This window comes from Excalfactoria chinensis, chromosome Z, assembly GCF_039878825.1.
Source record: "Excalfactoria chinensis isolate bCotChi1 chromosome Z, bCotChi1.hap2, whole genome shotgun sequence".
Classification (NCBI taxonomy): domain Eukaryota; kingdom Metazoa; phylum Chordata; class Aves; order Galliformes; family Phasianidae; genus Excalfactoria; species Excalfactoria chinensis.
In genome coordinates, this window is record NC_092857.1 from 31,780,453 (window position 1) to 31,924,631 (window position 144,179).

General features: G+C 38.3%; 1 protein-coding gene across 2 annotated transcripts; it reads left to right on the plus strand.

The window, feature by feature from the left end:
- Positions 1-18,613: 18,613 nt before the first annotated feature.
- SH3GL2 (SH3 domain containing GRB2 like 2, endophilin A1) lies at positions 18,614-99,526 on the plus strand. 2 transcript variants are annotated; one of them, XM_072360253.1, is made up of 9 exons: positions 18,614-18,844; positions 83,149-83,217; positions 85,516-85,588; positions 90,062-90,205; positions 92,053-92,186; positions 93,629-93,787; positions 95,266-95,369; positions 97,269-97,402; positions 98,048-99,526. In XM_072360253.1, exons 1-9 carry the CDS (start codon positions 18,800-18,802, stop codon positions 98,245-98,247), a joined length of 1,062 nt encoding a protein of 353 aa, XP_072216354.1. In that variant the 5' UTR covers positions 18,614-18,799; the 3' UTR covers positions 98,248-99,526. The 2 variants fall into 2 exon arrangements, with proteins under 2 accessions (XP_072216354.1, XP_072216353.1); XM_072360252.1 differs by lacking the exon at positions 18,614-18,844 and adding an exon at positions 80,845-80,925.
- The last annotated feature ends 44,653 nt before the right edge of the window (positions 99,527-144,179 follow it).

The following is a 144,179-nucleotide window of genomic DNA, read 5'->3' on the forward strand; positions in this document are numbered from 1 at the left end:
TGAGATATCCTGAACTGGAATTTCCAGGGGTATAATGAAAGATCAAGTCAGTACGGATGCTCCCTTTACTGTGTTGTAGTCAGATATTCAGAAATCAGTCAGTTGTGCTGCTACATGTGTGGAGGGTTGTTTCTTTCCATCAAGAATGTGTAGAACTTATGAAGTCAGGAAAGTGTGTATTTTAATTCTGGCCATGATTCACTCAATTAAGTTAACTGCCTTTTCTGTTTCATCTTTACAATTGAATTAATATTTAATTAGCTATCAGCTGAAGATTAGAACGTGAGGAAAAAGCCATTTTCTGTGGCAGTGTGCTGCAATTCAAGCATTGCAGTTGGATAGCTCTGAGTGATTAAACCTGGACATCAGACAGGCATATGAAAAGAGCCTGTCCCCAGACATCTCCACAGCCAGATAAGTAAGCAGAGGATGGGGCTGTTATCTTAACATTCTAGTGAAGATACTTATCTTTCTAAGGTAGTGCTATTTCTCTATTCTGTCTTTCTGGAGGTATTTATGCAGGGATGCACATACCCACTTAGTCACTGTTTTGCATTGGGAACTCACAGTGAAGTGTTTATTTCAAGAGATTCTCTTTTGTGTATTGCCATGCATCATAAATAACTGTAGTCAACAGAAGTGTTATCTATAGCCTCTTGGTATGAAAAACAAGGCTTGCAGATGTAAATTAAAAATATAATTATTACTACTCTAAAATTAGCAGAATACTGTACTTATAGAAAATTAAGTGATTTGGATGTGCATTGCAGTGTCTTCGAAACAGCATCGATACGGTTCAAGACGAGAATTCCTCTATGGTAATTTATTTCCAAGTACTAAACAGTGAGTGATGCCACAAGCTGGAACAAGCAAGATATGAGTTCACCCCAGAACCTGTGATCTCTTTAGACAGAGCAGACCCCAGCTTGATGACCATGACCTGAAATCCCAAAGACACTGCAAAGCAGGGCCCCAGTGTGCTGATTCCAGCAGACTCCTGGCTAAAGGAGGTCTGAGCTTGTTCAGACAAGGCTCCAGTGCCCAGTCCCAGATGTGAAACGATGGCTCCTTGCAGCACATACCACAGAGCCATCACTGCAAGCCCCAGTGACAGGCCTGCCATCATCAGGCAAAATGAAGTGATGACTCACATCCAGGGGCATCCCTGGAAAACCAAACAGCAGTTCAGCAGCAACAGGAGACAGGGCTGGGGACAGATACCCTGGGACATAGCTCATGCCAGACAGTGCCGGAGTCCCAGCATGCATGGGCTCCTGATCTGGAGACAGGAGTGCTGGGTGAAGGTTATCAAAGAAGCTTGACAATGCAGCCCAATTTGTGTCTCTGACAGTGTTTTCTTTGCTTTTCCTGGAGATCAGAGATCATTTCTTACTCCCGCTCCTCAGGCTCTCTTTATTCACTCATAACTTACCTCTGGGTTGATTTCTTGCACTTTCCTGGTTTCTGCTCTCGTTCTAATTTGGTTTCTGTCCAAGCCTTCACCAGTAGGATTATGTGACTGTGAAGTTAAAGGATGTTCATGCCTCATTTACCTAGCTGCTGTTATCTTAATATATTATTTCAGAAGTAATGCATACTATATTAAAAGCTCAGTAATGTGTATGCCTCTGAACTAAAAGTGCTCATGAAAATAATCTTATTACCTTAGTGCAGCACTGACTGATGATCATCACTGTAAAAGAGACTGCAATGAAGTGCCATTGACTCTTATTCATTATGAAAGTTCAATTGAAAAAAAAATAAAAATAAAAATAAAAGTGATATAAAAAATATATATATATTCTCTCAATAAAATATTATCCTTCACACATTGGAAGTTCCTATGAAAGGGAGTGGTTACAGGGTATGTTCTCAGTCTTTTAGGACTGGGACATCCTTGTCCTCCAGATTATACACACCTTCCCTCCAAGCAAGGAATGAACAGGGAGCTTGTTTGAAATGGGTCTGAACTGCCACTAAGATAAATAGGATTCAAAAATCTTCTGGTTTGTGGGGGCACAGAATTTGTCAGATCACTGTGATCCTCTTCATTTTCAGTGTTTAGTGCTTGAAATCTGTAACTGAATTGAAAATGGAGTGTTTTTGTTTTTGTGTTTTTTCGTAAATGACCTTGTGTCTAACACTGGATGGCACTAGTACATAATATGAAACCAGGCAGGCTACAGGAAGTGACTGAGTTCCATTATAAGGCTTTTTTTTGCATGGAATTAACTGGATAAGGCTTTTCCTAGTATTATCCTCCTCTAAAATAGCATCTGTACTTAAGGTGCTATGCAAAGAGGATTTTTAAGTCATTGGTGAGGTCCAATTCAATATTAATCCTGGCATTATGACAGAAACTCTGCAGACAATTGCCATAGTGATGGTTTGATAAGTTAATTTTATACTTCAAGGCAAAGGACTCTATCCTACAGTGAAAAGTAGCGTTCTGTTCACTCTCATATGATCCTGACTTCTCTAAAGAACCGTACCTGAAATTTTTTGAGAACTGAATATTTTCACTCTTAAGAGGGAGATGTCAGTATTCCTGAACATGAGGGGTTTACAGTGACAAAAAGCAGCTGGGGAGGAAACTGAGTATCTCCTGAATGTTAAGCACAATGGAAGTGCCTTAGGCAACTGATGGCTTTGTTATTAAAAGAACAAAGAAAGACGATGCAATGCAGGCACCAGTTGCCAGATGAGTGAAAATGCATCCTTCCTGCCTTCTGTTGTTGTATATTCTACAGAAGGCAATCCAGTTTGTGCTGATTTTGAGTAAGTTTTCTTTCCTTTTTGTTTTTGTCACTTTCGGAGTTCAGATATTTGTGTCTTAGCAGAGGACTGAAAAAAATTCTGAACAAGTCTGAGACTGTGTCAAGTAACTTACTTGTTGCAGCTGGCTATTTGCCACTTGTTTGCTAAAGAGATAGGAAATGACCTGGTTCCTCCTCATGACTTCCCCTCCCCCCCTTTTTTTTTCCTAAATTCCATTAGGCAGTGTTGTCTTGATTCATTTTTCTTTTTCAAGCTATACTGATTCACAGTGAGGTTTTTTTGTGTGTGTGGTTTTTGGTTAGTTGTTTTTTGTTTGTTTAATTCTCTTGTCCATGCGTGTGTGATCTTCATGTTCTTTCTGCTCTTTAATATCTTCTACATTGTCACTGACAATGGGATCAAATGCACCCTCAGCAAATTTGCAGATGACACCAAGCTATGTGGTGCAGTTGACATACCTGATAGACAGAATGCCTTAGGATGCAGACAGACCTAGTCAGGCTCCAGCAGTGGGAACAGGAGAGCCTCAGTAGATTCAAGAAAGCCAAGAACAATGTCTTGCATCTGGGTCATGGCAGTTCCCACTAAAAGTACAAGCTGGGGAATGAAAGGATAGAGCACAGCAGTGTCAAAAAGGACCTGTGGATACTGGTGGATGGGAAGCTGGACATGAGCTAGCAAAGTACCCTCACAGCCCAGAAAGCCAACCACATGCTGAGCTGCATCAGAAGTATAACCAGCAGAGCAAGGAAAGAAAGGGATCCTGCCCCTCTACTCTGAGCTGCTGAGGCCTCTCCTGGAGTACTGTGTCCAGATGTAGAGTCCTCAGTACAGGAGAAGCATACACTTGTTGGAGTGTGTTGAAGGGAGGGCAACAAATGATCCAAAGGACAGAGCACCTTCATTATGAAGACAGGCTGATGTTGAGCCTCAAGATGAGAAGGCTCTGCGTTGACCTGAGCAACCTGATCGAGGTGTAGGTGCCTTTTACCGAGGTGTAGCTGTTCATTGCAGAGCTGAACTGGATGGTCTTTGAAGGCTCCTCCCAACTCAAACTACTATGTGATACTATGATTCTATGATTCTGTTCATTCACTCTTTCACTAACTTACAGTATGGTCCTGTATTTGGCTAGAGACTTGCTCAAAGAAGAAATCTTTCCTTTAACGGTAAACAAGAAATTCAGTTCCTAGGTATAAAGTGGCAAGATGGATGTTATCACATCCCAACAGATATGATCAACAAAATCACTGCCATATCTCTACCCACTAGTAAGAAGGAGACACAGTCTTTTCTGGGCGTAGTGAGCTTTTGGATGTATGTTCCAAACTACAGCCTCATTGTAAGCCCCCTTTGTCAGGTAACACGGAATAATAATTTGTGTGGCCCTGAGCAGCAGCAGGCTTTTGAACAGATTAAACAGGAGATAGCCCGCACAATGGCCCTGGGGCCAGTATGGACAAAACAGGATGTAAAGAACATCCTCTATGTTGCTGCTGGAGAAAAAGGTCCCACCTGGAGTTTGTGACAAAGAGCTTCAGGAGAGACCCAAGGCTGATTCCTGGGATTCTGGAGTTGAGCATACAGGGGGTTGGAATAGAGCTACACTCCAACTGAGGAGATCATATATCATTAGCCACATATGAGGGGGTTCAGGCTGCTCCTGAAGTAATCTGTACTGAAATGCAGCTCCTTCTGGCACCTTGATTGCCAGTGCTGAACTGGATGCTCAAAGGAAAGGTTCCCTCTACCCATCATGCAACTGATGCTGCTTGGAGCAAATGGATTGCGCTGATTACACAATGAGCGCAGATGGGGAATCTCAGCTGTTCAGGAATCTTAGAGGTGATCATGGTCTGGCCTGAAGGCAAAAAGTTTAGAACATCATGAGCAGAACAGGTAGCACATGCTAAAGAGGCCCCACCATACAACAAACTACCAGAAAATGAAAAAAACAATTTGCCTTGTTCATGGATAGATCATCACAGTATCACCGTATCACAGTATGGTGCGAGTTGGAAGGGACCTCAGAGATCATCGAGTCCAACTCCCAGGATTCGAGCCTTTCTGTGTAGCAGAGCAGCATTTCTACCACTTGCGCCACAGGGGGGATTCGAACCCAGGGCCTCTGGTGTTGCAAGCATGTAGTACTATGGGGAAGCATCACAGATGGAAAACTGCTGTGTGGAGCCCCACATGACAAGTTGCAGAGGACACTGAAGGAAAAGGAGAATCAAGCCAATCTGCAGCGGTAAAGGCTGTCCATCTGGCCTTAGATGTTGCTGAATGGGAGAGGTAGCCAATGCTTTATCTTTATACTGACTCATGGGTGGTGGCAAATGCCTTATGGGGGTGGTTACAGCAGTGGGAACAAAATAACTGGCAACGGAGGGGAAACTTATTTGGGCTGCTGAACTGTGGAAATACATTGCTACCTGAATAAAGAATATGGATGGAAAGGTGCATCATGTAGATATTCATGTGCACAAGCATTGAGCTACTGAAGAATAACAAAATAACCAATCAGGTAGATTGAGCTGCCAAAATTGAGGTGGCTCAAACAGATATGGACTGGCAACACAAGGGTGAGTTATTTCTAGCTCGATGGGCCCATGAGATCTCGGGCCAACAAGGAAAAGATGCAACATACAAATGGACTGTTGCCGTGTTGCTGCTCAACACCTACAACAATGGACTAGAGACCGAAGGGTGGACTTAACTATGGACGCTATTGCACAGGTTTTTCATGACTGTGAAACATGTGCCACAATTAAACAAGTCAAGAAGATGAAACCTCTTTGGGGGGAAGGGTGATGGCAAAAGTATAAATATGGGGAGGCATGGAAGGTTGATTATATCACCTTGCCACAATCTCATGATGGTAAGTGTTATGTGCTTACCCAAAAAACAGTTATCATTTCTGCTCAGGGAGAACACGTGTAAGACCTCGGTACTTCACATGATGTTCCTCTTTTCAATTGTCAGGCTCTCGCTGCTGCTCGTCCTGACTGCACGCCATTAATGTAAGGCCTTCAGATTTTTCAGACATTCTTTCTCTCTTTATGTTTGATATATTAGCTTCAGTTCTAATTATATTGTAGTATAGTGTGTTATCCTGCATTCCAATACCATAGTTAGTAAATTAGTTTGTTTCTCCTCAGATTGTTGCCGCTGTTTTTAATTATTTGTGTTCCCTGTTTCCCATTTCTGGAGGCATGGATCTGCAAATCCCTCTGCCCCACTAGTCATGGAACTGGGCCGAACCACCCATAAAGAGTCTACACCTAGTCATAATTTTCATCTCATATTTTTTATCACAATCATTAGCTAAATTAAGTCTCCCAGATAACTGTGCAAGTGAAGTTTATTCCTCAACAGATTTCCAGAGCACATCTGTGCATGAACTATTGAGATTAGTGAGTTCTTTCTTACAGAAATGTATGACTGAGTGTAAGTGGCAAAAGGCAGCAGCACTTGAACCCAAAGCAGCATCAGCAGCTGCCTGGTAATTAATACTTAACTCAGTGATAAAAAGCTAAAATTACAAAACCATGACATATACAGAAATGAGCCACCTAGTATTATGTCTTATATCTGAAGAATACAAGGTACTGAAATTTGGGGCCAGGTGCATGAGGTCCTTCCAGAGGTGTGGAATCAGTCACTCACAGACCAAGACAGACAGAAAAATCATAGCTCTGTCTCTTAGTGCTACAATATGCAGATCACTGATCATAACCAGACATGTCACCCTGTAGATTTTGTGTTTCTCTTAACCAAGACAGATTTTTTTTTTCTGTCATGCTGTTTTGCTGCACAGCAACCTGTGCCGCTGAGTTGTATTTCAGAAAACTAAAGCTAAATGATTTGTGATTCTGTATTTATACAATTAAAGAACTTGAAGACAGTGCAAATAATATGACAAGGATGGAAAAACTGAAACAAGGAAATAGAGTGAGAAGCACTTTTTAATAGTTACACCAAGTCTTTCACAAACAATTCTGATTTAAAAAATATCACATTATAATGTTTATACATATATATATATGCAAACTAAGAAGCAAACCTATGACGATTGTAACATAATATTTATATTGCCCAATAATAAAATCTTACATCAGTATTTCACTCCCTCTCTAATCCCTGCAAACTTCTAAAAAGACTTTGTGTCAGGGACAAATAATGGCTATTCATTTTTAAGCCACATTGCTCAGAAATCTGCTGGCTACAAACAGCAGTGACTCACAGTCCTGTTTGCGCCTTACTGCATGCTGCTTGCGACTAATATGTGACATTTTACACACACGCATAAAACAATAAGGATCTGCTTCTTGTTATGGCCTGTAGGTTGAAGTCATAAATCCTAGAATACTGCTGAAAATACAGTGACTTTCCAACAGGAAAATGAAAAGTGCCCCATCTTTTCACCAGCTGCCGATGTCCCCTCAGTAATCAGTGTCTCAGTGTGAAAGAAAGTGAGGGTATATAGAAAAGCAAACTTCCCGTATTGTGAAATATCCAATGGCACTTTAAGGGGGTTACACAGCAGTCCATCGATACATAGAGAGGAAAATAAATTCTAGCAAGTCTATAGATATCTGATCCCACAAAACAATTCTGATCGATGCTCAAAAATTTTTAGTAGATTTCAACCCTGAGTAGCTGTAAATTGCTTTTGACATTACATTGTTTTATATATCATTCTTATTGGGTTAATGAAATATACATGTGTGTTCTCCCTTGTCTACCCTTGACTCTTCCTAATGAGATCTTCCCTTTATAGCCTTCATTTGCAGTAACAGATGACTTACTTACACCTGTATGCTGGGGATATATATTTATATTAAGATTGTACTTAAGCCAAATGGAACAGTTATAACCCGTGTGATATCTACCATGTGTTAAACTTGCTATTAGATGTGTTCTAAGTATTAGCCATGTTCTAGGCTTCATGCAGTGACCATACTTGTCCTAATTCTGCTTTATAAAAAAAATCAGATGTCACTGGTAAAAAAATATTCTTAGAGAGAATTTTATAAACATAATTATTCTGATCAGCTTGGTAATTATTATTTAATAATAATTATATTAATATTTTTAAGCCAACCAAACAACTGGAAAAAAAGAGCTTTTAATGAAGAAGATGACAATCTTAAATGTTGATTCCTAGTGAAACTTAAATCAACAAATAGATGATACAGTTCACCCTGAGAATGGGATAATGCTGAAGTCTTTGAATCTGGGCAACAGTTTATGACCAAAGAACAGCTATTTAGGATACCTTGGTTGGTGGTTAACCAATTAATGGGGTGGATTTAGACCCTGTTTTTAAAGTAATGGAGTAAAAAGCTCATAGAACTGAATTAATTTATTTAAATTCTAATTGTATTATTCTAATTGAATAAGCTTATCATCACTCTGAAGTTAGTTCACTTCCTCTATAACACTTTCTGCGTTGCTAAGACACTGTTTTTTCCTCCAGTATCTGATACATAAGTGCCACAATTGTCCAGGCTTACTCCATTGCCAAAAGAACTCATCTGAAAACATTGCTGATGTCACATTTTACAGCAAGCATATTTTGCTGATTTACATAAATCCTGACTTTTATTTCTTGTTTGTTTCTCTTGAATCTTAATAGCTGAGTTGACCATATATATCTCCACTTCTCTGTATTTTATATACATCTTACCCATCAAACATTTTGTAGTGGTTTTGTCTGGGATAATTTTCTTCATATGGCTCTATGCTGTGAATTTGTGATGAAAGCAGTGCTGACAAAACACTGAGGTTCAGTTGCTGCAGAGCTGTGCTTACACAGTGCCAAGGACTTTTCAGCTCCTCATGCTGCCCTGCCAGCTGAGGCTGAGCATGCACAAAGAACTGGGAGAGGACAGAGTTAGGACAGCTGACTCAAATTGGCCAAAGCTGTATTTGGTATCATGTAATGTTATCAGCAATAAAAGCTGTATGAAGAGAGGTAGAAAGGAGTGGGATAGAGGAGATGTATGGTTTTGATGGTGTTTATCTTCCTAAGTAACACTGTGTGTTAAAAGCTCAGCTTTCTGAAAGCATCTGAACATCTGCCTGCCAGTAAGAAATATCAAATGAATTCTTTGTTTTGGTTTGCTTGTGCATACAGCTTTTGCTTTACCTACTAAACTGTCTTTTTCTCAGCCTGTGAGTTTTCTCACTTTTACCCTTCCAATTCTCTATCCCATCCCACTGGAGGGAAGGAGTGAGTTGCAAAGTGCTTCTTATCTGCCTGCCAGGGATAAATCATGACAGCTGTCATCCTCTGATGTTGTTCCTTTCAGTATCTGGATGCTCAGTTACAGAGTGCTGTGGACTCTTACCTTTCTTCTTAACAGACTCTAACTTCCTGACCTTGAAAAAGTCTTACTGTTTTGACAGGAATTCATTGTATTCCCCTCCTCCTTGTCCTGCACTAGTAACATCTCTGAATCTGCTCCTGATCTGTTCTCTCAGCAGGTGTTCAGCCCTCCTTATCTGTAAGATCTCTTTATTTTTTTTTTTTTTTTTTTTTGGGGGGGGGGGGTTGAGGTTAGCCACATGCTCTTCTCCACTTTCATTTGCACTCTGTACTTTGTTTGAAATTGAACTGTCTTTTTCCATTTCTCTCTTATGTGGAGTGTCACTTTTCTTGATTTCATACAATTCAGTTGCCAGCACCCAAGAGACCTAAAAAGATGTTTAATTTATTGTGGACTTCAAAACCAATTATGGTCTCTCTGCTCACAAAGTGAAGTTTTCCTTTTTTATTTTATTATTTATTTCCCAGAGTAGTACCCTTCTGCATGACTTCAAACTATAGTGCAGGTTGAACTGCTTCATCTTCCCCATTAGGATTTCTTTCCTGCCTTAGTAACAAGTGGTGACCAGGCATTGCTTAGGTTATGGTTTTACTGTCACTCCAGACCTAACGAACTGCTGCTTGACCTTAAAAGTAACAGTCTTTCCATCACTCCTTGATTTGGCTGCATACCCCTTTGGCTTACTACTATGGGTAAAAGCAAATGGAACTTTTTATTTTTCCCCCCTCACATTTAGCTAGTTTTCAGCTGTATCAGTTTTCTGGCACAGCTTGCAGTAGAGCTGAAGAAATCCAGACAGTCACAGCATGAGAATGGGAGTAAAGGCAAAAAAAACCCCACAAGCTTGGGGAAGAGGTAGAAGCAGCAACAGCTTTAAGCTGATGGTCTAATCTCCTTGTACGAGATCTACTTTGTCTTCATCTGCAACAGCCTTGGTGTAACTAGGCAGCCTGTACAGACCCAGAGGTAATGCTGAGCTTTTAAACACAGTTTCCTCTACACCACAGAAATAAAGGTATGGGTCAAATTTTGTTGACATGAGATGACTGATTCCCTGCTGATTTAAATGGAATAAAGATTTCACTTAGGGAACACAGAAGCCAGTGTAGTCCCTGTTGGTTGCTATGTGCAACCATATATTTCAATCTGCTGAGAGCGCATATGCTGGAGAATATCCCAAAGATAGAACTGATTGGAACGCATAGAAAATTACATAGTTTGTGGATACTATGAACAATGTATTATGGGCAAACAGGGTAGTCACACTGTTAAAATACTGATCTTTAGGAGCACAGGCTTCAAATTAAACTTTGGGTAGGCATATTGTTTCAACTCTGATACCAACTCTTGTTAGTAAGTCTGAAGTGCAGAGTCTGACAGTTCCTGTAAGGATGCACTATGGAGCTCCCCAGGTATCACCTCCAAGTTTACTCTTCTTCATAAATGCCTCATGAGTTGCTAAATACAGGCAGAAGTATTCACAGAGTAGTAAATTTACTTAAACCCAGCTGAAAAATTCCTGCCTCTGAGAAACCTTGGATGAAGTAGCACCTAACTTCAGCCAGTTCTGTGGGCACCGTAGGCATCAGAATACTGAGTGCTCAGACTCTTTTAAAGGATAAACAGACTTGTTCTGTTCAAAACTACTATGGGGCACAGTTTCAGCACATTTTAACTCCACCACACTAAAGATTCCTTTACTCTGAAAGAAACATTTTTTTTCTTTCATTCTTATATTGTCTCATATAAAAAGACTAAATAATTATTTCCTTGAATGAAGATACTGTATTGCTGCTGTCTTTATCAATGGTCACAGCCCCCATTGCGAAAGCTGCTATACAGAGAAAGAGAGCACCTTGAGGTTATCTACTGATGCTGAAATTGCTCTTAACTCAAACCAGGTTTTTAATTTGAAATGCAAACACACTACCACAAAGTTTGCAAAGGTACAAGAGTAGAAATGAAGGAAAACAATTCCTAGAGTACTTGTTTGAAAATAGAAACCCAAACCTCTTCTTGCTCTTTCTTCGTTTCTAGGTGAAAAACGTAAGTGCTTATCCACTGAAAACTATATCTTAATAAATTCACAGCTGGAAAACTGTTCTCTTTTTTTTCCTTTGGAAAATCCATTCAGACTGAGACCACTGCAGGCACCAGTGGAGACAGCTTTTAAAATCATCCTGGATTTCTGACTCCACTTTGGAAATAACTATATCTCTTCTCACTAGGTAGTGTGCTATTTCTCATCTTTGGTGAATCTCTTTAGCAGCAACTGAAATCTCTCAGTAGTCTTACCTTCAACTACAAAGTAAGACAATTAGTAAATATCAGTCTGAAGGATCTCCATACACTCACTTTTTTATTTAGTGTGCAGAAAAATACACTGGTAACCTTTACTTGATAGAAGCAAGGGTGTGAATGTCTTAGTGAGCTAATATGAACCATACACATATACATGAAGATAAAGACATAGTTGGATATACTAATTCCCCCAGATTTATCTCTGAAGGATCCTGTAAGCACACACCAATGCTTTTAATCAATTTTTTGGGAAGATTTTAGCATTAGCTTCTCTAGTTTCCTTTGTCCCTGTCCCAAGAAAGAATCACTTTCCTGGCACATGCAGGTAACTTCCTACCAAATCCTTGTGGTTGTAGAGAAGAACTGGGAAGATCAAAGGGTGAATACGGCACACAGATACAGTTGAATCTAACATGCACTGGAGAGAAAAATGCCATCAAGAAGAGAAACCAAGACAACACATAACATGGTAACCACCAGGTCAAATATCTAGAGAACGAATGATTATGTGAGAACAAAAGGGATGTAACAAAATGATTTGTTCAGTGAATGAGGAACAGGAGGAAATATAAAGAAAAAAAAAGATGGCTTTCTTGACTGTCAGTTACTGCTTCGAAATTTCCCTTGGATGCTTAATACCATTTTAATACAATTTTAGAATAAATATAATAGAGAGATCACTTGGAATAGGAAGAGGGAAGATCCGGATTTGGGCTTTTTGTAAGGACTCCTTAGAATAACAATAGTGCTTGGCCCTTTCCCAAAATCTATAAATAACTCCAGAAAGCACAATGCCAAGATTTTGGAAGTGACATAAAATAAGAAGCTGCTGAGAGCTATAAGAACAAAGCAGCAAAATTTTTGGCCTATTTTTCTTCTTTGAGTACAGAATCACAATACACAACTGAGGGATTTAATTCCTTGGTAACAATTACTCTATAATATTACCATTCTATGCAGGTCCACTAATTGTCGCAATGTGAGCTTTTAATGCATTAATGATTGTTCGCTGTTAATGTTAGTTCAGTGACCTTAAGCAGCTTGAGCCGAGGATATTTATAGTCTGGCACTGCCTGAAGTCTTGAATGTTGAATGGGAGCACAGTAAGTGCTTCATTCAGTTGTTCATTTCTGACTATCAGCTCAGACTCTTGGCAGTCCATCTCTTTGCTGGCCTATTTTGTCTTGTATGCACTAATGTTGACAGCATATTTAAAATGACATTAGTAAGCATGGCCTGATGACAGTACAGAGCTACATTATCCTAGGTCAGTTTCCAGTACAGGAATTTTAAAGCATTGCAGAAGAGGCAAGCACAGGGCAGCAGAAATGTGAGCAGTTCTAGAGACCCTAATGGAGTCTGATGAATCAGACAACAAAGAAAGGTACATCTAAATCATTTCTCTGCCAAGCAGGACTAAGGCAAGTCACTGCTCTTCAGAAGAAGGAACTAAAAAAATTTTTCTTAAAACTAAAATAAGTTCAATTCAGAATCTTTTGTTTGTTTGTTTGGTCGGTTGGAAAGGTTTGTGTTTCCCATTTACTTTGCGGACTCATTTCTTTCAGGTTATTTAGACTAGTTTTTAAGGAGTACAGAGCACATGTGCTACATTACTGCTCTTTTAGGGATAATGAATCTAAATATCAGAGTTTCTCTGAGAAAATAAGCTGTGGTAGAAAACTGATGTTTGCCTTCATGAGTCTCTCTCCCCCCCTAGGAAGCAGTGCAAGTTCAGAAGAGGCATGCAGGAGCTCTGCAAGTTTCATCCTACCTGTTTAGGCTGTGCTGTTTCTCTCATGAATGTATAGAAAACGTTACGTGAAAATACCCCCTGACTACCCCATAATGTTCTGGTGAATTACCTTGTTTTTTGAGTAGAATGTTTAAGAAGCCCTGTAGCAAAAAACAGGCTGTAGGAAATAGAGGAGTAATCTTTGTTTCCCAAGTGTGTGATCAGAAATGCTTCTTATTATTGCAGTCATTGGCCAGGAGAAATTTGTTCCTCACCTGCTTGGTTGTGTGTTTTTTGTTTGTTTGTTTGTTTGTTTGTTTCCTAGAAGCAGCAAAAATTGCCTTTTTTTTTTTTTTTTTTTTTTTTTTTTAAAAAACTCTCTAGTTTGAGCCTTGAGGCCAGTCCAAACTTTGATTCCTTATCTATGATATAAACCAAGCTCACTCATTGTATAACTTAATTATACCCACTGGAGATGTATTTTTTTCTGTACAAAATCGATTATAACTTGAATTTAGTTTTCTTTTTAGAAAGATGGAGTATTAGTGATGTTCTTATATGAGAGAGGTGTACTTGTTACTTAAATAACAGTGAGGAGTCTATAAAGTGAAAGCTGTGCGGCTGATGCCAACCACTGGATGGGACACTGTCTCATCTTCTCTTTCCAAGGATAAGTTTGCTCAAATAGAGTAATTAATGCAGGTCAAAGAACTTGGAGCATCCAAATCTTGTATTAAAATTGCTTTTGTAATACTAAAACCAGTAAATGTAAAAACATTCACCTTAACAGAGTGCTATGCATACTGCAGAGGAGAGGTCTCTTCTTAGCTTAAATACGGTTTGAATACTCAAGGTGCATATATTTGTCACTGAGGTCTTTGACTCAGAACTTAGCCTGGTTCACTGCATTCTTAGGATGATAGTTACTGCAGTATTTTACTGGAGATGATAATCTGTACATTAAAATGTAAAATTAAAATTAAACTAGTACAAAACAACTGAATCAACCAACCAAAAAAACAACGTGAAAAACACAAAGCTTGCAAGAAACAGATACAAGGTGGCCTATCAAAATCAATACATTTCAAGACGGTCTTATCTCAGCTGAACGCTTTGAATATATCATCTACTCTTCAATGACACTGATGTCCTTTCTCTAGCCTATTACATCTAGACATAAATCTCAGAAGCAGTCTTTCTGCACAAAGGCTAAAACATTGTTAACTTTCAAGCTTATGGAGTCATATATTTGCATTTGTGTCTTATTATCATTCCTGTATTAAGGAGTTCTGGGAATAGCTTATAACATCCGTGATCTTTACAAATAATCAGGGTCATGGGTGCTAGATAAGTCTTCTCGGGATATCAAAGAAGCACAAACAGAATGGTCTCTCAACTTGTGGACAAGCATATGAACAACTGGACAGAAAATGGTTTTAATGTTTTCTTAATACAGTTATTATTGCACATTCAACAGCATAGAAGAACCAGTCTGTAACCAAAACTATAAAGTGATCCACAATAATGCTGTGAAATATAGATATATGGGCAAGAAACTGTACATGTTCTTCTGATATAGATTAAGAGCTAATGGCACATCATTTCAGTGACCGCTACAAAGCTAACACTGCTGTTTTTCCTTTAAATGTCATGCTCTTACATCATTTACTATGAAACTGTGGTTATTTCATGCTAGCTGCAATGGTAATTTAGAATGTCTGAAGGTATTTTCACCTTAGCAATATGACCCCCCCTTTAAAGTACCTTTGGTGTTCCCTAGTTTCATCTTGTATTTCTGTAATTCTCTCTCATTTCACGTGTCTGGAATATTTTATTCCCTATTAACCAATCTGTGCTTCCTCAAAAGAAAGGAAATATGAAGGGTGAACAGAAAGTTTGGAAAAACTGTCTATTTGTCTTATGTCTCCTATCCTCAGGAGTTGTAGTCCAAAGAGTCAGAAGTTTCTTCAGATGGTCTGCATTTAGTTTATATCTGTTGAATATGGTGATTCAATTCCACTGAACATTCTGCAAGAGCCTGAATAATATGAAGCCACAGTATATTCTCCCAGAATTCATTTTTGAATCCTTTGGTTCAAGTACATTTTCCTAATGCTTTTATTTCATTTTTAGAACATTATTTTATTTTTGCAGGCAGCTTACAAAAGGATTTTATTATGCCTTACATCCTTTTGTGTTGTTGAAAATGCTTTTTGGGTTAGGAAAAAAATAAATAAATAAGAAAACGATCAAAAGCACAATAAAACAAACACCAAAAAAATGAACAACACCAAACATTAAGATGAAGCCAACGACAGAAAAATGTAGAAGTCAAATTCTTCAGGATCTCCTATAAATAATTAGAATTTTTCCAACTCTTTCACATAATGACCTTCAGAATGGGACTAGCTGTATCACCTTGCTTAGCAGCAACAGTCAATTTCTAAAAGATATTCAACATGCTCAGAGTTTGAATGTGAAATTCACAAAGAAAACTCAGGAGACAGTGGTGAAATTCTTTCTTTTGACTAAAGCAGATTCAATTCATACTGGCTTTAGAGCCAGTGCAGTAGATCATATCTTCAAAACATCTTACCTTATGAGAAGAGCATGCGGTACACTATACATCATGCTCTTCTCATGCCAGAGATACCTAGATTACTATATTTCTAGAGGCTTCTGGAACTCTGCTATGCATCTTGATGTCCTGACAATGGAAATTAGATTAAACTCCAAATCCCACATGTGGTCTACCTGTCCTTCCCTTTTATTCTCTCACAGTAAAGTGGTTTTAAGTTCCTTGGAGTAAAACACGAGGAAGAACCTGAGAATTAAGGTAAGAATGGCTGGACAAAAGCACTGAAAGGGAGCAAATGGAATGAAGATTTTGAGTAAAAGAAGGGTGTGTTAGTTTGTCTGCACCCAAATGAAGTACCAACAAATTTAGACTGAAATCGAAGGGCAAATAGAATGGAAAGAAGTCTTAGAATGTGTGTTAAATAAAATATTATCTATAGTCATGTTCAAACATTAATGGAATTCTTGTTCTGCTGTGAGACTTCAGATTTCTACTCCACTGAGCTGCATTTTATGAAGAATCAATGCTACTCTATAGCTACCTGCAAAGGATTTTCCCACCATATTTTGCTGAAAAATGCAATTTAGATGGCTTACATTTGAAAGAAGGAAGGAAGGAAGGAAGGAAGGAAGGAAGGAAGGAAGGAAGGAAGGAAGGAAGGAAGGAAGGAAGGAAGGAAGGAAGGAAGGAAGGAAGGAAGGAAGGAAGGAAGGAAGGAAGGAAGGAAGGAAGGAAGGAAGGAAGGAAGGAAGGAAGGAAGGAAGGAAGGAAGGAAGGAAGGAAGGAAGGAAGGAAGGAAGGAAGGAAGGAAGGAAGGAAGGAAGGAAGGAAGGAAGGAAGGAAGGAAGGGGAGTGAAAATCTATGCATTCTGCTACAGAGAGCCAAAGTATATTTCTATATATGTATCGCTTGTAAAGAAATACAAATACTTCAAAATGAGATGTGATACACTGCAAGCAAACATCTTGTTATTACACATTGCAATTTATTAAAAACAGAATTCAGCTCTCTGACTTCAAAGCATTATTTATACAGATTTCTCGAAGAGAAGTCACAAATGAAGTGATAGGTGGTAGAGCTGACAGAAAACAGTTTTCTTTGACAAATGTCAGCATTTAATTTAGTCAAAGCAGTTGTAAGCCTGTTGAGACTGACAGGCATCAACTGTGTTTTAGGCAAAAAAGTACTTTCAGCTCTCAGAAATATGGATGTTCTTTAAAATTATAATGAAAAGCATGAGTACAATTAGAAACATTACATTCACCCATGAGAATACAAATATACAAGACGAGTAATAGAATGTTAATCAAGGCTTCAGCTACTAGTTGGGCTGATACATAAATGGGCAGCATACTGCTGTACTGAAGGGATATAATATCTAGAGAATGATGCCGTGTATTTCTGCATACCACAGACAAACCGGATCTGGCAGACCATGTTATCCATCAGTTTCCATGCAAAACATTTAACGAACTGGAATGCAGTCTTTTGAGGACTACTCTCCAAAGCAATGATCATGGCATCGAACCGCAAGAGTTCAAGATGTGTCTGGACAACGCTCTCAGACATCTGGTCTGAATTTTGGATGTGTGTGGAGCCAGGAGTTGGACTTGATGATCCCTGTGGGTCCCTTCCAGTTTGGGATCTTCTATGATTCCATGACTAGCACAAGAAACTTCCTTCCACTCATCACCTGTCATCTCCATATCATCTCAGTGTTCATCCTCTAAGCTAATACTAAAACTAAAATGATGTGTTCTGATGTTGGTTCAGGACTAGATCAGCAACAAACGCCTCCTACGGTGCTCACAAGGAGGCCATTCTGCTCTTCCATTTTGCTCCCCACAAGCAGAGAGATGTTCTTTGCCACTCTCCACGTTGAACAACGCTGGTGATACTTCTGAAAGCACCAGGTGTGACTTGCATTCACAGTCCTTTCTGCTACTGCAGTCCTTTGCAGAACCGTGCTTCAGAGTTGGGCGCTGTGATGTCACCACGGTCCCAAATCTCATGGTGTGAGGTGATATGTGGGCCCTCGCAGTGCCTGTTTTCTTTAAGTGCACAAGCACGTATGCTACACCATGGCAAGTCCACATGCAGATTAAAAACAGCTCCAGGTATCTCTCAGAATGTTTCCATCCCATCTCCTGTGATCTGCGCTACCTAGCTGCTGTGGGATGTTAGTGGGGATGGAGCTGCCAGCGCAGCATGGCTGCTTTCAGCAGATGCGAGCTTTCATCCCATCTACGCTGAGATGCAGCACACATCCACAGGGGCTGGCCCAGCCTGCAGAGAAGTGTTGTTACATTTGGGTCACACTGCTTGCATTGTTTAGGCTTTTCCTGGCAGAGCCTAATAATTACTGCTAATTACTGTTCTGCTAGTGTTTATAGCACATCTGACCAAATTGCTAAAGCACACATTATTGACATTTATTTGGGTTTGAGGCTCTTTACCTTCAAGCCAACAGCCACACCAGTGTGCCAGCAGTGGGGCAGGCTGTAGGTTTGGCTGCCTGTGTATCACTGGTATTGCAAGGGGAGAAGAACACACATACTGAGGGCCGACAAGGAGGCAGAGCTGGCATCATCACACTGAGGCCAGCTAGGCCTGAAGAAACGGGCGTGCCGACACCCGCAACCTCAGGCCCCAGATCTGTCTGTCCATCACTGCCCACCGTCCCAGTCGAGGCGGGTTGAACGGCGTCCCCGTGGGGCTGTACGGGACGAGGACCACACGGCGCGGGAGGGACCGTCGGCAGCGGCTCTTAGGATGCCGGCGGCGTCCCGCAGCGCCGCCTCCACCCGCGCCAAGGCTGCTCTCGTTCGGCGCTGCCGGGGCCGGTGGCGGGGCGGGGGCGGCCCGGGGCTGCGCGGGGAGGCGGTGCGGCCAGCCCTGACGTCAGGGCGCCCCCGCAGCGCGGCCGCCGCCTGACACCTCCCAGCGCCGGGCGTGCGGGGCTGCGAGCGGCGGGCAGCGGCAGCAGCTCCTCAGCGGCGAGACCCAGCCTCATCGCTCCTCGGCGCCGCTCGGTTCCGCTCGGCTCCTTTCATCTGCATCGCACCGCCCTCGCCATGTCGGTGGCCGGGCTCAAGAAGCAGTTCCATAAAGCGACCCAGGTACCGCTTCGGCCCCCCGCGCCGCTGGGGCCGTGCGCGGGTGCGTGGAGCGCGGCAGCGCGGCGCAGTCCGGTGCGCGGCGCTGGACTCAGTCCGGCTGCCCAGCCCGCATCCGATCGCACGGACACTCGTGGGCTGCGCGTGTACATGGGTGCCCGTGGTGTGTGTGAACGGGTGCGTGCGTGCACGGGTGTGCGTGGTGTGTGTGTGCGCGCGGTTCGTGAGAATACACGGGCATGAGTGAGCGCCCCGCAGGCTGCCCCGCCGCCCCAGCCGCACCGTGATGCCGTGCGGTGAGCTGGTACCGATCTCACAGGGGCTGGCTGCAGCGCAGCGGCAGCTGGGGCAGGTGCTCGCGTGGGCGTCGGACCCGTTCTGCGGGCTGTGCGCTGCTTTTCCATCAGAACGGCTGGTTTTAGGTTGGCTTTCTGAATCAGACCCTTTACATTATTTTTATACACCCTCCCTCCCCCCCCCAACCGTCCCTCCACCACCCCACAACCCACTCAGGTTACAGACAAAATCTGAATAATGGGATTTGGTCGCGTTGCTTTAGGCATGGTGTGTTATTGCAAGGAGGTCAGGGTGGGTGTTTCACCCGGCTTCGATTTGTTTCGTAATGCAGAGTCTGTATGTTGTAGTCCATAAGGGTACAGTTCTGAATTGGGCTCAGACTTGGTGTGTTTTGGGGATAAATCCAAAATGGTTTTGTAGAAGCCAGGGAAATTTATTTGAATTTACAGACTGTAGTCCAAGACTTGTGTGAAGCTCCATTATTTTCTTCGCAAGTGAGCACAGAACTCCTGGTAATTTTCACTGACTGTCATTGCATCTTCAGGTAGCAGTGTACGTTGCTGTAAGCAGCCCCTAGGTGCAGACTTGCAGATACAGCAGCCATTAGGCTTTTCAACACCTACGCTTTTTCCTTTCTCATCCATCTCTTCTCTTTCATCTCATCTGTTGCTGCACTGTGGAGAAATGCACCTAAAGGAATGATCCCTTACACAAGAATTAGTCCCAACTTTAGTTCTTGCTGTCTTTGCAATTATTCCATACTGATTTTGACTAGAAGTGTGGTGGGATGTGCCAAGTCCTCCACAGGCCCATGCAGGAGCAGGGTGACATTGTGTCTCACCTTTCGTAACAAATTATGCTGCATCATTGGTAAAACAGTCATCACAGAAACCTGCTGTACTCATGACAAATTCAGTAAGGAGTGGTTAAGCATGCCTGAGCCCATACTGCAGTGTCCATCTGCTGCTGCTACTTCATTTTATCACTCTCTGCTACCTATAGCAAGCCCAGGAATCATCACTGCTATGTTGGGTTCTCATACCAGCAAGTAAGAATTGCAGGATCTGTGTCATCCGTAGTTGAGAAGTAGGCAGTCTGAAGTTTACTTTCTAGTAGTGTGCCTTGATTCATCATTATAAGTTAATGAATGTGCCTCTGCAGCAGCAGGGGTGCACATCCCTTTTAGAGGGAGAATGGTCTGTGAGTGCTGTTCTGTCCTTCAGATGACATGCTCTCATGGACTGTCAGCAGTACTGCCATGTAGAAGGAAAGAAGAGTTTTAGCTGTCTGGAGCCAAAATAGTACATTGCTGCTGCCAGATTTAGCAGCCTGCTATCAGATGACCCAGGGATTTTTGGGCCCAGCCGTGACTTTCACAGATTGTTTGTATGCAGGGCATGAAGACACATTCATGTATGAGAATGACTCACAAGTAGGTTGCAAGACAGATCTGTTTATTGGCTTGTTTTCAGCATGAGTGAGAAATCCAGGCCTTGTTTGTGCTGTCCTTAACCCTGGGAGAATCCTTCTGATAATGGATTGATCCCCAGGTGGAGTATGGATAGGCATTGCCACTGTGAATGGAGATCCCCAGATGGGACGAAACAAACTGGAAGTTTTAAAGACTCTGAATCTTTCCCATCATTCTTAGACATGTAAGAACTTGTGTATGATGCACAGTTGTACTGCAGTCCTAAGTCACACCTGTAACAATTTCTAGTTACTTCTGATGTGCCTTTTAATCCAGTAAAGCATTTGGAAGTCTTTGGCTTAGTTTCTTTAGTCCTTTTATGTTGTAAAATTAGTAGTCCTTTTACACACGAGTGCATTATGAGTATACATTATTATTATTACAACTGTTTCAGTTGCAAGTATAAAGAGTTGTGTCACAATTTAAATGTTAAAAAAATGTTTTTTTCAGCAGTAGGTCCCTGGCAGAATTTGAAATATTTGAAACTTCTATGTTTAGATTGTTTAATTGCTAAGCAAGTGTTTTGATTTCATATACATATAAATACATACATATTTGACTTGTGAAAGGTCAGGCTCACCTGCATTAAGTAATGCCACATTTTCAACAGAAATCATATTGAAGAGCTTAATGTCTGTCAAATTCCTTGCACCAACTGCTGCAGTCAAAACAGGGATAATTTCATGGGGAATCACAGAACTGCAGGGGTTAGAAGGGATCTCTGGAGATCATGTAGTTCACTTCTCCTGCTAAGGCAGGTTCCCACATAGGTTTCATAAAGAAATAAACAGAAATGTTGGGAATGGCCATATGCTAGATTCCCCTGGCCACTGGTGAATAAATTAAACTGACCGTAAAATAGCAGGTCCAAATAGGCTGAATTGATCAAAAAGGCCAGTAATATGATTTATTTTTCAATACAGTATCCTGCTATTTGTGACACATATTGGTTTCTTTTTACACCATGGTAGAAATAACCTTTGTGTGCATTTTTTATACAGAAAAGGGATTATTTCCAGAAGGAAAAGCTGGAGAAACTGCTCCTAGACCACTCACAGTTGTCACAATCAGCCTTTTAGGTGCAAAGTACCATGCTTCCCTCTTTAACAAGGCAGCTTGTAAAGTGCATGGTGATCCTGACCCTACTATTTAATAAGGAGCAAATGGGACTCTTGTCCTGCTTTGCTGTGATTCATTCACTGCAAAATTGTTCTGGCCTTCAGAGGGTATCTGCAGTGGTTCATGATGGTTCATTTGCAAAAAGACCTCACTAGAGATGAGGCAGAATTTGAAACCACTGAACCTGTGGATTGAAAGTGCACTGTAAGAGCATCTGCTTATTAGGAAGATGCATCAAACCTGAGTGTGTGAAACCATATACATTTGTAAAGCACGTGAATAATTTTCACTGCAGTGGGTAGAACAGCCTTTCTTGAAACAAAGTATCTTCTTCCCTTCTTGAACTCTTCAGCAGCAAGTATCCAGTTGTTACACCACTTATTTATTGCTGATAGAGATGGTGGCTAGTGGTATATCAGTATCGTTTTCCTAAACCCCCACCTGGCCCCATATTCTCTAATACAAACCTGAGCGTCCCTCTGTTTTTAGCAGGAGCTGTTCATACTTACCAGCCTAGGCCTTTCCAAGGAAGGCACTTCATCTGTCTTTTTCCACTGTCTTTGACTAAGGCTGAGCTCACACTGTATGTGCTTATCTCTTTCCGTGTCTCCTCTCAACGTTACCCATGATATTCTGTTCAATTCCCATATCTGTAGAAGAAGATGGGCAAGTCTGAGAAGTCAAACAGTACTGTATTTTTCCTGGGGGAGCTGTTGCATTTTGTGTTGCTTACATTGGACTTAAGAAGCCTCTACCTTCTGCAACTTGGTAATATGTGAGCAGATGGAAGAAAGTGGAAAAAGAAATGTTTGTGAGGTGTTGCAGCTTTGTGAGTGTGCTCTTGTGCTGAAATAAGATGTTGAAACCTCTTTGAGGGCACTGTACTATGGGAACTCTATTTTCTGTCAGTTTGGAGTGGTACACTTGTAGGTCAGGGAGACTGAGCAATTTTTTAATCTGGAAATAAAGAATATTTTTGAGAAAGTTATTTACTTATCTGTGGAAGGGAATATTTCCAACTGCAAAAAGGGAAATTCCTTCTATTATTTGTGCACTGTAGCTTGCTTGTCAGATACAGTATTCATATTTGGTATCATTCCCATGTGTCCTTTTATTGATATTATGTAATTGAAAGAGTGAAAAATTGACCTTAATCTAAATTACCACTTGCTTGGCTATTGTATAACCCTTCTGAATTGTTGATGGCTTAAACAGTCTGCTCCAGTTTCTAACTCTGGTTCTAATCTAATAGGAAACAGTGCTGCTTAGTATGTAAAAAAAGGTAATATTTTTGTTTGTTTGTTTGTTTGTTTTTAATATTTCTTAAGCATCCATCACTACATTTTTCCACCTGATGTATGCAGTTTGTTTTTTTTTTCTTGCACATTCATACAAATAAAGCTGGAGCACTGATTAATAGTGCTCCCACTGATCTTTGGAAACGAGACTATCTGTGGAGGCTATGCTCAAAGCATAACTTGAATTGGAATTGTATTTTCTATCTTGATTTCATCTCCACTGGAAGTATTTCACAGCAGGGAATTAGGAAGAGTGGGCTGTTCTTGGTCATCCATGCACAACAGTGTCTTTAAGATTTGAATGTGCCCTTGTGACTAGAATGCTAATGGCATTCCATAAAAAGCACTGAAGCAGCCCATGCACATTTAGTAGAAATGGACTTTGCAGAGGTTACTCTGCAGAAGATTCTGCAGTACTCTGTGAACACTTGCTTAAGTGAGGTTCTGGGGTGACTGTGCATATTTTAATGGCAACTGAAAGCTGAAGGAGCTTGAACACGGGCTGTTGTGTTGTTGTAAGTGTGCTGGTGAAACCTTAAAAGTTTGACAGGAGGGAGAGCACTGGAAATCTACTTTGCTGAGCACAGGGAGCTGTTGCAGCTCTGTGAGTAAATATGAGTTGTGAATTGCTACCAATTGCTTACCATCTGGGTAAGCACCTGGAATTAAGCAGACCCATGGCTCTGGCCACAGGCAACCAAAGCTTGCTTCCAACCCCTTTTTCTTCTTGAACCAAAGAATCTTGCTCTGTGTTGCCTTCTGGCAGCTTTTCTGACTCTTGTTTTCATTTTCTTCTCGCTGGCTGCTAATGGACAGTGGTGCTGCTGATCGTCTCTTAAATGTAAGGCTTTATGCAGAGGAAAGAGCAGTAAGCCAAAGCACAGTGTTCTTATGATGATCTATGTCACAGCAGAATTACCTTCCACTGCTTGTGTAATCCAACACTTAATCTTGGAGAAAAAAGACTAGCTTTCTTTTAAACTTGAGGTCACAGCAGATCTTACAGGAATCCACTCAGCTTGTCAAATAAGTGATAGGAATTAAAATTTCTCTTTATTTTTTGCTTATTTGTTTGTTTGTTTGTCCCTGTGAGGAGATTAAAAGAATGGAAACTTACATTTACTGTGTTAGTGTTTTTCACAAATTTTCCCTCTTTCCTTGTAGGTCTTCACGGAAGATAATAGAGAAGAAGCCTCTCTTTGAAATTCAGTGTAATTCTATTTGTGTGTGTGTGTGTGTGTGTACGTTGAAAATACTGTGGCAGTCCCAGACAGGATGATTCATAGATTTGTTGTTGTAATTTATGTGATACAGATGATGCTCTTCTGCACATTCTGGAGGCCATATCAGTACAATTAAATAGCATTTTAAAAATAATTCCCTTACTTAGGCTGAGACTGGCTGAAGCAGTTGTTGCTGCACAGCATGTGCCACACAAAGGGGCAATAGTTTGCTCTCACCTGCCTTCCAAGTCCTCATGTGCCCACTAAAGAAAGGGTGCTATTTGATCCCAGCAGAGGTGCTGCTGAGGCAGCGTCGTGTCTTTGTTTCAGCTGGGATGAAACTGTTTTCTTCAGGGTGTCTGCTATTGTGCTGTATTTTGGTTCTAGGAGAAAAACAATGTTGATAACACCAACATTTATAGTTTCTGCTAAGCAATGTTGTATGGAGCCAAGGCTGTTCTCAGTGAAGGGTCCAAGAAGCTGCGTGGGAATGGGGGTTGGAACTTCATGATCCTTGAGGTCCCTTCCAACCCAGGTGATTCTGTGATTCTGTAATGGGATTAGGACAGCTGGCTTAAACAGCTGGGGATATTTCATACAGTATGACATCAAGAGGAAGGAGTTTTGGGGGGAGTAGGAGTTATCTCTCTCTCTTATCTGATGCTCAGGGAACTAGCTGGACAATGATTGGTGGGTGGTGAGCAATTGCTTCTGCATCATTTCTTACATACATTCATATATATATATATTCAGAACTATTATCCTTTTTCTTTTCTCAAACTTAGTAAATAATTTTATCTCAACTCATGAATTCTGCTTTTTTTTTTTTTTTTTTTTTTTTTTTTTTTTTTTTTTTTTTCCCAATTCTACCCCTTATCCCACTGGTAAGAGGGATCAAGCGAACTGTGTGGTGCTCAGCCACCTGCTGGGCTAAACCACAACAGAGTTTAATCTTTCTAGTTGCAGCATGTACAGGAGGCTTGAGGTGATGCCAAAGGACCTCCTAAAGTAATGAGAAATTAAGTCCCTGGTTCTGGTTCAGCTAACAGGCATGTCATGCAGGAGAGGGTAGTAGGGTGAATTCGTATTTCTTAAGAACAGATAGGCATCACTAGCTGAGTTAATTAGCCACAAAACAACTGGAATATAACTGTAATCTATGTTGGGCTGTTTTGGTCACCTCTCTTTTGGCATTTGAAATCTCTCTGTCAGATTGAGATATCACTGAATTCTTATAAGCTGAAGTTCTAAACAGAGAAAAATGCTGACTTTCTCCATCTCTCTTGCCTGCTCTGGTAGAGATTCTTCTGCAGTGCATCAGTACTGCCAAGAGGCTGAGAAAGGATGCTCTGCTCTGATGCAGCTTCACCTCAAGAGCTATGTGTATTTCTGGGCACTGCAAAATAAGAACATAAAACCATTAGAGAGTGTTCTAAGAAAGGCTCTCAGAGCAGAGGAGACTGAGGGGAGGTCTCCTGCCAGAAGGCATCCCCTCACCAGGGGATCAGATGAACATCACTGAGCTCTGCTTTCTGGTGACAGTGACAGGACCTGAGGGAACAGCATGAAGCTGCATCAGTGGAGGGTCAAGTTGGATTTTAGGAGAAGGATCTCCATTGAGGTGGTAGTCAGGCACTGGAGCAGGGTCCACAGGGCACTGGCCACAACTCCAAGCTGTCAGAATTGAAGAAGTGATTGTGCAGTGCTCTCAGAGATAGGATTTGACTTTTGAGTGGTCCTCTGTGGAGCCAGGAGTTGGACTTGACTTTTTTGCATGGGGATGGCATGTCAGGTGGTGGAATGGCTGGATGTATTGGTTTGTTTTAGCCTAGAAAGTACATTCTCCTGAAAACTCTTCTAGATTTCATCTTTTGTGACTTTTGTAGACCAACATGACTTGGTCCTTCAAACAGCACTAGCCAATTAGAAATTTTTTTGCTGAGTTCTTTTCTAGTCTTTTCAATTTTCAGTCTTCCACAATGTGCCAAGAATTCCTTTTCATGCAAAATCAATCTAGATGCAGCAAACCAGTTAATAATTCATAAGACATAAATGTCAAAAATAGAGTTTGTCCTACCAGATGAGTCACTTAGACTGTCTTGGAAAGTAGTGCATCATAATCTAAGGACTAGATTTAAAGCGCTGCATTTCTACAAATATAACTCCAGGCTGGATTGATTTCCTCCTGCAAGTCTTTTCTACTTAATTGGTAGTGTTTGGAAATGAGGACAGCAAATGAAGCCCCATCTTTTCCATTGGCGTCAGAATATTTGCACTGAACTGGCCAAGGCATTAGAGATGACCAAATGGCATATTGTTCTCAACTAATTCGCCAGCTGAATTTGTGTTTCTTTAGGAATGCTACACTAGGCACTAAAACAAATGCTGTCCATGGCAAGTAAAAGGAGCTTTTTTTTTTTTTTTTTAATTTTTATTTTTATTTAAAAAACAAAACAAAACAAAACAAAACAAAACATAGAAGTGGGTCCTAAGTTTTCTGATCCCATTTCTTGCTTTGGCCAGGAACAGAAGAGATTTGACTTTATATCCTACTGCTTGAAGTGAAGGTAGAACTTTTGAAACAGCTGCAGCATAAGGAAATTTCAATAATATGCAAATACTGTTTAGAAACCAGGAAGTGTGAAAGTAGAAATATGCCTTAAGATGCAGAACAACCATGTGTGCACGTGGCTTACTGATTAGATTGGAGTCTAATTGAAGGGTTATGTGTTAGCATAAACAAGCAAAAGTCTGTCTTTCAGGAAGGGTAGCTGGATCTTATAGAACCTTCATTATTCATTATTTGTTTTAAAAACAGGACTATTTTGTTCTGAGTCTGAGGGAAAATCTTTCCACAATAGTGCTAGAAACTATCAAACTACATAAAGGCAGATCTTTTATTATTTGAATAATGGTGTTGTTGGCAGTAGGGCAGTAGGTCTGATAAACCATACCTCTGGTGTGTCTTAAGTACAGACAGGGAAAATGTGAATTTCTGAAGGAAAAGAAGACTTAATTGCTGAAAGTGGAGAGAAGCTTGGATACTTTTGTAACAAATAATGTAAATCTTTGACTTGGAATGGATTGTAGAGCTGGTGTTCTCTTCAGAGTATTGTGGTTTTTATTTAGCTGTGGAGATGAGTGGGAGTAAGATTCCTGAAATGAAGATGAAAGAGGGTGAAAGAGTAGTAAAGTTCTCAACAGAAAGCTTCAAAAACAGAGCAGAGGCAAATCTGTTCAGATTTGTGTAGATAACTCTGACTGGAGTTAGGAGAAATGGCAAGCTGTGAATGAAACTGCTGTTTGGTATTTTCTGCTTCATTAGTGCACTGTATCCGGTGTCATCAGCTCCTCATTTGGGCATTATGACTGTATGTGGCATTCCAGCAAAAAAGACAAGATGGCCACCATTTCAAAAACACACAAATAAAATGAATACAACCAGTGGGTTATAAAGGTCAGTATGGATTTAATGGTATCTGTCAGTGCACATGGAATTTAACATGACTAAGAATGGAGAAGCTGACATTGTTTCTAAGATGATAAACCTACAATTTCCAAATTTCCTGTTTCACTGGGAAGGAAGAATATGAAAAAGCAAAGAGAATATGGAAAAGCTCTAATCTGCAGATAGTCTTATAACAAAAAATTCTGAACAGTCACTGGAAAGTAAGCCCTGCATGACTTTCGTGCTTCTTCCTTCCCCTGGGGTGAGTTTGCTGACCCAGACAGGGTGGCAGTTTTCCTCAGTGCTGTCAAAAATTCTGCTAGCTTGTGATGAACAAAGTGCCTACTTGAAATCTTTTATTCATTCTGATAATTATTAGTGGATTCAAAACTATTCTGCATTAGTGTTTTCCCTTGGCTCTGTGAAATACCTTAGCATCTGTTTTGGGGCCAGATTTACAGCCAGGAACTGAAAATACCTGCATAAGCTGCAAAGTACAGTATTTGATTTATTGTGACTTCGCATGAGTCAGGACAAGACTGTCTCAGTTTTTCGTGCTTCTTCCTAGCCCTTGTACTGGGAGAAGGCTGTTATTTTAGTGTGAGAAAATGTTGGTGCAGGCTCCCAAGATAAAATTTCTTTGTGTCTTTAGAAAAGGAGCTATCCTTCTGTTCTGTGCTAATCGGTGCCTACCATAAATGACTAAGTTCACTAGCCTCCTTTACACATATTCCTGTTAATCAATGGTCTAGAAAGCCTGAACTCCATGAGCTGGTGTTTCTGAGTTTCTTGATGCACACTGCCAGTATAGCGGGCAATCATACAGCTGGCTGTACTTGGGTTCTGTTTCTGATTCATGTCTACTGGTATTATCCTAAGATATTAAAAAATAAAAAATAAAAAATAGAACGCTGATGGTCTTAAATTTAAAAATATCTGACAATGTATAGTAGAAAATTAGGTGGTGTCTCATTTCCTTTGCTGTAATTTTGGGCTCTGTAAAGGTAATAGCTGATTTACACCTCTCATTTTGAGAACAAGGGTGCTTCTCAAATCATACATTAAAATTAGGTAAAATAGAATTCATAATAACTCTGATAAAGAAGAGGCAGTCTGCCCAAGCAGGTTCACAAAATTCTCTTGACACACGCTGAAGTGGTGCTGTTGCACCTTGTTTACTTTGATCCTGAGAAGGACTTCATATATCCATGCTCAGTGCACTGGAGTAAGGGAAAACTGAAAATTTAATGAAGCTTCAATTCCAGTTCCATATTTTTCTTACATGTTTGCAGATTAACTGTGTCCAGGGATCTTCTTCATCTGCATGAATTTAAGCTCATTCACTGCTGTAAACCTTTTTGTTCCTTGATTTCTTCCTGAAATGTCTGTCAAATCTTTGTAAAATAATCATTTTTGAGAACTGTATTTCCCTTGAATTCTTAATTCATGTTATTGCAGTAAAATTAAGTTTAGGAAGGTAAATCAAGCAGCTGAGAGAGAAGCTGTGAATATCAAATGAGCTTTATATGAAAGAATGAAGATCAGATCGGGAGTATGAGAAACAACCCTGTGCGATCGCTAAACTGGAGGCAAAGTGTGCTTGAATCCTTGAGCTTTTGAGAGTGTGTGAAGCAGAAGGCAGTAGCAGGCCAGTAAGGGTGGAGTGTGGGACTAGACCTTACCTTTGCTTTCTGGGATTTAGAAAGCTTATTAGCATTATGCTGTTACAGAAGACTTTATGATGGATGCTCTAATTCTTATTCTGTTTTCTGTTTTCTACAGTGTCATCAGGCAAGCAGTCATTGTAGGACAGCTTATTGTGGCAGTGTCTATTAGACATCAGCAGTATCTTCAGGTTCCCATTTCCTGTCTCGATGTCTCCACTATTGCTCTGGGAGTCACAGTGGTTTTGAGGTCATAAATATAACGCATGTAATGCTGAAATTTGGAGTTATGAATAAACCTTGCTCCATTGTATTCCCATCTGAGAGACAGAAATGCTTTGAAGTGTTGTTGCCCCATTTTCACTTTTGCGGCTGGCACTGCCTTCTGTACACTGAATAGAAGAGTAGCAGCCATTTCTGGCTGCCTTGTGCTCAGCTGTTGGGAAGCCCTCAGGGAAGGAGATAGGATCTCTGTTCTAACTGATCCCCTTCAGAAACCCAGGGATGAGTAGGGGAAAAAAAAGAAAAAGATAAAAGAAAAAAACTGTAGTTACAGCAACTTTGCTTCCTGCTCCATCTCTCACTAGGCTTGGCCAACAGGGGAAACTTTTCTTCAGTGCACTATTCTGCAACCTTTTCATTCCCAAGTGATCCTTTTCATACAAGTCTCTGCTGCGAAGTGAACACCAGGGAGGGAAGAGCTACTTTCACCTCTTCTTTTAGTGCCATCTTTTGATATTTTTGGCAGGATTTGTGAAACCTGGTTTCCTCTATAGGCATCTCTGTGTTACCAAGGAGCTGGAACTTGAGAGAAGCAACTAATTAATTGTGTCTCCTTGACCCTTTTGAAAGAATGTATTTGTTTTGACAACTGGAAAGATTGGTGTTTAAAAAAAAAAAAAAAAAAGAGTTCTGTCTTTAGCAACTGGTCTAGATTATAAAGCAATATTGTATGGATCAATTCTTAAACATGGTATTTAAAAGGCAGATCAATTCACAAAAGCAGAAAATGATCTTGTAATGCCAAAGGGAAGCAAGCAATGCATAGTAAAAACTGAAACGTTTTTGCCACATTTTTGTCTTCTAAAGCTAGCTGGAAGTGAGCTATGAAGTTAGGTGAATACGGGATGATCATTAATGTTTGTGCAGTATACATTTACTCAACAACAAAAACAAAAAAATCATTTAGCTGACTAAATTCCACAATTCTTATTACATTTCAGATGTTCAGGGGTGACTTATAGCAGAACTATTTTCTGAATTGTGTTTTTTCAGCATGTATAACCAAACATAAAGAAAACAGCACATAATCAAGACATTTAAAAATTAATGGTACTGTCCTCTATCTCTTCTTTTCTAAATTCTCATGATTTCAAGGTTTAAATCTTAGCTTTTTTTAAGGATAAAGCTAATCTTAAGAATTTTGAGGCAGATGACAACTTTTGCAAAGACCTGGCAGTAATTCCTTTGAGCCATTTTGTCTCCTGTCAACCTATCTCCTCTGGGAGCTGTTCCAGTTTGAAATATGTGCCAGAACTTTGACTGAAGCATGACTATACTCCTGCCTCTTGCTTTCTTTCATATTGAGTGATGTATTTGCTGATCTGAAATTCTAAGGCTATGACTACATTGACAAGTGATACAGTGAAATAGGCATGGGTCTGCAGACCTGAACAACTGGTGCAGAGGATCCATAGCGATCCAGCAGAGGACACAGTTTTGGCATATCAATGCAACAAAAGTAGTGCAAAAGAGGGAGAGGAACTCACAGAAAAGCTTGGGTTGCTGTTGGGTACTATGATTTGTTAGTTGTTAGGATTATCTACTGCCCAGCTTTTATCTGGGTGCACAGAAAAAGAGTGATTAAGGGATTCTTTGCTTCTTAGGCCAACTAATGTAGATATCAGAGCTCACATGTCACAGAGCCTGACCTGTGACATTGAAAGAGCAGTTGCAAGCTAGTGAGGAGTCTGTATGAATTCCTGTAATCGGGTTATCTAGATTTATCCGTGATAGAGGCTGCTGCCCCTAGAAGGGGAGAAATGAACAAAAACAACGGCAGCAATCTAAGGAAAGAAATTATTTTACTAAATACGAGACACAATATGATACAATATAACTACAACTACTATATCAAACAAGGCAGAGAAAAAAGAAAGAGAGAAAAAGAGTCCCGGAGAACCGGGGGCCTACTGCAATCTCTAGGCGACAGGCTGGAACGTTGCTGATAGAGCGAGACAGCAGGGATGGAGCGCTCCAAAGCGAAAGACAGGGCGAAAAGAGGGACGTTCCAGCCTGGGAGCGAGATTATATGTGTGTCCTCCTCCTCTGGTGATTCATCTCTGGCCGCGTTGTCCCCTGGGATATGTAGTTTCCTCCAAGGGCTGAGTACTCGGGATGCTGCCATTCCACAGATCTGGAGCATGAACCTTCCACACTTCCGCATACCCTCTGTTACACTTCCACATACCCTCTATTACACTTCCACATACCCTCTGTTACACTTCCACATACCCTCTGTTACACTTTCTTATACCACCAAAACAGTTCATACCGCACATGATGTCATGATGTAGAATATTGACAGCACAAAACCATGACAATTCCTAATTTCTTGGTATAACAAGAAAGATGACCATTGTAAATAGGACCCTAAAGGCAAATGCCTGTATCCTGATTTTTATTACTGTTATGTACATAACATATATACATACATACATGTATATATATAATTATTATTATTTTCCCCTATATGGAGCCATCGCACTCATGCAACCTGTGCATTTGCCCTGTAAGTACAGTGGAGCATGATCTTGCCTTACCCTGGCTTTGCTTCAGAGAGTTGTGATATGATTTCTGATTTGCTAAATTGCAATTCCTGTCTCTTCTGACTGATTTTAAATACATTGTTTTAAAAATACAGGTTTTCTACCAGAGTTAGGCCTACTATTTTCTATGGGATATAAGGTAAGATTTTGCCCTATTCAGTGGGGTGGGAGGCCTGATGGATTTTGTCTACACTAGATAGTCAGAGTTCCTTGTGGGAACAGGAATATTTTAATCTATCAAGGAACTTAAAGCTCTGTTAATATAGACTGTGAGAAATGCTCTATTCAAATTGATGTACCTCCTGTTCATTCATGGATTTGCTTGAGAGATAGAGATGAAATGCTTTTCCACAGGATTTTCCTAGAATTTGCTTCTGTTTTGCAGACTTTCTTAATTTGCAAGGCATATTGCTGGAGTAGACTTGAACCTGAGATGCATGGATGTGATTTTCAGGTTTAGAAAAATAGAAAAAAGCCAACCTTCAATTTTATCTGTGCAAATGGTGTGGACCTACTAGCAAGGAAGAGTATGTTTTGATAAGACAGTGAGAGATGCCTGCAAGTATCCCTAGGTGTGCCTGTTAGCTGAGGAGTTTAGAAAAGCCCTAAGAAGTTGGGCTGAGTTTATAGCATTTGCTACAATCAAATGGATGTACTTTGCTTGGTATATTACTCATTCTGTCCATCTTTTTCTGCACTATTAAGAGGGCTATGACCACCTGGGAAAATTAAGTTGCGGAAGGAATCCAGGATCTTTCTTCTATGTGTGCTGCCCCCATTGCCATTCAAAGTGCAGCAGTCCTATTGCTGTTACTGTACTTATCCACAAGTATACTGTTATTTCTGATCCGAACTGAAGCTGTGAATTCTGGAAGGTGAAAAGACAATTTGTAAGAGAGTAGTCCCAAAAGACCTATTGTTGTGTGTTAGGACCATGCATTTCAGGGTAATTTTTTCTTTTATTTTTTTTAGTCATTAATTATTTTATGAACTCATGTAAGGTGAAATGACTGTTAATGCCTGAAGTTCTTTTAATGCACAAAGGTCTAAATGGCAACCTACAAATAATAATGAAAACCAAAAGAGATGAAATTCAGGAGGAAAAAGTTACTACTTTGGCACATCATAAATACTTAAAACAGTTTGAAGGAAAAAAAATAACAACAGTGTACTAGTTTCTCTCAACACGTTTAAAAAGAGCCATTCTCACTCCCAGTTCCTCAAACAGTATAAGAGCCTTGCTGTTCTGGATCTGCTTTTTCTTTTCTTTTTTTTCCCCCACATCTGTGCTTTTTTGGGAACGGGTTTTGTTAAGCTCTGTGGCTTTTATGCTTGCATTGAGGTCCAATAAAATAAGTTTGCTGTTAATATCTTTTATGGATCTGTAAGATATCTTGCCATTTGTTTATCTTCAGTTTGTTATTGGTGTTGCCATCTCCCAGAGCTCAGGATGCCTTGGAGCCTGAACATATATTGATAAGCAGGGTTAAAATGCTCTGATTGTCTTTTTCTTTGTGTCATGGGATGCCTTCTTTATGTCACTTGTATCCCTATAAAAAGATGATGTAGCGTATAGGAGTAACTGCAGCAGATATATAAATATCTCTCACTGCAGGTCTCTCTAGGTCTGTGGAGTCACTGTGATCTCTATAGACTTGGCAAGGGCACACAGATGTCAAGGTTTTCAAGGCTGTATGGACTTTCAAAGTCTTCAGAAAGCCCTTTCATGCAAACTGGTTAGTTCTAGTGGTTTTGTTTTCTGATTTTTGTTCTCTCCCGATAAATCTTTTTAAAATTGAATATCAGATGTGTGGTGTACTTACTTTATTGCCACACTGCAGAAGTAAAGCTTATCAGTAGCTCTGTAAATAGTTTTCATGACAACTCTCTTCTTTCAGCATACTTGTGGTTTTTAGGACTATTATAAACTTCTGTATGTATGATTTAATGGCATCACTGGGCATCACTGCAACTAATCTTTGACTCTTTAATGTTAAATAATCACTTGTGGAGAAGTGTCTATAGACCTCAACCACAATAAATTGTATTGTATTTTTTTAGTGGAATTCTTAAGTGACCTGCCCAGGAGGACATGTGTCTAGATAACAACAGCGAGAGACTGCTTTGCCCTCAGTCTGCTCTGTCTCATGCTGGAAATAACTACAGGGTGAGACATGTCTGAGTGCCATCCTACATACGCATGTAGTACTTAACCTTTGTCTGTGAGAGCAAAAAACACTGTCAGAATTTCCCAGGCATTTCCTTCGTGCATTGCTAACTTGGCAGGCATGGTTTTACCACTGGATTGTTTGAGTGACATCATGAACAGTAGCTGTGCCACTGAGACTGACAGCTTTGCCTAATTTCAGATGCTTTGACAGTTAGCTGCTTTACAGGTGTTGCTGTATTTGGCAATTAACTGCTCCTCTGTTCTGGTCCTGGTCCTCTCTTAGGAGCTATGAAGCTCTTAGGAGCCTTATAAATACATTACTTGCACTTGCTTGTGGTTGTTTTTTTACACTACAAAAATGTTTGTTTTTATACCAGTTCTGCTGCACACATAATATCCTCATCTTCCCAGCTGATTTCACCTCTGCATGCTCTGTGGAGATGCCTGTGAGTCACTCTTTGCGTCTCTGCATTTGGAGACGGATTTAAAATTCTGGAATCCAATTAGTGTCTCCCCGTAGACATGCAAGCCTTTTTCATTCCTAGTTTCTCTGCTTTACTAGTCCTTGTGGAACTTGCAGTGAGATTACTGCAATGCATCCCCTGTTTGCAGATCTGTATATGATTATGTATCAAACACTCCTCACTGTAGGGATGAGCACATTATACTCAAACAAAGGGAATATGAAGTTTTGTATATGTTTCTAATTTTTCACATGGCAGCACAGGAGATTTTTAGGTAACTACATTCCATCTTTGGCAATCTGCAGACTGCAATTTGAGCAGAATTTTAAATTAAGTGGTAGGTAAGGGAAAATTATAAGTTAATGCTCCCATCTGACCAGCACAAAATATCTGAGATGTAATGCAGTATTTGATTCTTTTGTAGAAGAGTGGTGCTTTTGTTATACATGTGTTCACTGAAAACACAAATGGAAGGACAAAATCTGAATAGTATCAGAAGGAAGATTAGCAAGCTTTTTGGAGCAGACTTAAGCAGAGCAATATCCCGATACAAATTAAAGGATGAAAGTGATTTCTGAAGTGGTGGTGAATATTTTATGTCACATGTTCAAGTTGCAAGTTATGACTGTTTAATGAGACAAGCATTTTCATATATAGAGTGGAAAACTGAACATTTTGAAGTGATGAAGTGGGTTGCTGCAATACTGAGGAGTTCTATGAAAAGTGCAAGTTTTATAAAATAGTTTTATAAAATGGTTTTGGACTTTGGCATTGTTTTTTATCTGAACCTTTGGGTATTCGTGTTGCTTCTAACAAGTTCTGGCACCAAATGCTTGCTGCAAAATTTTATGAAATGCTTCTTTTCAAACTATCATTTGCTTCCAGAGTAAGGAGCTTTTCGGAAAATACTAAATAAAATTGCAAAATTTCAAAGTAATTGAAAGCTCAGAACTTTCAAGATCAATAAAGCACTTGTCCCCACAGAGTAAGTACAGTGTATGGCCTTTTCTTTCCATTGCTGTTGTCAAGATTATATTCTTCCAAACTCAAGCAGGACGGGCTGGGAAAAATGATGGATATTGGGTCATTTTGCTAAGTATTACACATCTTTCCCATCACATATTGTATTTTTAACTATTTTTACACCAGCAGAGCACAAAACTTCTTTAATCAGTTCTTAAGGCTGTCAAGAAAATTCTTAATGCTTTAGAGTACACATCTCCTCCAGTTCTCCCTTGTGCTCACCAGGTATACAACTGCAGCAATAACCCATTTACACTGGGTGATATCTTGGTCTCCGTAGAGCAGCTCTGTAAAAACAGGAGGATTGAAACCCAGTTCTGTACAGAGTAGAAAATGTGGGCTCCAGAATATTTCACTAAATGAACTCTATGTGCCACAGACTTTGCCTATAGAGTGATGTTTAGTGATGGTGGGAAAGATGGCTCTACCTAAATGAGGATAACTATACCAACATGCAAATATTAGTCTACTCGTGGTGTATTTTTGTACTAATGAGTACCACTGTGATGAACTGTAAAGTCATTAAATTAAATCCCACACAAATAAAAAAATTACAGAAGAAAAACAGCTTTGCTGTTTTTGTGCAAATGGCTTCTCTCAGCACTGAGGTCTTGGTCCAGTATTGGAGGTCTTGGTCTGGGTATTGGTAGCCAGGTCAGTTCCTAGTTGTGACAGCATGAACCTAGCAACCATTAGCACTTTAGTCTTATTTTGTGCACGTGTAAGCATCTATATCATATGACAATGGCTGATGTTCTGACTCGTCTCAGCCTCTCATGCACATGAGATTTCTTATAAAAGTGCCACAGCACAGTTAAGCCATGGTAGCTCCTGTACTGTGTGCATTTAGATTGCAACAAGAACAAATGCAGCTCCTCTGGCTGTGTTTAGCATCGGTACAGCCTCACATGGAGTGCTGTATTTGGTTCCAGTCTCCACAACATAAAAAGAATGTCAGGGTTCTTGAAAGCATCCGGATGAGGACACCAAAGCTGGCACCAGGGCAGAAAGGCATGTCCAGTGAGGGAGGGCTGAATGCACTAGGGTTGTTCAGTCTGTAGGAGAGGAGGCTGAGAAGTGACCTCGCTGCTCTCCACAGCTCCTTGGGGAGGGGAAGCAGTGGGAGGTGCTGGGCTTTGCTCCTGGGAACTGGCAGCAGGATTAGAACAGCACAGGTCTGTGCCAGAGGAGGGTCAAACTGGGCATTGTAACAATTTCTTACCACCAGGGTGGCCAAACACTGAAACAGCATTCCTAGTGAGGTGGATGATGCCCTGTGCATGTCAATCAAATGCTCAAAAGGCAGTTAAATAATGCCTTCACTAATTTCCTTTAACTTTAGTTTATCTTCAAAGTAGTCAGGCAATTGGATTAGTTGGTCTTTATGGATTCTTTCCAACTGAAAGATTCTATTCAGGTACATGCTATGTCAAACAGATGAATTACCAGTAAGCTAAAGGTTAAATGAGTCCATGAAAAAGAAGTTTATTTGTCAGGAATGTTTTCAAATGAGAGAGTAAAATATAAGTTCATTGATTTGTTGGCTTTATGGATGAGGCTTTATTTTCAGTATTGGCAATTCAAAAAATACAAAAAAAGATGTTCAGCAGAAAAGTAAGCCTGAATGTGAAATTCACATCAGGCCATTAATGATGCATATCTGTGGGACATTACAAGGTTGTAATTCTTGTAGGCAACCCCACTACACTGCTGATTTGAAAACTGAGTCCTCCTCTGTTCTTTCTATTGTGCTTACTTCTGCAGAGACCAGTGACATTGGAACAGTGATGCCTGTTTTGGCAGAAAGTACTTTTAGTCAAGTGTTTTGTTTCCTGCATTGAGTGTGTTATGTGGCAGTGTCCCAGAGCTTTTTACTCCTACGTGACTTCTCCTTACAGAGAAGCTCTCCATATTCTCAGCTCTTATTTTTATTTTATTTCAGCCTAAGAAAAAAACTGTTTATGGGGAACTCTGTCTACTGTCTTCTCTTACATTTCTTACACTGGAACACTGTTTAGTTTACATCTCTTTTCCATTCAGACTTATTTTAAATGTCTTCTGTAAATCAGAGACTGAAGGAAATCTTATATATCTGTTACTGTTTCCCCTTGTGATTTTTGGTGTTGATCTTGAAGAGGCATTGAAATAAATGCAAAATTGCAGAAATTAACAGCACACACTAACAGAAAAGAAGTTCATACTTCTTGAGAAGACTGTCTTGTCTTACTTAAATCAGAGTAAGCTGCCAGAATACAAATCTGATTCTATTTTTGTAGCAAGTTTCATGATGCATAAGGACACAAGCATATGTGAAAGTAGAGTGTTTGTTGAAGTAGCAATATGGAATAATAGGTTGCTTTGAGTTGAAGGGACCTTAATGATCTTTCAGTTCCAACGCATTGCCATAGGCAGGGCTATCACCCAACAGCTCAGCTGCCCAGAGCCCCATCCAACGTGGTCTTTAACAACTTCAAGGATGGGGCACCTGCAGCTTCTCTGGGCAAGCTGTTCCAGGGACTCACCAAGTCTGAGTAAAGAATTTCCTCCTAACATCTAATATGAACCTACTTTATTTTAGTTTTCAGCCTTTATCTTTTATCCTATTACTGCACTCCCTGATGTACTTTAGGTAGTGGAAGGCTTCTATATAGTCTTCCCAATGTCTTCTCCAAGCTAAGCAAGCCCAAATCCCTCCGTCTTTCCTCATAGGAAAGTAATTTCAGCCCTCTAGTCACCTTTGTGGCCCTCCTCTGGTCCAGTCCAACAGCTCTGTCCCTATGCCAGGGACTCCAGCAATTAATGCAGCACTGCAGGTGAAGGGGTGGGGTAGATTTATGACACTTTTCTCTCAAAATTTGTAATTATGTCCTTGTTGAAATAAGATGGTCATGGTAGTAGTATTATCACTTAAGAATGATTTTTGCCATGATGGTGAAGTCCAATGAAATTTAATGGGAACCAGAATTTGTCAGCTTGGCATTCACTGCTTTGTTCTTTAGTCTTTTTTATCTCCTGTGGAATGTATTTTCATTTTTGATGGAAATATAAATTTCTCATAAACTAATACTCAGAATTGTTTAACAACAAAACAGGCCAACTCTGCTATTTATAATGTTGAAATAGTAGACAACTATCACCATTTTCAGGAGAAAATATTTGTTTCTTTGTTTTTCTTTACTAGATTTGTGTGGGTTTTGTTTGTTTGTTTGTTTTTAATAGCATTGTTGGTTGTTTACAAAATGATCTGTTTCCAAAGATAACAAACACTTGTGCAGTGGGGAAAACAAGAGCTTGATCCAAGTACTTGTGGGTTTAATTCTTACTTGTGAAGACTAAATGGGGAACAAAATTGAAACAAATTTTCTTAATTGTTTATCCTGTTTTTGTTGTTGTTTTTTGAGTACTGCTGCATGTAGGAAAAAACATGACAGAGTTTTCGTGGTGGGAATGGGTTATAGCTGTTAGTATCATCCTTCACTATAAATGAGGAAAGAGGATAGGCTATTATGAGTGCCTGTGTTTTGTATACCATTTCTCTTCATGTAGCTATCAATGGGAATGGAGGAGTCTGCAATCTTCTCTCTGCCACCCATCAGTTGTGGCAACTTGTTTAAAGCTGGGCTAGAAACAATGATGCCTTGGATGCAAATCTCATTATTTCTTTGCTGAAAGTCTGTGGTGTTTTTTAGGCAAGTTGTGTGATCATGGCTATCTGATATTCTAGATCTTTCTAAATCACTTCGGTAGAGGTAGTGGACTTTAGACTGTTGATGAGTTGAAGTGGTAGGAGAGACCAGTGAGAGTTCCTGTATTGTGGAGGTCCTGTACACTCACACACTGTGTAAGGTATTAGAACAGGTTTTTTCTGGCAGCCCAAAGAACGGTGGTCACTTAGCTCAGTATAATCACAGAATAATTTAAACTTAAGTTTGTGTTTTGATTTTGAAAGAGTTTGAGATATCAACCCTCTTTGTTCATTAGCATAACATAGCACCTTTATTGTCAACCTGTGTTCACTATAATTTCAGTATGTTCTTGGAACTAAGTAATTTGGCATCATCATTGAATCATAGAATCATAGAATTACCAGGTTGGAAAAGACCTCGAAGATCATCAAGTCCAACCGCAGCCTAAGCATCCCTAACCCTAAAAACCCTCTGCTAAATCATATCCCTGAGCACCACATCCAAACAGCTCTTAAACACGTCCAGGGATGGCGATTCAACCACTTCCCTGGGGAGCCTATTCCAGTACTTAACTACTTTTTCTGTAAAGAAGTGTTTCCTAACATCCAACCTAAAATTGCCCTGGCACAACTTGAGGCCATTTCCCTTCATCCTGTCACTTGTCACCAGTGAGAAGAGACCTGCCCCAGTTGACTTACTGGATGACAAAGAAAACTGAAATAGCTTCTACTGCCATTTAGGACTGGATCCTTTCTTTTGTTGAAAGCAGTGTGGAAAACTAAAACGGAGTCGAGTAACGGGAGGATTGGGTGTAGTTAGACTGGAGATGAACTGGCTAGAAATGAAGTAATATTTGTTACAATACCAGACTTCCTGGGCATCTCATGGAATAAGCAGTCTAACTTGACAGCCTGGTAGCACAGACACACAACGTGGGGATCTGAATATCTGCTAATAGCTGGAAAATGGCTCATAGACAAAGTGAAGTGGCTTTTTACTACATGAAAAATTTACCTTAATATTTTATATATTCTCAGTGCTGAATGAGAGAGCTGCTAGTGCTTTGAATAGTGAATTATATTGAGACTGCCCAAGAAGAACAGTGATGTCATCAGTGTATTTATTTAGTATTATTTTCCACTTAAGCCTCATGTCCATGCAAAGTAATAAAATATTAATAAAGCTTCGTGGTTCAAACATGGCATTTTAGGGATGCAGGAAACACAGCTGCAGTTCCTTGAGTTTGCTATTCCTTCACTTTCTCACTATTAATAACTCAGAAGCAGAAGTTCTTGAGGATTTAAAGTCTGGTAAAGACTGCTCCTACATGGACTCCCCAGGGAACATGGAGGTCTGTGCAATATTGTTTTGCCTCTCACTTTGCTTCTGGCTATAAATGAACACCTTTCCCACTCAAGGCTATAACTTGAAATGAAAAGTTCACTTTTTCATTGTAAGGAAATCAGTTCCATTTTTGCATGCATATAAGTGAAGGAAGTTGTAGCTTCAGTCAGAGACCTTGGCTCTGGCCCCTGTTTAATTCTGATCTCTTATTGTGACTGGCTGTTCAGTGCTAAATGAGGAACATCCATGACTAGAAGTGTAAGAGAATTCAGGTTAATCTTGAATCCCAACTCCCACTGGCTGGGGTTATGGTTGGTTTATATTCTGCAGAGATAGAGGATAGAAAGAACGTCATTAGAGGATCAGAGCTGAATCTTTATATCCAACTCTTTGGAACATGTTGTTCTCTTTTTATCAATGATTAGTTTAAACTGGAATAAACCCAGGGACAATGGTAGCAGAAAAAATCCGCCATTGACAGAAGTCAATCAATACCAGATAAGCTGTATTTAGAATATGTTTTTGCTGTAGAGGATTTGTCCTCGTCCCCATCTCTGAATAGTCAAATGTGCTAGGGCTGTGTCAGTAGCACAGATTAACACGTTCTCTCCTGGCAGAACTCAAAGTAACTGTGCCAAACTCTTAAATTTGTTCTTCACAGGACTACATTGATTGTTTGCATGAGTCTTTTTATAGGGAGCAGAATAACATATCAGTGCAATAGTCATTGTTTGAGTAACATAATTATAAAGGCTACAATCCATGCTCAGTGCTCCTGCTCCTGGATGCATTTTTTGGCTTGTACTGGGAGTACTTGCAATGCAGACAGGTACAGAGATCCTGTGTACTCTGTGACAAAGTTCAGCTGGGCAGGGCTGGTACTTGGGGATGCTGCCACCCCTGAGGAAAGGGCAGTGCTGAAGGAGCATCTGAGGTGAACCCTGGATGGGCAGCTGTGAGCCACTTCATGGTCTTCTGCACAGCATGGGATCAGGCCCTCACTTAGCTAATTTTAGTTATAGCACTGTGGGAGGAGGGGGACAAGGTAGACAGTCATGCTTTGCCCTGTGCGTGGCCTTTTCCCATTGATTTAAGAGTATTACAGTGCTTACATAACACCATTATTACAGTGTCCTCAGAGACAAATGCAGCAGATCCCATATCTGAGGTCATCTATTCACAGAAATTACAGTTTACTAGCCCTTCTTGGACTGTACTGTCCGCTGGCCTCCTAAACTGATTTATCACTGGCTAGAAAAGCAGTATAATGTACCTCTTTCTATCTGCCTGGTACAAAAGCTGTACTGGGTCACATGCTATGATAATCTATATATGGCTTATGTGTTTGTTACATAATGTCTTACAAATGCAGGCTTGGGGCTTCATTTATCTTGGGCTGGCTCTTTACTGATACATGGGATGCATATTGCTGTGATGCTATTGTAAGGACCCATATTTATCCATTTCTGTAGAAACATCCATTCCATTCTGTGTGGCCTTTTATTAAGGATGTTAAAGCCAACTCTTAGAAGATTTATCAACAAGACATCATCATCTTTTTTTTGAAAATGCACACAGCTGCATATATGAAAAGTTTCCACTGCCTTGAAGTTACCAAGGTGACACTGTGAAATAAGTAGGTCGCTCTGAAAGTAATGCGTCCTATCTATTTCCATGGAAACGACAACTGATACAAAGAGAACAACAACCTCATTTGATAGAGCAGGTTCTCAGCTACAAAAGACTGTGTGTCAGCACAAACATCACCATTAGTTGATTCAAGTGAATGAGCTGATGCTGATGCTCTTTCTTTCATAGCTTCTCTTGGCTTTTGTGTCACTGTCACCACTGTTGGAACACACCATCCACCAGCTCTTTATCACACTAATTTAATTAATTCTCAGGTTCAGATCCAGAAACCAAATAATAGTGGAAATATTTGTTTTCATCCTTGAGTATAGGGAAACTTTGCAAGTCACAGTGTTGCACTGAAATGATATTCTTGACTTGTCTTGGGTACTTAAAGCAACTGGATTCTGGAGGCACTGACCCGTTAATTGACACTGTTAATACAAGTCTTATGGAGGTATATAATTTACAGATAAGATATTCCAGAAGTAATGACCATGATTACGTGTGGGAATACAAGAAGGACTTTACAGAGCAGCTGCCCTGTATGTGAAGAAATAAAAGATGAGTAATCAGTGAATGGAGATGTGAAATCAAGGAAGCAGCTCTGTCCATAGAGAAAGATGGTCATTTAGGCTACCAACCCACAAAGAAAAATCACTGATACATTCTAGAAATAATTAAATAATGCAAGAAAGCAACATTATAATTCTGCAGCAGTTTTTGTCATTTTTCTTTCTCTGCATTGTCAAGAGTTTCTGAAGGCTTATCCTTGAAAGGATGAGTCTTATGCCCTAAAATATATATTTAGGAAAAGCAAGGGAAGTACCATGGTTATGTGGTAGACACAAGTGTAATCAGCAAATGCATTTCACCAATAACTGTCTTCAAGTATTTTAGCACGACGTAGTATCAGCTACCATATTCCAATTCAAAAATATTACTAAAACCAGAAATAGGCACAGTATAGGTAGAGATTTCAACTTTGAGCCTATCTCATATCAATTGTATTGTGTAGAATCCTAGGATGTGTATTTAGAATTAATATTTCTTCAGGTATCCTATGGAAAATATGACAGAGAAACTTGTGCCTTTGTTTATGCAAGTCAGTGTATAACAACCAACTGATATTTTTGTCAGAACATATGTAGATAGAAATTGAAGTTGAGATAGCTGGAAAATAAAATAGATAGACTGAGATAGTATACCCATGCTTGGTTCACAGTACTATTTCCTATAATGTATTTATAAGCTAAATAAGAAAAAAGAATTTTACCATGATCTGTAAAAGTAGTCCTACCATGAAGATTTTCTTCCCCTGCAAAGAATTTCAGGCAGAAAATCACAAATCAATTAATCAATCACACAGTAAAATGCAGGAAGTGATTGTATGAAGTGTTTTCAGGCAAGTAAAATGTCAAATATGTGTGTTTATAATTTCTTAAATTCATATGAATTCAGGGTGATAAATATAGTATTTATTTTTAAGAGATAATTGTTGTTTAGAAATATTTGTCTCTTTTATTTATTTTTTTTCTCAGTAAAACAGTCTTATAGAAATAGTATAAATAGGCTGAATGTAGCAACTGAGTTCATTAATAGCAATGCTGGCTTTCACCGGCCTAACAGTATTTATCTTTTTGACTGAATGAGTAATCCGCAACCTAAATTGAACCCAGCTGTCTTAGCCTGTTACTTAACTGCTGCAGTTTCTGGAATAAGCATGTGCTCGGCAGAAGCTTCCTGGAGATTATCCATTCCACTGAACAGGACACTGTAAAACTCTGATACATGCTTTACCATACTGGAAGTATTCATTTGTTGTTTGATGATCAGAAATCTGAAGTTGATTCAGCTGTATTCTAATTTTGATATATTATGTTATTACTCCTTGGATTTTTTATTTGTGGGTCATCTACTTAGGTTTTTAGGGACTAACATGGGCAAAACTTTCTCAAAGTAAACATTTGTGGCTCTTGGTGAAGCAGACAGAAACTAGCACAAATACTGGTCAATATTTCTAAACCTTTAGCTAAGTACGTACAAAGCTATGCTATCAAAATTGATGCTTACTTCTGAAATACATGAATAAATAAATTTTTAGTTCTCTGGGAATAAAAGAAAGTGAAGCCTCCAGAAAACTGACTTACTACAGTGTTTGCCACATCTCCATCTGTCTGTGTAGATTTGTATCAAAGTGGCAGGACACCAGTTAGCATCCATTCTGAAGGATTTCTATGAAATGGTTTCATCCTGATGGCCAACCAAACTCCACAACACTCTCTCACTCCCTGTATTAAATGGAAAAAGGGGAGAAAATTAAGTGAAAAAGGGCTCAAGGTTTCCGATAGGGGCAGGGAAATCACTCACCAGCTACCATCATGGGCAAAAGAGACTGTCTAGGGAGATTAATTTAATTTGTTGCCTTTTGCTAACAGATCGGAGCAGCAAGAACTACAGGCAAACAAAAAACTCTTTCTCTTCCATCTACACTCTTCAAACTTTCTCCCCTCTCCAGTCCCCACAGGCAGCAGCTTGAGCTTGGAGTGCTCCTTTAGGCCTTGTCCACTACTGCGCTGTGGGCTTCTCCATGGCTGTATGTGGAGATCTGCTCTGTGTATTGCCCATGGGCTGCAGGAAGACCATGGGCCTCTCCTGGGCTGCTCCATGCCTGGAGCACCTCCTGCTTTCCTTCTTCACCCTGGGGTCTGCAGGGCTGTTCTCTCATAGTTTCTTACTCCTCTCTCCCAGGTACTTTTGCACTGTTTTCTTAAACCTGCTCTCCCAGAGACACACTCAGTGTCACTCATGGCTCATCTCTGGTAGTGGTGGATCCGTTTTGGAGCATCTGGATCTGGATCTGATCTGACATGAGGTAGTGCCAACCCTGCAGCCCCTCTACTGCCAAAACCTTGCTCTGTAAACCAAAACAGGAACACAGAAAAGTCCTGGACTTCCTTGTGTTTCGAAGATTTAAAAACTGTCTAAAATACTTTTCTACTTATTGCTTTTGTACTCTTCCAAGACTTTACGCATTAATTTTCTGACAGTGGTATTCCCACTGATCACTCTCCTTTGCAAAATATTGTTTGCAAGGATGGTGGGTGTATTTCCCAGAAAAAGCCACAAAGTCAATTTGTATCTTTAACATCTCATTAAATTTATCCTTCAGTCAACTGCGTTTCACTACTTCAAAATATGTTTATTGAAAGTGGGATATTTTGAAGTAATTAAATGTAAGACAAAGGGAAACTGTTTTAAGTTGAAAGAGAGAAGATTTAGGTTGGATGTTAGGGGGAAGTTCTCTACTAGGAGAGTGGTGAGGTCCTGGAACAGGCTGCCCAGGGATGTTGTGGATACCCCATCCCTGGAGGTGTTCAAGGCAAGGGCCCCATGATGGGGCCCTGGGCAACCTGATCTAGTAAACATGGAAGTTTGATGGCTCTGCCAGGCAGTGGGGTTGGAGCTTCATGATCCTTGATGTCCCTTCCAACCCGGGTCATTCTGTGATTCTGTGATTCTGTGAAATGTCTGTAATTTTGAACAGTGTCCAAAGCCTGTTGAAATTCTACACAAGAAGCATATCTCTGCTGCTTTACAGGCACACGTGACATAGAAACCCAATCAATACCAAATATTTGTATTTAATAGTTAGGTAAGTTAGACTTTTATATTCAAGTACAAAACAAATAGCCCTTTTCCCCAGTTTCACCACATGGAAAATGAATAGTGTGCCAATCGTTCATCTTGGAATTGCACTACTATTTTGATCTCCTCCGCTGTGACCTTTAGGTGAGTCTATTACTACTTCCTGCAGAGAAAACCATAGCCAGGAGAAATCATAATGAAAAATCTTTTTACACAGTGTAGTGTGGGGATGCTGTGAAACTACCAGAGTCTCAGCAGTATGGAGTACCTGTAATGTAAGTCATTCTAGCTTCTTACTTATATACGTAATTGTACCTATCCCAGGCTTCTTCATACGTGCTGTGAACTACAGAAGAATGTTTTCATTGTTGAGGTTTTTTGTTGTTGTCATTTCTTTGTTTTCTTCAGAGTTTTTAAGTTTCATGATTTTTTTAATGGGGTTTTATTAATGGATCCACTCTTCCAAATGCTTTTATTCAAACATCAGTTAAACAGAAAGTCAAAAGGCACATTTTTGTTACAGTGGTGTGCAGATTATTTTGTATCACCTAGTGCAGTCTTTTCTTTGATATTTGGAGTCCCTGCCATACAGAATTTTTCTAAAATTTGCTTTGAATTAATGACAAGGATGAAAATGTTCAACACACGGTGATTATTCTGATCAGATTTCTGTGCTTCAGAATGAGAAGTCTTTTTCAGTGGCAACTCTGTGAACTGATTTTGTGATTTATCATGCATTTCAGTTCTCCTAGAGGATCCATGTTTTATTATGCAAAGTTTGATTTTCTGTGGACTGAGACAAAGTTGATTTCTAAGACACTATGTGTTTGAACAATAAAAATAAAAATATGATGTAGAGAAAGTGATCTGGAATTTATTGCTTGGCTGGTTGCAGTTTGGTGAATACATTGAAATGTACTAAAAAACAAACAAAAAAAAAGTAAAAAACATGAAAACACTGTTCCACTATAAATTATCAAGTTTTCTTATTAACTGCTATATTAAGCTATTTGTAATCATGTGCTTTGAATGAGTCACTTTGATTATGAATGCTTCTGTGTTACTTAAAATTTGTTTTACCTAGCCATCACCTACCTGTATTGGCACTCTTCTGCTTATTATGTCCTCCTTTTTGCAGTTTGAATTTCTTTCTTGAAGATGTATTGTTGTGGCTATGAAAAAAAATTTTATATTAGTCCTTTTCTAGGGACAAATGAAGGTAGTACAAAGAATACTTTTTAGTGGTTTACAAGGAGCATGCCTGGTGCTCCTTAATGGTCAAGTATGAGTTGGATTTAATAAAATTATTATAGTTACAGAGTGCTCTATAATGTAAGTCCAGTTTTGCCTGAAATACATACAGCAACAGTGGAAAAATATCTCATACATATGTCTCAGTCACTAGCTTGATTTCCCTCTAATTCTTCCTGGCCTGCTTGATTGCAGAATGCATTTCTCATGGACAGCAAGCCATTGCTGCTTGTGGGTAGAAATCGGTGACTTTTATTTCCTTCAGACTGAATTGTCAGTGAGAGTTCCCTGACAATCAGTGCTAAGCATTTTTCTGAACCTATCATATTTTCATTAACAGGAGAACATTTTGCGCAGGGAGAGACAGCAACATCTGATTAGTATTTTTTATTTTTGAAAACAAGTCATTAAGTGTTAATTATTTAATACACTGTCTTTTTCCTCTACATAATTTTATCTGTATATAATATGACTTCTCAACTAGTAAAGTCTTGTTGGAAGTGCTGTATTTCAGTGCTGTGTTTATGCATTCGTTTAGTTTCACTTTGAAAGTCAACCAAAATTACATCTTTTATGACATTTTAATTTTTTATTTATTTGTTTTAATCTCAAATCCTACTTAACAATATCAGGTTTCAAGCTTAACTGAGAAATAAAAATAAGGCAGATTCCTTTCTCTAATACAATTTTTAATGATTTATGTTTTATAGTCCATATGTCCTTACACTTGAATCTGAAAGAAGATTTAGCTGAAATCCATTTCTGAAGTTCCAAATTCTGTTTACCTTGCCCATAGCCCAGAATGTGTCCCAACTTCTACAGGCTTTTAAAATCTCCCTATGTCTTTAGCTCTGTTTTTGTGGATAACCAGCTGAATATTATCTTCTAGACAGTGGAGCAGTTGAGTACCTTGCTTGTACAGGAGGACTGGGGTTGAGGAATTTGATGTTCATTCCTCTGTTTTCCATAAGGAAATTGGTGCTTCCTCCTTTTCACACAGCAAGATTTGATTTCATACCCAGTGCAGGAATGGTCATCTTTCTTTTTGTGGTCGAGGTACCATTCCTCTTAAGGCACCTTCCTGCCTTAAGACACTCATCCAGAAAATGGGAGATCTCTTCTTGAGGCTTCTAAGTCTCAGTATCCCATCTCCTATTTTATTTAAAAAATTTTGCAGTCACCAAAATGTAGACACTATACGTAATTTGAGAAACAGATGTAACAAATGAAGATTTAATCTTTTGAGTGACTGGAAACATGACCGTAAGATGTAATTTCCTCCTTTCTTGTGTTACCGTATGGAATTTGAAAGGTTTGTATCTAGAGAACAAGGGAAAGTGAGGGAGTCAACCTTTGTAACTTTGCTTCAAAGTCTTTACTTCTGTATCATTTTTGTTATACTGAAATGTTATTTAATGCTAACCAACATTCTCCAAAGAGTTTTAAATTTAGCATTGTAACAAGAACCAAACTAAAGCCATTGAAAAGTGCTGTTACTGAAACTTTTCTTTCTCTATTCCTTTCCCCTAACCATTCTCTGAGGACTTGGAAAACTGCTAATGGAAGTGAACTCTGTCTGTGGAGGGAAGGTGAAATATGAAGAACAAACAAGACTGAAAACTGAGCTCACTGTGGTGCATGTGTATGTTAGTGGAACTTTAAATGGTCTCCAGATGAGTTGATGGGCATGTTTGCATTTTCAGCAAAACATCATGAACATTAATTCATTCTGCCTGACACCAGAACCTGCTGACATCTGTAAGAGCAAAACGTGTTTGAGCAGTAATGGCAGTAAGACAAGAAGAGAAGAGAGAATTAAAAATAAATAAATAAAGTCTAAGTTTTGGCTTCCTCACAAGGTATTTGAATGCCTACTATGTCAGTTGGTTACAATTAACTCTGTGCATTTTGAGTAATTGGGTCAAATAAGTTTTGGAGACGTCTGCTGAAATGTAGGAGAAGGATTTACAGAATATGCACCGATGCATCCAGGTATTGTGACTAAAAGGATACTCTGACTGTTTTTCATATTCCTTCAAGCATGAAATTCCTGTGCTTTTCATCATGCTGCTATAGCTAGGCCCTACAAAGCAGAACTCAACAGCTGTTCATCTTTTTCAGAGGGGAATGTCTGTGGCATAGCATTTGTTGAGTCTAACTTCACCCACGTTTTGCTTTACACTAAGAAGCTGCCTATAATTTCCACTGCTTCCATGAAAATCTGTGGATATGAAATTCTTCTAGAAAATGTAATTATTCCTGTAAAAGTTGCTTTCAAAAAGGAGAAAAGCATGTAGAGAAAGAGAAGGGCTTTGCAGGAGACAGGGAGATGCAGCTGAACAAATCCTAACACATCCTATTTCATGCACTCTTACACTACCATCCCAGATATATTTGTCTCTTTGTAATAGGTGTGGAAACTGTGGTAATGAACTAGGCAACGTGGGTCAAATTCTAAGATGGTTATCCTTTGCAAATATCTCTTATACAGCACGTGCATCTTACATTAGTGAAATCATGTTTTGCTGTTGGTTACAGTGGGAGAATGGATCATGATTCTGGATGCAGCATTACTCAGATCCATCTGTGCAAGGAGAAATCTTCAGCTCTAACAAGCATACTTTGCTAGGCAAGGATGCATCACATCATTGCTTATGATGCATTACTTACTTACATGGGCAAAAAAAAACCTTATTTGTTTATTGCTCTTACAGCTTCATCTGCAGAGCTAAAAAGTAGAACAATTCCATCATGTTTGGGTTGGATTTGTGAAACCTTAACAGGTAAAAAAAGAAAAAAGAAAAAAAAAAAAAAAAAAAAAAAAAGGAAAATAAAAGAAAAAAAAAGGAAAAAAAAAGAAAGGAAAAAAAGAGTTACTTTTGTGTACAATTTATACCTTTAGTTTGAAAAGGTAATATTTTGAGAAAGAGAAAAAAAGAATGCTAATTCCCTTGTACTAATTCCTGGTTTTCTTAAAAGTTGAGCTTTTCTATTTTAATACTGTTGTCATAATCATATAGACACCTTCACATTTGTCAGTGTTTCAGTGAAATGGCATGGAATTAACACCAGTCAGAATCTCTTTAACTGAAGTTTATTTTAAAACTCTTGTAGGCATGATAAAATCTATTTGTGGAGGAATGAGACAGAGATGTAAGGACAAAAAATGGAGGTGTGATTATGTCGCAGCTACTTATATCTGTATTAGTTAAAATCCCCAGTAGACTCTCCAGATGCACTTGCTCTCCTTCCAGATAAACAGACGCTGTGTGTAAGTGAACAGCTTGTGTGAAGAACATCAGTCTGCTAATTAAACTCTGCATTAGTTTTCGCATTTATTACATTTAATCACTTGGGGAATGTAGTCCCTGTAAGTATCTTGCAAGAAAGAAATGTACTTGTAGAACTCCAAGTCTGTAACAGACTATGTAGAAAGAGTGCTGTGGAGTGTTATGAGAGTGGTTCAATTAATAAAAGCCTCTGAATGTTGAACAACTTTATGTGAAAGGAGATGGGGCTGATGAGGATCTTGAAAGCAGGTATTGAGTAATTAACAGTAATGTACTTCTGATTTTTGCATGGGTTCTTCTGTAAAAACATGCAGTGTTCCTTTTTTTATAAAGCAGTTCCATTTTTCAGGAATAGCTGGTATATGCAGATATAAAATTCTGAGGTATATTAACTTCTCTGTTTGCTGGGAACAAATAGATGAAAAGCATTTTCCCTGTTCCTGCCAGGTTCACCAGATAAGTGCATTTCAAAGAAACGAAGGCATAATAGGAATTTATTTGTGCACCGATTTTGTTATGAAGGACTTTGGCCTAGCTCTTAACTCTCAGTTTCTTTTAATATTAGCCTTCATCTTGGATTGACACTGATAAGGACAGTTTAAAGATTTACTTAGAACCCAAAGATTATTTAGAACGTATCAGACTCTACAAGCAGAGGAACATCCAAGTCTTATTCTGCTGCCAGAAAGTCATCTCTTTAGATCACTATGATGTATCTTTCCTACTGCTAACAATGCATACTTTTGGATATACACTGAAGAGAAAAATCCTACAAACTATAGCTCATTGTGACACTTTCAGAAATACACTAGTCTCTTCATTCTTTTTCATGTTAAGGTTTCCAGTGAAAAAGTGATTAGTTGATGTCTTTTCCTTTTATGCCCATTCTTCAAGATGTTTTTCCTGGAACTCAGTGGCTGTTACTTGGCAAGGGTGCTGTTGAAAAGATGCAGAACATAAAAGGTCAGCATTAGCTTTGCTTTGTACCCTTTGCCTCCATTCAATGCGGGAAATGACCAATGAAGTTAGTCCTAAGATTTATCCTTTGCTATTAAGCTCAGGGGCATTAACACACATTACAACTAATCAATATGAAGATGAATGATTACTGAATATTTTGCCTGTGAATAGTAGTAGTTTTTGCATCTTGATCAAAAATGAAGATGTTTAAACATTACCATTCATTGAGATCTAAGATGCTAAAAGTAATAAGGACTGCAGGTGGTGAAGAATCTGAGGTGGGAGGGTGTATGAGGAGTGGCTGAGGTGCCTTTTTTTGTTCAGCCCAGAGAAGAACAGACTGAGGGAAGGCTACATGATGGCCTGCAGCACCTCACAAGGGGAGCGGAAGGGCAGTGCTGAATTCTGCTCTCTGGAAGCAGTGGTGTAACACAGGGGAATGGCATGGAGCTACTTTTGGAGAGGATCAGGTTGGAGGAAAAGGCTCTTCCCCTTAGGATGTTGAGGCACTGGAACACTTCCCCGGGGCAATGGTCAAAGTCCCAAACTGCTACAGTTCAAGGAGCATTTGTACTCTCAGACATATAGTCTGAGCTGTGGGCGGTGCTGTGGGGGAGCCAGGAGTTGGACTTGATTATTCTTCCAACTCAGGATATTCTATGATTTATTTAATGTATCTTTAATTCTGTGCTTGGAGACATTTCTCCCTAATCTAAAATCACAGAACAAGAGAGGAAATGGCTTCACACTTCTGCTTAAAAAGCAACTAATACAAACATTTTTAAGAAGCATATTGCACCATCAGATTATACCTTGCAAATTTGGAAGGGCAGCTGACTCTTCAGCCTGGGCTGCAGTCCTTCAAGAACTATTCTAGCATGTGTCCTTTCCACAGAGTATGGTCCATCAAGAGCAGAGTGCTCTAGTAAACTCCTTCTCACTGGCTGCAGTTTTGGCCAGCTTGCTTCTGCGTGGAACATCTGTGACTTGCAGTCTTTGTGGTGTGGTTCCCTTCATATGTGTATGTGTTCATCTTCTCCACGATGGGTTTTTCCATGGGCTGTGCGGGAACTTCAGCTCCAGTGCCTTGGGGGAAATTCCTGCCTTCTTTCTTCACTGACCTTGTCTGTAGAGCTGTTCTACTCACATTTTCCTGCTCTTGCCTTTCTCAGTTTCGGTGCAGTTTTTAATCTTTAAAAAATGTGACAATTTCTCTATTTCCCATATTTTGTTAAAACTGGACTCTGAGTTTACTCATGTTCTAGAAACTGTCTTATTAGAGTCATTAAAGAATGCTTTTGCTAAATGCCTGATGAAGCAATTCAAGCAATTTGCTTTGCTTTTATAAAGTATGATTTTAAAATGATTTAGTGAAAAGGGCTTTTTAACTGTTTTTGTACAGTACCTTACATAGAGAAGTAGGTTTTTTGTTTTTTTTTTTTTTGCTTTTTTTTTTTTTTTTTTTTTCCTGGTCTATGCTTGTTGTAATATTATTTTAAAACATAAAATGTTAGTCATAAAAAGTCAAGACTTTTGAAGTAGTAGTTGTCATGACAACTTTCATTCCAATGAGTGGAGTACAAGGTAATTCAGTACGTGACTGGACAGCATAGGGAGATAGCTAGATGAAATGTTACTGAACATAATAAAAATAATTATGATTTCATTAATGGTTTGACTTTTTCCAGGTTATGCAAGAAATCAGCAGAAAACTGCTTTTCAGGAAATAAGATGAAGCTGCTGTGCTTGTTCTATAAGTCATTTAAATGGCTGGTAAAGACCTACCGTCTCTTTTCTTTGAGAAAATAATACTGGAAGGAGTATTACATTCTGCTTCCCTTTCTCCTTTTCTTCCTTTTTTGTGTGTGTTTTTTGTTTGACTGTTTTCCTCAGTGGAGACTGATTGGTAATAACATGAGGTCAGAAGCTGGTAAATTTTCTGCAGTTACAAATTCATAATGTAATTAATTCTTAATTTGATGTTTTTTCAGTGGACTTGCTAGGGTACTTGCTAGGTAGGTCTTGTATTTAAAGACATACGGTACCTTCTGTATTTTCAGCCCTACCTAGGAGTCACAAGAAGACATTTCTTCCATCACTGTTAGCATTTCAAACAGTCCTGTGAATTGGAAAGTCTAGGTGAAAATTGTGCAAATAAATCTCTTAAAGAAAAAACAACAACCAAAAAAGCCTTACTTGGGAGATGAAAATGCTTTTATAATTGCATTATTAGCACTTAGCTGCTTAATTCCTGCTGAATTTCTCACTTTCTTTATTCCTACTTAAGTCAGTTGGAATAATTCAGATATCTTGCAGAGCACATCTTTCATTACTTCAGAATTAAAATAGGACACGTTTTCTGAAAGGACTGAAGAGGTGGTGGTGGTTCACCTTTGCTATCTTTAGATGGATATTATTCTTTCAGGCACCTTCTGCAGTCAGAAATGGCTGAGCAGCAGCTAGAAATGGCTGAGTCAAACTTCTCTAAAGCACCTGTCCACTGCAGTGGGATATATATATTTAGTTTTTTAAGTAGAGTTTAAGCTTTGTAAGCTTAGAGCTTATAGTCATTATAACCTCTCAATCTATAAATGCTGGATTAAAAGAATGTCAGAAACTGTAATTAGCAAGTGTAAAAAAAAAGGGGGAGTGGGGGGTAGGGAGAATGGGGGAGAAGTTCACAATCTAGAGTGATTGGAAAGGAACCATTATGAGGAATTTAGTTTTAAAGCAGGATAGAGTTTTACAGGACAATTGTCTGTAGATTGCACAACAGAGTTAGAATAAGTTAAAAAGCTATATTTTTACAAGAATGCTGCACGTTTTGTAGACTTGAATGAGAAAACCATAATGAAGCTGTAACTAGTGTAAAGCTAGCGGAGGATTATAAAAGAATTATGAAATTGCCTTGGAGATCATCTAGTACAGCCATTAACTCAGCATCATATAGGCCATCACTGAACTGTGTTCCATGTCCCACAGTGCCATGTCCACACAGCACTTAAATGCCTCCTGGGATGGGACTCCACCATTTCCCTGAGCAGTCCAACTCAATATTTAACCACCCTCTCACTGAGGAAGTTCTTGATAACCAGTCTAAGCTTCCCCTGTATCATAATGCAAATATTCAGAAAGCCAAGTTAAAGGTAACTAATAATTATCTGTAATTCTGTGTGATTTTTGAAAATTTGCCTGTAAATTTTTCAGTATATTGAAAACCAGTTTGATGTGTGCAGTTTACTTCTTTTTCTGTCTGTAATTATAAATCAAATAGGCAGTATTTAATTTTTTTTTTTAATGCATTTAAGTATTTTAGTTTTAAATTACAATGCAAATTATAAATAATTGATTAGAAATAAATAATTTATAAATGTAGATAAATTTGGTCATTTTAGATCAGATTATAATTCAATTGTCAGTATTAATTAGATTATATGGTTATTATAGATCTGAGCATAAAATAAACAACTTCAGCAGAAAACAATTACTTGAATACTTCTTTGGTGTTTAAGGAATTTTTCCTTTTCAGGTGAACAATAAGAATAAAGATAATCCTACAGTCTGGGAATGAAATAGAAGATAAAACTATATTCAGGAAACAAGACTTTAATAATTTCGTAGGTCTTCTTGATCTTTTTTGTATACTCATTGTATGTCTGCATTTCTGGTAGATGACGAAAATCTCGTGGTTAATGTGTTGCTAACACCTAACAAGGAGTTGACTTATGCTTTCAGGGGGGTATACATCAGGTGATGTTGACAGCAATGGAAAGTCATTGGTGTACAGTGTGGCCTCTGTACCTGTATAGGTAGGACATGGATATGGCTTTCACATGATGGATGATAAATGTAAAAAATGTCTTTCCTCATGTAAGAAATTACTGACATCTACTTTTGGGAGGAAACTGGTGTGAGAACCTGGTGTTCTCCAGCTGCTGGGGTAGCATATATGCTGAAACTCCCTCTCCTGAGTCCACACTTAGTGACACTGGCTGCTGGGAGGGAAGACAGCTAGTTGCTTGTCCTGCTTCCCAGAAATGGGTGGAAAAGCACCCTGCACCATGACAGAGCACCTCAGAAATTTGGGTGTTGGGGCGGGGATTTGGAGAGGAGCAAGGTTTGCTGATATTAGACAATAAACCCAGGTTCAACACCCCATCCCAAGGTAACTGAGGGAGCAGTGGGGCTGCATTAAGAGCCAACAGTGCCAGCTTATTTGTTAGCCAGATCCAACTGTGTTCTTGTGAGGAAGGTAAAAATCCTGCTGGTAGTGCAGCATACTCAACTAAAGTTTTCTTTTCCCTTTAGCTCATCCATGCGAAGTATTAGACAAGAGAAATCTGGCCCTAGGAGAACTCCCTGTCATCAGGAGAACCTCCTGATTGAGCTTACCAGTCAGTTACGTACTGCATTATGTTTGACAGTGCCAACAGACTGACTAACAAGCTTATTTTAAAACACAGAGTTCATATTTTATTTATGCAATAACCTTTATTTCTTTACTGAACTTGTACACAACCAAGTTTTCCTACACGTTTGATTTCACACCAGCAGAACAGATCAACAATTTCTGTATTTGAAGAAAATTTTTGAATAAGTTGTTTTAGCGTACAGTATGTGGGCATGCATAAGGTGAGCACTGAATATATTAAAGCTATGTTAATGTCACAGAAGGTGATACTGGCTTTTGATTTTTCTTTTGAATTGTAGCAGATGTGACTTAAGTGTTTGGCACTGTTATATTGCTGCAAATCCATGATGTTCTATACTGCTCACAATACAGTGATCACTTCAAATCAGGACTACCAGCTCTCAGAACTCCCAGCATTCTGCTTTGTGTTTTTGTGTTATTTTTGTTTGTTTGTTTGTTTGTTTGTTTGTAAGGGAGGGAGGGAGGGAGGGAGGGAGGGAGGAAGGGAGGAAGGGAGGAAGGCAGGAAGGGAGGAAGGGAGGGAGCCTGTGGTGGAGGCTGGGACTTGGTGATCCTTGAGGTCCCTTCCAACCCAAGCCATTCTATGGTAATGCAAAATATCCAGTAATCTTTTATTATTACTATTATTATCATCATTATTTTCAGTTTACAGCTGCTTGGGAAAACTTTCTTCTATACTCCTGAAAGTATTTGCCTGTATTATATGTATATATATATATTCATATTCTACTTTGATGAATGCTCATTACAAAGCCATAAAGTAAATATAAGAAATGGACTGATTATCAGTTATGAGTTAAAAACCCTCTTTTTAAAAACTGCTGAACTTTCCTCATGCCAAAATCAGTAATGATGAAGTTACCCATTGTTATAGAAATATGCAATGTGCTACAGGTAACAATCTCAAGTAAATCACATTATCTTTTCTGTAATATTCAGGTAAAATTATCTGGGTAAATTGCTTTAATTTTTTGAAATTGCGACTTACCTAAAAATTAAGGGGCATTTGTCAATAAAGCTAGCTGCCTTCTTGTGGTCTCTAGTTGCCATCATGCAGACTTTGAAATTATGAAGCATTTGTCCTTAGAAACTATTTGCTTCTGAGACTCATAATGGCTTAACCAGTTGTGGGGTGCTGCACTGCGTGGGCGATGCATTGTAGGTTCAGGCCTGGGGTGTTAATTTTTTACTGTGGTGATCCAAGTTCCTTTTTCATAATGCACAGAGTTACAGTGCCTGATCTATTTTGGCATAATGAGATTTTATCTGTTTATTCTGATACATTATCATGTACCATGTATGAAGCTTTTGAACCAGGCAAAGTCATAAGCATGATCTGGACCATAAACAACTGATAATCCTTCAAAACAATCAACTTTTAAAGTTAATTCAGAACTTCAGCAGGACTGAGAGGAGATCAGAGCTGACTTCATGGGCCTGGTGAGAGACTGGTGAGTCCTATTCTGTATAACAGGAATTTATGGAGGTCACTCTGAGCCTCGGAAATAATGAATCACAATAGTAATGCTGAGAAATACCCAGACTTCAATTGCTGTCTCAGGACTTTCAAACAGGAATCTCAGCTTGAAAGCACTCCACAATTGATTTGAAGTATTTTGTTCAGTGCAGTTAGACAGGCTATGAAAAAACACCTACTTTTTTTCCAGAAAACAAAGCAAAGTATAAAGCCATTGTGAATCTGGTGGTATTATCATCTGTCAGAAAGATTTTGTAAGGCAAGAACAAAAAGTCATAGTTTCCTGAAGCAAAATTCTGTTTTTATTAAAAAAAAAAAAAAAAAAAAAAAAAAAAAAGACTAAAGGTCTAGACTACAACTGCTACAACTGGAAAAGAGATAAGAAAGAAGGGGGAAATAAAAACGAAAAAGTAGAAGATTTTTTTTTAATTTTTTTTTTTTTTTATTTTTTAATAATTTTTTAATGTCATCAACTGTTACTCTGTTACTGTTTGTGTCTGTAGGCAGAGGTCTTCCTGAATAGAGGTCATAAAGTTATTTCTTTTTTGCAGGCAATGGTATGAACAAATTTAAGTTGTTTTTTATTTTTTTCTTCAATAAAGCTCAGTTGTTCTAATTCTTGCACCACTGAAAAACCAACAGGAAAAAAAGTGCAAACTGTATACAGGACAATAATCTGAAGTCAGTTCTTTAAATTGAACAGATGCTAATGTAGATGGAAAAATTATGTCATGAAAGCTGTGTTAAAAAGATGATCTTGGATTCTAAAGAGCAGCAGGTATATATATCAAAATGAATACTGTAACCTATGTTAACATAAAATGTGCGAATAAATTTTCACATAATCCACTAAGGTTATTAAGTAACCTTTCTGAAGATCATTAAACAGCACTGGTCCTGAGGTGAAGAAGTCACTATCTGGTGTCAAGGTGAACTGGGTGGATTGTGTTAAAAGTAGTGACTCTCTTCAGAGCATTCTGCTGTCCTGCTTAGGACTGCTTTATCTACTCAAACAATTGGTAAAACAAAACTGAACATGTACAGGGAATTAATTAGTCTTCCAGCTGACAAGGGTGTTTCCTTGAACACACAGAGGGAGGAGAGAGCAGCTTATTTTCATGCTTCTACTGTTATGAATTTGGGTATATCAAAGCTACTTTGAGGATTTGGTTCACACACACACACACACACAAAAAAAAAACAACAACAACAACAACAAAAACAAACAAACAAACAGTCCATGAGATGGGTTATCTCAGTCAGAGAGCGAACAAGGTGCCATTTCTGATGGAGCCATTTTTAGGACTTTTAGGATCCTTAGGACTCTGCATCAAGAATGATAGAATTCAGTGCAAGGTTTTCTCTGTGCTATACTTAAAACTGAATAAAACTGAAAAGTTTAAGGGAGAAGAAAAGTTTAAGGAAGTTTTTTTTTGTTTGTTTGGTTGGTTGGTTGGTTGGTTTTTGACTCATAATTTTGATGTGTTATTGTTTTCAGTTTTACTTGTAAGCTATCTTCAGCTCTTTGGGTGAAAATGTTTAGGTGAGAAGATACTGAACTTGTATTTGTTAGGCTGTATCTGGCTAACTGGTGATCACAATAATTGGAAAACTTCACCAAGGACTAGGGAAGCATCAGAGTTATGACAACTGGCAGAGGAGCCCCTGTAAGACAGCAAGCAGTACACTTAATCAGAGACTTGCCATCAAATACCATCAAAAGAGACTGATTGGACTTGGTGCAATACCTAAGATGATTTAAGAGAAAAACCTCTCATCCTGCTAGTTGAGCTACTGAATTTGCTTTGCAAAACAGTGGAGAAATCCTGTACTTTTTGAGGGAACTCTTGCATAATTTAGTCCATTACCAGACTCTTTCTCTCAATGAAGGAGAAAAATGTTTCTCCAACTTAGAGGCTCCCTCTATTGTATGCAAGAATAACAAATACAAACAAAATTACTCCTCTTCCCTCTGAGAGGAGCCTTAGGAATTTTTTATAACAAAAATCCTTGTTTCTGGGTCTGTTGTAGTTCTGTCCTTTCCTTACCTCATTTCCAACAGAGTTATTTTAATTCAAATGGTGCCTATCTGGATCCTTAACATAGTCACAAAATGAAAATTGAAGTCTCTGAAGCAAATTTAGACCACACTGGAAGGATGGTTATGCATATTCTCTTCACCTATTGGAGGCATTGCTTGTATTCTCTCCTTACCTGAAAACCTCCTTTTGTTGGCTGTAATTTTTAACTTGTTATGGTTCCCTTCTCGCTCTTGCACAAACCATCTGTCATGGCTTTTCTCATGCTGATGAATACAGGCTAGTCAGCTTCATGCTTACATTGTTGTTTGAAGTATCTTTTTCCATTTTAGATTTGTATAGCTGAAAAATCTCTGCTTGTATCTCTTGTGCTCTGTTTAAGTGTCTGAGTTGTTTTGTTCTTTCACCTAGTAATTTCTCATCATTTTTCTGTTTCCATGCTATCAATTAGCTTGGTACTAGGTGCTTTTCTTCACCCTTTATCTTTGAATATTGTGTTTTCTTGCCTTTACAGTTCTTTTGTTCCACGTTTTTCATATGTGCTTTTCAATATTTGTCTTTCATCTGAGAAGCCTGAAAAAAGTAAAGTCTAGTTATTTGAAGCACTGTTGTTGGCAACCTTACTGATAATTTGAGATTTGTAGAATGACACTATGTTATGACACTATTGTAGGACCATCCTTCACCCTAACCTGGGACATTGCTTAGGGAACTGACAAAGACAATACTTACCAAAGTTTTGAAGCATCTGAAAGAAAGAGTTACAGAGAACTTTTCTGACCTACTTCATTTTCTCCAGAAGTGAGGCTAAAGTGCAATTGTAATCTATGGTGGAGAAAAAAAGAAGAAAGGGAGGAAATATTAGAAGAATAGTAAATCTTGCACAAATGGATACATGCTTTGTTTCAGACTCTGTCAGAATCTGATCTGTCCTACTTCAGAGAATCACAGAATGACCTGGGTTGGAAGGGACATCAAGGATCATGAAGCTCCAACCCCCCTGCCTGGCAGGGCCACCGAACTTCCACGTTTACTAGATCAGGTTGCCCAGGGCCCCATCCAACCTGGCCTTGAACACCTCCAAGGAAGGATGGGGCATCCACAGCCTCCCTGGGCAGCCTGTTCCAGGACCTCACCACTCTCCTAGTAGAGAACTTCCCCCTAACATCCAATCTAAATCTACCCTCTTTCAACTTAAATCCATTTCCCCTTGTCCTGGTATTATCAGTCTTTTTGAAGAGTTTGCTCCCCTCCTGGATATAGGTTTCCTTCAAGTATTGAAAGGCTGCAATGAGGTCACCCCGCAGCCTTCTTTTCTCCAGGCTGAACAAGCCTTCCTGATTGCTTTTAGCTCGCTGGCTGCTTCATACCTCTTGCACCTTCAAGATGGCTTTCTACTTTTTCTTCCTTTCTCTCTCTTTGTTTTGTTTTGTTGTGGGTTTTTCTTTTCACTCACTTTTTACTTTTTTAAGGGCTACCATGTGGGAAAAGTATAATAATATCTGGCAGCTTAGCAATTAATAACAGTGACCTGAAAATCTCTTTTCTTTCAAAGCCTTTGAGCTTTCAGATCACAACTGCTACGTCAAGGACAGTGCGAGCATTAATCAGATCATATGAAGTCTTTGTTTTGAATCCTCTGTGATTGATAGCACTGGATTATGACCAACAGCAGAAGCCTCTCTATCTAAGCTTAGGACTTTTCCTAGACAGAGATTGTTAACTTTGAATAATGGTTTCACGATTTAAGTGAGTGATTTCCAAAAATAAGCTTGAAACCAAGCACATTTTCCTTTATAAGTCAAATAAGACATGACATTATACACTGAAATGAAAGTGTAGCACACAAACACCTCAACTATGAAAAGCTGTAACCAAGGAGAAGTCTTTTCATGCAAAGAGTCTGCAAATGCTCTCTGGTTGTCTATTACAGAACAAACATTAAGTATCTACTGCAGGTTTTAATTTTTGTTCAATAGCTGATCTCTGAAAAGCCTTTATATAGCCCTTAGAAGGTAAGCTTTCAGTTTTGTAGCAATAGATGTTAGCAATAAATCAAAAAACAAAACAAAACAAAACAAACAAACAAACAACAAAAAAAAACTGTCTATGAAGCACTGAGTCGTAGCAACACTGCTCATATTGCTGATGTTGCTGAAGCTCAGCTGCCTTTCTGGGGCAGATTTTATAGTTTTTCAGTTGAAGAATTATCTTAGTATGGATACAAACACAGTTCTTTGCAAAATGAAGCCGGGAAATGGTTCATCTTAGAAAGTTTTCAGAGAAACATAGTAAGTTTTAAAATGTCTTGTAATATCTGCAGCAAACAATAGCATAACATGAATGCGTTTCTTTAAAATTACATTGTAGAATTTAACATAACAGTAGCATTCTCTAAGAAAATAGGCCACACAAATGATCCAAAGGATGGAACACCTCTCCTACGAGGACAGGCTGAGAGAGCTGGGGCTGTTCAGTCTGGAGAAGAGAAGGCAGTGAACTGACGTGAGAGCAGCCTTTTAGTATCTAAAAGGGAGCTACAGGAAAGAAGGATACAAACTCTTCAGCAGGGTCTGTTGTGACAGAACAGGAGGAAATGTTTTCAGTTTAAAGAGGATGGATTTAGGTTAGATATAAGGAAGAAGTCTTTTACAGTGAGAATGGTGAGGCATTGAAATAAGTAGCCCAGAGGTGTGGCTGATGCCCTGTCCCTGGAGGCTTTCAAGGCAAGGCTGCAAAGGGCTCTTAGCAATCTGATCTAGTTGTGTGTTACCCTGTCCATTGCAGGGACCTTAAAGGTCAGCTAGCCCAACTCTCAGGATTCTATGATTCTATGAAAATATATCTTTGGTGTCATCATCTTGAGTATTGATGAATAGTTAAGAGATATCCCTGTAGATAGTAATTGGATAAAATGACAACAATCACAGTCTGCATACCACAATTATGTGCCTTAAAGTTTAATCAACATAGAGTTATTTGAGGAACAGTCTATAGTACTGGGAGTTTTCTGGTAATATTGCACCTGTAGAGATGGGAGGAAACTATCTGAAGCTGATGTAAAAAGTAGAGAAAGCCTTCTATTTGAAACTTTCCTTTTATCATTAATTAATAAAATTGGGAACAATTCTGAGTACACGTAGAATTTTCTGTGATTCTGTATAATTCTGTAATGCATTTTTGTTTCTCAGAGGGTAGATAGTGATCCTTAGATCAAAGAAGAAATTCACTAGAAATGAATACATACTGTACAAAGGAGCTGTATTATTTCTTTTTCCAAGAGAGATGAGTGGAGTAATATGTGAAAAGCTATGAAAGCAAGTGACTGTCTGAGAATAGAAATAAGCATTCAGTTTTCCACTGTCATGTTACAGTATCTTTCTTGATTTTCCTCTAGTTTCACATGAGACAGCAGTGTGCCCAGGTGGCCAAGAAGGCCAGTGACATCCTGAATTGAATCAGAAATAGTGTAGCCAGCAGAAGCAGGGAGGTGGTCATCCCCCTGTACTCAGAACTGGTGAGGCAGCATATCCAGCATTGTGTTCAGGTTTGGCTCCTCTCTACCAGAAATATATTGAGGCCCTGGAGTGTGTCCAGAGAAAGGCAACAATGCTGTGAAGGGTTTAGAGTGCAAGTCTTATGAGGAGCAGCTGAGGGAACTATCTTGTCTGAAGAAATTTCAGGAGAAACCTTATTGCTCTCTACAATGACCTGAAAAGAGATGGTGGTGAGGTTGGAGGTCAGCCTCTTCTCCTGGATTACCAGTAGTAGGATGAGAGGTAATGGCCTTGATTTGCTCCAGTGGAGGTTCGGGTTGGATGTTAGTAAAAATTTCTTCTCAGAAAGAGTAGTGAGGCACTGAACAGTCTGCCCAGAGAAGTGGTGGAGTCACTGTCCCTGGAGGTTAAGAAAAGGGTTGATGTGGCACTCAGATATGTTTTAGTACGCTTGGTGGTGATGGGTTTATTGTTGGACTTGATGATCTTAGTGGTCTTTTACAGCTTTTATGATTCTATGATAAGCGTAATATGTTTGAAGCAAACCTCTACAGTGTTATGCAGTGTTATTGCTATATACAATAAACTATATACAAAATAGATCATATACTGTATAGTTGAGGCTGTTGGTTACAATATGTTTCCTACTGAAAAAAAAAAAAAGCTTCAGATGTTAAACCGATTATGTACACTTGAGTGTTTACTTATTTATTCTTTCTTTTCTGTGAAAGTTTTCGAGTTCTCACTTGGTAAAAAGTATTGTCTTGCATCTCTGAAACTTATTATGACACAGACAATATCGTTATCAGACAGTTTCTCATCTTTCCACAGATATTTAAGGGAGAGGAGTGGGAGAATTACCTCTGAATTATAGAGAAGTGAAGATGCTGGGATTTGAAAAGGAAATGGAAGCAAGTGCAATGGCTGTAAAGAGCATTCTTGTCAGTAAAAAGGGAGGAAAAACTCAGGAGAAAGAATTGGGTTCAACAGTCATTGGACACTGGACTGTTAAGTAACCGTAGGCTAGTGGTATAGTATGGACAGAACCAGGAGGAACATAAAGCTGAATTTTTTAGGCATAGACAGAACTGAATTTTGAATAGTACTATAATACCTGATATCTGGTGTCTTCCATTTTACCACAGAGTTCTTAAAAGCATCAGAACCTAATAGTACAGCAGTTACAGGTACTGCAATTGGACAGCAATTACTTCAGTAATAGGTAGATTAGTGCACAGAAAACATGACAGATAAAACAGTGATGGCTGGCATGATAACAGACTGGATAAGCTAGTAGTAAATGCTAGTTGTGTAGGAAGTGAAAGATTGTTTCAGGTTGAAGAATAATACCTCAGAGAATGCCCCTCAAAGTTAAAACATGGGGCAGAAAGTCATAAAAGTGGTAGCATAACTGAGAAGTTTCTGCTTGTAGCTGCCACAGATAGTGCTCACAAAACAAAGCATAACAAAGAACAAAAGCAGAACCAAGTTTTCATGTGGATTGTCATTTCCACTGCTATTTTGGTAGTATTTTTCTTTCCTGAAAGAGAATTTTTAGTAAGGATACAATTGTAAAGAAAAAAAGTAAGACCGGTTTTGAATGAAAAAGAATTTTACTTCTAAGTTGTTACAAACAAAACGGTCTATGCAAATTTCTGTGCAGTAATGGATATGAAAGACATTGTACAAAACCTCTGAATGGTGAATGCTGTTTCCTTTATGTAGAATTCTAAGGTAGGTCTAATACATAAATGTTTTCAGTATGTGAAATCAGTGGCATGGATTTCCACAGTAAAGTATACATCCATTACTTTCCCTGAATAAGTGAATTTACATGACTTAGTGACCTGACTTGTTAAGAAATAATCATTTATTGGAACAACTAGTGCTCCTTTAAGAAAAACAACATAGAAGTTCTCTATTCACTGCTTTGAGAGACCCGTGTTGTCTCCTGTATTTTTCAACAGACATCACTGTTGGTGAGTGAAGCTTTAAAAACATGGTGGATTTTGTTATTGTTTTGCTTTCTCTTAGCCTTTAAACGTGCATAATTTGGGATTTTTGAGGAAATACATATTCACAGTTTGTAAGTCAGTGCAACATGATGCACTGTGTTTTAGAATCCTTAAAATTAACCTTTGGATCTTGGTAATTATCTGCCTTGAAGCCAGCAGATTTTCTTTCCTGCATGTATTTTGAGATGACACTTCTGTAGCTCTGCATGGCAGTTGTGGCTTAATGATACCCTGCTGCCTTAGAAGCTTTTCTTCTTTAAATATTTAATTTGAGCAGAGCTAATTTAGGAAACTTGTGCCACTGGCATTGCTACTGAATTGGCCTACTGTGGAAATCAGTTTAATGAGGCCGAAGACAAGAAATTAGATCTGTTTTTGCATTATTTGCATGTAACAGCTGCTCACCTGTCAGGAATCACCTTATATTGAAATAACTTTCATCTTAGCAGAAAGCAATTAAAAGTTAAAGCAATAAAAACATTATTCTTCATCTCTTTAGTGATCATTTTTAAATAGAAAAATGGTTATAAATGTGTGCAGGCTAAGGCTGCATTTATATATTCATGCTGTTCTTTTTTACATTCAGGTATAAACCAAAAGAAAGCAACAAGTAATAATTCTATCTCATACTGTATAAAACCAAATGTGATCTGGTATGCTGCATTTCTGCACACAGTGTTCAACTGGACTCCCTGCTGGGAAAAGAGTGAAGCTTAAGTGCATATTTCTGTTATGTTTTCTACAGTGGCCAGCATACTTATCATAAGGAGAGTACCCATCTGTGCTGATATAGTTTACTACATGTTAGCCCCAAATGCCTTTGCAGCTTACAAATTTACTGTGTTGATCAAAACTTTGTTTTAATATGGGAAGTCTTGTTCTCTTCCCATGGTTGTACAAAGAAAAATTGACTTAGGGATGCAGATACGTTGTTTATACATCTCAAATGCAAATTTCAGTTAAAAGTTAAAAGACTTCAGTTGGTATATGTACATACTACTAGCTGTAATTTCTTTTTCCCCCCCAAAAATGTCTATCCAGCTATTACATTATCTTAATAAATAAATGACAGTAAATTTGCACTACTTATGTCTTTATATTCAGATCTTTCCAGTTTGTGTTCTCTACTTAAGCTTCCCTGAGCTTTCTTCTGATGCTGCTGCATCCTATTCCAGTTTTAGGCAGAGACTGTCGAGTGCAGCCAGTCCAGTAGGATCTTTCTTCAAAAGAATGATCTCCAAAAGACTGTCCAGTTGCTGGAATAGGCTGCCTACAGAGGTAGAGTCACCATCCCTGCAGGTGTTCAGGAAACATTTGCATGTTGTACTGAGGAATGTGGTTTAGTGGGGAAATACTGGTGGTAAGTAGACAGTTGGACTGGATGATCTTGGAGGTCTTTTACAACCTTGGTGATTCTATGTACAAAACCAGGACTTCACCATCCTTGTTTTACAAATACTGATGTTTCCACTGTTTAGCTAATCAAACCATGCCTAGATTACAGAAATTTTGGTAGTCCTAAGAACAAGGCTAGTCATCCATAAACACAACTGAAGACATGGGAAAGGGACATACTGTGACACAAAACTTGAAGTACAGATTTCAGTAGAATTTAAGCACAGTTATATTCACTGTAGCAAAGCCTTTTTGACTTGGGGGATCCGAATCTTATCTCCAAAAATGGCTTTGTCACAAGTCCCAATCTTTTGAGGATCAAATTCAAACTTCTGAGGACCTAGGACAACTACTGCTCAGAAGGACTAATGATGATCTCTCTCACTGCAGTGGAATTGTTATGACTCTTAATCACAAATTTTGCAGCCCTGTCAACTTGCTTAAAATCAGCAAGTTTTGGTGCCTCTGTATTTCCCTGAGGTAATTAGGCATATGGAATTGAAGGTTAAACATGAGCAGGATGCTTAGGCACCAGTGGAGGTTTTGCTTCCTTAGTTATTTTACATCTACCACCTGGGGTAAAAGCTTTGCAATCCTGTGCGCTATTTTGGTGTATTTTGTCTAAAACCTCTGCAAAGTAGCAAAGCCTGTATGAAAACTCTGACCATTTTCTCTGCTGGAAAGAATGACAAAGGTAAAGGAAAATGATCATTCTGCTGTGAATAATTGGCACATATTTCATCCCTTGTGAATGCTGATGCAGTAAAACCTTTTATTAGGTTCAGCAGGCTACCATGAAATGATTCAAACATCTCATTACCGTGCAATAGAAATACATAGATTATAACTTGTGGTTACATAAAAAAAGAATGAAAGATTTACTGTGTCTTATAGCAGCTAACTCTGTAATGACTGCCTGAATGCCTTTTCCTGAGCAAGCATGGTTGATCATTTCCCTTTTCAAGAGCTATAGATAATGGATTTTAATGGGTTATTAAATTAAGAAATGTTACATAATTAAATTCACAGATCACAAAGAATTTTCCTTTGTATATTTGCTGTGGAAAAGAAAAAAAAAAGGGGGGTGGGGGGAAAATAAAAGGATGTTGTTCTCCTTTGCATGTAGTTATTGTAGCATTTCTGATCTTTTTAAAGCAGAAGTTATATGAAAGAAGTTTCACTGTTGACACAGCAGAGAAAACCAAGCCTGTTGTTTTATGATTTACACAAATAGTGGGTTCACACATTCTGTATTTATGATGCTATCTTCTTCATTTCCTACCTTACGTAGCAAGGAGCATTGTAATGGTTGTCAGCCCTATCAATATCCTGAATGAAATGGGGTTGGCCAGCTAACTTGTCATTGACCTCAAGAGTGAATTATCTTTCATAGGGTCTGTTAAAAACACAGTGAACCTGGAAACTCTATAAGATACAAACTGATCAGATTCGGAAAGAATGATTTATTTATCTCATAAATCTTTTAGAGACAACAGAAAATCTGCTAACATGTATGATGCTGAAAACAGTTCTGAGATAGCAGAATTTTTATGTAAAAAGCAGAGAGTAGTTTGCTTACATATACACTGTCCATTTGTGAGTCGACTGTGAGCAGTATGATCTTATTCTCCACATTGTGTGAGGTCCTTCTCCACAAACCTTGCCTCCAAATGTTAACTAGGCCAGCATGATTTTTGTCACTGAACAGATAAGTCTTTGAGATGTCAGAAACCCATATTTTAGTAGCTTCAGTTAAAAGTTTTCCAGAGTGACTTATTCTGCATGGTTTTGAACAGAATAGCTATCTATTCATGCAGAAATCATTTCTGAAGTCATACTGAAACCACTAAAACTCTGCCGAGAAATGAACTTGGCCAAGTGACATTAACTGTCAAATTGAGAAACACGTAGCATCTCTGAAGTTACTCTATAGCATATTGTCAGAATTACTATTTCTGAATACCATTTCCATGCCCTAAACTATAGAAGTCCTTCTGCAGTTATTTAGCATGCTGATCTTTTGGGTTCCTGACTATTTTCACACAGAGCATCTGAGTCATCAGAATCTATTACATAGAAGAGATCTCAAGAAAGAATGAGAGATCATCATACTGCATCATCTGAGCTGTTTTAACAGTACTTGACTGTCCTGTGTGTCATCATACCTTCAGTTTTATTGGTTTGCATGCAGTTTTCATGAGGCTATAAAGCTCATGTAATGAGGAAGGTGAGAAGTTTTAGACTTTTCCTTGGGTAGTTTGATAGGGGAAAGGTTTCACTTAATTTTGTATCTCAAAATGTAGGTAAATCTCCTCAGCACTAGTGCCTAGGGAATGTCAAGCCCATAGTCTTGACTGAGCTATCTTAATGATGTATATATACTCTGCATACAAATAACCACAGTTTTACCCAGGCAGATATACAACTCAAATAGGCAAGGAAGATAAAAGTAGAGGAAAAGGGAGATACTACAATTTATGCAAAGAACGGTGACAAAGAAGTGTAACCAGCTTCATTTCAAAACTTCAGTAGCTTTGTCAGCTTATATGGGTAGTGCATCTGCTGCCAGCCTTGCAGTCCTCTGGAGGTAATTTTTGTCCACTTTCCTGTGTCAGGTCAGCAATTGTATTGCTGTTAATGGATTTGGTTTAGGTTCATTGTTTTAGGTTTATTTTTCTAGTTTCAAATTTCGTGATGATTGTAAAATTTATTGCTGATAAAATATTCAGGACACAGGCTTTGTTGGCTTTTTTGTTTGTTTGTTTGTTTGTTTTTTCCACTGATGTCCCTACAGTACAAGAAAGGACACTAATTTGCAATTCTAGTTGTTTATTTTGCTCTGTTTGACAGAATCAATTTCGATTGTTAAAGGAAAAGTGAACTGAAAGAGCACCAACTTCATAAAACAATTATCTTTGTCAAAGAAGAGGTAGAAACTTTATCAGCTACTCCAAAAGATTAGTACAGTGTCTATTACAAGAGCAAATTACAAGAGCAAAATGCTGTTTTGCATTAAGCATGGTAGTTCTTTCCAATTTCCTCGGTAATTTAAAGTTGCATTATCCTTCAGACTAGTTGTGCTGTGGTAAGATAAGCTTGAAGTTGAAATTGAAACTGCTCAGGAGCAAAGGCTTCTAATTTCCTCATTTTCTGCTAACTGAAATAGGCTGGTGATCATGAGAATTGATTGTGCTGCTGGATTATCTTAGTGGAAGACACCAGTTACATTGATGCTGAAACAAACAAACAAACAAAAAAATACTGAATCAGAGTGGCTTGTTGCAGAACTGATGCACAGACAGATTACACTTTGGTACCTGTTGACTGGAAATGAAAGTAAATGTCTGGGTGGTCAGGAGGCTGTGTGAACTTGAAACCATTTTTCTGACTTCACCACCACTAGACAGTACCTCATATTCTTGGTGAAAAGCAGATGCTTCTAGCATCTTAAAAAAGAGCAGCTGTGGGTGTTGGTTTTCCTATTGTCTCCCTTATGGTTTAACCCTGGAAAGTAGCCCGAGTTACAGCCATTGTCACAGCCACTCACTCAGTTCCCCACTCTCCCGAGCTGTGATGGGGGAAAGATTCAGAAAGATAAGAGAACTCACAGGTTAAGATAAAGACAGCTTTTCCAACCTCAATCATTCTGTGATCTTGTGGCTGTGTGTCCCAAGACGTGTGAAGAATTCTTTTGCCTTTTGAAAAATGTTTATTTAAGGAATCTTACCTATTCAGAACTCTTGTAAATCATCTACTGATTCTTACATTGGCATGGAGCAGCTAGAATATGAGCTAATCAGATCATAACCAGAAAACACAACTAATTTGTGGATGCTATCACAGCCTATGCACACTTTAAGGATAAGATGTAAAAATGGTTTACTCTCGATATTATCATCTCACATGGCAGTTAAAAAACTGGGACGCAGAAAATGTGATTCACAGATTAATGAATATTCAAAATATGGCTTATTTAATGTCCAGCAGACTACACAACTTCAGAGTGAGTGACATATTCTGCATAAATGAAGAATGAAAAATGAGATCTTGCAAAACCCGCTGTAATTTCTCAGTCTTTGTATACCCTACCTTCAATTCGAGGTACTTTTCCACATCTAAAATCCTGTTATGCATTGCCATTACCAAACAGTGAAAAAATATTTACACTGCTTTTACCTAGAGACTTCCAAAATTCTATACAATTTAAAACCTCACCTGTATTCATATACATTTCATGTTTTGGATGTGAATTCAGGATGGACAATTGCAATGCAAATTTAGCAGTAAATTATTATTGACAGTGTAGAAGCTTAAGATACAAACAGTAACTTAGTATTAAAGACAAGGACAAAATTTTCCTTTTTGGATGCTGTCATGTTTTTATCATGTAGAGCTAAGAATTAAGGATGAATCATCTAGGAAGCAGGTGGCATGCTGTTATGGTGCTTGTTAGCACTGGAAATTGTGTAAATAATTTCTCAGCTTCCACATTTGCATTTAATATACAGGTCAAAATGCTTCCATTCATGTATTTAAGATCTTGTTAGTTAAAATATAGGTATACTTTCACTCATTCCTTTTTTCACACCTTCCATGGGTGCAAAGATGGGTGTAATTCAGCATGCTGAATTATGCTATGTTTTTGTGCATTTTTGCTTTCTGAATTTAAGCAGCCATCTTTTAAATCTCAGACATCCTTTCTGTATTATAACTAGCAATTGAGAACCTGGTTGAGTTCCACTGTTTCTAATTGTATTGGCAGTCTCGATGTGGGTAGGTCACCTGGCTTTGCATAGTGAAAACCTGAACGGGGTTAGTAGTTATGTTTGGACTGCCGGCATTTGAAGTCCTGTGCCTAAATACTTCTAGCCGTAAAGGAGGTGATTTTGGAAAAGACTCCCTAAAGTAGGCAAAGCTTTTATGTATCCTTATTAATCAGTTAAAATAGTGCTTAAAACAAAGGGAATAATGGTTTTAACCATAGGCTATTGCATTATGATTGTTTAATATTGATTGTCTTATATAGATTCAAACAAGAGCCATGAAATACTAACGAAGTGCAAAACCATTACAAGGTCAAAGTTGCTGTAAAAGTTTATCTTTACAGATGTGTCAAACATTGCTGTTCCAGTTTGAGTTGTATTTCTGAAATCTGGATACCATTCTGTCAACTCCAGTTGTCTTTCTTTTAATGCAGAAGACTCAAGAATCATGTAAGAAGAATTTGATGATCAGTGGCTTATGAGAAGAATCTTGACATTGTTAAGACTGTTTTAGAAATTAGATTATTGATGGGCAGACTGTATCAATTGTTAGCTTTAAATCCCATCACTTCTGCTGTTTTGCTTGATCCTGTATCAATAAGATCAGTGGGAGTTTTCCTACCTGTCCCTATGGATAAAGGTCAGCTCTGGGAGCTATGGTATATTTGCTGAGAAAAATGTTATACTACCTGCTCATTAAGAACACTTGCACTTTGCAAAAAAAAATTTGTTGTGGAAACTGTGATCCTAGCTGATTAATCCACCCTGCTACTGATGTGGCATAGGGAGGGATGAAATCTGAGCACAAGTGGATTAAATGACTCGGCATAGGCCACGCTCAGTCAATATGATACCTCACTGGAAAAAAGCTGTAAAGCCTGTAGCATAACTGGGACCTACATATGAGCAAAAGTGGTGTCTGAAGTTGTTGGTAGGGGTGCTGTTTTGATTGTAATGTAAGCCTTCCTTGTTTACTTGCCTTCTGTGAACACAAGTTAATTTAAAATATTTTTTAAAGCTACAAAAAATATCAAAATATCAGATATCATCATAAGCAGGTAACTGAAGAAGCTGTGTTCTCAGTGTCCCCACAACCTACAGGTGGTACTGTAACAAATGCCAGGAATTTCTGCCTGTCACCAACCTTTTTGTCCCAGCTAATCTGGAATCTTCTCCGGATTTGAAGTTGCATTAAGACAGCTCAAGTCTACCACAGTATATCGAAATACTTCAAACCAACAACCTCAGTGCACAATTTCCCCTTGCATGTTGCCCATGGAAACTGATTCAAACATGGTATTTTAGAGCAAGAAATGATTATATTTGAGATTAGAATTTTTCAGAAATTATTTCTTTCCTCAGACTAAGTCACAGTGCGAATATCATAATGCAGATTAAGGTAATTAAGTATTTAGCATTCTTTCTGTCACTGTGTTTCTTCTTTTATAGCCAAGTACAGATGTGAAGGATGTGAAAGAATACAGATCAGCTTATTCTGTCTATCCTCAAAAGATAAAACTGTACATTTATAATGAAGATGTTACTTCAGTAATTGTCTGTACAGATGACAGAGTATGTGGGTAGGTCAGATGATCAGGCCAATTAAGTAAATGACATGAAGAGGCGAGTGCTATATTTTTATTGTTCATTCTGATGTTTGAATTTAGACATTTGAAAAACTCACCTGATCTGTATTTGCTGTTGCTTATTTTCTTTTTTACCATGACATAATAATTTATAGTAGATTGCGTATTGAATATAAATGTTCTAATTAATTTAATTAGCAGATTTCCATAAAGGATCATACGTGCTTAAAAATTCCACTCAGACTACAAGATATTTAAATATTAAAATCCAAGATAAATTTTAAGGTTGCCATTATGCAAAACATGGCAAGGAGGAAGGGAAGAAAAACTGTTATTTTCACCTGCTGTGTAAAGTGACTGTCCTTAAAAACACTTTGCATTTGACTGTCCTTAAAAACACTTTTGCATTGGAACTTGGAATATTTATTTCAAATGGAAGAGAAATCCTACACATTTGAACACTTTTTTTTCTTCTTTTTTTTTTTTTTTTTTTTTTTTTTTTTTTTTTTAATATTTCCTTTAACTGTACTTTACAAAATACGCTGATATCTTGTGTTGAAATGTGGTATTATGGGATAAAAATTGGCAGAAAACAGATCAGCACATGACAATGATGTAAATGCTTTTAATAAAACAGAAGAAAGGAGATGGACTTTTCAGCAGCAGGGACATCATAGAGTTTCACTTAGGATGAAATGTGGTGAAGTGGAAGCGGATCTGTTTGTTAACACCAGCTGAAAACTATACCTGCTTTATTCCTCTCTCTGGTTTTGCTCTTTCCACATCCCCTCTCTGCTCATTTTGCAGATGGCAGGCAGAAACCTACAATTACTTCAGAGTAGTTGGAAAGCCCCTGAGCACTGTCAAGGACTGCACAGCATGCCTTATGACAGCTATATACTGCAAAATTGATTCAGTCAGGAGAAAACAGGTTCCAGTGGGGTGGCTGTGGATGAGTAGTCAGCCAGCTTCTGTGGACACTGGGGTGACTTCCATCACCTGTGAAACACAGCTGTGGTCTGTCTCTCTGAAAGGGTTGAGGCAGAATTAAACTATGGCTGTCTGCCTGTAGTTGGCAGGTGTATGCAGCTGTTTTTCTAGGACACAATTAGGATGCCTCTTCACCTACATGAACCTGCTGAAAGTGTCAGGTGTGCTTAGTTCTAACAAATATATTCCCATGCATGTATTTCTTCTCTGAACTGTGAACATTATTCCCTTCTTGTACCAATGATTTTATTTTTGTAGTGCACTGTTTAAAAGGTGTTGCCTATCTTTGTGATCTGAAATGTCTACAATGTAACTTAAGGAGAACATAATTTAAGCATCGATAGTCTTCCCTTTATTTTTTATGGGGACTTCAAGTATGCGGTGACAAATGTTTCTGTTTTAAGTAGTGGACTTTCACATTGAGAGCAGGAAAGAGTTAACAATGGATCCATCCTTTCAGAAAGCAGTTCAGAAATGTGCATGTTGTAATTTTTCACCTTTTTTTTTTTTTTTATTAAGTGAGAAATGTAAGTGATTCTACTTTTACATCTTCCTAATCTGTTTTTAAGATTCAACGACAGTAAATGAGCCTGTGCTGCAAGTGCATGAACGCTCCATAATATTTTTAGGAAAAGTCAATAAAATCTAATGGCTTTATAAAGCTGAACTTGTTCGTGGAATAGTTCATCCTTATATCATGTTGAAATCACAGGGACTACAGTCAGACAAAAAGCAGCAACTGAAATAGCTTTTTCAGAGAAGTGTTACTCCCATTCTTTTCTGTGAAACTTAAGAAAGATAGGTATGCCACGATACTTTGGGCTGTGAAAAACAGAAGAACTGACTTTAAGTATTTGCTGTATGCATATAAACCACAGTTTGCTGTATTGAACTGTGTTGTCCTACGATGAATCTTGGTGGTGGTGATGAACCAGTTACTGAAATCGTTGCTGTACTGTAAGCTGTTTCCAGGGGAATTTAATGGACATTTTCCTCTGTGCCTTGGTATCTTTTAGAATTTCCACATAAGAGCAGCAGATCCAGCTCAGTTGTTGCTTAGTGCAGATACATCTGTTCAAATGCCTGGAGTTCAGAGGTACTCCTTGTGAGCTGCAGTAGTACTTATTTCATAGAGTCATGGAACAGCTTGAGTTGAAAGGGATCTTAAAGACCAACCAGTTCCAACACCCTGCTGTGAGCTGACTGCCACCCACCAGCTCAGCTGCCTAGAGTTCATCCAACCTGGCAATGTAGGCCTTCAGGGATGGGGCACCCACGGCTTCTCTGGGCAGCACGTGTTAGTACCTCACCACCCTCTGAGTAAAGGAATTCTTTACATTTCTGCAATTTTATTGCAGTATGTGATCTACTACTATTGGGAACTTATTCACAGTTTTGTACTGAAGTGGAGTAGATGTGCTCAAGCAATCTGGTGACTTGGTTTAATTCACCTGTCATACATCCGAGGTATGCTATGTGGGGAGGTAAGGACATGCCAAATGAAGCAGGGAGAAGGAAGAAATCATTGCTTCTTTTGCAGTCAGAAGTTATGTAGATGTAGCAGGCATGCATTAATGTGTGCAGCTGAGAGGATGTAGATCGTGATCCATAAACATGTACCTGAGCTCCAGATAATGCAGCTTATTGGATAGATGCATCATCTGTTTCTCTTAGCCTCTTTTTTGCTCTGTGTACTGTCTTCTGCCTTTGTAATAGTTTTAGTGTCCATAGCTCCACTGTCTGAAAGTGCAGCAACAAAATTTAAAGCTGCAATTCTAGATTCTGCCTGCAAAAGAATGTTATAAGGAGCATTGGAGACTTGACAGAGGCCTCTCAGTGTCTAAAAGGGGGATAAAACTAAGAAGACAGACTCTTCAGCAGGGTCTGTTTGTGATAGGACAAGGGGAAATGGTTTTAAACTAGAAGAGGCAAGATTTAGATTGGATAAAAGGAAGTAGTATTTTACAATATATGTGGTGAGGCACTGGAACACGTTGTCTGGAGTGGTGGATGCCCTGTCCCTGGAGAGGCTGGACAGGGCTCTGAGCACCCTGATCGAGCTGTGTCTCTTTTCATTGCTGGAGAGGCAGACTACGTGACATATAAACGTCTACAACTAGATGACCTATAAAGGTCTTTTCCAGCTCAAACAATTCTGTGATTCTGTGATCTTCGCCTTGTATTTCCCTAAAAGTTGCTATGGAGACATGAAAGAAATATGACAGATTGAATGAATGTATAATTTTGTTGTTCACATTCTCCTAAAATACAGAAACATTATTTATTTATGGTAACAGAGCACGATGGGTCAGGAACTGCCTGCTGATAACGTTCCTTGAGAAAGCTGGCACTGCTCTCCTCTGCAGGAAATATACTGCAGAATCAAAAAAACAAAAAAAAACCAAAAAAAAAACAATATATTCTTGTTTTTTTTTGTTTTGTCCTTACCTCAGAGTTTCATTATCACCAGCCAGTCTGAGTGAACCACATACCTTGAAAAAGCAGCGCTAACGTAATTTTTGGCACTCTGAGAAATAAGGAACAGAGGTCTGCTTTCTATGTGACAGTACAGTGTACAGCAGAGCTCTCACTGCTGCTCTCTGGGGAGAGCTCATAAGGATTGTGGGTCTGAGTCCAGGTTGCTTTGCACAAGTGCAGAAAGTGCATGAGCACATTATTGCCTGCAGGTCTATTACAGGTCCTAGATCACAGCACTGTTGACATCAGAAGTGGGAATATCATGTGGGACTAGATTCTCTGTCCCTTCTGCTTACTGCAAAAATAAATAAATAAATAAATAAATAGATGAAAATAGCTGATACAACAACCTTTTTTATGCCAGTTTCTTCTCTGCTGCTGGTACTGGTTTCCTGCTGGGGACAGAGAGGTAGTGTCGAAAAAGCACACAGTGTTCTGACTGTCCTCAGCTCTCTGGTAGCATTTGCCAGCTTCTCAGCTCCTCTTTGCCAGCTCCTGAATAGCAAAGGTGCTGAGGTTGTGACCAGCTTTCTGGCTGAACACTAACACACAGAGAACTGAGTTTCTGAGGTTTGTGTATGACAAATGTGAAACTTCAGTAATGTATGTGAAATGGATTCCAGTACTTGTCATGGGTACGTGGCAGCATCTCAGTTGTAAGTACACATCTGGCATTAGAATGTGTAATACTGATAGTTTTGTGTCTTTCTTGTGGTATTTCTTACATGCTGTCTTGCTGTGGGTGCCTGTATGCAGGGACTTCCTGCAGGGATACAGCCAGGCTGCAACTCTGCAGCATTTTCTCAACAGCTTTGTCCTTGCTCTCATCCTGCTTTATTTCTCTCACCAGTGGACAGTCTCCAGTGTAATGCACTGGCATTGCAGCAGAGGCTCTGCAGTAACTGCAGTCAGCGCAGAAGCTTGCACAGATGCAGGCATACTTTCATATTGTGCTCTAGTGCTGAACAATTCTGGAGCACAATTCTACCGTGTGGCCATTACCAGCATTCAGAAAGAAAAACGCTGTATTAGAATGGACAAAGTAATTACTGATTCAGACATCCCTGTCTCCCTTCAACTTTAACTGAAAATGAAAAAAGACCAATTTAAGGACTGATTCTGAATGATGAGATTAAGTGCATAGATTCACTATGGGTGTTTCTTTTTGCTGGATATCTTTCAGTGGAAAAGTTTCAGGGAGCCACTTTGCCATTGCTCCAGATTATTGCTGGAAAACTTGTCCTGTAAAGATTTTCCCTTGTGACATGACAAGCTTCACCAGTGGCACTGCCAACTACTCTCTCTTCTGTACTTCATGTTACAGCCTATTTCCCAGGAATTAATCTTCTTTCCCAGGAGTTCTAACTTGTCTCTGCACTTAGGGCTCTTTTCAAGGCTACTGGCCCTACTACTAGCAGCTGTGAGCATGAGCGAGGCCAAGTTACTATATATTTATAAGGAGTACCTAGGAACTGCTTTGTGGAAGGCCAAGGCAGCCTTCTTGTGGCCTAGTCTTGGTCTCCTCTTTCCTTGTCGTGGCTTCCAAATTCAGTTCAGTTCCTGATTTTTGAGTAGTGTACTTTTTGTTGTCATTCTGTGTCTAGAATCATCAGAGTCGTGGGAAACGTTAAGAAAGGGTAAATATACCCAGCTGTGATGATGGGCTGTTGGGTGGAACAAATTCATGAAAAAAGACTCTTAGTAGAGAGAGAAAGTGACTGCAGTGCTATTAGGGGAGTCATATTATTTCCTGATTAAAGACATTTGTCAAATTGTAGAAGGGAAACAGAAGAGAGAATCTCAGACTTGCCTGGCAGATGCTTACCTTAACTACATCACTAGCATTTCTGCTAGATATGCTCATGCTGACAAACAGTAACAGGTGCCAATTAATTCTCACAGTTTTACCTTGTGGCTGGCAAGTGATTTCTTCTTCTTACCAGGGAGAAAGCAAAGCTTCAGTGGTGCAATCAGTGTCTCAGTGTAAACAGAGCAGAAACAGTGAAGTTTCCTGGAGATTCTTGGACATCTCTTTTTTTACCCTTTTGCCTTTCACACTATCTTCATGGTTCCTCACAGCTTCTGCTGTAGTGGTGGAGTCACTGTGCTTCTCAGTTTCGCACAGAGAGGATCCTGTGCTGACGAACTCCAGCTGGCATTGTGGACTGCTCTTCTGGCTGCCAGAGCTGAGAAATTTGCTAATAGGATGTAAATAGGCTTTATTGTCCTTGTTAGTGTTAAATATACAATATGTTGGGATCCTGTTTGCGTTTCACCACTGAGGTGGGCTGTTATATGTTGTCTTGCCATGCTCTATTGACAATCCCTCTTTTGTACAACATTTTTTACAAATTAAAATAAAAAAATAGAATAAAGTGTGAGGACTATTAAATGCAAGGGGAAGTGTGATAAATTTTTCATTCCTGTGAAATTTTCTGTGTTTGACAAAAAATATAGCAAAAAAGCTCAATTTTTCTAACAAATGATTGGCATGGTTTGTTAGGGAAAACAGATATTTCTGGCTTCTTATGAGCTATTTCAGACCTGTTAAGTTTCCTGAAACTTTCCAGGATCAATGGTTTTGGATCATTTGGCTTGTAAGCTGGGAATTCCTTCACCTAGGTGGCTGTTTCTGAAGAGCCTGAGCAAGGCAACACGTCCTCAGTTGAAATCATATATTGATTTCCTTTCTGGTCCAAAATCAGGCACTGTGCACCGGCAGTGATATTTTCTATAGCCTTACAGGATTTCTGAATATAAGCCATCTCTCTTTTACTGGAGGTAGCTAACCTGGAAAAGGTGCCTCTTTCCTATTTCAATGATATTTGGAAAAGGAGAAGTCTTGAGTAGAGCTGGTTTGCTTGCTCTTCTTAGATGCATTCTCTATATTATAGTTTAACTGAAATTACCAGAAAATATTCTCTCTTGCTTCTTGCTAAGGCTGGGTGTGATTTGCCACAAGACGTATCCCTTATTGAGTGCAGAGAACCAGAACTGTTGCCATAAATTTGAATTTCGAGCATCACATTTTCTGTAGTAACAAATTCTGAAGTACAAACCTGCATGGGAATCAAACAGGCAGAAATATTAACCTACAACTATCTTCACACTCAGCAGAATGTGAAATGACAGAATAAATTTTAAAAACTCTTGATTGGAGACTATGCTTTTTATAAATGTACTTTTTCAAATGTTTTATCCTGAAAGGCCTTCAGCATTGGCAGACCATCAGCATGTGTACATAGACTTCTTTCCATTGAAATGTATGTTTATCACTGATTTGCAAGTCAGCTATGCCTTCCTTTTGTTTGCAATGCTAACAAAGTACCACAGCGTTCTAGGACCTGTTTGAAAATCCTTAGTAAACCTGAAGATATTTCTGCCTCTGTGCTTCCAGAAGATGAAACCTTGCAGGTTTCTGACTGCTTCTGAATCTTTTGCACAAGCAGATCCTTAGCTGATGCAAGCTGCCGTAGATTCCTGTCTGGTGATATATCTGTGGAACAACAGCTGTAATTAAATGCTTAAAGAATTGATTAGGAGGATGGATACAAATGGGCTGACATATATGTGATTTCAGTTGCAAATGTTTCAGTTACCTTTCTGAGGCTCCCACAGGACCACCCTAGATTACGATCTTGAAATGGGAGCATAATATCTTCCTCTGAGCAGACTGCTGCCTTCTGCCATAAGAGAGAAAAACTCTTCAGGCTTCTTTTCTCTTAAATTTCAATCCCTGACTTGATTTCCTGTCTCTCACTACTGAGTATTTTGGCTTTTCAAGAAAACACAGTATTTAAATTTTCAAAGGGGATTGTGGTTCAGCTGCTCTTTTCCTATGGCCTAACAGTGCTTTTCCAAATTAGATTTTGGTCTGGATCGTGAAGGTGAAAGTGTTTCCCTGAAAGTCTGTGATGTAAGTAACCCTATGACAAGAGTTACCCAACTCCAGGAGGGCTACATGGCTTGTCTCTCACCTGTGACTCATCCCTGTTGTCTTTAACAGCCCTTTACCCAGAGCTTTAGAACATTTTTATTTTTTTATGCTCCCAACATGGTTCTTTTGTTTGCCAGATTAAATGTGTGATTTCTATGTGGATTTTGAGACTGATATTGATGAAGGGATCAAAAATGGAAAGCATGTTGAGGAGAAGGGGGTGAACTGCCTCTTTGCAATCTATCAAATATACAGTCTAGCTGACTACAGAGCTGCACTGTTAAGTGTCATGCACTTCTCAGCTGAACATGAAGTGAGAGCAGTTGCTAATGTTTGTAGATGTGAAATGGGATCTTCAGGGGATCACTGGGGATGATAAAGCTTGTTTGCAAAACCTCCCCAGCTATGAAGAGCTCCAAAGGTATTAAAAGTAAAGCTACACCTAAATGAAGCTGGAGCTTTAATTACCTTCAGGTGCTTTCTATCCTTAGAGATGAATATAATCTATTCAAAATCTGCTTTGAATATTTAAGTACTAGCATATTTGCAGCCTGATATTTTCAGGGACCTAAAAGCCTTGGGGTAGATGGCAGCTTCTGTCCAGATTTTGTCATTTCAGCTGTAGTAGCATGTCTGTTCTCAAAAGACTTATTCATAGCCTGGTGAGGAAAATTTCTGCCTTTTTTTTTTTTTTTTTTTTTTTTTTTTTTTTTTTTTAATTTCTTTGTTACTATTTGTTGTAGATGCTACTGATGAATAGTACCTTTTCAGTTATTTAATCTGTCTGTTGCTCATAGTAGACCTGTTTCTAACAGCACTGAGTTTAAAATATTTGTTTTTTTATGTACCTTGCTGATCTCTGTAAAGGGTAATTTCAGTAGTACAGGCCACAGAGAATCATCTGAATTGTGTAGAGAAGAATGGGTAAGAGTAGTCTGTTGTTCTTTTTTTGTTTTGTTTTGTTTGTTGTTTCTTTTTTTTTTGGGGGGGGGGACTTTTCATGGTGATAATTAGTACTATTTTACTATTTGGGGTACTAATTAGCAGTGAGCTGATGGAAAACAAACAAAACTGACAGCCATTTTCTATTCTAAACATAACAATAGTCTACATCAATAACTGCTTCATGACGCTGTGCTTGTAGCTTTGTAGGAGTGAACTAAAGTAAAGATGTAATTAATCATGTCTGGATTTTATTAATAGCAGGTAAATTACGTTTTGTGGGTTGTCTTTCAACCTATGTTAGCATGATTTGAAACAAAGAGAAAAAAAAGTTTGTTTTTTCCTTAGTTTCTGCCTGTGTATTGCAGAAATCACTTTACTTTGTGATACTTTGTTAAAGCAGTTGAAAGAAGATTCAGAAGCTCCTAGGAAAGTTTATAAAATTAAACAATGTTCAGTGCAAAGAACTGAAAATGTGCAGAAAACAGAAACTAATATGTCTGATGAATTTTATATGACAAATAGCAACCTAGTGGAAGAGCAGTATGTTCTCTGGGTCACATGCATCTAGCTGACTTGTAGAGTTACAGCACTAACATACATCTGTCACAATGCAATTGCTAAAATCCATTTTGACTGGTACTGTGTAGCAGTCATCATTCAAATCCACTACTGTCTCATCTACTCACTTTAGAGGGAAACTCTCTTGAATGTCTTCCAGCTTGAATCAGGGAAATGAAATGATAACATTGTTTCATTTTCCAGTTAATTTTCCAGATGACTATTTGATGCAATTAAAAAACCAAACAAACAAAAACAGAACGTTTGCTAAAAAAATGATTCCAAAGTTCAACATTTTGTCTGTCAACTAAGTAATGTATATGGAATGACAGAATCAGAGAATCAGACAGAATGGCTGTGGTGGGAAGGACCTTCAAAATGTAATCAGGTCTGATCTTTAGTGGGAAAAGGGAGCCCTGCCCAATCACATCTTGAAAGCCTCCAGTGTTGGGGATTCTAACACCATGTTGAGGAAGCTTTTTCAGCAATTATTCTCACCTTAAAAATATCTTTCTATATTTAGTATTTCTCCTGGTGCAACTTGTAATTACTATCCCTTCTCCTCAGAGTGGCTCCTTGCAAAAAGAGTGCCTTCATCCTCTTTCTTCTAGTACCTTGGGTGTAATGGAATATTGTGACCCCAGGGTCTTTGCCAGGTTGAAAAGACTGTATATAACTCATATGATCCCAAAATTCTTGTTTGGTGTGAGTTTTGTTTTGTTTCATTTTGTTTGATAACTTTTCTTTATAAACCTGATTTTAAATACAGAAGGCTTGATTGTGGCTTGTGTCAAAATGTGTCTAAGAGTTAAAAGGTGCGGGTGCCTGTTGGCTTCTGGATGACTGGGTTTATACAGTATAATTATTCTAGGTGTTGCATTTTTATGTACTGAACAATGCAGCTGGGGGCCATTTTCCAGCTGTGATTAGAAAGATTTTTATGCGTTGATTCCTTCCTCAGTTCAGTCTGTCAAGTCACTTCATTTTTTGCCAGCACAAATGGTCACAGATGTTTCTGTCTGCTGAATACAGCTCTGACATTGTTGATTAGTTGCTTGGTAAGTTCAAGATGCAGGTGTCTTCTTCACAGACAAGAAAGGGCGTGACAGTGCAAAGCTGTGCTAGTACGTACCTCTTCTGATACCAGCCAAGGACTGGGTCTCTGAGACTTATGAAGTAGCTGCTTTTTTTTTTTTTTTTTTTTTTTTTTTTTTTTTTTTTTTTTCTCCCCTGATTGTCTGTGGTAAACTATGATTAAAGTAATTTATTTATTTATTTATTTATTTTCAGAAAAAGTGTGTCTGAACATTGTACCAACTTGTGGTGAAACACTTCCCTATTACTGCTGAATGTTTTGTTTTCTTTTCTTTTTTTAACTGCAGAAAGTGAGTGAAAAAGTAGGAGGTGCAGAAGGAACCAAGCTAGATGATGACTTCAAAGAAATGGAAAGGGTAAGTCTTAATACAGATATACACACTCATTCTTACTGGTAATTTTTCCTTTCCAGCGATGGCTATACAAAGCTTCCATGTCTGAATAATTTGAATAGTTTTGAATGTCTCAAATTCTGCTCAGTAAGACTGAGTTTCCTGATTCTTGTCCCTTTTTATCTTTTGATGGAGGAGTACATAATATATGACATTATTTACACTGTCAATATTTCATTCAGAGATTGGAGCTGATGCCAACTACAAATTACCATCAGTTAAATCACTGTAGAGGGACACTGTAAGCAGAGTGTGTCTATCTGTATGATCATTTTGGTGGAAAATGTGCCACTGTAATTCTCAGACACTTGAGCATCACTCAAGGAGCAACAGCTGTCTGAGGAAGAAGGTTGGCAGTAGTGCTGGGATATTCATTCACAGATTCTGAGATATCCTTACGCAGCCTCTGCTGGCAGAGTGTCTTGGGAGAATAGAGCTAACTTCCCCCAGTGGAATGCTCAGGGAAGCTGGCAGTGGTAGCACTGGCTTTCTTCATAGGAAGAAGGAGAGCCACAGCTTGGTGTAGCGGTGAGAATATGTTAGTTGAAAAAGTCAGGTGATTTTTTTTTCCCTAACATTGTCGTTGTGAGTTGCCATCAAATCTTGTAAGACTAACTACTGATATTTGTGTTGTCAAGTCTTTATCTAATAGATATCAGATCAAGAGAAATAGAAAAGAAACAGATAAATACATGTACGTTTGTATGGGAAGATGAGGAAAAAAAGCTGTGGATGAAAATCAAAGGAGGAGGGCATATCCTTTGCACTTCATCACAAAGTATTAGAGAAGTAATTTCTCCGCCTTGCCCCAACATCCTTTTGAAGGTGCTACAACCATAGGCCTTGCCATCAAACTTGGAATTTGTTAAAGAAGATTCAGAAACCCAGTGTTAGCTTTAGAGCTGGAAATAGGATGCTGCAACAGCCAGGGGTCCCACAGGGAGCTTGTGGGAGGTACGCGTTGGCAGCCTAGAAGATGAGAGCACTGAGAGTTGAGAACAGAACAGAGTAAACTCACTGGCTACCCCCCAGCTCCCCACTGGTCCCAGATCCCTTGCCAGCTTTTCTGTAGGCACTGGACATGCTCCTTCTGCCTGTCCATGGCCTTCTGTTCCCTCGCCCCCGCACTCCTCTGCAGCGTTCTTGCCATTTCTGGGCTCCCTACCAGGCAGTTCAGCTACTTGTTCACCCAGGGCTGGCAGACCTCTGCTGCTTCTTTGTGAAAAGCATAGAGCAAGATCTGGCAGATGGCAGTAGCAATAAAAACAGAACAAAACAAAAAACCAAACAAACAGGAAGGAGGTCAGTCACAGCATGCTGCAAACAACTTATCTCAGGTGCTCTTTTTTAAAATAGGAATTCACCATTATAGTAAAGAAGCTCACTCTGTAAGACACAAGCCACCCTGCAAAGAAAAGCAATGTGTTTTCTCAAATGCAGAGTACAAGATAGATTACGGTGAGCCCCAGATCTGCCAAAACAGCATTTTCTTTAAGGGCTAATTCTGAAAGAGTGTAGTTGTATATTTTTCCCTATAAGCACCGATAAGCTGATGCCAACTACTTAAGAAAGCAAGAATTCCTTCTACAGTAGAAGAAAGTAATGATATACATTTCTATACAGTTGTCCTTATTTAAGTTCCTAAATATAAAATATTCCTTCATGAAGTGAGCAGGGGAAATAAACCATGGATGCCTTCTAGCTGCTGTTCTAGAAATGAGATACTGAGGGATACTTTGTCTCTGCTATCCCTGTTTTACTAGAACTCCCTCTGAAAGAGGTGGACAGCTCATTTTCTCTTTAGCTGTTGGTTTTGATTTACATCTGTGTTTTCCATTAGTTTGCCACCTATTACAGGACCAAAGATTAATAATTCTTTAGATAGTTTTCAATGACCTTTCTATCAAATAGATTGCCTTATTATGGACATTTTCCAGGGTAATGAAAAACATCAGCATAGCACGATGAATTGTGTCAATTCCTGATAGAGTATCTCAAGATATGCTGTAGTCATAGTTTCACTTAAAGAGAGGTTCTACTACAAGCAGAAATGGTGGGCTTTTATTGTGGTAGTTTTTCAGGCACTATCACCATTCTGGAGCCGAGGCTGGGTTTGCTCTGCAGTTGTTCACAGGGGCACAAAATTAAAATGATGAGAACAGTTAAAAGAATTCACAAGAGCTAAAAGAAGAGACGAAAACATCTTCCTCTTGTCTCATATCTCTTTTCACGTTTCTTTTTGTTTTACTCTCTGTCCTTTAGAAAGTGGATGTTACCAGCAGGGCAGTTATGGAAATAATGGCGAAGACAATAGAGTATCTTCAGCCCAACCCAGGTAATATAATTTTATAACCTCACAGTACTTGGAGAACATTTTGAAAATATGCTTTTTCTCAGCATTGTGTGGTCTGACAGATCTCATCCTCATGTTAGAGCTGAGATTAATGCCAAATCAGTGAGAGGTTCCTATGGGTTGAAAAGACAAAGGTGAGTATGGGCTTCTGTTTTATGTTGCCAGGGAAATGGAAGATTGCTTCAGAAGATTTTATTGTTGTATTATTACTTTAGGTAAGGACACAACGTGTGCTTAGACATGGAGTGTGTTTATCTGCCAGCCTTCAATATGAGGCTGGGGGCTCTCTGGAACTGGAGGTGCAGGTCTTCACAAGGAAGGCAGAGCAAGGCCTCACTCAGGGCTGGTCCCACTATGTGCAGCTGGGCACCAGCCCTGTGTATCTGCCTGGGAATGGGAACAGAACTAGGCTGGGGATCAGGATCTGCACAGACTTCAGTTCCTGGGAAGAATGATAGAGGTCTGAAGGAGATTAGGTGATTCCTACAGGGTACAGGAACAAAAGTATCAGGTTTCACACTGTCCTCTAGCTGTTTCCCATCTTTGCTAGACTTGCTACAAAAGAGGGGATGGAAAAGAGCTATTTGTGGTGAATTGGTTTGGGAAGAAAAAAAAAAAGAAAAAAGGTGTTTGCAGTCCTAATCAGAGTTCACTAACTTGAGCCTTTGAAGTAGAAATAAATAACTGGTTTCCATGGAGAGAAGAATGGCTTTTTGAGTAGGCTGATGGAGAGCTGCGTGCTGATATCTTGCCAGAGGAATCTCACAAGAAGGATAATCTAGTCACTAGTAAACCAGTAAATTCAAGAACATGGAAATGTAAGGGGTTTGTGTCAATGCCTGCTTCACCAACAGAATCAATGGAGTGATGCAACTGCAAGATTAGTCTGAAAGCAAAACTACGCCACATGCCTATCATTAGTATTTTGGAGTTTCTTGGGGGTACAGACAAAATCCATTCAGTATCTCTTAAGAGCTAGACACAAATTGAAACTACTGTGAGGTATTTCACCACCAATGTGGTAGGAAGAAGGACTGCTGCTGGTATAGCTTACTTTGTGATATTTATGTGTTAGACCGCAGAGGAAAGGAGGACAGTATGATGATGCTGTCAGTGGGTTGAAAAAAGGAGGAAGAATATTCATGTGAACTATTAAAAAGAAAAGAATGATGAGTCAAACAGTTTTGATATCAACAGATGGAATACTGTTTATGACTCAAGTCCACAGCTTCATTGCTCATCATCAACAAGCTCTCTTCAGTAATAGGATTGACAGGCATTATGGAGTTAGTGATAAAATTTTTAACTACTGTCAAGCTGCTGTTGTGCAACATCATATAGACTGAATAATAAGCTTTGGCTGTTTTGTGCTTCTCATCCTGATACATCTGCATGATTATGAATCCTATGAATTACAAAAGAGGCTCATGACCACAGTGGAGGGCAAAATCTTTGAAAGTATCTCAGGGTGTGATTTCAGCCAATAGAGGCTGATGTAATATTGTGCTGCTACAGCTGTTCCCATATTCTAACAATCCATTTTTTTCTTCTGCTTGTGGAGTATGTGAGTAATATCAGAAAATTAAAATTCTAACAGGCAGGATTTATATTTTTGCATATCAAATGAGATCATGTTGTTCATACCACAGATGGGTAAAGGTAGCAGATAGAATAAGATGAACAAGGGACTGCCTCTTTCAGCTCTCACTTGATCTTAGATTGGTTTAGGTCAACTGCAAAATGGGGGGAAAAAGCTCCCTGTAGCAATACAAATTACATGGAAAAATAACATTCTTATTCAATAAAAGGAAAAAAAAAAAAAAAAAAAAGGATCTTTAAAAATTCTCTGTACAACTATGTTACTATTTACTAAAATGTTATTTGGGACACCGAAACAACCTATTTCCTGTATTTCCTATTTGCTTTCTCATTTTAATAAAGAACAGAAAGAAACATTACATTGGAGAGAGTGGGGTGGAAAAGAGTGAAAAAAATAATAGCAATACTTAACAGATGATTTTGTTTAGAAGTTTACCCGTTTCTCATAAGATGAAGAGGATCTGGGGTGCAGCACATGCTCCTTGAGAAGTAGAATATACCCTGAAAACAGCAGTACGTTTGGCTAGTAAATTACAGCCCTATTAGAGATAAATTATCTTCATGGGATTCTGAGGGATCAACACTGGAGGCCTTGAAGCATGGCCCAACTTCACTAAACACTTAATGGACTGTTGCTGGAAGGAAAAGAAACGGAATAAGGAAAAGAAAATAATTATTTTAATGACAAAAGTGAATTTATTGGGCTAAAGTTATTGTGAATGATAAGATTAGCATTGCAGATTCACCAATTATGGAAAAAAAAAAAGGGAAGGCTATCTAAAAATGGCTAAAATTGAACATGATGGAGTCTCATCAGGAAAATCATATACTTTTCACATAGATGTAAATTGCTGTAACTTGAAAAGAAAAAAATCAGACACTGACAGTATAAAGAATGAAATTAAATAATTCTTACATTTTGCAGTTGGTCAGTTAACACTTGATATTAAGAGAAAGCAATAGCGACACCAGGAATGTCAGTGCAAAGGAGAAAGAGTGCAGCTGGAAAGAGAATCAAGATATTTGCATGTGTTGTTTTGTAAATCTTTGCCTGTCCTCACACAGGCTGAGACATAAATTAGAAAAGAAAGCATATGGCACTAGCACAGTAAAGCAATAGAACTGAAATGTGTCAGGGTGGGATTTTTAGATCAACTGAGCAATGACTTACCTCAGCTCCCATGGAAGCTAATGGAATCAACTTTAAAAGAGAAGAAATTAAGCCACTGGTGGATATATTCTAAGACTTCCTACTAAAACTAGATTATCTGGGACTTGAACATTCCAATTAAGTTAAGTGTAGAAAGTGGATTTGGTACTAATGATTAAATGAATCATTGAAATATTATTTTTTTCATTCTTACCTTTCTCTTCCCTTTTCCTTATTGTTTTTATTGTTTTTGTTGGGTTTTTTTGTTTGTTTGTTTTTTTAAAATCTGCTTAATTCTTTCCTGCACCTTTCCCTTCCTACTCCTATAGTCTGTCTAGGACATAGCCACATCCTTTTTTAACTTTTCCTCTTATGTTTTTGCTTTAGTTTCTGATAACATTCACATTTGTTCCTGTTTTATTTCAGCTTACTGCATTCATTCCTCCATTTCCCAGTCTACTGATTTTGTTTATGCCAAAGTTTTTTTTTGTGCTTGCGTTTTTCCCCATTACCACTATTCTTTCAATGTGATTTTTAATGGCCACACAGTTCATTAATATTCAGTTTCTCATAGTGATTAGTCAGTCTGCTAACTGTTGTTTTGCAATGGTTGGCAACAGAAGGCATCAAGAAATTCAAATGCAGAAATGCTTGATCTGGTAGCACTGAAGTGTACTGAGACAGCTTACAAAAGCATAGTTAGTATCTGTTAAAAACATACTAACCTTTCCTAGCTGTTTCCTGGCCAAAATAAGTACTATGATATGTCTGATTTTGCTGTCTCTGTGCATTGACAATGTCTATATCTGTGCATAAATGTATATACCACTAAGTGAAATATATTCAATGGCAAGAACTATCTCTTAATAAACAGTCTTCAACAATAAATTAACAGCAAAACACTTGTTGACTGCACACTGCTAATGGTTTGCTTTGTTGCAGAAAAGTGCATAAGGGCAAGTTTTGAGCATTTACATTAGCTATTTGACACTTTGTCAATAGAAATGCTAACTTATCAGAGCTGCTGCCAAAGACAAATCTTTTCAACCAGGACAGCAGAGGCATTCATAGGAGCCCTTCTTTACTAAAAACAATAGTGTAGATGGAAAAACACGCTTTCAGTCAGCTGGCAAAAAACTGTAGTAAAATTCAACTTAATTTAACGTTCTGTAGCTGAAAAAAAAAAAAAAAAACATATCTTCAGGTAAATTATTTATTTTTGCTCTCCTTGTTTTCATTAGTTGATGAGATGACTGTGTGCTTTCTTCTGATCTGTAGTTGTTTATCAGAAATAAAATGTAAACTAAAGTGAGTTCAAAAACACATTAATGTGGGAATTTATCCAAAATCTCATTAATACATGTATATATTTCGCAAGGTTTTGGACATCATATCTGGGGATCTTGGTGTTCTTCTATCTGTGTTGTTTGAATTAAAGTCAAGGGCTGAGCCTCTTCTCTGGACTACTAGCAAAAGAAAAAGTCAGTGATTGACAATATTTTGATTCCTTGCTCCAAAGATCATTCCTGAAAAACAGACCTTGATCGCAAATTTGGATACTGTCTTTCAAACACATTGTAGGAAGCTTAAATAAATTTAGTGCTGGTGAACTGAGAGTTATATACACAGTAATGTTTCAGGTAACTGAAGCATTTCTGTCTATGGACTCAAAATACTGTGTAACCTCTGTCACTTTCCTGTTGCAGCTTCCAGAGCTAAACTCAGTATGATCAACACTATGTCAAAAATTCGAGGACAGGAAAAGGGACCGGGTTACCCTCAGGCTGAAGCCTTGCTGGCAGATGCAATGCTGAAATTTGGCCGAGAACTTGGAGAAGAATGCAACTTCGGTAATTTGATTACTTCTCTTTCCATTACACCAAAATAAAAATGATAATAATATTACATGTAATTTTCATCATTAAAGCCTTATGGTTTCATAAAGGAAGAAATTATGCAAGAAACTCATGTTCTGCTCCATCAGACTTCTCTTTTGAGGTTGGTCTAGGTCCGCTGACATTATGTGGAATATTTTCTTACAGATGAAAATCAAATTGTTTCCACTTAGGACCATACTGAAGCTTTAGGTTTTGCTGTAGATTATGCTACAGGGACTATATTGTGATGGAGAATATATATGTTCAGAAATTGTATTACTGTCTGTGAATTGCAGATGTTTGTACATCACAGGCAAAAACGTATAGGTGGTGACTAATTTGAAGAATAATGTTTTGTAACAGATAATTTTCTATATCAGACAGTGTTGTTATCTATTGTAGTTTTCATGAAAATAAATAGGAGGCATTACATTCAGTGTGACCTATGTTTTTTGTCCTCAGACAAAAAAATTATTACAGGTGAAGAATTAAGGCTAATAGATTATTCTAGCCTTTTTTTCCTGGCTCTCTTCAATATACTAAAGCACTAGTTACCAGTTCTGTCCTACCTGCAAAGTTCTTCCCCTTCCACAAGCTTCAAGTGAGTTTACAGCTGCCTGAGTGAGACATGTTATACCAAGATTTTATATTGTGTTCATCCACAGTAGGGGTCAAAGTAGAAGAGGTAACATTTCCAGCAGATTCCCTTATCACTCTGTCATAATTTCACAGGCTTCTCTCTTGCTATTTTTATTTATCAACACTCAGAACTCTCAAAAAGGATCTTGAAAATTCTATTATTTCCTATTTGAATCTTCATAGTATGTTGTTTCCAGCTTAAAGACATCTACAATAGAAAAGGCACTTTCTTGATTGTTGACTAGAAGCTGGCTACCTTTGCAGATGTGGGCTTATTTGTACTAAAGATTACTTAATTGTTTTGTTTTAATTGGTTGCCTCTTACTTGCTAATTTTCAAATACATCCTTAAAGGGAAAATGAAAAACTAATAGAATTTAGTTTGTGCAAATTGCTCTACATTCCCCAATGATTACAACAGCATGCAGCAAAATACATATAGGAATTATTTTTACGTTCTTAACCAATCACTGATATTATAAATGTTTGTCACTTTTCATTCAGATCTGGCAGGCTCTTTAGTTTTGCTGAGCATCCCTGGCATCCATCCCCTGCTTGGGAAACAAAGCTCCTCCTGATTCCTTGCATTTTTAAGTTTTCAGTCCCTTAGTATTCTTTGAAAGTAGACTTTCCTCCACCAACTTACATCTCAAATCAGGAGAGTCTGAGAGGACCTCAGACTGCTAATTCTTACTGTCTCTTATGAACTTTTCTAAGTGTATAAACTTGAGAGTTTCATCAAATTAATCTTTCATCAAATAAAAAGAAAACAGTGGTCAGCTATTTTCACATTTGAAATTGACAACATTTTAACTGATACAAGTAGGAAAATTTTGACTTGCGTTAATACTATTTTTATATGAAACCTAATGTTGAGACCATACTGGAGAAAATAAAGGTGATTATTTTCCAAAGCTTTCTTCAATACAGCAACGAATGAATGCACAAAGAGATGTGTGTGGAGGCAGACTGTATGCAACACGAATTTTCAAGTTCAGCTGTGTCACAAAGCATAAGTTCTGGGGGCTGTACAAGTGTAAAATACTTGTTACCCTTTCACATGGTGCATCATACTCTGTTTCTTTCACTTGAAGGTGAAAATGGAGTGCTAACTGTATCCGTGAGTCAGTTTTGTGCATGGGAACCAAGTTATTTTAAGATTAAGTGGATGTCTTTTTTCAGGACCAGCACTTGCAGATGTCGGAGAAGCAATGAAAGAGCTTTCTGAGGTCAAAGACTCTTTAGATATGGAAGTTAAACAAAACTTCATTGACCCACTTCAGAATCTCCATGACAAAGATCTGAGAGAAATACAGGTATTGCCATCAATGTGGCATTTTCATAATGCCAACTTTACAAATATGTATAAATATGTATATATATATATATACAGGCTTATATTTACATTGTGTGTATATATACAAAATCTGTTAGTCATGTACTTTAAATGAACTCTTAGATTTACAAATGATCTCACTTAGTCTCTTTTTCTTTGAATAGTACTTTTCACATCTGTCTCTCTTTTTAGAATCAGATAGACCAAAATTGTAACTTTTTGGGAATAGCATAACCTTGGTGGGCATTAACACAGTACTGTATCTGAAAATACGTTTCACTTACTAATTACTTGAAGAGATGTTTGCATTCAGTTTTCTAGTGTATAATAAGCAGATATTGTATTTTGATAGTTGCCTCTAGACTGGCACTATTTTCTTCTGTGTAAAAATTGTGCCCAAAATATTCCCAGGAATTTGGAGCACAACTGCATGAATTGTGTGGTTCATAGTCCAAGGATCACCCAGCATCTATACACAGAAAAATCTCATTGGACAAATTCTTGTATGTACACAGGCTAATTTTATAATAGTGAATGTACAAGTGCTTCCTAATTCAGCAAATGCTTATCTATATAAATAACTATTCTGAGATCAACAATTCTTTCACATGGTTACATATACAAAGAACAAAGATGTCTTAGGCAGTCTGATACAGTTTACAAAACTGATGAAGTTAATCGTCATAAATGACAAATTGATTTTTTTTGACAAGACCTTAAATATTCTGGCTAGCAACATTACTCTTTGGCCAGCGTGGCATGGCAACTGCTAAATGGAATGTCAAGAGTAATCTGTCAATTCCTTAACCAGAAAATTTTCAATAAAAGATAGCATTAAGATACTTTGATGATCTCATGAAAGTGATTAAAAGTGTATTCCATGTTGTTTTGCTCATGAAAGTGTCTCACAAACCAAGGAGAGTTTATATCATCATCATAGTATCATAGTATTGTGCGAGTTGGAAGGGACCTTAGAGATCATCGAGTCCAACTCCCAGGTTTCGAGCCCTCTGTGTAGCGAAGTGGCACTTCTACCCCTGCGCCACAGGGGGGATTCGAACCCGGGCCCTCCAGTGCCGCAGGCAGCAGCTTAAACCACTGCGCCACTGGGGGCACACCATATGTCAGAAGCTCTCATATTTTTAATTAAAGTATCAACAGTATTTATTCATTGTATGTGGCCTGTTTTAGTGCTTAACAGATTTCATAATTGGACACCAGTGCATCTTTCGAGAGATGTAAAACCAGCTCATTGTTATGCTTTTCCTGTCTCAGGAAAGGATGACGTACAGCAAACAGCACGTATTTGTAAACGTGCATGGTGTATCAGTTAAATTACAGAGAGCCCCTGGTAGATAAAAGCAAGGGAAGTTGGGAAACACTTTTTATTCTTATTTATTCTTTTGTGTTTTTGTTTTTCAGCATCACCTGAAGAAAATGGAGGGTCGACGTCTGGATTTTGATTACAAGAAGAAAAGACAGGGCAAGCTCCCTGATGAAGAGCTTCGCCAAGCTCTGGAGAAATTTGATGAATCAAAAGAAATTGCTGAGTCAAGCATGTTCAACCTTCTGGAGATGGATGTGAGATACCTCTTGTTTATGCTCTGAGCTGAATCTTAGAATGGAAGTGTGCTGTTTCAGCAGTGAAGGCAATTTGAAGCAGTCTAAATCCTCTAATTCTGTGATGCCATAGATTCTAATAACCTCAAAATAAGAAAGCACTTCCTAACTTCATTGCACTCTGTGAGAGGTTCAGAAGCTATATTAACATACAGAATGCACATGCGAGACTGATTTAATAGGTATTTGATAGGTAAGCGATAAAGAAGATAAATCCCCTATAACACCATTGTGCTTCCTAATCAAACAGTATTATTTAGAAAGACAAAATATCTTCCTTCTTAGAATGACATAAATGTAAATAATGGTTTTTACTTAGCTGCAGTTGTGGAGTTTAATCTGAGGCTTTTGTTCAAATATGTATGCTGCTGATAAGACTTGTAAAGATCAGAGATCATAAATGCACAACCCTCATGATCTCTGCCCTCATCATGTGCAATAACAAATAGGAAACCCAGACTTAATATAACTGCTGAATCCTGACTCTAAGGTTTGGGATTTTATATCTATCAGGTTTTTAAATTCTCTCTTTATAAGTAATGTAATCATAAAATAAAACCTTAAAGACCATCCAGTTACGAGCTCCATGCTGTGGGCAGTTTCCACTCACCAGATCGCACTGCCTGGGACCCCATCCAACCAGAACTTGAATGCCTCCAGGGATGGTGGAACCACAGTTTCTCTGACAACCTGTTCCAATGCCTTACCACTTCTATAGTGAAAAATTTCTTCCTAGGATCTTATCTAAACCTATCATCTTTCAGCTTAAAAGTGTTCCCCTTTGCCTAGTCGCTATCAAACTGTAAACAATTTCTCTCCATAGTTCTTGTAAGCTCCCTTTACTGAAATACCACAGTGAGGTTTCCTGTGGGCCTTCTCTTCTTTAGGCTGAACAGCCTCTTCTCCTTTGGCCTTTCTTCATTGGAGAGGTGCTCCCCTCCCAAGAGTTTTCGCTGATTTGTTCTTTGTGAAGTAGAATGCTGTCTGTCTTCACTAAAAATATCCTATATCCAAGCATGCATTGCAAATCACTGTTTTGGCCTACTCCACAGGCCAGAATACAAAACAAGCATGTCTCTGATCTGTATGGTTCTGTGCCCCTCAAAGATACCAAAGGAAGTTGCAGTGGGGAAGGTGTATTATGCTTAAAATTTTAGTCTCATTTTGGCTTTCTAAGTGAAAGTATTTTGTAATTGAGCAGATCTGTAGGCTGTTGTTCGTGCAGATAGACACTAGAGATGATCCATGGAGAAGAGCTTTGATCATCAGACATGGTAATGCATAAAGCTGATCTGTGACTATTCATGAACTACAAGGAGAACTAAAATTTCTAGAGAAAAAAGTAAAGCTTCCTTTGCAGTTTCAATGTGACAGTGTTTGTTTTCTATTGCTGATGTGTAATGATGTGACCTAAGATACATTTTCATGTAAATTGTCAGATTGAACAAGTGAGCCAGCTTTCTGCTCTTGTACAAGCCCAATTGGAGTACCACAAGCAGGCCACGCAAATCCTTCAGCGAGTTACTTCTAAGCTGGAAGACAGGTAATGCTCTTTTTCTTAGTTTATTGAACTGGCTTTTATGCACTGTGGAGGCAGAAAATCTATGAATAGAATGCAAAATTTTGGTTTTTTTTTTGAATGTGTTAGTTGTATGTATGAAAAAAAACCAACAACTATCTGAGTAGGTAACTGCAAATTGAAATTTATGTATTTTGAAATGCAAATACTTCTGAGTATGACTGAATGAGGTCTGAGCTGAAGGCAGAATCTCAGTTCACTAAGGCTATTAATTGAACTTAATTGATTACTTGTATTTAGATGCACTGGATGCCAGCTGTACATATAACTTTGTTTTCCTTTCCATTCCTATGTTAATTCTGAAGTGGTCCTTTCAGAAATGTTAATGACTGCTAGGAAAAGAGTACATTCTGTTCCACCTGAAGGGGATCTCCCAGTAAAGTGTTATTGCCACCTTGTTAAATAATCAGCTTTTTTTTTTTTTTTTTTTTTTTTTTTTTTTTTTTTTTTTCAATCAAATCGCTCTTGATATGAGACTTAAGTGAGTTTACCTCTACCATCCACTAAACTAGGAATGCTGAATTGATGTATCTTTTAAATCTTCTTCTTTTTTTGTTTTTGTTTTGTTTTGCTTTGCTTTGCTTTGTTTCTGTCAGCACAAAGTAGATTGTATGTCCTTGTGATGAGGAAAGTTAACATTTTGTAAAAGTTCACCAGTATCCTCCACATCCTTCAAGGAAACATAATGTAGATTCCTCATGTTTCTGAAGGGCTACTCCTAAAAGCTAGCCATGATTCCCAATGTTCGTATTCTATATGAAGGCCACACTTTGGTTGCAGATAGTTCTTTGCTGTTTTCTGTCACTTCTGTACACGTTGTTTCTGGTGCTACTGGATCTGCTGGTATTTATTTTCTCAGAGTATGTAGTCTGTAAGCCTGATCCAGTTTTAACTCTTGAAGTTTCATTGAGATTAGGAGTGGATAGTCTGCTCCTGGCTACAGTTTATAAGCCTGTCCGAGGAGCTAACAGCGATTTCCTACACTTCCAAATGAAGGGTGCAATTCACCTCTGTACAGAAATGTTGAAAAGTTCTCAGGTGTATGTTCTTTTGTAGTCCATAAGTTATGCCACAGAGTGATGATGTCTTTCTTCACAATAGATTTCTCATGCTAAGTCAATTTAGAGAATTATTTGCCCTTTTGAAACTTCTGCTAAATGGTCACTATTATTTGTTATATCTGCACTTTGAATGGAGAAGTCTTGACTTAGGTATTCTTACCTGCATGATCTTAGAAACAGATTTGGAAGTCGTTCTGCATAAATTGCTAGAATTCTATCTAGCCAAGAATCTGAAAAGATTCTCTTTGCTAGAAAGAATGTTGCATAACATTTTTATCCTGAGAGTCAGGAAAACTGGAGTTGTGTGTCTCTATGAAGCAAGTATTCCCAGTTACACATGAAAAAGTCTGCAGCAAAAGTCAATATGTTCTCACACAGTCTCCTCATAAAATGACAAGGGTTGGCATTAAACTGCTGAATAATTAAGGATTGACAGCAATAGCAGCAAAATAACTAGCGTCAGTCAAGCTAAAAATCTATTAGAGCTATTCCCTAAGCATTGCTAGATCATATCACAAGGTTTCCTTTATTAGGAGCTCTTGTTATTGTTAAGAGGATCTTGGCCAAAATGCTAATTCTTTGAGGAAAAGAAAGATGAGTAAATTAATGGCAGAGTCATGTCAGGTGATAATTTATTATAATTTAAATGAATGTGTTAAATAACAATTACTTCAAGTGCCAAAACTTGTTTAGAGTGGCTGATTGACAAAGATTAAGTTTTAGCCTTGGAAATGTTGTTTGGTGCATCTCATCTGTTCGAGGAAGTAAGCCTTGACATTTGACTAATTTCATGCTTTGACAGAATAAAAGAGGCATCATCTCAGCCCAAAAGAGAATACCAGCCCAAACCTCGTATGAGCCTGGATTTCACAACTGGTGGTGACAATACCCAGCACAATGGAGGAATATCCCATGCCACAACTCCAAAACCAGCAGGTAACAGCAGTAGCAGTGAGAGAAGATTTTTAAAAAGGCCAATGGTTAGATATTAATGAAATATCATATTAGAAAGCTTTCCATTTCAAACTATACCAAAGCAGTTCTGATGGCGCTCTAATCCTCAGTTGTTTCACGGGAATGGGAAGGTTTTCTTTGGAAAGCTTGGACAAAAATTCATGAGGTCAGGAGCATATAGGACAGCTTATACAATAGCTGTACCAATGAAGATTTCAAATAAAGACATGGTTTTATTTTCACTGTTGTTTTAAGATATCCTTTTGCTATTTCCCTGAGACACAGGCAAAGCATCTCTGTGCCAGTAAAAGTGGAAGTACATTTTCGCTTTTGCTTCATTTTTTGTGTTTTGTAAACTGATAAAAATTAGATCCCAAACTGGTAGTAGTTATTCTTTTAAGTGTAGGCTTGCACATAGTTTAGATCTTTTAGTATTCTCAATTGGCAGAAGTTGGTAACTATCTTCTAATACAGTTTAGCTGCCTAGATTTAGATGCTGTCAGAGGACTGTCATCGCCATATGAAATACACTAGAAACAGTAAAATCTATATGAAGTAAAAAGTTAAAGAGGATAGCATAACTGCTGAGATTTTAAAATGTTATTTCTTTCTGTTTCTTATCCATAGGTGCTCACATGGATCAGCCATGCTGCCGAGCTCTGTATGACTTCGAACCAGAAAATGAAGGAGAGCTGGGATTTAAAGAGGGTGATATCATTACCCTCACTAACCAGATTGATGAAAACTGGTATGAAGGGATGCTTCATGGCCAGTCAGGTTTTTTCCCCATCAACTATGTCGATATTCTAGTTCCTTTACCCAATTAAGATAGCTGATCCACCACCTCTGTTCCAGATAGTAATGTCAGTACCACTGCTTTCAAAATGCTGCTTCTTACACCTTACAAGTGCAAACTGCAGTGGTTAGAATCGTCAAGTCCCACTGAGCATCTTTGGTTTATGTGTTGTCATACTACGTAGTGGTGATGCGTGGTATCTTCTGAGCCAACACAGTGTGGGTTAGATCACTTGGCCACACTAGCCTCGTGGTAACCAGCGTACTGCTGAGATGATGTTGGGAAGATGATGGCAAGCCAAACAGGTGACTCATGGTGAAATAGCAGGAAGTGAAGGTGGTATTGGGAAGATAATGCCTATCACCACTGTATTACTTTTCAGTCTTAGTTCTTTGTAAAAAGAGGGAAACGTTCTTGCCATTCCATCTTTCCCTTCCTGATGATACAGTTCACACAAGTCTAACCATGACTAACAAGAACTGTATCTTCTGACCAAAATGGCTTGCTATTCTCACAGAGACAGTATAAATGTAGACTCTCTGGTTTCTCAGAAAGTGAACGACTGTACTGTGTGCCCTTCTGGTCTCTGCTCATTTTTGTATTTTTGATTGTTATTGAAAGACCTATTTCCATCTATAGGTAAACTTAGAACCATAAAAAGGGGATTCCTATAGTAAAAAGCTTGAACCACAAACTACATGAATTTGCCCTTCAGAAACTTTGAGCATGCTCAATAAAATGCCAGTAGAAGGGCAAGATGGGGGATAAAACTGTTATTAGTGTTAACTGTTTCTTGTCAAGGTTTGGCACAAAATCATGCTGCTTAAGCACCAGATAGTCTTTGTAAACTCATTCACTGTGGAGGAAAACCAACCAAATACAATCTTCCCTGCTTTTATTTCTGTCTACCATGTGTTCTTCGAACATCATTTGTGTGTATTCTGCCCTCAATGAGGACTAAATAAAACTTAATTCTTTTTGTGTTGAGCAATTAAAGACATGTGGCTGTATATGCAAAAACATTTCCCCATATGTTTAGTTCACTCTTTTTTTTCCTCCTTACTGCACTTGGTGTGTACAGTGCTGTGCCTAGCTTCTCAGCCTTCTTTCAGATGCAAAAGTTCTGTTAGTTTAGTAATCCAGAGTTCTATTTATCTATACTATAGAGACTCTCTTTCAGAGGTTTAATGTGCTGCTTTGAACGTGCCACTTCAGTACTGGATGATGTGAAATGATGACAATTCCCTTCTGCTTAATATATAAACTGTATCATGGAATATTGATATTTCAAATAAATGCTGAGAGAATAACTGGAATAATTTTGTGAATTATTATTTTATTGTTTAAAAATCTCTTGTGCTAACAAGAATTTTGTTTCAGAAAAAGTGTTTCTCAAGCCTGACTTGAAAATGTGAAAAAAATAGATTTTTGTATTATTGCATTGCTTCTCTGAATTGAAACCCATATATGTAAAATGATCTTCATAAATAGGGTAGGCTGAACATCAAGCACATAAGGTTAATGTCATTATGACCAGCATGCAATCTTGTGGAGACAGGATACTTCCTACTCAAGTATGCTGGGTTTTAAAAAAATACCAAGTAATGCTTGGACTTACTTGTAACAGTATTTTGAGGGTTTTATGTTAGAGTTACATAGAGTTTATATTCTTTGTTGTACAGAGATGACCATGGGTTAGCCTTGGGAAAGAACCAGACACCTACCCAATGGCTTGCTCTTGGTCCCTTCTCAGTGGGCTGGGAGGAAAAATGGGAAGAGAAAGCTTGTGAGCCAAGATAAATACAGAGAGATAATTTGCTTGTTGCCATCACTGACAAAGTGACTATATGGGGTTTATGTGCCAAGGTTTTGGTAGCGGGGGAGCTGCAGGGGTGGCTTCTGTGAGAAGAGTCCAGAAACTGCCCTATATTAGATAAGAACCAGTTCTAGCTGTCTAGAAAACTCACTGCTGACCAGTGAGAGACACTCTTGTGCCTCTGGGAGAGCATATAAGAAATGGAGAAAAATGCTGTGCAGCAGCAGCAATTTTGTGAAGGATGGGGAAACGTGTTATGGAACCCCGCTGAAGCAGTACTTGGATTGTTGCAGCCTTTGGGAAGCCCATGTGAGATCAGTTTGGGAAGTACAGCATCCCATGGTGGAAGTCCACATGGAGCAGCGCCAGAGTGACCATGGATGAGCAACAGAGATCTAGTGTTCTGATCTGACTGCAGCTTCCATTGCCAGTTCCACCTGAACTTCAGAGGAGAAGGAGGTAGAATAGGATGAATGGGGGGACATTTTTTTTTTTCTTTAGATTTCTTTTAGTTCTCACTTCTCTAGGTTATTAGTGATAGGCAGTTAATTACATTAGTCTCCCTAGTCCGTTTTACCAGTAACAGTAATTGTTGAGTGATCTCCCTGTCCTTATCTTGACCCTTGAGCCCTTTTCCATTTTATTTTTTCTCTTTCTTATTGCTCATTGGGAATGAGAGAGTTTAACTGGTAATATTCCTTTTAGACATGCCAGCTTGACAGCATTACTTGACATTTCCCTTTGTTGAAACCTGTTAATTTTCTATTGGCCAGTTTCTCCAGCCTGCATAGGCCCTTCTAGCTGGATGCAGAGTCCTTTGGTACATTAGGCACTCTTCACGACATTGTATCACCAGCGAAGTCATAGAGGTTGCACTCTGCCTAATTGCCCAGACCACTAGGGAAGATGTTGAACATACTTGGACCTAATTTTGACTGCTAGGGTATATCACTTCTGGCTGGCCTTCTGCTGGTCTTTGTGCCATTGATTCATAACAGGGTAGGTCCAGTCATTCGGCCAGTTTTCAGATCCACATATATTAACAGTTTATCCATGAGGATGCTAAATTGCAGACGTATGACTGAGAAAGGTTAGAAAATAATAAATTACACATATATCTGTAGCACTTGTCTATATATGTATAGCTGAATGTACTCTGCAGAAGTGCTTAATTGGGGATTTCTTAAATATTACAAATGACATCTATTTCTTAAATATTACATCCGACATCTATTTTCATGATAGTTTTTTGGAAAAAAAAAAAAAAAATCATAGAATCAAAGAAAAAATCAGATTTGGAGAGTTATCTAGGAGGCTAGCCCAACCTCCTGCTCTGAAGTTGTTTGATTAGTTCATACAGGGCCATGTCCAGTTAAGTCCTGAACATCTCAAAGTTGCAGCTGTGGATTCTCCAAACTTTTTTTCCTGTTACAGATAGGCAGAGCATTATTAGTATCGACTGAAATTAATGAAGTCACAGAACTGTAACTGCTATATGCTATGCATCAAAATACTTGTATGTTCACAGGCCTTTATTGCTTGCTTCCAAAGTTTAGTGAGGTGAAGACTAGTAATGACTCTGTGCAATGGTTAGAGCTACAGTGCTTGACAACATGAAGTACTTGAAGGACATTGAGGTATTTAATGGTGGAAATGACAATACACAACTTGCATGATCACACTGAGTTAATTGCATTAGGAAAATTCCACAAATGCTTTGGCTAGATTTCAAGGATTTAATACCTGTTTTAAGTGCCTGTATATTAACTTTGGTTTCTCAAAGTGCCCATTGAGTTTCCACTTAACCTGGTGGTGATAACAGGTTTTGTTTGTAAAGTTCCTCAATTGCCTGAATTTCTTACCCAGAAACCTTGACAAAACCCAGCTCTTTGCAACTGACAAGCAATCTGACGATATCACAGTATTGCAAGCAGAATTCAGTCCAACTTACAGCCTTTTTTTAATTTTAATTTTAATTTTAACTTTTATTTTATTTACATCAAGGCCTCTTGGATGATTTGATCTTAAACACTCTTAGCAAATTTATAGCACTAAGTAGCTGGATCCCAGTCAGACATTTTGTATCTCCTTCTGCCTGTACCTTCACTCTGCTGGTAGAAAGCTCCAGAGCTAGAGCTATCCTCTCTTATTACTAAGTTTTCATCTGACACTGGGGAAAAAAACATTTTCTAAACTGCTGGACTGATACAGCAGTGTATTCTATAAGTGAATGTTCCTGGAATTCCTCAGGTTTTTACCTCAAAGTGAAAAGTGATCAGAACTGCTTTTACAAACTTGATCCATGAGGAAAGGATATAATATGGCGATAGACAACAGTATCTATCAGTGATGATGCCCAAAGGAAACTGCTGATGCATCAGCTTCATCCAACACCACATGACTTTCTCATCTAACATTATACTCAGTTTCTGTTCGATGAGTGAGGGCAGAGGAAAGAACAGCGCAAAGGCAGTTCATGGGGTCCTGCATGGCAACAGGTGGATTAAGCTTTGTTCTTCATAAAGCGAGATGAATTACAAAGTAAATAGAAGGCAGCTGGACTGTATATGCCATCATTTTAGTTTTTCTCAGGGGAAAAAAAGATAAAAACACTACATGGAAAATAGCTTAGACTCACTACATTTACTGTAAAAGAGCAGCAGTTTTGTTCAGCTGTGCTTGAAGCTGAAATAGCTGCATTAAACGAGGAAGTTTTAGGGGCACAGAACAGTACAGATCATTTCATAGCTTCTTTGGTATTCCTCCTCCCAGAAACTGCTCCCTGATTTCTCTCTAGAGAACACTGTGAAATTACTATCTTTTGTCCTAGAAGGGCCTCGTGGGAATCTCCAGGTTATTGATGTCATACCATACTTGTTTCCAAAATACACTGAGATCTGTTAGAGATCCTGGGATGTGACTCAGCACAGACTTGATTTCCAGCATTGTCAGAGAATTGTAGACAGAAATTCGGCAGTGTGTAGTTCTAGGCCTCCAAATGTACAGTGGTGCTGATAATAATTTCACAGATCTGTTGAGAATGTATGTGAATGTCCATAAAGTTCTGCGACTTAATCCTTGAGGTAAAATTGCACAGTTTGCTCTGTATGGCTATAGTACTAGTTCAATCAATCAAAAAATTCTGCATTTACCCAAATTAGAACTCTGATGGTTTTCTTTGCCTGCTTAACAATACTTGCTAAGCTTTAATACCCAAACATTCATCTCAGAGACAGAAAAAGAACGTAAGAGGAATCACCCAGTGTATATTAGGATTATGTTTGTCAGCTAGAGATATTAATGTGATGCAGTTTCTTAGGCAGATATCTGAAGGCCACAACTTCAGCATTTCTCTAGACTGTGACCTGAACTGCAGGTGTGTTTTTCCACATGCTCATGTCAGAGTACCTATTAAATGATAGCAAAAAAACATCAGCATCTCTTTCTTTATTTTTCTGGGCCCACAAAGTAAAAAATACTCCCATCAGCTTACATGTTTTTCACTATTTTTATGTCTAAAGGAAAGTTCTTGGAATTCTGCAGTGCTTTATATAACAAGTGCCCGTGCTTGTCTGCAAAATTGGAGTCTGAAGATGTATGAAAAAACAAGTCTGCTGGTCTGCCTTGTAGCACTGTATGCACACTTCTGGAAATTGCCAGGAGGTGAAGCTGTAAGTACAGTCAGGTGTTAAAATCCCTACTATTCCTATGTGAGTCATCTTCTGACAATCAGCAATCACCTGCTGCTACCTCTAAGTATTTCCAGTTTGTGCAAGAAACTTCTTACTGATCTCTGCAGTGAGGAGATCCCTCTTAATAGCGAGCAATTATTGCTCTGTTTTCTAATCCTAGCATTGGACAGCATCTCTTTCGCCATGGTTAGTGTGGGAAACAATAGCAGAGAGGGACTGCAGGAATCTCACAGTCCCTATTGAACTTATAGTCTTCCACTGTCTGTAGATAATGTAATCGGGCATATTTTGTTTCTGTGTTCATAGCCTGCAAAGCATTTTTTAAATCAGTGGCATATAAATACAGATGTTTGTTTGACTATGAGTGTGGTTTATTCTACCAGCATGTGGTTGGCAGCCACTGGAAAAGACAGTCAAGCTTCATACATTGTATGTTTCCACCATCTTTTCAAGACCTGGGAAGAACTTGTTTTTAACAAGTCCAGCATGCTTCTAATTTAACACAAATAGTAAACTTTTCATAAATTATTATTATTATTACTATTGTTTTGCCGGGCTGCAAATGCTTTATTTTTGTTAGCTCGGTTTTAGTATTGGGGGCCAGTAGAGGGCACTCTGGCATTTAATTTTAATGTTTTTAACCATTAAATAGGTACATTTCCTCCCTGAGATTTGAAGCTATAAAAGATGCTGTAACAAACGTAGAGATTTCTACTGATGAAGGTCACTGTGCATAACTGGTTGTTTTTTCAGTATCACTCAAACTTGAATATTAAAATTAAAACCAAAACCAAACAAGCCAGCAAAGGAAAATAGTCTGAACCTGTGGAATTTGCCTAAGTTACTACCTACTTACACATCATCTGTATGTGGTGTTGTTTGTTTGTTTGTTTGTTTGCATAATGTAGGAAAACATTTTTTCACGCAGAGCATCAGAGTGGATTAATGAAACATATCAAAGGGTTGAAAAGTCCAGTAGAACTGTTGAATAGCACCCATATATCCACATCACCCATCTGTCCTGAAGAAAGTTATTTTTGGCTGTCTCCTAGCTACAGATCCTTCCAGTACAAAGCTTTGTAATTTGTCAGACGCACACATGCATGCATATAACTTTTTCTCCCCTCCCCCCATATAATAATAGAATTACAGATGCTCACCTTCAGAAAGCATTAAAAAATCAGAATCACTTATGAAACTGCTCGTTCGAGCACAAATTATTCATCATGAAATACATCTGTCAGCCTCTAGCTAAAAGGAGAGCTAAGCCTGCTTTGGGCCAAACTGTCTCAGGGAATGTATTAGAATATGAATTCTTTGACCATTCATACCACCTTTCATCTGAAGTTCTCCACATAATTCATGCATATTAATTGAGGTCCCTTCTTGTAGCAAAATCCTTTTTAGTATACCCTTTTACATATGGGCCTTTGAGGCCAACCTCTTCCAGAGCATATCTTGAAGTAGTTGTTTTGGTTCCTTGTTGCACTTCACTGTAAACTTAGCATGACTTCAAATGTATTTTGTTTGTTTCTCAAACAATGTAAGACTTGTAAGGAGAGGTGGGGAGGTTGGGAGAACTAATAAAATAATCTAATTAATTGGCAGCTTGATTCTAAGCAGTACAGGTGTGTCCTCCTCAGACATTCCGATAGTTATACATATTGGTAAACAGCTAAGCTAAAAAGCACCTGCTGAGATGCTGAAAAAAATTGCTGAAAATTCTTCACTGTGAAATCTTAAAACCAGACTCAAGAGCAGTTTTTAAACTACCCCCATAATACACATCATCCTGCAAAAGGAAACAGTCTGTGGGGTAAAAGGATGATAACCTAAGGTATTGTGGGATTGGCATAGCTGAGACAAAAGCTCCTTAGGGTGTCAAAGGGACAGGAGCAATGACAGTAAAAACACTGTATATGTGCTCCTGCATGACTCCACTGAAGTGGCAAAGTTATCAGCAGTGCCAGTGATGAACTGCATTTTTTTTTTTTTCGCAGTATAACAGAGACATCTTTTCCTTTTCCAGTGACTGCTATCATTTTGACTATTTAGAATGGGTTAAAAAGAAAGCAAAAAGAGGCTGATAAAAAAATAAAAAGGAGACTAGAACTTCATGAATATGTGCTGCTGCTTCCACCTGCATACCTCTGTCCTCGGAAAGGCATACAAGCTGTCCTGCAGGCATGACATCATCAATACAGTTCCTGCAAGTATCTTGAACTTGCAGAGTAGAAAGCTTTTTGTTGATGAGCTCTGGAAAATCCCTTCCAGCAACCAATCATCTTTGCTGTCATTATTACTGTGTCCTTTCAAAGTACCATCAGTTGATTTAGCACTTGCTTCAGCAGATACCTTTTTTCCTGAAGACCTAAGAGCATTTCTTAAGGCTATAACCCCTGTGTCGACAATCCACAAAGCTTCTGAAGACTAGACTCCAAATTATTCACATGTTCTGTGCTATGGCAAATTTACACAGCTGTCATGGCAAAATATCTTGTGAGGGGTGAAAGCAAATCCTTTTCACATGTTATATTAATCATCCCTTTCCAACCTTTATTTATTTATTTATTTATTTTTAAATTTATGTTTTATTTCCTTTTCATCTTCAATATCTGTTTTATTTGCCATGGGAGCATCATAATCTTTACCTTGATCAGGAGTAGGTGACTGAGCATTATGAGCCATAGTGAACAGGACAATACAAGCTAGAACTGAGTGTGATGACCCTTCATATGGGCTATGATATAACAAATGACAGGAGAACAACATCTGAAACTGTTGAACAGGCTGAGTGTGGTATTATCGAGCTCTCTGAGTCAGCACCTGGCTGTGAAATGCTCCAGTAAGAGATACTGGCAAAACATGGTATGGACATCTGACACATTTAGAAACAGGATCTGAGGTGTAACTGTTGAAGCATTGGTTCCCAGACAGAGCTTTTTCTGCCAGCTGAACTATCTGACATGAGAAATTGAGGGGAATCATGCACATAACTACATATGTTAATACTGTATGTGTGCATGTGCATGTGCACAAGTATAATTCTTTTATTTGACACAGTCTATCCCACTTTTTTGTCCCCATAATAAAATTCACTCAGCCATGCCTCACTATCTGACTATCCTCTAGCTACATGACATTATTTCATTACCAAAACCCCAGAAGTTACATTCCTTCAAAATATTTTATTCCTCTTTGAGAAGACTATAATTTTCTTTTTCTACTAAAATGTTTTCTTTAAAAAACTTAACACTGGAGGACTTATTATTTTTATTATTATTGTTATCATTATTATTTTTATTATTTTGCAATTTCTCCCTTTTGAAACAACAAGGAGACTGAAGTGTTCTAATGTCCAGTTATGTTTGTAATGGTAAATGTGCAAGTAAAAGGTCCTTAATCTTCTCTTATACATGTATACGTCTTATATGTGTATTTTCTACAATATTATTTGGTCTTGCTTTTAAAGATATCCTGGTCTGTAAAAAAAATCTAGATTATAATGACATTATTCAGATGATGCTGCACTGCTGCACTTACAGAGGAAAAAGACTAAGTGTCTTTTACTAGAAATGATGTTTAGGAACAGCTAACGCTGTGAATTTAGAGGACCCAGTTAGCCCTGCTGAAGACAGCAGCTAGTGAGAGCTATGTAAACAGAGGAAGGCAGAAAGAGATGCTGGAGGATAGGAGTCTGGCTGAGTAACCGGAGATAGAAAGGGCTAATATGAAATTCCTGGATGGATGCTATCAAGCAAGTTGTAATCCAAGGTTCTTGCTCAGGCTGACACAAACTAAATACAGATAACAGATAGCAAGAAACTTCTGAGTGAATGCTCACCCCTCAGAGCAACAAGAGAAGAACCTTCAGGATATTTTCTTATATTCCCATCAAGTCTGACAACATTTTCTTCTGTGAGTGTCTCAATTTCCACTTCTATTATTTCCATTTAAGAACAAGAAAACTAAACTTTTCAACAAAACACATCTCCAAAGTGTTGATCTACCAGCTGAAATATTTTGTGAACTTTGTGACAACACTTAACATAGTTTCTGACTTTTTGAAAACTACCACAGTGCAGATAACCACATTGGTGAGATACCATGGATGCTTTTACTAGGTAAAATCTTATCTTTAAAAAAGAGTGACTACATTATCTGACCAGCTTTTCCTGAGTTATAGGTGCATAAATCTTGAAATCATTACCAAAAATTCTATGCAGGGCTAGAGGTGAAACAGCGAAGACACATGGTTATTCTTTGTTAACCAATCGAAATTCTAATCCTGCAATCTGTGTAGGCTACCAGAAAAATCTTAAGATTTGCGAGGTTTTCTTCCCCATCTAGAAATATCTATGTTCTGACTTCACCTTCGTGTATAGTAACAATGGTGATCTTCTGGTACATGAACAGAGCAGTGGAGTTTGCTCCATTTAAAACTGTATATATTATTCTGGGTTGCTGTAGGAGGTTGATAAGAAGAGAACATAAAAATGACTGTCAGGTAACAAAATTGTAATTTTTAAAGAAATATGTGCATAAAAGCAAAGGTCGCGAACTTTAAAACAAGAGGATATTCTGAGAGTCTGAGATGCAATATCCTAAGTAAGAATTATAGGAAAGAAGCATTCAAAATAAGGCCTAGGCTGTAAGTGCTAGTTTCCAATAGCTAGTTTTCAATTCCAATCCATTGAGGAATACTTCACATATTTGCTATCAGATTGTTACCTTATGATCTGCTTTCAGCATTGTAAAATGAATTCTACACTTCTATCTTAGCAATAGTGCTACTATCTTTCTGAAACACATAAAATGAGCATTAATAAGTAGGACTAGGGAGGATAGTTTAGTATAAGACAGTGTGTTAGTGAAACTGATGACAAAATACTAAATACATTTCTAACTTCAACACTTGCAAAGAAATTGAACAAATGGAAACATGGGAAAAGAGTTGCTGATTGTTTCAAGGCTGGGAAAATATGCAGGGACAAGACTCACTCCTTTTTTAGCTTAATAACAGGACAGAGATGGCATAAAAATTATATTTATTGGTATAATTGGGATAACATAGTGAATATATGGTGTCTATTAACGAATTCATAGATATAATAAGAAATTATATTTGACAAAATAGGGAAAGATATATCTACAGTCTCTTAGTGACTTGGTCTGTTTAGAAATAAAGACTGTGGTAAGTCACAGTATGTAAGTGCAGTTGCTAAGTATCACAGTATCACAGTATCACAGTATCACAGTATCGTGTGAGTTGGAAGGGACCTTAGAGATCATCAAGTCCAACTCCCGGGATTCGAGCCTTTCTGTGTAGCATAGCAGCACTTCTACCACTTGCGCCACAGGGGGGATTCGAACCCCGGGCCTCCAGCGTTGCAAGCGGCACTTCTACCACATGCGCCACCAGGGCACACAAGTAATGTCATTTGGATGAGATTCTGTGGCTGGAAATACGTATTTATTTATTGTGTAATATGTGTTTAATTGCTTCTACAAATCTCAAAGACAAGAAATTGGTACCGAAGAAATCAAGGAAACCGGAGGGTAGAGAAAGAAAGGATCAAACCATTGAAGATGAAGAGAGAAACAAAAGGAAGAAAGAACAACATCACAACAATGATATTCATTTCTTTGTTAAACAAACAGCCCTGATATGTGTGTATGAAGAACATTTTAAGTGATAAAATCCTTTCTCATTTCTAAAAAGGATGCCTAGAGGGTCACCATGAAGATGACCAAAGGACTAGTGCCCCTCTCCTATAAAGACAAGCTGAATGAACTGAGATTGTTCAGAATGAAAAAGAGAAAGCTATGAGGAGACCTTGTTGTGGCCTTCTGTTATTTAAAGGCAGATTATAAACACAAGCGAAACCAACTTTTTACAAGGATAGATAGGGATGGGATGAGGGATTGTGGTTTTAAACAAAAGGAAGGGAGATTCAGATTAGATGCTAAGGGGAAGTTTTTTACTGAGAGAGTGGTGAGGTGCAGGCACAGGCTGCCCAGGGAGGTTGTGTATATGTGTTGTCCTTGGATGTGTTTAAGGCCAGGTTGAATGAGGTCCTGGCCAATCTGATCTAGTACTTGAAGTAGCAGTTGGTAACCCTGCCTATGACAGAGGTATTAAAACTTGATGATCCTCAAGGTTCCTTCCAACCCAGGCTATTTCATGATTCTGTGATTCTATGACTCTATAATTCTGTTTCTATGATTGATAAAAAAAGCCTTCATTCAATAAAAAACAAAAATGTTTGGATGTAGATGTGATTTGTCTCTGCAAGTATAGGTACAATTTTTCTTCACTGATAGTTGGCCTTCCTAATGCTTGAAGGAGATTAAGATTCACACTTATTTACTGTAGTAGAAGAATGTAATAAGGAATTTTTCTATCAGGGACAGCTGCATAAGTTGTTCCATTGGTATTAGAAAGTCAAACATCTCAGCATTTCACCTACATAACTTCTTGACTGAAAAATTACCAGACTTCATCCATTTCAGTTTAAAGTTACATGCATGTTTATAGAGTACATGAAGAACAAGGTAATTTCATGGTAAGTGATTTTAAGGTTTTAATGGATGTTTTAACCCCTGCTATATCTGAAGAATGTTCGTTTATTCTATTTAGGTACTTGTAACTGCATGCTAGAACTGCGCAGTGCAATAGAATTGTTATCATACATAAAATCTCCACCTAGCTTGCATACAAGTGCTTTTTCTTTTTTTACTCTCTGTTATGGAAAACATTCCTAATGTCAAGCATTGTTAGCACAGCTCTGGATTCCCCACATATTTTCATTTTATGAAAGGAGCTTAATTGTCCTAGTTCTTTTTGATGTAACTGGGGAAAGAAATGAATTCCTTCTATAGTAATAATAATAATTGAGTAACCTTTGAAATATGTCAAACAACTTCTTCAGATGGCATAAGTGGCTAGAGTATATCATGTAAGGCTTGCTCTAGCTTTTGGCTAGAGATACACAGAACAAACTAATAGATGACAAGAACAAATCTCTTAACAGATGATCTCTTGGCTCTTATTTATGTAAAACTATCATGGCTTTATCTTTCAGCTCTTCAGCAACTTTAAGCAATAGGCACCAGGCCAAGACAGAAAGAAATGGATACCTGTATATACCCTTAATGCAGTGAGAAAGGCTTGCATACCATCCAGGCAACTGTCTTAGAAGAATCTTGATGATGAAGAGGGAAATGCTGTTTGCATTTGAAAATGCTCAATAGATTGCTTTATTTCTTTCTTTTTGTGTGCTTTCATAAAGCACCTATTATGAAGCTTTGTTTATTTTAACATTAATATACTGAACTCAGTGCTTCTTGTCCAAGGGTCTCAAAAGTGGCTCATGAGAAAACAAATTTGAGTCATAAAAGTTGGAGGTATAGAGACACTGACAGAGTTGAGAAAAATAATTTCCACGATGTTTGTCTGATTTAATACCAGCACCAAAAATACCAGAATCTGGTATCTAATTACTCAAAATTTATTATACTGGCAATCTTTTTGGAAAGCTTTTAATTTTTCCAACATTTTCTGTGTGTGTCAGAACCGGAAGTATTATTCATGGTCAGTCAACAGTAAAAATGCATACTTCATGCTAGTGTTGTGCTAAGGAAAAATCAATGTCTTTGTTATCTTAGTGATTCTAATGCACTTCAATGCTGCGAAGTACAGAACAGTGACTATTTGGCCAAATTATTTGATATTTTATTAGGTAGATTTGTAATTTATACTCAGAATTCATCTGATTCAATCATTTCAGTGCAAGGACAATGTGACTATCCCATTTTGCTTTTGCTTTGCCTTCATGAAGCCCCATCTAGACTACTGCATCCATGTCTGGAGCCACCAGCATGAGAAAGATGTGGACCTCTCAGGGTAAATCCAGAGGAGAGTCACAAAGGTACTCAGGGGTCTAGAGCTCCTCTCCTAGAAAGAAAGGCTGAGGAAGCTGGGCAAGGTCAGCCTGGAGAACAGGAGGCTCCAGAGAGACATAATTACTGCCTTCCAGTAGTTAAAGAAAGCTTATAAATGAGAGGGAGACTGACTTTTACATGGGCAGATTGTAATAGGACAAGGGGAAACGGTTTTAAATTAAAAGAGGGGAAGTTTAGATTAGATATTATAGGGAAAATTTTTTACTCAGAGGGTGGTGAGGTACTGGCACAGGCTGCTCAGAGAAGCTGTGGATGCCCCATCGCTGGAGGCATTCAAGGCCAGGATGGAAGGGGCCCTGGGCAGCTTGAGCAGCCTGCAACCCTACCCATGCCAGTGGGGTTTGAACCGTATGTTCTTTAAGGCCCCTTTCTACCAAAGGCACTCTATGATTCTGTGATACCATGCACCTGAGCAAAACTTGCTTTCTCTGAATACCTCAGTAGCACTTGTTCAGTAAATATATCTGGACATGTATATAGTGGTTAAATCCATGACTTCTAATTCCAGAAGCTGTAACAGAGAGAACTGCATACTAATAATGACAGTGCCTGAAACACACTTTAAGAAGAACTTCACAGAACCTTTTTTTATTTTTATTTTTTAATCCTGTTTAATCTGTTTAAGTTATCCCTCTCAACTAGACACAAAAGTGTTGGATGTTTCAGTCAATACAGTGAGGAAAACACTTTGTATTTTCTGTGTTTCACTGAACTGCCAGACAAAATGCTTTGTGGCTACTGTATTTCAGCAGGCCAAAGGCAATGAAATTCTTTCAATGCTTATCTCTGCTGCTTATCTTTAGCTTGAGATTTTTCAGATCTCTGGGAATGGCTGAGCAGATAATTCACTTTGGTAAATGGGTTCTATTGTGTGCTGTGTTTGAAGAATGTGCAGGAGCTCACATGCCAAACAGAAAAGATGTGGCAAAACTAGGCTATTCTAGTAAAGTAAGAAATGCAAAATAAAAATGTATTTGATTCTGTTAACAAATGTTTGCTATGTGAGAACATCTTGAAATACTACTGTCCTTGCCATTCCCCTTTTATCAAGGTGTCAGTGTTATTATTCTCTCGTTTCTTTTTTCCTTTTTTCTCCTTTTCATCATTTAATCTGATTTTAATAAAGGTTTTCATTATACTATGTTTATACATGTGGCAATGGCAACTAGTACTACAACTAGTGAATCAGCTCACTTGGTAATGACCTCTGCCTACATAAATGAAAATACCACATGAAGAGTCTTTATTTTTGGAGAGCTATGGATTGTATAGAACAATCTGGGAAAAAAAAAAAAAAAAATGCTAACCAGAAACTGTGCTTCAGGTATTACCCCAAGAAAGAAACTTAATTTATAAGGCTTCTGTGGAGGGAGGAGAAGCAAAGTAAATGCAGGAAAGATAAAACAAGCTAAGGATACAAAAATCTCAGTTCTCTGGAATGTTACTTTCCTTAAAAGAGGACAGTTCATGCCACAGATTTTCAGATTTTCAAACATGCTCCTGCAATAACTTTGGAGTGTTTCAGTTAGAAGGGTTGTATCTACTCATGCAATCCACTGCATAAAAAAATGTGGAAAATCTAACATCCACGTAGGTATTTCCAAAGTTGGTGGGTTTTGTTTGTTTGTTTGTTTGGTTGTGTTATTATTGGTGAATTTGTTCTTCTATGTAATTAATATGTTACTGATTGTTTTTACACTTAGCTGAAGTTAATTTGATTTTTCAGGATCTTTTATACCACATCCATTATTAAGCCATCACCAAGAAAGAACTACTGCATTACAAACTAACATTCATTTTGGCTATGAAAAAATATTTCTAGCATGAGTTCAGAGATTTAAGCTCTCACTAACCATGGCTAATAACACTTAGAAAAAACCCTCAACATGCAGTGGCTACTTCAGAACTGATGGAGAGCAAATAGGATACCTGTTATTTGTTAAGAAAGGGAGACTGATTTTAATATTTGCTTCAAGAGCATCCATAAAATAATGAAAATATAATTTCCATTTATTTCATGATGTAGTTCTAAAAGCAACATTTTCTTTTTCTTCATAGAAAAATCTTTGTGCTGAATATATCCTACAGAAAATTTCCAGCATTTCGTATTTTCCTTTTAATCAGAACAGAATTATTCACAAACAACTATGCCACATTCTTACAGTGAAACCAACAAAATTCATTTGCTAATAAGCTCTATTTCTATTTTTCCTTCATATCTCCTGAAAATGAAATGTTTTATTTTGCACTTCTATTTTTTGGTGCCCATTTTCTATTTTTAAATCTATCAAGAGTAAATATTTTAACACTTTAATTGTAGATATCTTACATCTTCACTATGGATTTCCTTCACTCATCTGTTGAGGTGCACCCCTGCACCATTAACTGATGATTTGCATCAAAGAAGCGGAATTTCTAGATTCCTGTACTCCAAGAGCCCATGGTTAAAGTCCAGCTGCTCAAAAGAGGTTATGAGTTCATATAATGACAATTTTTCTTCTTTAGAAATTATTTGATGTTTAACTCCTGGAAAAGAAGAAAGAGAAAGTTTACTGCAAAGTAATGTTGCTTAGGATTCATTATCTGTTCAACCTGGAAACAACTTAGAAAGCCTGTAAGGCTTCTTGCTAATGTTCTGATCTTCAAGTATTAGCTTCTGGGTCGATTCACTAAGGATTCATGAGACATATCTGGGTCACTTTCAACACAAATACACTGTCAAACGCCTTTCTTCTGAATGAAACAGATCACTTTCAATGAAAATACCTCTTGTGAATGTTGCCAGTGGGTATCCTATGGTTTGCATTTCCAGCCCCTTTTACAATTTAAGTTATGAAATGTTCTCATGATCAGCCTCGATTTTATCTTTGAAAAATCACTGAGGGTTTTTGCCATGAGATCAAGACAGTAGAATAGGAGAAATAAGAGCTAAAATTCAGATTTTAAAATGTGAAGGACAAATCTACGTACAAACTTGCCAGTAATTTCCTGAAAGAGTTCTTGTCCTATATATCTGTTGCCACACATAAAAGGTTTATTCTTTTCCAGTTTATAGTATCCTTCATTTTAATCCAGCACTGTAAGTTGTAATAATAATGCTTGATTTGTGACACTGCATTCGTTTCTACGGCAACTAAATGCTAAGTCACAAATACAGGATTATGGCTGTCGGCAAAATTATTCTTATCCAAGTACAAATACGCCAGATAATAAATAGCAAAGGAAATGTAGAAAATGATGGGCCAACTAAATTGTTCTATATAGAAATATAAAGGAATAAGTCTTAAGAGACCGCTCAAGAGACCAGCAGAAACTGGTTGCCTAGCACTGGTTGTTTTAATTAAAGATCAAGTAAAAATTCCATTGGAAGAATTAGGAAATTTTTTGAGTGTCATGGCAGGAAGTTTCCTACTGGAAATGAGATCCCTGGTAAAAATATTGTTATGCTTTATTAAGAGGTATTGATGGAAAAAAGACTTTAATACAAAGAATTCCTGGGGGAATTTTCTGACTGTTCTTGCAAAAAGTACAACCCAATTGAATGTTCAAAATATGGTCTTCAAAGAAATGGCTGGCTAATGTGTAAGCGTTGTTACAAGCATTTTAGTCTTTGAAATTAATTCCCTAAAAAAAAGGCATTAGATTAGCTCAAAGAACATTGTCTGCCACTGAATTTTCATTCAATTTTTAACTCTTTTTCCTCCTTGTATTTATAAATGTCTTTTCTGGAAGGCAGCAGTAATTTCCATTCAGTTAGAAATCTTCCAGATTTGCTTGCATTATTATTTCAAAGGCATTTCGCTTATAGGAATTGTATTTGAAGATTTTTCTTTGTTTTCAATTCCCATTATATTAACTCAGGTCTACATTTTAAAACATGGAAAAACTTAATGCTCAGTTTCTAATCCAGCTCTTGCATCCAGCTAAGTAAAATATATGAATCATAGATGATCTGGAGTTTCCATCTAGAATTGCATTTTGATTATATTTTCTCAGTCATTTAAGTTAGCTAGGGCAAATGCCTATCAACTAAGTGAGTGTAGCATTCATCCCCCAGCATTTCCCAGAAGATATTGGTTCTGCTTCATGTTCTGAGAGTAAAACACAACAAGATTTAACAAGGTAAGTGTATAACCTTGGAATTAGACACTAAAAATCATCATATGTTGTAAGCAGGAAACTCTAATTGGAGAGAGCTGAAGAAGAAAGCAGCTCCAGTACTCAACTTGGTAGGAATTTTCTTATGACAGGTGAATTTACTGTAAATAAAGAAAATTTACAATTCTATCAATAGATAATTTTCAGAAAATCAAGAGGGCAAGATGAATGTTGTGTATTGTGCACTCATCATTGCCTGTGTAGAAGAAAGATGAAGTGAAATCGAAGAAGGTGCACAAAATGGTTACTGTGAAGATTCTTCTCTGTGGAAGAGAAAAGACTTTATAAACTAAAGTATGCTTAGGGTGCATATTCAAACAGTTATACATTAGTGATGGTGAAATTCATAGTAACTGAACATGAACTAGCTGAAATACTACTACAACAGTGTCTCCAACCATCAAAGGAGATATACTATAATATTCTTTGAAATATGGCAGAGATCAAGAAATCCAAACTTTTTAAATACGGTGCTTGAGAAGCTTAAAAGCAGGATTAAATTTTCAAAATAAGATAATTGCCAGGAGGTCAGAAATTACATTTTGGATATATCTGTACATACATCATCTTAATATAAAGGGAGACTGAAAAGAGGCTGGATTACTGTTTGTTCAGTGTCTGACTATTCTATATTCTATCTACAGAGGCTTATTTCTTTACCAGGAAAGGGTCTCTTCTTCCCCGTCCCTTTCTTCCTCCCTCCCTTTGCCTCAATTAGGAGTTAATAGATCATCTACTGGGCAGTGACATTTTCCTCTAAATCACTGAATTGAAGATAAATTTAATTTGGATATAGTGGGATGATCTACCAATGGTTATTTTTAGTAGACCATCATAAGACTTAATCTATATTTATTAGTATGAACAACTAATATGTTCAAGAATTAATAAACCACCAACTTCAGTGTAAAGAAATAAATTAACTTTAGAAGAAATTAGAAGAAAAATTAGTTTATTTTCCATCTCCCTCATAATATAAGGCATAGTTTCCTGCTAAGGATTAACTGGAATTTTCATCAAGGAGGGTTCCTGTATTTCTTAATTTATGGATTTTCTTTATTTGGTTTTAACTTTTCAATAGAGTGTTGAAAAGTGCTATGCATTCTGTGGTGGAATACAGAATAGAAATCTTGTAGGCAGTAATTGAAGCTGACTCTTTTTAAAAATGCTTTATTCACTTCCAGAACAGGACTTAGCTATCCTTGATCTCCAATCTTATTTTTCTAGAGCAAATTTACTGCCTTACTACTGACCTTCTGCCACTACAGACTCTAGAGTTTTACCTATAAGTATTGTTAAATCCTCAATCACTCAACTTAAATTACGAGTATGAGTATTGATTAATTTTGATTGTTATAATAGCTCCAGAGTAAATTTTTTTGTTAAGCTACAGAAAGTGTTGTTATCAGTGTTATGAAATTTGAGTCTTTTGTATGACACAAAATGAAGAACTAATTGCTGCCACTTTCCTAAGTGTCATCTATGAATAATTCTAATAATATATATTCCTCTTGTAAATTAAATGACTACAGAAATTAGAGACACTTACTCCCTCCTCCTCCTCCTCCTCCTCCCCATGTTTTTCATGAAGCACAGCTAGGTACAGGGTAAATTAATCACTATAGTACAGTAACTAACTGTTCTACCTACTTGAGAGGTAGTCCTTGTCAGTGTAGATGACAGCTATCCTCAAACTCTAATCAGGATAACCAATGGACTGGATTTTACTTGTCTAACAAAAGCTTCATAGTGAAGTATTTCAGTGATGTCTGATCTCCCTTTCAGAGTGAATATCATCCAGACTCTGTGCTCACTTACTCAAAAACACTGGAAGCTAGTTAACTGGTTTGATGGTCTTTCCTAAGTTTGAGGACAGCAATTCTATTTAATCACCTTGGTTCAAACCAAAACTTCAGTTTAAATAAGCAGAAGTCTGTGTTCATACTGAACTCCTTAATGATGTTTTAAAATATATTTCATGAATGGGTGAGGAAGGATATATGAAGGTAGGGAATGCATTACAGTGGCTGGGATCTTACAGTGACTCATTTCTCAAAGCTTGATCTCTGTTTAATTACTCTAATAGTAGGCACAGAGGTATGAAAACAAGATTTAGGTTGTGGAAAAATACATGGCTTTACAGTAGCTGTCTTGACGAGTGCAGTCAAATTTCATAGATTATTATAATTATTTCTTGAAATATCTCCAGTCTAATTTAGAGGCTCCATCATTTAGAAAAGAATGGATACTAAGAAATCTTTCAAGCACGTTTCTTTTTCACATAGAAACTAAGAATGTTTACTAACCTTTTAAATGCTTTTAAAAATATCAGAAAAATGGGGACACACACACACAAAAAAAGACATTTACTGCAAGAACAATCTAATGATTTTAAGTTCTTTCTGCTTTTTCACAGCAGACTGTAATCTGCATGATACTAGAAATGCAGTTTCATCTGTGTCTCTCTGTAAAGTCATGAAATACAAAAAGAAGAAGGAAGGAGAAATTCTCCTTCTCCAAACACTGCAATGAGAAAAAAATATTTTGACTTTTAAGTGGTCTGTTGTTATCTTCCAATTGTTTTAGTGCTCTGCATGAATAACACTAAAAACACAGGTGTTGTGGCCTGTTAACTGAAGCTGACAAGTCTTAATTCTTACCAAAGGTGTAATTCATTCCCCTGTACAGAGAGATAAAAGTGCAATTTCACTTTCACTTCTGCTAGGCTTTCAGGTGTACTTGTTCTGAAGACCATCTTCTGGTTGAGTTGAGGCTGTCATACAATGTGAATGTTGTAGAACACCAATCATCTTCCAGATCAGAAGTAGTTAACAAATATCAGGCTTTTGACAGGATTTTTTTTCCTTACAGAGACTAAATAACGGAATAGTTCTTCATGGAGGTGGGAGTGAGAGAAAGGTAAAAGGGAGATAAACAGTGACTACTGACATCAAGAGATGGTGAACATTGTTTTGAAGAAAAAATATAATATTTTCAAGCAGTTATTTGGCAGGTATTTGAGTCAACTCTCCTATGTGCTACTACAAGTCTCTGCTATTATAGCGAGATTCTGACTTTTCTTGTTTCTGGCTTGCAGTAATTATTCTCTGAAAAACTGTTGTCAGTTACTTTACAAGATAGATGCGAACAAACTTCAATAGCAGTGGCAATTGAAGAAGGCACAGTTAATCTTTCATTGATATAAAATGAATGGAATAGTTTGGGTTGGAAGGAACCTCAAAGACCACACAACCTCCTGCTGTAGGCAGGGTTGCCACCCACCGACTCAAGCTGCCCAAGGCCCCATCCAACCTGATTTTGAACACATCTGGGGAAGGGACAACCACAGATTCTTTGGGTAGCCTGTGCCACTGCATCATCACCCTGTGAAGAAAGAATTTTCCCCCAGATATCTAATGTAAACCTCCTCTCTTTTAGTTTAAAACCATTCCACCTTATATTCCAATTATCACTATCAGACTGTGTAAAAAGTTGATCTTCCTCCTGTTTACAAGCTCTCTTTAAGTACTGGAAGGTCACAACAAAGTCTTCCTGGAGCCTTCTTGTTCAGACTCCCTTTTTGAGCCTATAAAAAACAAGGTGAGAGAGAGGTGCACCAGCCCTCTAATTATCTTCACGGCCCTCTGGATCCACTCCAAGAGTTCCGAATCTTTCTTAAGTTGGGGGTCCTAGGCCCAGATGCAGTAAAGCAGATGGAGCCTCACAAAGGGAGAGTAGAGGACAATCACCTCCCTTGCTTTGCTGGCCAGTCTCTTTCTTGATGAAGCCCGGGATACAGTTGACCTTCTGAGCTGCAAGTACACACTATTGACTCATGTTGAGATTTCTGACCATCAGAACTTGTAAGTCCTTCTTGCAGGCCCGCTTTCAATGACTTCTTCTCCAAGGCTGTATAAAAATCTGGAACTGCTACCACCCAAGTGCAGTAACTTGTGCTCGAACTTGCTGAACCTCATTGAGTTTATGTGAGTTGCTCTTCCTTCATTTACCGACATCCACTGTAGATAGAAGTGGATAGAAGGCCGTTGCCAGATTGGTCAGGCATGGTCTGCCCTTGGTAAAGCTGTGCTGGCTGTTTCGGATCATTTCTTCATCTTGCATATTCCTTAACATCTCTTCCTAGAGGATTTATTCCATGATCTTTCTTAGAGATCTTTTCCAACTGTAATGATTCTATGATTCTATTACTCAATAATCACCCCAGGCAGCAAAGTGAAGCTCAGAAATCTGTATTTTCTTGGGTCTTTCTCCCTTTCTTAAAAATGGGAGTGATGTTTCCTTTTTTCCTTTTTGGATATGGTAAAGTGTCTTGGCAACTTCATCAGTAAGTTTTTTAGAATCCCAGAATGCATGTCATTGGACCCCACAGCCATACACATTCAGTCCCAGGAGGCAGTCTCAGACTTGCTCTTCTCTTATAGCGAAAGGTATTTTATTCTCTCAGTTCTCACCTAGAGGTTCAGTAGTGTGAAGGATATAGGAAGCAGAGCTTCCAGTGAAGACTGAGGAAAAGTGTTTGTTGAACCCATAGGCTTCTCTGTGTCTGTTGTTGCCAGTTCTCCCTTCTCATCTATTGGAGGGGATACAGTCTCTTTTGCCTTTCGCTTTTGACCAGTGCACCTGTAGAATCCCTACTTGTTATTTTTCATATCCATCAGTAAGTGCAGTTCCATCTGCTCCTTGGCTGTCCTGATCCCTTCCTGCCTGTCTGGACAGTGTCCCTGTATTCTTCCCACATGCCCCTGCAAAGAGGAAAATTAAGTTTTTTTTACTCACATTTCTATTCTTACAAACAAGAAAAAAGCTTCTTATCATGCAAGAGAAAACATTCTGGAGAATACCAATGATTTTCAGAACTTCTAAATGACCTACGAAAAATATTGTGTACTCTGACTGATATGTGAGAAACCATGCAATGAAGAAGTGGCCAGTTCAATAGACTGTGCTTTATGTTTAGAAAGCCAAGTAATACTGTCCAGAAGCAAGAATGATAAAAAGCACTTAGTTGCCTCTTAAATGCACAGCACTTCTTTGTAACTTAAAACTGGAATTTATGGACATATAATACTCTTATTTTCAGTGGGACTTGAAGAGTGTGTAAAATTAATTTTTTACCTAAATGAATACAAGGAGAAGATCTAAATAAGAAGTTTAATTCTCGCATGACATGTTAAAATAAATTTCAAAATGTTTTGGTTTTTATAAAGCTCAGTCATTCTAGTGTCTCGGAAACATAAGAAATGCATGTACTGTAACTGGTCCAGAACTATAAACTAAGATTCAAATCCAAACCTCTTTAAAACTCAGATACGATCAGATCCAAAGTTTTGGATCTGCTCATTACAAGACAGCTGCAAAATCTGGACTCTGATGTAGTAACTTCCTCAGAGTTTGCAATGTCCAGATGTTTGGTGGGGAGCATTCCTTGTTTGGACCATTTGTTTGGGTTTTGTTTCACATTGCTTTATATTCTCACATTTTAATTTTTGTCTTACATCCGCCACAGTTTTGAAATGGTATACTTCATTCTGACTGCATTTGAAACTCTGAAATTCTTTTAATTCTGACTTTTTCATATTAAACTGAAATGGAAAATTAGGCATGATACTTTATGAAGGTTAAGCTGTGTTAATTCAGTGTGGGATTTTACTGTAGAATATTGGAGTGATCCAGTGCATCACCTCTGGGGTTGGAAATCTTCATGCTACTGCTTTGTAAAACCAGTTAAGTTAACCATTAAAAACTTAAAATATTGGACCCAGATATTTTCCAAATGTGAGATTTCAGTTTGAAGTTCTGTCTTGCTACACAGTTGTGTTTGGTTCACACTGAGGTTCAAGAAACCATCATTTGGATTTAAAAACAGCAACTAAGATACGCTGTTGTCAAAACTGGAATCATCGAGATAAAGACCACACAGTTTGTCATGCACTGGCAGATTGAGCCTTTCCATTTATTCTTATGAAGTTAATGTTCCTCCTTTTGGAATTGCTTAACTCCAACCTGTCAGCTCTACTCACTATTTCTGACTGATTTGTTGCTTCCTTTACACGTGATAATCATTCCAATAAGCTGGAAAGTGCCATTGTTCTTACACGACTGCCTTCCTCAAACTGTTCACGGAAATAAGCCTGGAAGGGTAAATCCTTATGATTTAGATAATGATATCACTGAAGTAAGTACTTTCACAACAGCAGAGTACACTTCAAAGAGATTTATTATTTTGAATGAAACTATGCCCAGAGGCCAGAAAGGTGGATGGACTTCTATGTCAATTTGCTAGTTTAGAAAACAAGCATACTGTGACGGTAAGTGTTTCCCTGAAAAACTGAATGTTCTACTACTAACTATGTTGCATGCTTTGCAGTGTACATGCTAAAACTTCATCTAGGAGGGGCTGTGTTCGAAAGAATTTGTTCTGTGGCATCTAGACAAAAACAGAAACTGACTTCCTTGCCTTGTAAACATAGTTCTCTTCTGCAGAAGTGTACTGCAGGTGGTGACTATCCACAGGCAAAGCTGAGAGCACCTCTCAGCAGAGCTGGAAGATGTGACACTTCTGCTTTTTCTCTCTCCTAGAAAGCCATGGGTTGTAAAATGGTGTGTGTTGGGGTGGAGAGGGCAGGGCCATACACTGTGTGTCTCCTGTGCCCTACGATCAGCGTTCACTTGGAGCAGCTATGTTCAGTTAGTATGACTTCATTAACAGGGGACAGTTTTGACATGTGAGGCTAGGAGGAGCAGTGCCTTCTAAGTCACAGAGATGTTGACAAAGCTGAGTCTGAGCTGCACAAAAACAGTACGAAGAGAAACTTTTGGCGTCAGACTAGCAGTTGGGCTCCAACAGTTTAGCTGCTCAAGTCCAGTGAAGCTCTGCAGCCAAAATCAAAGCACTCTGACTTCTTACTTTATAGAGACCACTTTTACATTAGGCATCAATCTGTGCTGTTTAACCAACTTCACAGTATATTAGTAGGAGCTACTTGTAACATTCCACAGAGGCATAAATATTAGCTTACAAAGATCCACTAAAAAAGAGCTTGAGAGACATTTTTGTGTGAAAAACCATGTGAAAATTATTCTGTCAGGACCCGAGCAGGACATTCAGCTTTGGCAACTCAGGATAGTCACAGAATATGTACATTGGCTAAACTCCTATTGAGCTGGCTAATAAGATGAGTCTTAAAAGGAGAGATGAGGGACCATTTTATGTACCATCTTCACTGTCGATGGAACACTATTTTATTTAATAGCTATCCTCACTGAGCTCAGAGGGGATATGTACACAGTAAATTTTTATTCCAAATATATAAGGAAAGCAAAATTAGATCACAAAGCTCTCTTCACACTTCTGAAGAATCTGAAGAAAGTGGCCTCACAATGGCCGATGAGTTTCTGGCCTTTCTTTGAGCCCTTCTAATTTAACCCCTCTCAATAAGCAGGGCTTGGTCTCTGGCATTTAGCAACAGTAGTGTCAGGGAGTGTACAGAGTGTACTTCCAACTCCAGAGGAGAAATAGGAGGCTCCTCTTTTTCTTTCTTTCTGGTTCTCCTTTAAAGAATGCCTCTAGTGCATCTGGCAGTCTCCGTTCACCTACATGTAGGGGCAGAAGCATGCCATATTTCTTCACGTCCTTTTTTTCTGGCAACTTATTCAGTAAGAGTTCTTGTACTCCCTTTAGCACACAAGATCAAAGGTAACATTTTGCTTATTTTCTAAATTAAATTTTAACTCTTGTAATAATAAATGTTGAACATTTTGCAGAACAATCAGATATGCAGAAGTTACTGCTAATGAAAGGAGGATCCTTCCTTTTCTTGAAATGTGAGAGGTATGCACAAAGAAGGGATGGAGAATTTCTTTGGGTGGTACCGTAGGGTAGAACTGGGAGTAATGGAGTCAGGCAGTAATAAAGAGAAATCAGCATAGGCTGAGCAATGAGAAAAAGTTCTTAATAAATTAGCATCCCAAGAGACAGAGGGAAAACCCTGTCATATGGAATGCTGAACATTTCATGTTTAACGTTAGACTGCAAAACGCATTGAATGAGAGAATAATCCTGCTCTGGCAGAGGAAGGTTCTTATAATACAACTAATAATTCCATGGCCAAATTTTCTGCTAGCATAAATAAGTCAAACTCTGCTGAAGTCAAAGGAGACCCACCCTTTCATGCCAACAAAGGATATAGTCTTCCCTGCTACTCTCATTGTAGCATGGTTTTGAATGGGGATCATTAATCCCCATAAAGCAGAGGCCTGTGTTAGTACTTGGCTTTCCAGTAGAGATTTTTTTATTTTTTTATTTTTTTTTTCCCCCTACTTTCTCACTGTTATGAAAGCCTGAATGAGAAAAAGCAAACTGTGGCATACTTTCTTTAACCTTCAACATGTGGTGTCTGCTGACCCTAATAGCAATCTTCATCCCAGCTGTGTCTCTTGAGACTATGATTTTTTCAAATCAGTAACTGCCAGAGAGAATTTAATTCAAACAAAGCTTTAATTTTTTAATGAACTGAGTTGACACAGCTAGAGACATAAAACAAGGAACCAACCTTCTACAAGTCTGCATACAAGTTTCTAAAATTCCATTTTATTTTTATTTTTATTTATTTATTTATTTGTAATATGGCTCTTCTCCCTTACTACTTATTATTTAGTTTAAACAGCTAAATCTTTCTTCCCTCTGCTTCCACCAACTTCGTTCCAATAAATAATAGGCTCAAATGTGGGTTTAAGATCTGTCCTGGGAGATCATCTAACCTTGGACTTCCAGACCTCCAAGTTTCACATGCCTAGCAGCAATTCACAATTTATTTGTTCTTCTTGCTAGCTCCTTTGCAAGGCTTGAGGGAATTAGCAAGACTCACTAGCAATTGTAGTGGAGAACTTTGTAGCCAGGAATGAAAGCTGCTGTCATCAGGTAAACAAAATCTGATGTGATTTAGTCAGAAATAAAATTTAAACCAGCATAAACCTACTGGACTCTGACCCTAATCTTTTCACAGCACCCACAGGAATTTAGTTGAATAGGCCCAGACGGAACATTGCCTAAAACCCCAAAGGAAAAGAGCTAAGTGTGACTCAGTGCATTATGCAGGCAGAGGCAACACATAATTTTTATATGCGTATTAGAATATCTTTAACTCCAGGTCTGGGATCTGAATGGGCTTGAATCTTTTGCCTGTTTTCTTTCCACCCAGGTCTGATCACCATGCATAAGAAATTAACATAAATCTAGACACCGGCACCAGTAGAAACAGGCCTAAGTGCCTTGCAGGGAAAGCATCCCAGCTCAGCTGGTCTAATGCTTATTCTGAGATTCCCAGATACATCATGACTAATTGCAAGCCCATGACACTTTTTAAATGGTTACTTTCTCATTATTAGCATTGTTATTGTTAATATTACTATTAGGGAAAAACAGTTTAGTGGTGCTTTAGAAGTACATCTTTTGCTTTAAGAGAGTGAAGAAAACAATAAAAAAATCAGTCAATGTTGCTTTCCATTTCCCTCATTACAAAGACACCAAAATGGCAATGTATCAAAAGGAAATTTCTCAAGGAGGCTACAGGGCTGTCCTCTGTGAGAAGTGTCTAGAAACTAATCCTGTTTTAGATAAGAGTCAGTTCCTGTCAGCTGGAAAATAGGTCTGCTACTGAAAGACACTAGCTGAGGCTTTGTTTAAGAGAAAAAATGCTGCTCAGCATCAGCTATGAGTGAAAAAATGTGAGAGAAACAGCCTTGCAGACCACAAGGTCTGCAGGAGGTTCTCCAGGTGCAGAGCAAAAGTGCCCTGCAGCCCAAAAAGGGGCCAGTGAAGGAACAGGGTGTCTTCCTGCAGCCCATGGGCAACATGCAGAGCAGATATCCACATGCAGCTACAGAGGAGCCCACAGTGCAGCAGTGATAACATAGCAGAAAGGATAACATCCTGTGGGAGAGACCCCACATGGAGTAGGTGCAGAGACTGTGGAGTGGAAGAAATGAAGTATATGGACTGTCCACAGCCACCACTGCCTGATCACTGTACTGCTCAGGAGGAGGAGGTAGAAGAGAGTGCAGTTGGAGAAGGAGGGTGGTTATTTTTTTTTTTTTTTTTTTTTTTTTTTTCCATTTCTCACTGATCTACTGTATGAAAAATTGGTAATCACAGCCTGAACCTGAACCTGAGGCAAGTGTTCGGTCAGCTGTGGGAACACAGGTGAGAGTAATTTAGCTGTGCTCCCGGAAGGGGTGGAGCTCGACTCCACCTCCCCTAGACCTCATTTAAGGGCTGACCACCACTAAGGCAGCATCTCTTGGAGATTGCTCCTTGGCGGAGGTTGCCTCAGCAGTTTCCAGCAGACCAAAGGCTTCCATATGGGTGAGTTTTTCCTGTAAATAACCTTTTGGGCACTTACAGCTACTATCCTTCCATTATTGTCACCATGCATCTACACTGTTGCTTATTGGCAATAAATTAATCTTCTCAAATGGTGATTGGTTGGCCTATAATTGTAATTGGTGGGCAACTTCCTTGTGTTTATGTCAACCTTTATGTTTATTTTCTGCCATTTTCTTTGTTGATGGGAGAGAGAGCAGCTGTATAGTGCTTTGCTTCCCATTATCATAATGCTGCAACAGTTACCATACACAAACTGGTTCTTAGCTTTAAACTTTTCTCAGAAGTGTTTTAATTGGCAGCAAAGTACCAGTATGGTGTCTTCATTACATCTTCAAATGTTCTGTAAAGAACAAGACCTTGCCAGGATGTACCTATCTGTTTGGTGACAAAGCTGATAGCTTGTCTTGGAGATTCTTAAGTATCACTGAATATTTTATGTTCCACGTGGTTGCACAGTTCTTTTTATGCTGGCAAAAACACCCAACCAACTTTCTGGATGTGTGTAGATGCTGACATTCTTCCAATATACATGGTGAAAGTTTTCTCCATTTTGCCACTATCACAAGCAGAGCTTATCAAATTTTTGATCATGGCTATGCTTCAATAGGGGACAATAAATGGTTTTCATTAAGACTTTTAGTAAGCCCTCCACAAATTTGATGAAAGCATATGTACTGAACAGTTTCTGCCAACACCTGTCCCACCACATAACCCCAAACATAACAGTTTCCTTTAGACGACTTTCAAAATAACCTTTCCTACCATTACTAGGCCCTGCCAGAACAACAAAAGAGGTGTGCTTCCAGTGCGTGCCCATGATAATAACATAAGGAAGGCTTTTAAAATTTTTGGTTATTACTTTTATTTTGTTGTAGAAGATCATGATAGAGCAGTTTGTGTAATGCCTTTAACCTTTATACAACATCTACCTCCAGACTTCACATTTCCATACAACTTGGAGCCTGATGACACAAACTCTGTAATGTGCTCATCTTGATGCCCACCCATCAAGAAACCTGAATGATTGCCAAATGGGTCCTTCCTGGCCTCCAGATGACTCATTAGTATAACAGATATGAGATAAACACAACCGTCTTGCAAGGCATTCATAGAACTCAAGGCACAAATGTGCCAAGATGAAGTACACCATGAAAATCACTGGTTTACATTTTCTTTAATGTCTATGAAAGGATTGCAATGTTCTTATCAGTAGAATCAAAGGAGGACACTTTATAAGCTGGTGAAAAGAAGTAACTATATCTACTTCTCTTACAATGGTGTTGCTGGGTTGAAACTCTGTCTAAATTTTTTTCCCACAGAGAACTCAATAACAATTTTGAAGTTTTGCGTATGACTGACTTTCCTCATAGCCCATGCTTTAAAATGATGTCTTCTTCCTGCTTATAAACTTAGAAATATTTATGTGGTTTTTTTTTTTTGTTTGTTTTGTTTTTTTCCATCATCATCTCCGTACCAGGAGATGCCTCATGCTTCTGACAGAGGTAGAGTTTTATGTAATCTGGGAAAAGATTCCTAACTCTCTTTTCAAAATATGATTCTCAGAGATCTCACAAAGCCTGTAACTTTCCTCTAGAGCCTTATTCAGTTCTTAGGAATACCAGGTACACACAAGGACTCCTTCTTTGTTGTGAGTGCCAAAGGCCTGGCTGCTTTCAGTTCAAGTAGAGCACAAGGGAAACATTAGCTTGCCATAGCTTACCATTTTAGAAATTAAAGGTAAAAAGAGCTCACATTATAGTCTTTACTTTGATCATCCTGAAGTTTCAAAAATAACGTAACTGTTCAAAAATAACTTCAGGATCCCAAAAGGTTATATTTTGTTTAGTTACTGAAGGAATAGAAGCTAGAAAAATCATACTACTGTATCTTCTCTTCGGTGTCTGCTTTATAATACAAATAGTACTTGTCTTGCTGCTGAAAGGCATCTCTTTAGGGATCAGATAAAAACTCTTCAGTCTCTTCATTCAGATGTGGTCCACACATGCTTCCTTATAGTTTTGACTGCTAAAACCTTAGATGCTCCATATTGTGTTGTGTAAGACAAACATTCAAATGTGGTCCCTGCCAGGTATTTTTATAGTAGCATTTGATACAGCCATGGAAAAAGCACCCTTTCAACTTAAAAGCTGTCAGCACCATATCAATGACCATATAGCTATCCAAGAATTAAGATTCTATTTGATGCTCAGTACCTTATAATACAAGGCAGACTTAACTTTTTCCCTTTTTGGCTACATACGTAAGCCAAAGGATGCTGGAGAGCAGCCCTGCAGAAAGAAGTTTAGGGGTTTTGGTTGATGACAAGCTGAACATTAGTCCACAGTGTGTCCTGGCAGCTAAAAGGGCTGTGTCCTCTGGGGTAAATCAGGCCCAGAATTGCCACTGGATGAGGGGAGAGACTGTCCCGCTCTGCTCTGAGCTGTGTGGCCTCACTTCAAGCACTGGGTTTGTGTTTGGATGCCATAATATGAAAAAAAAATGTTAGAGAACAGTAAAGATAATGAAAGGTCTAAAGGGTAAGATATGAGGAGTGGCTGAGGACCCCTTGGTGTATTCAGCTCAGAGCAGAGGAGACAGAGGAGGAGGAGGCCTCATGACAGCCTAAAGCCCTCACAAGGGGAGCAGAGGAGCAGTGCTGAGCCCTGCTCTCTGGTGACGATGACAGGACCTGAGGGAAGAACAAAGAGTTATCTCAGAGGAGGGTCAGGTGGCAGTTAGGGAAAAGGTTCTGTAAGGGTGAACAGGCTACCAGAAAACTTGTCACAACCCAAAGCTGCTGTAGTTCAAGAAGCTCTGGGAGAAAGCTTGTAGAAATAGTTTGAATTTTGGGTAGACGAGGTGTTGGACTTCTTAATCCTTATGAGTCCTTTCCAACTCAGGATATTCTGTCTCTATGACTGAGTGGAGGAAACTGAACACCTCTTTTTTTCCTCCAATGATAGCTCTCTGGAGGCAGGAAAGCAATTGTGCTATGCTTAAGAAATATAAACCGATACCTGGACATACAAGTGTAGACCAGTGTAGCGTGCTGAAAATGGTCCCTACGGTATTAAATAGTCATATTTTCATTTTCCTGTTTTTTCATAGAATATGTAACAAGCTATCCTCATAAGTTACTTTGTGTATCATCAGCAGGCTCCCCTCAAAAGCCGTACATCTTGTTGGCAGTAGTAACGCTGTTCTTTTGGCAAGTAAAAAATCTTCTCCTGATTAGTTTTCTATCATACAAAGAAGTGAGTTTTCTCTTTAAACATCATGTTGTCTGCCTTATAATATTCCAGTGGTGAAAGAGTGTTCACATAGACTTTGATTTTTCAGCAGTACTGAAAAAACAGAGGAAGTAATTTTTGCAGCTAGATATTCAAATTTTGGGAAAGCTGCTTAACGTTGTGAGAAACAAATAGTCTGTGAAACAGGTACTCATACTGAGCGCCTCTATGCAGGTGAGTTCACCACCTTGGGTGATTTGCGCATTGTCCCCTCGTTTAGAAACTATCAAAAAAGTAGTCATTATTACATTTGGCATTGTGGATACTTGAATGCCACCAACCACGTGTCAGCAAACAATTGAATAAAATCCACAAAACATGTGTTCTCTGGTACAGACTTCCTTTCTAACCCTTCTTACCCATCCCAAAGAACATCTGGTACTGATTCCATGGCATGTAATATACAAGAGCTGCTCCAAAAGTAATGCCTCCTACTTTATTATGTTGACTCACAACATCAGAGGTAGATATTGGTGGTATGACTGTAGAGTTTGAACTTTCCCACCAATATTCAGTTGCAATTTGCTGCTATGAGGCAGATGGCAGCAGAAGGGTGGTCTGGCAGAATGACATTTATCATGAAAGTGCGAATGGAGCAAAGGTGTGAAACTGAATTCCTCCAGGTGGAAAAGATGGCAATCATTGGCATTCATTGACACTTGCTTAATGTTTTTCAAGACCAAACAGTGGATGTGAGCACAGGGAGATGGTCAGTGGTGCATTTTAGCAGTGGTGACAATGACATGAAAAACAATCCATGTTCTATATGGTGATGCACATCTGCCACACCACAGAATGAAGTGTCTCCATTAGCTCATCCATAAAAATTGGCTAACAGTGAGTGTGTTGCAAAATATTGTTTTGTAGCTGAGAACATGCTGTGTCAGGTAGTGTTATTCTACTCTTTGCATCTATTGTAGATTCCTTGGTAATAAATAGGAGGCATTACTGCTGGAGTGTCCTGTTTAGCTTGGGTTATAGGTTGCTGTTTACTGCATAGATTCCATGTTACTGACAATACAGCCTTGTTCTGTAGATTATGGATTATAAGCATAAGATAAGTATATATATATAAAGCATAAGGTGATTGCTTACATTACAACTCCACTTACAGCATTATGTACTTCAGTTTTGTTCTAGTTTTCAACATAGTCCTTACGCTTCTCAAAAAAGTCACAGATGAACAATCAATTTGGTGTTTTTGATAGCCATGGCCTTGTGCTTCTCTGTAAGCATTCCCCAAACCTGCACAACAGCCTTCAGCTAGGGCACCATATCCTTGTCCTCAACCTAAAGGAGGCAAGCAATGCTGTCAGTATTTACAGTTATGGTCATGGTTATACAGTCTATGACAAAAGCTCATAAAAGTTTCTAACCCTAAATACTTTCCTGACATTCTTTACACCATAATGTTTTTCATCCTATATAAAGAGGAAATGCCATGGAATCAGAGAGCTGTAGAATGGTTTGAGTTGGAAGGGACACTGAGGATCATCCAGCTCCACAACCTCTGCTGTGGGCAGCAACTACTTAATCAGGAATATCTGAAACCGTTGTTTGACTTAAAGATCTGCCAAACCCTTCACCAATCAGATAGAAGAATGATGCATATTTTAACATGCAGTGGATCTCAAGCAAGGGAATGTTACTTGGTATGCTCTTACCTGTGCATGGGTCAACACAGATCATTGTATAGATCTTTTGCAGTGTTTAATTATTCTACATCTGTCAGGTTCCTCCCGGTTGTAAGCACTTTAAGGATCTCAGCAAAACAGACATTATTCCTGCCATTACCAAGAGCAAATAAATAGTTCTATTTTTTTTTTTTTTTTTTTTTTTTTTTTTTTTTTTTTCCTGAAAGTTTGGAGTCTTTGGACTGCAGAACTCTGTGTACCACACCACACCAAGAGGCTTTTACATCATGACAGTAGGGCAAAAAAGAAATCAAAACAAAACTCTATTTTTAGGAAAATGTTGGTGCAATTTAAAATTTTTACAGCATTTAGACAGTTTAAATTAACAGTGGGAGAATTTAAGGTGTTATGCATGCTGGCAGCTTCAAGACAGAGTTAAACATAATCACTAGATTGTGAGTGGCATAAATGACCAAAAATTTGCTCTACACTCTGAACAAATGTTTCATAAACTTCATAAAGTGATACCTGATCAGCTAATCTTGCTGCTACACATGCTTCATGGGAGCCACTGGGCGTTCTGATGCCTCCTCCATCATCCCTGGTATATTGCAGTGATGGTGGGATTTAAAGCTTGTCCCATAAATGTCCCTTCATTTAGCTTACCAGATTAGTACTGTTCACTCTTAACAGTTTCTGCTTTAGTATCCTTAGGACAATACCCACAGCCTTAGCAGCATAGCTAGCACTTGTAGGATGACCTCCCCGACTTTTGACAGCTTCTGTCTTCATGCCACTGCCTGACCCTTCAACAGCAGCAGGCTGCTGGCTGCTCCTCTCTACTAGACAACAAATTGTGCTCCTTACATTCTGCCAAACCACCACTGCTCTTACAGATCCTCTTGCTCTTTCTGCACTAGCTGAAGTCTCTGAGAACATGAATCTGTACCTTGTGTCATGAAGCCTTTGTCTTGCTGCTTTTGCATTAATCCAGTCAAATGGGACAACCATACTCAGTTTTCAGTCTCTTGCAACACTGATGTAAGGATATGGAGACATATACAACACCAGCCTGCTCTTCTTGCATGCCTGTGCTTTTTAGGGAGGATGGCCTTAAGGTCTTCTCCTTATTGACCCTGCCTGCGTGTTATTCTGAAGCTGGTATTTTGCTCTTATTTTCCACTTTTGCAGACAGGGTAACCTATGCTTTGCAACACCATGCATACAATGCGCTAAGCCTGTCCAAGTGATGCTAGACAGTCAGTGTGTTAGGCTGAGCCATGACATGGGGTCTTCACCATTCAGTGCTCAGGACAGGTTACTTCTTCATATGTGATAAAGTATGCATTGTATGCCCCTTGGTGTGTTTCCTAGTAAGGGCCATTCCCCATAGACCCCCCCTACCCTTCTGGCTCCCTTCAGTCTTTCTGGAGTCATCCCTCCACCTAGACATGTGGGGCTTGTTCTGTAGCCTGATCAAGGTTGAGACCCTGATTTGACATTTTATATCCATTTAATTACTTACTATTCACATTTAAACTTTAATTATTAATTGTCTTATCTCTTATTAAATAATGCCTTATCCATTTTATAGTTATGCTTTCAACTACATATTCAATTGTCCATATTTTAATGTTTTTTACATGTGTAAAATAGTATATTAATCTATGAATAAATGTAGAAATCTATTTGTATGTTCATTTATAGATATGTATTTCTAAACCTGCATGTGTCATACATATATATACATATTTTTAAACATGAGTACTTTCTCAGCTCTGCCTTAGAGCTTGTGGGTATGACAGCATCAAGAAATGGCTTTCAGCCAATCCTGTTGCAGTATGAAAACACATAGGTTGCTATGTTTAAATAGACATGCCATAAAATGTATGAAGGCATGTGATTTTCCTGTAACTGTTCAGGTACTTTCAGGTCCCTTTACATCCTGTGGCATCCACATCCTAGCTCCTGGAATTAGGTGTTGATTTTGTGGATCTTGCCAGACACACAAATGCCCACACCTATTTTTATTTATTTATTTATTTTAATTCTCTTATTATTTATTTTTTAGAAGTTTGGAACAAGGAGAAGAAAAAAAAAAAAAAAAAGAAAAAGCTGATGTGAACAAGCAATTAACATCTCTCCCAAATGTTCTGTAGCCTGAGAAAATAAAAATAAAAATGGGGTGTATATATTGAAACTGCCTCCAGGCAGCTTTGAGTTTTAGGATTGGCACTTACATAACTGATCATACTAGGCCTTACTGAATTTGGCAGCCATATGGCAGTTATGTTTTTCACATGGATGAACTGTTCTTGTACAATTTCTCCAATGTTTTAAGCACAAACAGGCTTTCCTTCAGCATCAAGCATGCAGGTCTCCTCTCTCCCTTTCTCACTCTTCCCTGCACCCTGCCATCCTCCTTGAAACAAATAAAGTTATTGTGGCCACGATGAAGGTGAAGTAAAACCTGCCCCCAAATAAACAAACAAGACTGAAATTCTGATATCATGAGGCTATTAAGAACAGGGAAATAGAAGTAAAACTGTAAAATCACTTTGGGCTGGGTTGCAGCCCGCACAGCCATGCCAGACAGGGATTGCACGAGGATATTTCCCACATGCTCACACACACTGTAGATCAGCAACAACCGCAGTCCCTGAGGATTAACATTGCCCCAGTAAGAACTGAAGCTGAAACGCCTTACAGGGCGGAGGGAATGCAGTGGGGCCCGGGTGTGCTCTCTCACACCTCCAGAGCAGCACTTTGTTTCTCTTCATTCTGATATACAACAGGCACAGCAGGGGCAAAATGGCTATGATGGGTTGTGAGTGGCTGCAGATATTTGGCCTATCTTCTGTTGTTTTTGTGTTTTTGTTTTGTTTTGTTTTCTCAAGCAGTTCTGTGGTTCTCACTGTATGAGCAGCTCAGGAATAAACAAAGACTTTCTGAAATTCTGAGAAAATGGAGACTGTAATAACTGTTAAAGCTTCAGAGATCTTCTGTGTAACTATTGCAAGAAGAAAGGGAAACTGCAGCCACTTTCTGAAACGGGCAGTTGAGTAAATACTACAAAATTTCCAGATTTTTTTATTTTATTTTATTTTATTTTTTTTCCTAATTGACATAGTTTCAGGAGTACAAATTGGGAGATAATCATCAGTCATTGTTTCTGAATTAAGAGTTAGTAGGAGCTAACAAGACCTGTATGATACTTGAGAGTCAACACAAGCAGTGAAAATTTGATAGCCCCACCTGGAATTTGCCCTCAAATTTTTGATTCTATTATTTCACTACCCCAGCATGCATGAATGAAATTTTGGATCTATGGATATTTTGTTTTGGTTATATTTCATCTTATTTTCCTCATTTATTAAATTTTGATATTCCCTGCTAGGCTTCTCATGTCTGCTTTCACCAAACCTATTAGTTCAATGCAACATCTATTTAGATGTGATGATTTTAATTTCCATATTCACACTGACAGCAGTATTTACTTTGAAGGTACATTTTGCCCATGTTTTCTGGTTCTCGGAGGTTAAGGCATCAATGTTTTTTAACATATTGATTTTGCCAAATAGTGCAACTGATTTAAATGGCTCTCTGGATTCTAGACTTCCTGAAAATGCTAGGGAGTGGAGATTGCTACTACTCTGTAGTAAACTGTCTTTCAAGCTTTTGCTCTGTGTACCAAAGTAATGGGAGAGATTTAAAACGTAACAGCAGTGAAACAGTTAGCTGATTACTAGAGGTGCTGTGCTAGCCAAACTACTTACACCCCACAGGTGTTTCTGTACTTTTAAAAATTGGAATATAAATGGAGAAGTGAAGTACAGCAGCTTTATAGAACATCTGAATGCAAAATGAATGCAGGAAGACACTTCCTAAAAAAGCCTCATGCAGTTGTGCTTAAATAAAACTGTTCCTTGTTGAATAGTGGATATTCCCCATAGGACATACTAGCAGGATGATGTAAAGTAGTTCGGGTGTGGGAGGCCATACCATGAAGCACAGGAAATAGTTGAAATCTTTTGATATGTTTATAATGCTAAGTAAATGGGAAATGGCTACAGCTGGGGTTGCCAACCACTTCACAGTCATTTTTACTGGCAGATGGTTACTTTTCACTGTCAACATTTCTTGGAGATTGCATACACAAGCAAGGTATGTGGATATGTTCTCTTGCTAGGGCTAAAGATATGCTCTTACAGCAAGTTACTTTCAATTCAAAAGCTTTCCTCTGTCATTCCTCATTTCCTCTGTGAAGCTCTGGAACACACTGCACACACTGTAAATATGGTTTAAATATGGTGGACTGTCCTTTCTGCCGCTGGGCTTGGATGCAATTTGAGGTACAGCACATGCTTTTAAAACAGCCTGCAACACCTGCCATGGTGATTTTGGAGGACCCTCCAGTCTCCTTTTTCTGTACTGTTGTACAGTTGTACTGTAAAGGTGATTGTCAAACAACAACAAATCCCCTTTTCTCTCTCATCTAAGAAGTTGGCAGTACCACATAGGATGCCCCAGTGGAAAGGTTTCTATGCACTTCTGCTTTTTTGATGATGGGGTTACCAATGAGGCTGGAAAATCTCATCTACTGCTGGAACCGTTAAGCCTGCAACTAGAGTTTAAAATTAAGAATTTAGAATTCACTCTTAGAATTGAAGGAAATATTCAATTTTATTTATTTGTTTTTTTCAAACACTGCATAATCATATGATCATATAACAGTTTGGGTTGGAGGGGACCTTAAAGATCTAGTTCCAACTCCCTGCTATAGGCAGGGATACCTCCCAGTAGACCAGGTTGCTCAAAAACCCCATCCACTCGGTATGAATGCTTCCAGGAAGGGTTCATCCACAGTATGTACAGGCAACCTGTTCCAGTGTCTCATCACCCTCACAGTACAGGACTTGTTCCTAATATCTAGTCTAAATCTACCCTTTTCCAATTTAGAACCATTTTCTCTCATCCTGTCACTGCACACCCTTACAAAAAATCCCTCCATGGCTTTCCTGTAGGCCCCTTCAGGTACTGGAAGGTGGATATAAGGTATCCCTGGAGCCTCTTCTTCTCCAGATATAAAATCACCCCATTTTCAAGAGAATTTAAGAAAAGAATTTAAGAAAAACCCACAAAATATGAATCCTGTCCAAAAACAGGACTTTTTCCACTTTTTTGTAGAATACTACTTCAGTAAAAGGAGTGATAATTAAAAAATTCTCATTGGAAACTTGTAGCTTAAAATATACGTATATGTCCACACTAAGCCTTTTTGAAGGCATTAAGAAAATGCTATTCACTGTCCCAAAAAGTATGTTATTTTCCCCAAAAGTTAGATGTGAAAATGTTCACTGCTAGCTGAAAATCAAATGGCATAACTTGCTTTTCCCTACTCAAGTAGTTTCAAATATATGATTTTATAATCTCATTTAAAGGTAGGTTAAAATCCATATACATAATACAGAGCATCTTATAACAAGAATATCTTTCTTGTCACAGAGCTCACGAAATGATTGTAAGTATAACTATAGCATGCAGCAAATTTCAGGAGAGCAGAGAGTCACCTATCTAGGTACCAAAGTTTATTCTAAATTCTGCCATTATGGTTTGCTCACTACCAATGACAATGTGAGGCAAGGTGAAAAACCTGAGTGATGTATCACTGACCTCTGTTTGGCTGGATTGTGGTTTCTGTATCACATGTACTGAAAAACCTAGGCGTTCCCTACACAAAGTGGTTTCAGTCCCAGTTGACTAAACATCAGAAAAGAATATTTTTTTCAGAGAATTATGTACTTACATTTTGGAAGAATGCATATCAAATATGAAACATATTTTTAAAAATTGTTTATATATTTATTTATTAAGAATTATTTCTGACTTACTAAAGACAAAACAAACTATACTATTTAACTCATTTGTTAAATTCTGCTCCAAACTCTAAGAAGCAGAATCCAGGCACTCCAGAGTAACTGTTGTAGTGCTGCTGAAGCAAAGCTTTGCAACAGACAGGATCTGGTCTTATAGGCAGAACTGCTGCATGAGTGGCTGGTGTTTGTATCCTCTAACTTGATAGCCTCTTAAGCAAGATGACATATCTCTGAATGCATTTCTTCCCTAGTCTATGAAACAGAGATCCTTATACTGACTGGTTTGCTGAAAACTACTAACAGAAAAGCAGTGCATAAATTGGTCTCCTGGTTTTGGATCACATTCATGCATTTTCATGCTTTTTAAAAATATTTATTTATTTATTTATTTATCCTTTGTCTGATTATTGTTAAATCATTATTCCCAATCCTTGTTACCTGCTCTTTTTCTACATATTTCTGGAGGGAGTTTGTGAACCAGTTGTGTCCAGTTATGTTAAACATTATGATACGAATAGCTAGGCTTAACTTGAGAATATTGATCATGACAGATACCACCCCAGAAACTGTGGGTGATGACAAAATACCACTGACAAAAATGTAGGTAGAAACAGTACCTACAGCCACTCATTACTTGAACCTAATCTATGTTAAACACCATCCTGAAAACAAGACATCTTGGCCTCTGATCCTACTACATCCTTCTGATTTTTTTTTATTTTTTTTTTTTAACAGTAGACACAATTCTATAATACCAAAACAAAACAACAAAAGAAAAACCTGTCCCCAAGAGTTTTGAAAACTATATATTATATTTCTGTAAATTAATGATGTATTCCATGCTGTGCAGAGACTAATACAGTCTTCTGGTAATTCAGAAGTAGAGTCTCAATGCACAGTAGTGTGGTACATGAAAGAGATTCATTACCTGCGATTATATCCATGATTAAATGTTTCTATGATTTTCTGGAGTTAAACGTTTGATTAGTAAGTAAAAGACTTTTGGTTAGTTAAAGGAAAAGAAGAAAATGTTGTTCTGTTATATCAATTCCCTTTTTTCTTCACCATTATGTTTATTTAAGTTTTGTTTTCTTTATCGTCACTAGAAAAAATCTTTCTATGAAAAATTCAAATTCCTGGGGATATACAATAAGTATCAGTGAACATGAGCTGTGATACCCAATACAGCCCAAACACTTAAGAGCCCGTTTTTTCTATTATCTGTAAAAATATCATTCCTGGCAAGCATGTTATCCAAGACTGATAAAGCCCAAAGAGATAAAAGGCTACTGAGGCTTCCAGATTGTTTTCATTCAGACCGATGAGTTGTAGGCTTTTAATATATTTTGAAGTTAATATTGCTTGGCAATATAATTAAACATGTCTTTCCTGATTCACTCAGTCTGAATGCTAATTTTGATTTAGCCCTGAAGCGATTAGTTCAGGAAGAAGTTATGCACCTTTTGCAATATCAGTAGGCTTTCTTAGAAAAGTGTGGAATGTTGCACAAACAAGCAGAGTCACAAAGACTTCTTATCTGTTTATATTAACCCTCCAAGCAAGCTTCTATCTCACCTACTCTGAAATGTTTGCTTTAGGTGCATGTTAGCTTCTGTGAGTAAAAGTAAATTCTCCAGGGTAACATTTCTGTGAAATAATTTTAATTAGTTTGACTTGATTTAATTTGAAAAGCTAACAGAATTTTGCAGTCAAGGTTCAGTGTCCCGTTTCATTACCTACCAATGTAAGCACATATCAAGATTTATACCTCGTGCACTCAGCTTTGCTGGGTAACTTTTGCAGATCCATTATATGTGTCAGCAAATCATCAATGGCTTTCATATATGCCTTCGCATATGAAGATACAGTGTTATACAACATCTACTTAAGTGTAGGAATCTGCAAAGCACTGACTAGTCCAGCCCTAGAAACAACTTATTTTCCAAATGCAACTCTCATTTATTCTCATGCAATTTTTTGCAATTTTTCTTAGATGTCAGTGCAACAGGTTGGAAGGAATACAGTATTACTGGGAGCAAAGAAAAAATGCCAAATAATCCACCCTTTTATTGGTGCACTGATCTCTACTTGTCATCATAGAGTTTGCATTGGTGTTGTTGGGAGGGTGAGGATAGTGGAAGTTATTGTGCTTTTGATTTTTCTTTCTTGCCTCGCCTCCCACCCCCCCAAATTCCTGTTTTCACTGCATAGGTCCATGGATACTCTTACTTCCCAAAGGGCATACCAGGATGTTTCACAGGATGTTTCTAAAAGCAAAAGCAAAGAATCTCTCTTATAATTGTGGATGAAGTGGAAATGTTAACTTGCCTTGGGTGATTTATGTTAAACTTAATGCTCTTGACATAGACTTCTCATTAAAATCTTCTTCCAAGTGGAGAAGTGTTCACATTAAATTGACTGGCACTGTGAAGAAATGATCTTAATCAAGAGACTAAAGCTCTGCTGCTTTTAGGGAAGGGACTATTTTTCCAGCAGAAGTTAATTCTTATGTAATACTAAATGCTAGCTATGCTTGTTTTACTTTGTGATATGAACTTGGAAGCAGTTTACTACCCTAAAAACCAAAATCAACAACAACAAGCAAGTTAGCGTTCTCAGTGTTTATGAGAACTTTGTTATTACTTAGAATAATGAATGTCACATAGAATCCAAGGGTGCCAACACTCCTCTAATGTCGAGAGAAAAACCGATTAAATCTCTCCTTAAAGCAACTGGTGATGGCTCTGTGATACAACCTGATTCTCTCCATGCTTCTGTTATCCAGATAGGCAGGATAAAGAAATGTATAGCTTTCTAGTTGCTACCTCAGAGGAAGGAAAGTATTTGTAGTTATTGGATATTTGTAAAATCTAATTCTCCTAACGAAAAAAAAAAAGGGGGGGGGGGGGAGGGGAGGACATTTGAAGACAGTTTTTAATTCTCCTGTGAAGCACTATGAGAAACATATATGCAGATAACTGAATAAAAATTATGTAGTCACAGTTTTATATTGTTGAATCTGTTTCAATTTTTTTTCCTTTTTTTTTTTTTTTTTTTTTTTTTTTTTTTTTTTTTTCTTTTTAAAAAAATAGCATATTTTCAAATATCTACTTCTGTAAAATCTGGAATGTTTCTTCAATTGAGTGTTCTTTAAAGTATTGTTCCTCATACTTCTTTTTCCCCTGTAGGTAAAGTAGTTGACATAAATCAGATCAATGCTTTTATGAACACCTATTTTAAACTGTGTTCAGATGTTTTTGTTTACAGAATGTGCTATATCATAGTCTGCAGTTCGAGAACAGGTGGTGCCATTCTGTCCCACAATGTATTTCTAACTTGTTCTAGATGAGAATGAAAGAACACCAGTTAGTGTACTAATTCTTTGTCATTTTTGTTGCAACTCTTAAACACTGTTTGTTGATATCAGTGGCAGAAACAGATTTTGTAATACGAATCCTTATAGATCCCCAAAGTTTCTAAATAGAGCTCAGAAATTGGCATTGATTTCATTTCTTTAGTGATGTGTGAAGTCTTTTTATAGTTAGTCTTTCGCTCGTTTGTTGACTACAAGCTGGAAAGAAGTACAGAAACTGTAAAATGCAGATCCAAAGCCACACCTTCCTTAAACTGCATGATTTAGGTTTATATTTTGTTAGAGAACACAGAGGAGGGCAGCACCTGTGTTCACGTCCACTAAAACTGAAAGCAAATCACTAAAATCTGGGAGTTCCGGAAAGCATGATTTTAGTCTATACTCTGCTGTGATTTGCACCAAGGTAACCAGGATATATTTACCATAAACAGTGGAGGCTCTTTCTTTTTCACTTTTTTAAAACAAAATTTTAATGTCACATACACTTTTGATGCACTGGTCTTTCCAAAGCCTAAAGGATTTTATTAGAATAAGTAAAACGTATTTAAACTTTAATAAAAGATAAATAAAAGGAAGTCAGTAATCAGCTTTCACTGCTAATTGATTGATAATGTATAGAAGCTACATTGGTCTGTTTATTGCTCTTAAAAACTCCGCTTTTCCTCTACTTCTTGTTACATGTGCTTGAGTAAAAATAACTTGTTTTGAGGTAACTATAAATCCTCCTATTTTCATAATTCTGAAGATATATTGAGACCTTCACAGTCAAAATTCAGCATAATAGGTAATTGAAATGATTGGAAGTTATCACTAGAGTATAGTTTGTGAAGTCTTAAAATAACTGTATATTCAAAACCAAGAACATTGGAGTTATCTTGCCTAGAGAAGGAAAGGTTGTAGGAGACCTTACAGCTACCTTCTGGCACCTAAAAGGGGCCTGCAGGAAAGATAGGAAGAACTGTTTATCTGGAAACATATTGACAGGGCCAGGGGAATGGATTTAAACTAAAACAGAATAGGTTTAAATTTGATGTTAGGAGGAAATTCTTCACTATGAGAGTGAAGAGGCAGTGAAACACGTTGACCAGAGAAGCTGTGGATGCCTCATCCCTGAAAGTGTTCAAGGCCAGGTTGGGTGGATGCCTGGGAAACCTGGTCCCCTTCAACCTTCTTGCCACACCAAGGCATTTGGAGCTAGATGAGCTATAAAAATCTCACAAAATCCAAACCAGTTTATGATTCTCTGAATCTAGAAATAAGCCTTTACTCCTCTAGTCAAGTAATTGGAAAGTGTGTGAAGCATTTATAAACACAGCTAACTAATTCTGTAGTGTTCTTGAAAGCAGTGGGCTGGTGAGTTGCTAAGCAGGCTGTGGAGTGTTAAAGTCAGTGCCAGAAGTTAAGATGCTGTACTTAGGTATTTTCTACTCAATTTATAAGAGGCCTAATTACCTGTCTCCCCTTCCTCCATACTTCAAGATCTGTTTTCATTGATAGGAATCCTACAAAAAGCCACTGCTCAGTTCATCTTCTCTAGTCCTTGTTTTTTACTGTTTATACAAGAGTTGTCTTTCTATGAAAAATCAGTAGCCAATTTGGCTGAGGCTTCATCTGCCTGTGACAGACAGACTAAAACTATGCATGTTAGAATACAATCAACAGTGCCAAGCTGGTGCATGTTTCCACCCTGTCCACAACAGATATCAAAAACTTGAAGCATGTTAACTGTCCCTGACATATCCATACGCTATATTCTAGAACTATGGTTATTTTCCTTGAATATATATAGCCCAATATGACTCCTAGACATTTTTGGCATCAGTGATATCTTGTGGCTACAAAGTGTTCATTTTTCAAATTTCAAAGAAAAAGGCTTTTTTTTTTTTTTTCTTTCTTTTCTTCCTTTTTTCTATTTTCTTTTTCTTTTTTTCCTTTTTTTTTCTTTTTTTTCTTTTTTAATTTTTCTCATTTTACATTAGTATAGACCTAACTTACAGTTACTAATACGGAGTAATATAATTACTTCCTGACTATGAACAAGCTGAAAGAAAAATCTTACACAAAAATATAATCCGGGATTTTGTATTGAGTTTTGGCCTTCAGTAAAATAGAAGAAGGTACCTAAGAGGATAACACTGATGTATACAAAATGTGAATGTAAGCAGGGACCCATGGTTCATCGTGGCTTTTGATTTCTTGAAGAAGTGGGCCTTGCTGACTTTCTCATCAGGCACCAATTGTTTCCCCATCAGAAGTACTGAACTTCTCTGACTTATGAAATGGTGTTCCTGATTACAATAGCTAATCCACAGCTTATCAATAGGCTCCAAGATTGTGCTTAGCCTGTTACTATGCTTTTTTTTTTTCATTTCCATCTTAAGTGTATTACTATTCAGTCCTAGAAGTTGCTGTATTGCTGTTCATATTTATACGGGTGTGGCAAAGAAAATGGTACATCTGCAGCAACATCCTGTTCAGTTACTATCTGACTACTATTTTCTGCCTGTCCTCATGTATATGACCCTCTTTTTAAACTGTATGGGAAAAGAGAACACAATTTATTATAAACTGTTTAAAGAAAAATAAATAAATAAAGTCATTTTAAACTGTTTTATTTTAAAATATCGGAGGTTTAAATTGATTGTTCATCAAACATACCATAAGAAATAGGAGTATTAACACTGATTAATCATCAGAAAGAGAGGTATATTTTCTTCATGGCTACACTGCTGAGAATATTCCCAGTTCAGAGCCTGTTCTTCACAAATTTATCTCAGCACCGCTGATGCAGAATTATTACTGTTACTCTGAAACAATGAGATCACATTTTCCCAAACATTCCTCCAGCAAGCCAATCACACACCTGCAGAATCCCATAGTGTTTGATTCACACTGTCAGAATATGATGCACATTACAGTGGGCTACTGCTCCCATCTTGTACAGAACTCCTAGTGATAACAGGGTTCTATTTTATTTTACCGTTGCACTTTAATGCCACAACCTGATGTGTATTTTGGTGCTATAAGAGAGTTAAGACTGTGTGAACTTTTCAGGACGCTTTGCACTTATAAGCACATTGGCCAATCTCTCATCACTTCTAGGAAGAGAAGTAATTTGGTTATCTGTGCATGCCACAGGTGAATGTAACTATTTTTACTTCACATGCACTGCATATGCTAGGTTAAAAAGAAGATATTCTGTGCTCACAATATTTTCACGTAACTGTTTCCTGCCTTCCATGCAGACAACTGACTGGTCAAAGATTTTGGGCCCAATTCTGCTTTCAAAGAACTGCAGATCAAATGGTAATTCCACAAAAGAATCTGTCAAAGTGTTCTGGCAGGAAATAATATTTGGGCTGAAAAATGGTTCTCATGGGTCCAATTTTTAAAAACGTGGATTATTTATACAGAATTTTAACTTGAGAAATTGTGGGTTATCTGGTTCCCCTATACTTCAGACTGATGTGTGAATATGAGTTCAGAACTGAAAGAAAGCAAGCTGAAATAAAATTAAAAAAACTTGCTGAATCTGAACGTTTTATCTCACTAAATCATTCTGTTTTTCAATAACTGTCAAAACACAATGGCTCACAGAATACCTTAGAGCATATACATAACTTCTGCGATTTTTGAGGAGTGTAAAAAGGGAAAAGATCAAGTTATCCTCCTAAGAAAATCTTACTATTCAATGAGCAAATGAAGCCAGATTATGGTTATAAAGAGCAGACAAGGAGTAAGTTGACTAGTTTTG

Coding starts and splice junctions, on each gene's coding strand:
- SH3GL2 (XM_072360253.1), top strand. CDS start 18,800: ATGTCGGTGGCCGGGCTCAAGAAGCAGTTCCATAAAGCGACCCAG. Junction 92,187..93,628: donor AAGATCTGAGAGAAATACAG/GTATTGCCATCA, acceptor TTTGTTTTTCAG/CATCACCTGAAGAAAATGGA. Junction 97,403..98,047: donor CACAACTCCAAAACCAGCAG/GTAACAGCAGTA, acceptor TCTTATCCATAG/GTGCTCACATGGATCAGCCA.